Below are 144,179 nucleotides of genomic sequence, written 5' to 3'. Positions count from 1 at the left end.
CTTGTTCCGAATGATTTTAATATTATTTGGAGAGCTTTCAAATGCTTTTGAATTAAGGGAAGGATTGCAGCCCTAAATTTTAGGAACGTGAGGAAACTGTAAATTATCCGATTAAATTTGAGGTACTTTCATTCTTAAGACATATTATTTTACACAGCTTTTCACATTCCAAAGTCTAAATAGACTTTTTAAATGTTTTTAGAGCCCTAACTTCTTTGTTTTGAAAAGAAATTAACACGGGCTCTTACTTAAATGCATAAATTAAATATATATTCAAATATCCAATAGCAGAGAATGTTGCACATTAGCTTGTTAGTTGAATTATAATCTATGAGTGAAAACCTTAGAGTTTATGAATGATACCCCAGATGGAAAACCAAAAGTATCAGTACATGCCCTTTTTTGACCGGCGAGCCAGTGGGTGGGGAAGCTTTGCTATGCACCATGTCTCAACCCTGACCTCTAGAGGCCGTTCTAAGAATGACAGAGGTGTTCTACCATTTAACAACAGTTCACTGAACTTTATTAAAGCTCCCAAATTTGTCCACGTGCTTTAGTTCATCTGTCCCAGATCACAGTAAACAAATGAGGAAATTATCCTGTTTTAATCCAGAGAAAACAATTCCAGACCTATCTCATTTCCAATATAATCCTTAATACTTTCCAACTGGCCGGAATTTCTGACCTATTCAAGCACTGCTATTAATACTTTATTAATTCTTCTTTTGAATCCTTATGAAGAATGATAATTCAACAACAGTCTCTTTATTTTATTCTTGAAGATGATCAGCAAGACAGTTCTCAGTTTTCCTGAATTATCCTTTACTCTTTTTTCTACATGTCTCATTTTCTAATCTTTACTAATTTTTATGTGTCGTCTATAAGACTTTTGTTAGATATGACGTTGACATTAAAGAACATGCAGCGATGATAAAGATGGATTTATTTATGGCACTTTAGGGAATTTTCATGTATTTATACCTATAAGCTACAAAAGACCATCCTGGAAATCTGCAGTTAATTAAATGAATCCGCTCACAAACAAGCTATTAATCAGATTTCAATAACATGAAGAAATGTTTCTCAAAGCTCACTGATATTCCTTACACCCCAAAGGAATGTTACTTTGACATATACGTATAAACAGGGTGGTGTCAGATGCCACGTGGGGGATCTTGTTCTCCAAGAACTGACTGCTAATGTTCATGCTGGTCACATATGACCCATACCAAAGATCAGAGAACTTACAGCTACCAGGACCAATACTTCTCTGAAGGGCTTGTTGCGAGGCACCATTTTCGCAGAACCCCAGATAAGTGCCACCACATCTCCACCTTTATCCACCAAACTTCTACTGTTCTGAAGATATGTAGAATATGAGACCCACAGGTTATTACCTCTGGGGGCTGCAGAGGGTGGTGTGATTTGGACCTACAGCCTTGCTGAGGGTCACCACCACAACATGAGGCAAAGAAGTGGATACCTCAGGAGGAGGTGGTAAGAGTCTTCCAAGAGTCTTGGTACCTGTGAGAGTTGAACTGATTGAGCATAAGCACCCTGTGGTGAGACGGTAGTGAATGAACTGTTGGATTTACCACATGTCCATAGGGAGTCTATGTCAACATGTTGGAGCAGCAGTTACAGCCAACCATGGAGAGGTCAGTGATCACTCAGTGCAACCAAGAACGTAGCTGCCTTTTGGACATAACTCCCTTTTTCTCACCCCATCACCAAAAGGAGGAAAACATGAGAAGGCTTGTGTAGTTCTCTCCTTCTCTCTTTCTCTTCTCTCCTGTTTCTATTGGGGAAGGAGAGAGAGAAAGAGAAAATAATGAATACGAATCAACACTGCCTTCGAGCAGCTCACCATCTAGTAGAATAAACCAATATGACTATTTTCAGTTAAAATGCAGAGGTCACATGGGCAAATAATTATTTAGCAATTTGTTGAAATATATGGTCAATAAACCTGATTTTATATGTCACACCTATATAAAACCACCTAAATGGTAGTGACTTAAAAAGCTTCTATTTCAATTCCATTTCTTTAATATGATCTGCCCCAAGTGTAAGATACATACCTGCTGTCCCAAAAAGACAACCTAAAAATACCAAAAGCTGTTTGCACCCCTCCTCATTTGTTCCTGATCTCCCACTTCGTCCAGTTCCTCTTTTTATCCTGATTCTTGGCTTCAGTTTCATTTTTTTAAAAACTAGCTTTTGCTACTTTGGATCTGGCATTTATATCTGATTGCTTTGCTTCCTGGCTTATGGCTCTGACCTGGATACCCCAGCCAGTTCTCCCCATTTATTCACCCTGGTGGACAGAAGTGAGAACCACTGAGCTTATCCTCCCCAGCTCCAATTCTAGACTTAACCTTCTCCTGGAGGTTTAAGCACTCACAGAAAGATGTTAACTTGTTAAGTTCCACAGATGTACCCACTTCATAAAGTTTGCTCATCCTTGGAGATCTGGACACTGTGAAAACGGCAGAAACAAAAGATTGTTGCCAGTCTTCCAATTATTATTCTTAATGTTAAAAAAGCACATAGGACACTGACAATATAAAAGTTGAAGTAATGACAGAGTCATGATGACACAGAGATCGTGCAATCCACACAGGTAGGCTGGAGTCCCCTTCACAGCTACTGAGCCCACTGGTGTTTCCTGTGACCAGTGACTCTCAACAGGTAGGTACTGTCCCCTAGCCATAAGGGAGTTCTGAAATGCTGTGGGGGTGGAAATGGCATTTTTGGCTGTTGATGATTGGAAGATGCTATTGAATTTTGTGGGCACAAGCCAGGCACACAATGCATTGAACAGCCCAGCAAAATAAAAGAACCGTCCCACATCCCACAGAACTTGAGAATAATGCACTTGACATTAACATAGGTGAAAACCTCATTTCTAATTATCTAAGTATAGAACACATCTTATGACAAAGACAAATGAAGTACTTTTTACACAATTTTAATCATGCCAATTTTTCCAGGAATGTTACTACTATGCAAATTAAGGTAATTATTTTACTTTGTTTTGTTGAGAATTTTAAAAAGAAATGTCATCGTTTCACGTGAATACATCATAGAGAGCAACGTTTTGGGTAATTGAATCACTAATACATGTGCATCAATCTGTATTTGTAGTAAGTCTGCATAAGTGCAATCATATTACTTCTCTGTTATATCTTTTAATACAGTCATCCCAGATTGTTTACACATTGAAATATACATTATTTATTATAAATCACTTTCATTTTATTGCTCATTTATAGCTAAGATGTTTTATCTATTGGTTTGCAAAATTATGTGTTATCATTTAAGGACAGTAAAGGAGATGTTGCAAAATATCTTTTATAAAAGGGGCACTGGGCCTGGCATAGTTGAAAACCATTGATTGGTTCTATGTTATAGTTCCAAAGTCAGTTCTACTTTCTCACATCTCAATTACTGGTTTCTCTACCAAGAAAACAAAAACAAACAAATTTATTTATTTAAGGATTGTCAAACCACAGATGACAAAGAGTATTTTCTAAACAGGGAAAGAGATTTCAAGGAATGTTTGGTCAAATAATTGAAACTTTTTTTTTTCCAGAAGTGTTGCAAAATTCAACAACTCCATGGAGTTGAGGACACATTTCAAAGGGGTGAGAAGGCTCAGAATTCATTAGGAGGTCAATTCCAGAGATGATATACAAGTCAACAAAATCAAAAACATTTTGCTTAAGGAAGCCAAAATCCACACTCAAATTATTTCATGTGTCCTTGGAAGTATGTTTCCTTGGTATGTGTTGTGTTCACAACAGAATCAAGGATGACATCGAGGACCCACACAAACCAGCTTCCCAGTTCAAATTGAGCTCATGTCAAAGACCCCAGTAATGGGCACAGAAGTAAATTGGAGAAGAGTTGTACTTAGCACAATCACCCACTTTGTTTCTTTGGGAGAAAATACCATATCTTGGACAAAATAGCAAAGATTAACAAAACTATTTTGAAGCATATTTAGTAAAGTGTTTCTATTTTCGTAAAGACATGCCTTCTAGTATAACTAAAGGCATAAAAATTTTAATCTCCTTGTAAATAAACACTTTTTCACAAATAAGAACTGGGCAGACTCAAGAAAACTTTTGTTAACATCTTTCCTTCAAAAGGCAGCAGCATAGTGAGGGTATAATTTACATTACCAAGCCGTTAGAGTAATGTCCCATCTCTCCTATTTGTTACAATTGTTCTGTAAGCTGAGAAGAATGTTTCAATTTTTGATGAACATTTTAAAAAATCAGTTTTATACTTATGTTTTGTCAAGTTTGTATAGATTAGCTAATTAAAATGCAATATAGTCATTATCTGGAAGTAGCTCCAGGAATAATCATTAATTAAATATTAGTTATTTTATTTTAATGAAGAGAAGAAGAAAAACATTTTCCAAGGGAATATTTTTAATTAATAGATTTGTTCTCGAAATTGTAAGACATTAGTATCTGCTCAACAGCTAGATGTCACTTTTATCATAACGAAAATTATGACTAGCATTCAACAATAGGAATATTGCTTAGAAAAATGAGTGTTTATATCATTAAAGCTTTCAAAATGACTGCTGAGATGATGATATATTGTTTTACATTCCAGGAAAAGAAGACACAACCATAACTACAGTTACCAAGTGTACCAGGACCCCTACTTTCCAGAATAGCTTCCAGACTAAGTATTTATTCAAAGATGTGTCACACTTTGAATAAAACACACTTTGTGTGTTCAAAGATGAACACACTTAGGGACAGGAGGTTAGAAAAGAAATGTTCCTGTCACAAACATTTTAATATACATTTCTTATCTTCATATTTTCATAAAACAACTTATGAAAGTATCTTTGAAACATCTTTTTAGAGATACTAGTCCTTGAGCTGTCTAGGACAAAAACCAGTAGATGGTCATTGTTGCTGTCCTGGTACAGCAGGTATTTATTATATTCTCCATGCCTCATGTGCCCATTTATGTATTATTATCATAGATGGCCTTGACTTGATTAGTATTTTTAACTGGAAGGAAAGAGCTCTTATTGCTTACAGAGACAGAAAGCAGAATACCCAGCTCACCTTGCTTCTAGAAAACACTCCCTCTACTTCATGGAGATACATAATTCCAGTGTGGTAGGTCACTTTGGGAAGCAATGGTATATATCACTGGGGCTGAGGTACAGGCTGCATGATTTATTCTACATACTGGTACTCAATGTATTTCACTTATTCACAGTGCATAAAAATGTAGGGTCTAATGTCAAGTAAGAATACTAGATCCTTCATTTATTAGATTTCTGTGTATGACTGAGTTACATAAACTTTCTAAAATTCTGTAATTCAAATATAGCAAAAAGTATAGAAATATCAAGCACCCAATTAATGCAATCAATTATTACTGTTGATGTTGTTACCTGTGCACATCATAGCATTCTGAAGTTAAAATTACATTAAAGAAGAAGATATTCATGAATTTTGAAAAGGCTTCATTTTTAAAGCTTTCCCTGCTTCAGGAGTGGCCTCTCCCTAGTGCGTTTGGCAAGTGCAGGCTTGTCTTGCATCCCCTCCCGAGCCATCCCCTTAGGACTCTGTGTGCTCCTCCGGGCTGCCCTTGCTTCCAGATTACTGTCCTTCTGGATGCAGTGTTGATGCCACAACCTCGGCAGGACTGCAGGTTCCTTTACTTCGCATCATTTAACTGTCCACAGTGCTAACTCGCAATGCTACAGAAGTACACCAGAAAGAAGGAGGCTAAATTAAAGAAAGTATAACTTTGGGGAAAAAAGTGAAATCACATGATAAATAAAAGGATACCATGGGCTGGGCATGGTGGCTCATGCCTGTAATCCTAGCACTCTGGGAGCCCAAGGTGGGTGGATTATTTGAGCTCAGGAGTTCGAGACCAGCCTGAGCAAGAGTGAGACCCCATCTCTACTAAAAATAGAAAGAAATTATATAGACAGCTAAAAATATATATAGAAAAATTAGCCGGGCATGGTGGAGCATGCCTGTAGTCCCAGCTACTCGGGAGGCTGAGGCAGGAGGATCGCTTGAGCCCAGGAGTTTGAGGTTGCTGTGAACTAGGCTGACACCACAGCACTCTAGCCTGGGCAACAGAGCAAGACTCTGTCTCAAAAAAAAAAAAAAAAAGGATACCATAGTCCTTGGAAAACGGAAATTATTTTTTTTTACAGATCACCCCCTTATGGTGACAACCCAGTTGCTCCTCTTGCTTCTCTGACTTGACAGCTGCCTTTCTTCTGCTACTGGAAGAGTGTCTCTTCCTTCACATTCTCACAGAGCCCGTGTCCACCACCCCGTAGGGAAACATTACCCCTTCCTGCCCACAGGGATTTTCTCTTCTGAAGATTCATCCCCTTTCTCTTACTGATGTGATCCATAGGGCATAACGTACTAGGACACTTTTCACAGAGTCTGAATTACTCAATTTAGAGTTACACTTTGAGGGATAGCTAGTAGTTATGCACAGAGACATCGGAACAATGTAGGTTTGGCTTTACTGCCAAGATTTTTCTACTTGCGTTAGGAGACAATACTCTTTCTCATTCTTCCAAGATAACCAGCAGGGAATAAATCTTTACAAACACACACACACACACACACACACACACACACACACACATCTCCAAAGAAAAAAATCAGAGGCAGTGCAAAATTTAAGAAAGCAGTTTCCAAAAAAAAAAAAAAAAAAGGTACAAAGTCTATAACCCACAAAGATGACAGCCCATTACATTGCTATGGACAAGGCACCAGTTCCTTCCCTTTTGTTCATCTATCTGAGACACCTGAATTACAAGCCTAACCTCAGGCTACTCATCCTGGTGAGGTTTCAACTCCCTCTGGAGAACTTCAATTGTCCCCTCCATCTTAGCCAGAGAGATTGGGGGAACCAGAGAACTGTGCCGATGGCTGCTGTTTCTCTTCCACAAGGAGACAAGAGAAGTCTCAGTGTGTAGAAACACTTTTGATTTCGTGGCCAAATTATTGAATTATCTTATTTGGTATAATTAATTTTGTTGATTATTTTGGATTTTACAGGTATAAATAATAGCACTGTAAACTAGAATAACTCAAGTGTTTCCTTTCTAATATTTATGCCTCAAATATCATGACCAAATTCTTTTTTTTTTTTTTTTTTTTTTTTTGAGACAGAGTCTCACTCTGTTGCCCGGGCTAGAGTGAGTGCCGTGGTGTCAAGCTCACAGCAACCTCAAACTCCTGGGTTTAAGCAATCCTCCTGCCTCAGCCTCCCAAGTAGCTGGGACTACAGGCATGCGCCACCATGCCCGGCTAATTTTTTTCTATATATATAATTTTAGCTGTCCAGATCATTTCTTTCTATTTTTTAGTAGAGACGGGGTCAGACTCTTGCTCAGGCTGGTCTCAAACTCCTGAGCTCAAACAATACTCCCTCCTCGGCCTCTCAGAGTGCTAGGATTATAGGTGTGACCCACCGCGCCCGGCCAATGACCAAGTCCTTAAAGGATGCAATCTTACAGTAGATGCTCTTTAATTATTGATGTTGTTAGAGAAATATAGGTTCAAATACCAGTCAAAAACATTTGTTTTTTGAAAACAGCCATTGGATTAATAGGAATAGAATATAGCTACTTAAATCACCAAAAGAATAATAAAATAAATTTCTTTGATTAAGGAAAAGTCAGGACAAGAAAAGAAGAATCGGGTAAAGAAATTAAAATAAAAATAAAATAGGACTTCTGTTTCTGGGCTTGACAGAGCAATTGGTAGGAGCATAGTTGGCACTCATGGTGTCAATAACTATAAAACTGGAAAAACATAGATGGTAAATGTTTTCAGGTATTAGACAACAGGCAGTACAAGACTATGATTCTCTAGAGAAGAATAACACACAAAATGAGCCTTATGATTGCCCTGGATTTCTGCCTGGAGGTACTTTTCTGCTTTAGTTTGGGTAGGTGGACTCAAGGAGGAGTGGCAGGAATTAAGGAGGCTGAGATTGGAGTTCCAGGCTGCTGAGGGGTTGGAATCTAGAGGTAAGGTACCTGAGCTACGCTGATGGAAGGCAGGCAAAAGTCTGTAGAGATTCAATGTAGTATATCGGGCTTGGCTGAATATGCACAAGATGAGACTTTGGGAAACAGAAGAGATTGTCGACTACGGGGATGACAACTGAATAATGATGTCAGAGATGAAGTAGGGCTAGAATATGTTGGGATTCTGGCCCAACCAGATTGGAAGTACCTTATTGAGAACCACAGGCATTCTGCTAAGATCCCACAGAAGTCAATCTAATGAGTAAGTGCCACACTTTAGAATAATGAAATCTAAAATGGACTCACCTAATGCAGAATAAAACTTTCCCAAGTTCATCATGCCTGTAAATAAATGGTAGAGGTATAATCTGATCCAAAATCTTTCTGACCCAAAAGCTGGTGCCCTCAAACACTCTATCCTCATTTTAGAGTACATCTAGCCTTCAAGTGGGTCAGGAAACCTCCAAAGTATGAACTGATTAGATTGCATAACAGATATTCATTGTAAATGTTACAGAAGCATTCAGAAATCAACACTGGCCAGTCTGAGTCAAAATAGGGAGATAATTAAGGATATCGGCAGTGTTAGAATTATGAATCACAATATCAATAATGAGAAAACAAATGAGCAGTTGTAGATAGTGCTCACTACTAACTGGAGAAATCCTATATGGTAAATAGGCATTAAATCTGAAAAGCCAAAGGAAAGGCACACTAGTTAGTGACTGCTACAGTAATGCCATGAAATCTCGGTGGAAAATTGCAATATGCATTTTTTTCTTTTCCCTGGCTGTGTGGATGGGCTGGAGTTTTGGTGATATAGATTAGGTTCAGCTAGATGTGGTTCCAACCTTCAGCTTAGTTCCAGGGCTCTCCCATGTGTCTCATACTCCCAGGAATAACCGCTACCTGGAATGACAGGCAGGAATACAAGAGGCAAGCTTCCCTGTGCAAGCACATTTTAAGCCCTGCTCCAGTCACATCCACTAACATCCTGTCAGCCAAGAAAGGCACATGGCCACACCCAAAGTCAAAAATTGGGAATAATTCTCTCTTTCCTCTATTGACTTTTCTTTTGAAGAGCATAGGTAGAGAGAACAGGATAGACTTAGCACCGGATAGAATATAGATTTGCAAATTACAAAAATATAACTGATTCCAAAAAGCTATTTTCATATTATAACTCCACCTACAATACCACTTTACATTCTAGTACAGAGTTCTCCTTTTATATTTAAAGTCATTGCTAATCATAATATCCTTCAGAATTACAAACACATCAAGTAATAATGTTCCAATTGTGTGGGAAAATAAATAGAGGGCGTATGTTTATCTACCTTTTTTCCTCCCTGAACTGCATACAGGTATGATTATCAGTTTGCTTGTCCGATAATCATAAGATATGATTATCATACCAGTGATTATCAGTTTCTTATACTGTGTATTCGATAAATAACTTTTCTGTATAATCAAGAAATAATATATAGAGGGAGTAGAAATGGGGAATCTAAAGCCAAGAGAAGTTAAGAGTTTGCAATGTGTCCCATAGAGAAACACAGCTTATACAAGAACTCTATTGCTAATCCATATTCTTTACACTGTGCCCTCAGAATACAAAGATTTGGGCTTCTCTAGGCAGTAGCATATTTTAAAAATGTTTTCAACTGCATGTAATGACCTTTCAATTTTAGCCTATCCTATCATAACACTTCAGGTTAGGTATTCTACCATTCCTGTACATGTTCACTTTTGAGGTACATTTCTTCCATTTCCACAATAGCAATGGTCACCTTTAAGAAGTAAGTGAGACGTTAACTGGCACCATTTGCTAGATAGCCTTTTATTGTACAGTCTTCTTTATCAGTGCACAGACTTCAAAAGTTAGAATCCTGTTTGAGAGAGTGGCTTTCCCCAGGCCTAATTCACCCAGCTTGCATTGTATTGGTTTTTGAGCTGCAAGTCTCTTACTAAGATCACAAGTCCAAGTAAGATCAACATGAAGTTTGAAGATAAGGGAGTATCTTGGACCTGAGTGCTGACATCAATTCTCATTTATTCTGTCTTCAGGGAGAAGGCAAACATTTAACTCAAGTTTGAAATTCTAAATTTCTTCAACAGTCAATGTATAATTTAGTCTACAGGATTTTTGCAGTTTGGAAGAAGCAAAGACGTTGGGTCAGTCATTCTTTTTTGTTTATTGGTTTTTCATGATATGCATGTTTATTAAAAAACAGATATTTAAAAAATAACCTGGGACTTAAGAAGAGAGACAGGGTGATATTTAGCTGAAACCAAAACACTAGTTTATCAGGGGCCTAAGAAGATATATAATCTTCTTTGTTATCTAGGCAGGAGGGAAGTGGGGGCCAGGACAGGGGTGACTGAAGTACTTACCTTATGTGCAAAATTTAAGGGAGCATCAAAAGCTCAGTAATCATGATCAGTAATTTTTTTCCTTGCTTTTATTTCTTTACATCTCAATAGATTTAGGGGGTACAAATGGGGTTTGGTTACATAGATGAATTATATAGTGGTGAAGTCAGGGCTTCTAGTGTACCAGCCACCCCAAAATAGTGCATATTATACCCAATAGGTACTTTTTCAACCCTTGCCCTCCTTCCACCCTCCCCATTTCTGAGTCCCCGATGCTCATTATGTCACTCTGTATGACCACACATACTCATTGCTTAGCTCCCACTTATAAGTAAGAACACTCGTGTCCACTAGTGTCCACTAACGTCCACTAGTGTCCACTAATGTCCACTAACGTCCACTTATGTCCACTAATGTCCACTCGTGTCCATTTATGTCCACTCGTGTCCACCCACGTCCACTCACGTTCACTCACGTCCACTCACATTCACTCACGTCCACTCACATCCATTCATGTCCACTGCATACATGATTTCAACAACAATATTTTAACCTTGAACCAAATAAAAGTGACTTAGTATTTTCTTGGGGAGATTTGCTCCTACAAATTGAAAAAAAGAAAGATAAAGTTTAAATCAAAAATCTTGATTTGTTTAAGACAAACCTAAACAAAGCAAAATAGAAAAGGTCTCACCCCCAACCAAACACCACAGAAAATGTTAACATAGCAGAAAATGTCAAAGGAGAAAAATTTTAACCTTTTTAAAAATCCTATTCATTTCCCACAGACTTTAAGAACCTTTCCATTTTAAATAAAATTTTCTTCCTATCTTTTCATAGCAGGAAAGAATATAAATCAATCTGGCAGTGCCTTATAAAAACCAGACTTGCAATAAACTGTCTCCATTAAACAGAAGCAACAAAGGTGTGAAATTATCTTCTCTTCCCCAGTGCTGCCTTTCCTTCAAGTGCCTCAGAGCATGAATAATAGAGACTACTTCCAGTCAAAGGTCATTCTATGGAGACCAAAATGAGCTATAATTTTAAGTCTACTCTTCCCCTTGCCCAGTGCAATAGAGCAGAGTAGAAGGGCTGCCTTGCACAGCCCCAGGGTCACCCTTCCCATCACGTAGTTTATGTTTGCAGCATCTCCACAGAATGAGTCCATGCCAACCTCTGGAGCAACTGAATGGGAACTGATATGGTTTCATGACTTACTAGCCACGTCACCTTGGCCAGTTACTTAACCTCCCACGCCTTAGCTTCCTTGTCAATTGAACAGGATAATAATATTACCTATTTTCTAGGGCTGTGAAGGGGCATAAAAGAATGTAAGTAACTAGTACGTAGTAGGAAGAAATTCAACAAAACACATATATGTTGTTAATATATACAGGTTTAAAATATGGCAAGTGAGAAAAAGTTTAAACTGTCCTTCTGGGTTTCTCCTCTACAAGTGTTCACATATTTGTTCCCCATTCTACTTCCTGACATTTTCATATATTTTATTTGCATAACACATATTAAACAGGTAAAGCTCCAGTTAAGAGTTGATATGCCTTTCATAGTTGTCTCAGCTACTGAGGCAAATAGAAATTTAGCTTTCAATTTGCAACAAGCAGTGTGAGGCATTCAGACCTCTGCATCGATGCTCTGTCGGTAGCCTAGAGGATTCACCAACATGAATGAGGAGGACAGAGACCCACCTAACAGAAGTGGGAGCCTTTGTGTCTACTCACCAATGAATAAACACCTGAGGAGTTAGTGACCTTTTTGCCAAGACACCAGTGCTTGTTGGCCAAAGAGCCAAAAGTCTCAGGGAGGCTCTTGGTCCCCCCACCCACTGAGCCTAAGGGAGTGTACTGATTGCAGCTACACCAAATGCTTTACTTTAACCACAAACCAACGTGAAGGAAGCAAGTTGATTCTAGGTGCTTCCCTTAAATGCCAATTAGTGTGTCAATGATCTTGTATTGAAGCTTTTGGGCCAGTATCAGTTTTCTTAGTACAGATAGTTCTCTGAGAATGTGATCCATTAGATCTATGTGAACGTGTCAACTATATAAGAGTTTCTTATATTAAGTCACAGTAAATTTTTCAACTTTTAGAATTAATGGTTTTGCCTTCATTCACCAGGAAGTAAGACCATGGCAAGCCTTAAGATTAAGTCCTAGCTTTGGTAGGAATGAAACAAATAAAAGTTTTAGTGAAATCATGGATATTTGGAATGATGTGTCTTTTTGGAAGATTCAATATGTCATTTTTGTAGTTGGTGTTGTGTACCCTAAGAAACATCCTGGCAGATAAGTTTAGATAAAAATTGCAAGGGAAAATTATCTCAGAATGAAATTCTAATACTTGTTATTTTCCACCAACCACAAGCTCATTAAGTGAAATTTCATTTGTCAGTCAAGCATAATTTTTACAATTCAACTCTAAAATCGTTTTTTAAAAACCCACTGGAATATAGAATGCTGAAGAGAAATAATTGATTAAAATGTTATAAGATGCCTTATCAAATCTCTTGGCTGTGCTGAGTGAGTTGTCAATACCTCTTTAAAAAGACAAAAACATCATCAGTTCAGAAGGACATCTCTGGTCATTAAGGAGATTGGTCCTCCTAACATATAAAATAGTGAAAAACGACTACCATGTGTTAATGGAATTAGAATGTATTGGAATTCTGCATTAAAGCCGGTCATAGAAACATGTTCCCCTCATGCTTTGTTGTATGCCCTTTGTGAAATGAAGGCTAATGTTTCCATAATGAGTTGCAAATAAACTAGCAATTATGCTCATTTAGTTACTCCCAAAGTTGAAAATTTACTGTGACAGACAGATAATAAAATACTAACAGTTAATGCTATACTATAGCCCTCAGAAAAGAATTTATATGTCTGTATATACAGACATCATAATTATCCAAAACCACTTTTATGAAAATTTCCAGTAAAAAAAAGTTCTACATCAACATGTTTATCATCTTACAATATATTTTAATTTATTTCTAATGGCTCCTTTTTATGCAATATTCTTTGAACTTTTAGAGAAAACATTTCCTTTAAATTTTTTATAGAATTGTATTATGGACAAAATGATTTTTAAATGCCATTAAACAAATTGAAAAGAAAATTTTTCACACTGCATTGGGCATTCTTTTCTAAATGATGGAGATTACATATAAAACTAAATTAACTCCATGGAAATTCTACTTAAAAAGTGGAAGGCATCAAGAGCTTATTCCAAAAATTATAAATGTTTCTCTGTAGTAAGAATAACATCAAGAAGGACATTAAATGGTTTCAAGGTACCAGGCACAATGTCAAGTGTTTTACATAGCACTTTAACATCTCCATTTTGAAGCTGCAAAAAATTACATGCAAAAATCATAGTAGGTTCCCCTGGTATCCAGTTAGATAAGTTGTAAAACTGGGGTTTTATATCCAAATTCTGACTTAGGCCTATGCTCTTAACCCCTGCACTACAGCATCTAAAACTGAGAGCTTTGATATGCTGATTCTAAGAGCAGATGTGAAAACAATTGAGGTCACAAAATCTCCTGATATCCAGCATGATCTGAAAATTTAACTTTTTTCCAAATGATGATGGAAATGCAAAACTGTCCTTAGCAAGACAGGAATATTTGATATGTTTGCCCTATTCATAAGGAGATCAGGACAGGGTTAGATTTCAGATTACCTCAAAGCTTCTATTATATTTCTCAGGATTCTGCATGTAGCCCTCTTATTGTCCCTTCTGTTTCCTTCTATTTTGGTTGATCTTGACACACATAACTCAAGCTGCACCCTCCACTTTCCTGAATTCTACTCCCCGACTCTCAGCTGCTTCCTGCAAACTGCCATTGCATGTATGACAGGTACCATATCCTAAATAAGTCCAAACAAAATTTACCATTGCTCTTCGAACCTGGTTTTCTCCTCCAGAGTTCTATCCTTTTTTATCAATGCCACCTTCACCCACCAGATCTCCCAAATTTAAAACATCAGGGTCATTTTTTCTTCACCCAATTATTTAAATTCCATAAACAATTGATTACAACATCTTACACATTCTGCTTCCAAGGAGTTTCTTTTTTATTATTTTTTTTATTTCAGCATATTATGGGGGTACAAAAGTTTAGGTTACATATATTGCCCTTCCCCCACCCCGAACCAGAGCTTCAAGCGTGTCCATCCCCTAGACAGTGCACATCACACTTATTATGTATGTATGCACCCATCCCCTCCCCACCCCCACAAGGAGATTCTTGCATTCACCATATCTTCGTATCTATCCTGGTTCAAGCTCTTTTGGTCAATGCTCAGAACTATTACAATAAAACGCTAGATGGTTTCTAATCTCTTGCTAATTAATCCTCTAAATAGTAGGCTCAATAATTTTTTTGAAGAACAGAACTATTCGTGTCACTCTGTTCCATAAAAGCTTCCATAACTTCTCATTAACCATAAGATCTAAATTCCTATTTAAGAGTTACAAGACACTTCACAACTTGGTTCCAACTCATCTTCTCCCTGTAACCCCATCTTTCTACTATACTACTTATGTCATATAAATAACTATGCTATTGACCCCAAACCAGATACGTCTACACCTTAAAGCCTTTGTTCATGATATTTCCTTGTCTTAAATGCCCTCCTTTACCTCTGCCTGAAAATTTTCTTATTCTCTTAAATGACACCACTTCTTTGAAGCCTCCCATATCGTCTACACAGCAGGAAGTACAATCTTCTCTGTTCTTCCATAGCTCTTTGTATATGCTCTCTTATAGCTTTAATTATATTTTGTCATAACTATTATCTTCTGATGTCTGTTTCTCTTTCTCTACTATGACTTTCTAAAAAGCAATAGCTACATCTTAATTATCTTTGTACTCATAATAAATACTTGTCAAATGAATAGTATTTACTAAGTGTACCATTAGGTGGTAAACTTTCAAAATGTCAGATTATTTCAGAAAAATAAAATCAGTACAAACTAAATACATTTTTGAAGAAGGAAGATTTTCTTCCTCCCTTAATTTTACCTTAATTATTGCAAAGTGAATAAATAGTTGCATTTGACTGTTGTTTGTACCTTAAGCATGCTAAATATACATAAATAAATACGTTTTTAAAATATTTCTGCTAACCAAACACTACTAAAATTAAAATAAGTGAGAGTAAAAATGTTTCTCTTTATATTTGGCTCACTGGTTAAGTTAGTTTGCACTGAGTGTTGTTGGAGATTGGAAACATATTATTAAACTTATTGAGGCTATTTTTGGACATATATCTGCAGATTTTTCAAAATACTGATGGGATAGAAACAAGAGGATAGATTTAGCATTGAAATCAATGTGTCCACATCTAGTTAAAAATCTCTGTAAAAATATTTAACAAAAACATCAAATTTTTTTGTCATCACAATATCTCCATTAGCAGCAACAATAGTAGACAAAAGACAGGATCAGTACTAATGACAATTGGACTAGAATTTTAAGAAGATAGTGAAAACTTTCATTACAGACCATCACCATGGTGATCCAAAGCCTGTAACAGGGACACAGATACCTTTGGACCAGCAACTCTAGAGTGGCCTGATGGAAAATGTCTTTGAATCTAGAACTTGCAATGGTTTTCAACAATTTACCCCACACAACCATTAAGTTTTCAAAACTGCTTGGTAGTCTTTTGATTATGCCTCTGTGCCTGAAAGTCAAAGTTGAGCGAATACTCTCTTTTAAACTTTTTAGGTGCTATGGGAAATGCCATGACTATGGTCTTTGACTTGGTTAAACCTTCCTCAGAAGCATCATTCTAGAATGTCTGCTTTCATCCATAACTCAGGTTTAACAGAATTGTTTTTAATGAGTAGGAAGAACTTAAGCTAAGCTTTTATTTTAAAAGCCCTGAGTCCTTTAAAATAATAATTTATTTATCCTCTCACATCAGTTTGTGACAGGGAGAGAATAAGGACTAAAAAGTCTAATAAAAATACAGAGTATAGGGTACATTTCTTGATTCTACTCTTTTTGGCCCAAAACAGATGCATTAATTTTAACAAAAAAAACCCCACAATACCATGTTTTAATATATCAATGAATTCACTTATTTAAAGGACATTAATTAAACATAGCCTAGGCACCAAGCATTTTACTAGACACATAAGATACTAAAAAGAAATTTTTAAAAACTGAATAAAATGTAGTCCCTGCCCTTATAAAGGTTGGGAAAACAAACAGTTGAGGCAATCGCATTGTGGTGTAAAGCTCTGATACAGGTAAGAAGGATGCTATGGGAGCACGGTGAAAATGACACCAAACCCAGGCATGGGACAACGGGACAGGTAGGTCAAAGAAAGCCTCACATAACAGATGATTTCCAAACTAAGTCCAGAAAGAAGAATAGCGGTTAGTCAGGCAAAACAGGTGGCAAGAGCCAGTTCAGGCAAAAGATATATCAGGCAAATGGGGCCATTTTGGAAGTGAGCTTGGGTCCTTGTGGCTGGACAACAGGGAGAAGGACCAAATGAGTGAGAATGGCCAGGCGGGGGCCAATGGAAGAGAGGAGTTAAGTCATAACATTCTCCTAAACCACTGCCTTGGTTTGTTTTGTGCTGCTGTAATAGAATACCCCAAAATGGGTGGTTTATAATGAATAGAAATTTATTGGTTCACAGTTCTGGAGGCTGGGAAGTCTGACATCAAAGTGCTGGCATCTGGCAAGGGCTTTCTTGTCAAATCATAATGTGGTGGAAGGTATCACGTGGCTGAAGAGTGGAAGGTTGGGCAAACCCATCCTTGATAACAAACCCACTCCTGAGATGATGGCACAAGTCTACCCATGGGGGTGGAGCTTTCATGACCTAAATACCTCTTAAAGGTCCCACTTCCCAAAATTGTGACAATGGAAACTAAATTTCAACATGAATTTTGGTTAGGACAAACATTTAAACCACTCTAAAGTGTTCTGGCATTGTCCTGAAAGAGAGGGACCCAAGAATGTTTAGGTGGTACAAGCGGTATAAAGTCACTCACCTGGTGGCTTTTGATCAGGTCTTGTGAAGTACTGGCCATATTTTTTTAAGTATTTGCATGCACGTATTACTTATGGATCCATTTTACTACTTTCCTAAGTAGCTAAGATGACATGGAAAAAATCTTCGTGGTATTTTCTTCTTATAGAAGACCTGCATGATAAAGTGAGAAAGGGGCAAGTGATTTGAGAGCATATCTAAAGGAGTAACTATACGATTGACCATGAAATTTAAGTTGAGACAAGAGAGAAGAAGAGAAGAAGGCAATGAGGGATAGTGAAAATGTCATAGGGTCAGTGGATTGTCATGGGATCAAAGGATTGTTGAAGTGAGGATACCAAAGGCAGTGGGGTTGACAGAGAGGAGATGATAATCTCAGAGAGAAATGCTTGGAATTAAGATTATAGACACTTAACACTGTAGTTCTTATGTTAGCACTTTAATTGTAGGAAAAGTTCTTTTCCTTCCCTGATGTGAAAAGAAAGCTCAACTACTGGCCCTTTTCTCTGCCTTAACTCACTCTACTCCTGTGCAGGTTGATTGCCTTACATAAATTGTAAATTTGGGAGAACAACCCACACTTGGGTCAGCTCTACCCTTTCTTCTTCCTTTTGAGAGTACCTCCTCCCGGAGAGCACAAGTTCTCTTCTGTCCTCCATGCTGTAAGCTATGCAGAACCCTAGCCCAGTGTTTGGGGGCAAGGAGGAGTGAGAAGAGGAGAAGTCAGCCTCAATCCGGTGCTGCTGGGGAAGGGTGGGTACATCCGCCTAATTCCTGGGTTCAAAATTGGACGTTCACATGGCTTACCAAACTACAATTCCCTGTTATAGTTGGGGGAGGGAATTGCTGCTGAGAATTTGAAACTCAAAGCTGACTCTCTTCTAGAATTTATGGTCCTAGGAGGTGGTAGAATCACCAGCTAAAATTTTTCAGTTAAGGAGAACATGCGTAAGAGCCAAGTATGTAAACCCAGGAGCCACGTAGGAAAGAACCTTCTCCCAGAGACTAAACTGAAGGGATAAACCAGATTGTTCTGAAGCTGAAAGGAAGTAAGTTGTAGAACTGAAACAATCATAAACTCCTCATGGAGTACTGCAAAAACATAGTTTTAGAGTAGAACAAAGATTCTAGTTCTAACTTTGCCCCTTGCTTGTAAACTTCTTAAAACCTTATATATAGAATAGGTTACTAACACCAAACTTGCCAGGATACGATGAAGGACTTATTTCTAATAAATGTTTTTGTAAATGTATCACAGCACCTTGTGCTTAATAAGGTAATCACTAAACTGTAGATAGCAATGGAAGCTGGAAGATGTCTCTTTATAAAAGGCAAGTAGGGATAGGGAGGAGTTGAAAAGGATATGCATTGATCTAAACCCATGCCAAAAAAAGAGAAATGCAGGAAACTTGCCTCAATCATATATAGTTTGTTTCCTCAAATTGTTCATGACACAGGGAAGTTTAGTTTGGTCCTAGAACTAAATGTGGACAATGTGGAAAAATTTGAAGCCTCCTGAAAGAGGGGAAAGCTGGTGTTTGTGGACCTGGGTAGATAAGCCTCACAGAGGTAACCTGAGAGTTCGCAGGTTATTAGCAGATCTAAGAGTATATCTAGCTTTAGTTTAAAATCTAAATATGACAAAATGTGAACTCTGTCTAAAACTTTACTTTTTGTTTTCTCAATCCTTATAAACAGATAAACCTAACTTAGTCTTCACTAAAAAAAAATGTGAGCCTATAAAGGTCTTTTCAAAGGCACTCAGCTACATCAAAGTATCTTTAAGCAAGTCCATTCCAGTTTTTGATAATTTCCATCTCCTAATATTTATCTATGTTAAATAATTTAAATTATAAATTTAAATAACATAGTAGGACAAAATGTTTATCAATATGGTAACCATGTGTAAAATTAATATCATCATAAAAGCAATAAGCATTTTACATATTTATTCAATGACTATTTATTACATGCCTAATAAGTACACTGATCTCAGCACAGGAAATACAGAACATAAGCCTTTCTTTTGGTTTCTCTTTGACATTGGAGGGGAAGATCCAATTCCAAACCAATTTGTTCAAGACTCAAAGATTGGTTAGAGAATTGCAGCAAGTTATGGAGGCCCATCGGAAGCAGTCTGGGGACTTTAAAGGAAAGTCTTGGCCCCTGATAATAGTTCAACTCTTCAGGTTCTTTGGTAAGTTACCTACTAACTCTGTGCCTCAGAGTCTTGGTCTGAAAGATGAATAGACTGAGCATGAGAGGTAGGAAATTTGGATGAAAAACAATTTTAAACTAGATTGCAAAAGCAACCAACTTTGAAAAAATAAACCAGCAGAAGTGTTTGCCTTATGCCTTAAAGATTTATATTACCTAGAGAGTTGCTTTAATTCATTTGCTATTCCATCTGCCTTTTTATGACTAAAACGCTTCTTTCCACTTTTGATATTTTTCTTGCCAAAGCATTCTTTTTGCTTCTTTGTTTTCTACTCTACTGCTATTATTTGGTGGGAGGTGTTTCTTTTTTACCAGAAAAGAAAGGAAAATTCACTAAATACATTTAGTTTCTCCCTAGGTATCTTTAAAGTTTACCTAAGTAAACCTTTTTTATTTTTTTGGTAGAGAGAGGGTCTCACTATATTGCTCAGGCAGTCTTGAACTCCTGCCCTCAAGTGATCCTCCTGCCTCAGCCTCCAAAAGTAGTGCTAGGATTACAGGCATGAACCACTGCACCCAGCCTTATTACCTAAGTAAACGTTATCTCCATGTTTATTCTAATTAATCCCTCTTCAAGGATTTCCTCTGGAACATGACCACAGCTTTCCCAAGGGTATCATCATTGACTGTCTGCCAGGTACAAAGCACACCCTTTCGAGTTTGTTCAGGTTACACACATATGTAACTATTTTATTCCAAGGACCTTTGCTGTGTTTGCAGCCACTAAGCAAACACAAATTATGGAGATTCAGATTTACCTAAAAATAAATTGAGAATTTTTCTTTACAAAATGATTTGCTATAGGATGTCTCCTGCCAATTCTGCTGCATGTCGCCAAACACATTTAAAAAAATTATCATATGCTACATAAACCTCCCTCTGCGAGGTCATATGGAGAATAACTGACTGCTCCAAAGGAATTTACAATTAGGATGGAGAGAGCTACATAAACAACTAACTGTAACTCAATCTTTAAATCAATTTAAAACAGGAGTGCAAGTAACATGTTATAAACATGAAGAGAAGGCAGTGATACATTCTGGTTGAAATATTAGTGAAGATTCAGAAATTGTAATTCTAGCTGAGCATTAACATACCAGAAGCAGCATTTTGATAAATGGTGCAACAGACTGTTTTGGTGGCTCACTCTGGTCCCTGCGATCCTTTTACTGGTTTGCTCGATGCTCCCCAACCCTACTTGCTGTGGAGTATGTCAGCCAACAGTTTGCAAGACCAACTCTGAAAGAGTTCTCTGGGTGACTGAAGTCATCCTGTCTCTGCTTGCCTCATTGCCTACGGTCAGTCATTGATTGGATGGGGGTACAAAAGTCCCACCCCTCATCTCAAGGTAAAACAGTGTCTGTGGTGCAATGTATGTTCCCCACTGGATCATGCTGAGACCAGACTCTTCCAGAAACCACATCATGCCATAGCTCACCCTTCCTCTTCTCTGTACTGTTTTCCTCACATGCCATAAAAAGGTACAGGCCCCAGCTGCATCTGCTGGAACCAGGAAACTGTGCGTGGGAGTGATGCTGGGGTGCAAGAATGATGCAACCTAAAGCTGGATAAAGCAGAGTTTATCAATACAGAGGCACTCCTGGGAGACAGAATTGCATGCCCTGGCAAGAACCCCGATGGACTGCTGAGAAGGCTCACAGGAGCTTGGAAAAGTGTTAGCTCCCATTAAAAGAACAGCAATTCTAGAACTGTACTGGCAGAGGATGGAAAGGGATCAAAGGCTCAGGGGAGTGGGCTTGCTACTATGGGTCTATTATATAAGTCCCCCAAACTCACAACTGACTGCATTTCTTGGAAAGCCGGGAGGACTTTCTGTCACTTGGTGGGCCTCATTACCGGTGTGGTGGCCGAGAGAGAAGGGGTGGCAGCAGATCTGGAGGGCAGCAAGGGTAGATATCCCCAGGGTGCAATTCAAAGAGAGACCTGGTGAGTGTGACCAGATGGATTTAAGCCCAAACTATAGTATATATCAGCTTTCATTAAAAAATAAAAATATATGGGAAATGAACAGGGAAATCTAGGAAGGAATTTAAATCCTTCCAAGAAAATCAGCGAGGGTGGAAAAACGATTCTTAATAATTCAGCAATGCCCTCGCCTTAGAGAAAGGCAGCAACAATGGACGCTGATTCAATCCAGAGAGTTTTGTGTCAGGGCCAGGTCAGGGCCCATGTCGCATAGTCCTGTTCCCTGTTCAGGCCAGTGATCTCAGAGTGGGAGATCAGGGACTTGGCCTGTCTACGTGAGACTCTGGAAGCGGCACAGAGCAGAACTTCTATGTGACCATGAAAGCTTTTGCCCACCAGGAAGGAAAACACTGTACACGGTACTGGCTGTACCCTAACAAGAGCAGTTACAGCCAGAATGGTTATAGCCTCAAGGATCAGCACTTCTATTATTCCATCACAGAAGGAGGATTTGGAGCATTGACACATGGTGCGTTGGGAGAGAACATAATGTTGGCCCCAGAGAAAGGTGCTCTGTAGCCAATGAAAAATACATCTGTCACCTTTGCTTATGCCCAGAGTGTGGTTACTGTTGCTTTTTTCAGAATATATTTTAGACTTTCATTTTAGACAAGATATCACACACACATCGCCCATCAACTCTCTTACAGCATTTGCTGAGACATATGGGAAGAGGAGTGAGGAGCAGACTATCACTGGGAAAAGTGAAAAAAGAGCAGAGAGCCAAGATCAGTTCTCATCAGTTAACCCAGAGTTCACCCAGAATGGAGTCCTAGGAGCAAGAATGTTTGCAAAATATAAGAAATGTTGGTTGTTCTTATACAACTACTGAAGTAAACTCTGTCCAACTGCTGCCATACGGCTGTGTTTGAAGATAATATAATTCAGTACAACATATTCAAAATAAAGTACTCAACATTTTGCACATGTTAACAGCTTCACTTCAAGCACTGTGTGCTTTGTATGCCTTTAACTATCATTAAACCTTTCATATTAATAATTTCTATTTGAAATCCATTGGGCCTATTGCCCTTAAAAACCAAAAAGGGGACTGAAAAATGAAAGCTGGTTTGATTTAACTTGTTTCATTCCTAGCTTTTCCTGTGAGAGTAAAGCAGCCACGAAATAACGCCACAATCCTTGGTGATCATGTGCTGCCCACCTAGCCTCTCTCTGAGATACAGTGTAGTCATCTGAAAGAACTAATAAGCTTTACTAATCAGCTTCTATTGTGGCATTCACCTTCCTTCATTCATCAATGTCAGCATGATGATGCCACAGGTAGTCGGAGCAGGAGACCTTGAAGGTGGAATACATCTAATGTTGTGGGTGATTATCTTTCTTTCCCCTAAGAAAATTTTGATTTTTTTTTTCCCAGACTTCATTTACATAACTATCCTTTTGGATCCAGGCCAATGCTTTTCTCATTGAATGTTCTTTGGCCTAACTGATCAGCCACAGACTTCTCCAATAAAAACGATGGCATTAATGTCAATGTATTTTCCAATCTCTATCAGCATCTTTTAGAATGTCTTTCCTTTAATGCCTTCTTTTTGGAACTCATGACTCAGTCCAAATTAGCTCAAAATGAAGACATTTATTTCTGTTCCCCATTAAAGGAAGACTGGATATCCAGGAGTGGGGGGAAAAAACCTCCAGTTTGAAATAACTAAAACTGATAAGAAAAACAACAAATACTCTTGTAATGCAAAGTTTTGCCTATGAAAAAATGAACAAAATTCAGAGGCCCAAACCTACACTAAAAAGCACAAATTTAGCAATCTGAGCATACACTGGAGCTGGCAATTTCTCTGCAGACTTGGGTCTGTCAGTCCCTGGAAGCCTTTGGCTTAATGAACCATAACAATGTTGGAAGACAAATCCAAGACCTATCATCATGTGGAAAGTTGGACCAAAGACCAAGATAAACATGGTGCCTCCAAAGTCAACTCCCTCTATGGATAAAATTAAAAATCATGCAAACATAAACACCAGAAGGAGCAGGAAAGAAAATGTATATATCTCAGCCTTGGACAGTAAATAGGAGATGGGGAAAAAGAACTGCCTCCTGAGAATTCATAACCACAAGCTCAAACTCATGAAATTCACATTTCCAGTGAGGCCCCAACATTCCAAGCTGAAAATCTAGTTTAAGGTGCTCCAGATTGGCAGTTCCTCTTGGCATCCAGCAGAACCAAAGGTAAATCCTCTATGGAGAGAAACATTTTTACTTTAGGCCATTTAAAATTCTTAAGATTAAATTCAGACAAATGGGAGTTAACCAGGATCCCAGTGTTTGGGGTATTAAATGTTAGCCTGTGAGGAGCCAGTGGCCTGGGCTTTGGGTCTTTGCATGGTGAAAAAAAGAGGAAGAAACTCGAGACCCCCACAGAGAGGTTACACTTTCAGTGAAAGTATATGCTAGAGGAAAATCTGCCTAGTGGAGGCAAAACCTCAAAGAGAATTTAAAATATAAACTCTTTTTGTCCACCATGGTTCTGAGTGGGGAAAAGATGTAATAATAAAAGTCTCTTCTTGGAATTTCTAACCATAGACTGGCCCACATTTGGGCCTGGAATTCAAATACAAGTCATTGACAAGATCGTAAAAGACCTATGCCAATAAATTTAATTCAAGTAATCTATTGCAGGTCGGTTTCTCCAGAAACAGGACTGAGGTAAGAGGTTAAGGTATAGTTGTTTATTAGAATCAAGGCCTGTGAAGAGCAGAAGGAGAGAGCAGGATTGAGCAGAAGGAAAAGATGAATAGTGAGTGATGCAGGCCTGAAAAACACCAGTCAAAAAAGCAGGGAGATATGGAAGGAGTGTTTCTTGTCAAGATATACGAGTTGAGCCATGATAGCCAGACCATTGTACCTGCTTCATTATCTAAGACGCAGTGGCTCTTTGCAGCTGAAGCAAACCCCAAGTGCTAAGAGCTAGAGGTTAACTCCTTAGCACACTCCCCATAGTGGGGTAGCAAATTCTTTCTTGAAGGCAGATCTGTCTGCTGCCTTTCCATGTCTACCACATAGTCTCAGATTGACGGTGCCCTCTGGGTCCCAACAGTAAAAACTATTTTCTGGGGGAAATTTTTCTTAATTTACACCTCTTCAATTAAGTTCAGCTAAGTGTGAGTTCAAAATAATAAATTATCAAACATGTAAGAAAATAAGTCAACAAAGAATCACGAAAAAATAAAATTTAGACAGCACATAAGACTTCAATACGGAATCTTAAATGTTAGTTTATATGAATTTTAAAGTAAAGACATATTGCAAGTATGATCAAGAAACAAAAGGCTATGAAATTGACTGGTAACTTTGCATAATTCTGTGCAACTTGATTTGAAATTCTAGTCAAAATTGGTAATTTTCTTGGGGAAAAAAATTAGCAAATTTGGCCCCAATCAAGGCAAAGAGACCAAATAGACCATTTTTTGTACAAGGATTAGAGAAAATTCTAATTCTAATAAAGTAACTCTCAGGGTAAAAAGCACCAGGCCCATACAGCTTCATGAGGGAATTTTGTTGGATTTTTAAGATCAAATGATACTAAAGCTACTTAAATTATTCTAAACCCCAGAAGAGAAAACTTATACATTCTTTTTTATAAAGCAGATGAACACATCAAAACATGTTAAAAATTACACAAAAGTTATAGAAATCTCCTCTTAGGAAACTGGCACAAAAATGTTAAATAGTTGATTACTAAGAGGAGTTCAAAAACATGTTTTAAAACAATGTCATGACCAACTAGAGTTTATTACAGGACTCTGAGATGATTTAGTGTTGGAAAATCCATTAATATATTCATCATATTAAAAGAGCTAAGGAGAAAAATCACATAATTTTTAACAAAAATTTGACAAAATTGTCATTGTGCTTACTTGATGATGGCTAGTTACATGGATGCTTTCCCAAAAGCTGGCCATAGGATAACGGAAATTAACACATTAATAATGCAATAAATTAGCAATTCACCCAAGAGAACAAATACTTTCAAGAACATGAGATGCTATGACTTACAAACATGTCCATGGTATGCTATAGTTATTAATACACAAAGGATTGCAATAAATCAAAACTGTAAATCATTGTTGACTACTACTTAGTGATTTTCCAAAGGAGCTCTCTTTTAAATATTTAGATGCAAATACTACTATATGAAAAGAATCACACTACATTTTTAAAAACATACTCTACAATGAGGATTCTATTATTTCACAATAAATTTTCCCCTTTTCTTTCCCTTATTTTTTCAGAAAGTCAATCGCTGTTACTGATATTTTATAAATTCTACTACTGCTAAAAATAAGTCATAGGTATTAATAATCAGTTTCCTATGAATTAAACAAACCCTCAAATTAATCCAAAAGTATGTTAGAGGCAGTGATTGGCCAGAGTTGTCCAAAGGAGCTTTCAGGAGATAAAGCAATGCAAATAGAATCCTTCTACGATCTTGACCAAATAAGACCATTGAAGCAACTGCACCCAAAGAGGTGAAAGAAGATAGGCAACTTTTCCCACAGATTCTGCGATAATTAAATCTACATTCTTCTGTGTCAACAGAAGGATATAGCAAGTAACCACTGGTTTGGTTGTTAGGATTTTGAACAACGTTCCACTTCAACATCAAAAAGATTTATATTTACATTTCCAATATTGTTTCTTTTTTAATTGTATATATTCATGCTGTACAATATGGTGTTTTGATATATGTACACACAGTGAAATAATTAAATCAAGCTATTTAACTTATCCATCACCTCACATACTTATTTTTTTTTGATGAGAACATTTAAGATCTCTCTTGGCAATTTTCAAATATACAATACATTATTGTGAATTATAGTCAACATACTATAAAATAGAGCAATAGGTCTCCAGAACTTATTCATCCTAACAGAAACTTTCTACCCTTTGATCGACATCTCCCTATTTTTTGCCACACACTCCCCACCATCCCCAGCCTTTGGCAACCGCCATTCTACTCTCTGTGGGAAGTACTGTTGAACATCATTTCACAATCAATTTCACTTTGTTACCTTCCTGCACCAGAAATCCTCCAGTGACTTCCCTTTGCACCAAAAGGAATCCCAAAGTCCTTGCACGCTTTGCATGATCTGGCTCCTGGCTACCACTTGGCCCTCATCTCCTCCCATACTGGCTTTCTTGCTGTTCCAACCTCAAAGTCTTTCTTTGACTGTTCCCTCTGCCCAGAACCCTCCACCCCTAGGTATCTGCCTGGCTTGCTTCTTTGCTTCAGTTAGGTTGCTACTCAACTAGCACTTCATTAAAAAGGTCTTTCCTGACTACTGTAACCCTTAAGTAACAGAGCTTCTCTCTTCTTCCCTTGACTGACTTTTCCTAATAACATTTATCTTTAGCTGACTTTACCTATTTTTACATACTTATACATATATACTCATCCATTGACATTACATACTTGAACATATATACTCATCGATTGACATTACATACCTGTACATTATATACTCATCCATTGTCATTACATACTTATACTTTTACTCCCATCTCACACACATGGAGGCATGAACATTGCTTTATTTGCTGCTGTACCTCAGCACCTAGGACACCTTGGTACGTGGTAGATACTCAATAATTACTTGCAATATGAACTAAGAAATAGTCGAATGAATAGATGAATCAGTGGGTAGGAGAAAAATGTAAAGACCTGGGTAGGCAGCCCTGATGGGAAAACAGAATGCAATATTAGGGTATCAGGCTCTGGTATTTGTGGTCAGAGAAGTGTCAGAAGAATGGGAAAATATAAAGAGACGGTAAAGGGGGGGCCTTAATCACTTTTCTACGTTCTGAATTTTGCCTGAAATTGGCCCATTAGCAAATCATTTTGGCTTTTAAATCCAATAGGAAATGCTTTTGGTATATTTATGAAACTTACAAGGGGGAAACTACATAGGCTCATATCAAGCTTGTGCCTAAAATTTTAAAAAAGAGAGAGACATTTGCTTCCAAACACTGTAGCCAGAATAGAGTATGCTAAAGTTAAAAAATATCACAGAATCTGTTTGGATGACTAAGTTGTGAAATCCCCTTCCCCTCCTCCCTTCTCAATCACTGTCGCCTACAATAACTGCAGGGAAATCTCCTGGAAGTGCATGTAGTGAACAAGTGATGGGTTCCAAAGGGAAAAAATGGGGGGGGGGGGCGGAGAGGAAGAAGATAAAAATTAGAATGATGACATGGCAAGTAAAATTAACATCAGAAAAAGCAAAGAGCTTGGAATCCAAGTCAGCCTGGCCAGCACAAGCACAGCACAGCACAGCTCAAACAGCTGCTCCCTGGCGTATGCTGAGGGGGTTGGATAGGGCTCTGCCTTTTCCTTCTGAAAGAACTTCTCTGACCTAAATGACTGCAACCTTCACCCAGTACACTCTGATACACTCTGTTGTTCCCTCCCTCTGCCTCTCTGACCTTGGAGCCCAACCACTAGATACAAATTCCACACAAATTTGAAACAGATCCATGAAGCCCCTCATGACAATGAACCCTCTTAAAAGGAGTTGGCCTTCCTGGCTGTTTAGTAAACAGGAATAGCACATAGATTTTCTAAATTTATTCATAGATGTAAGACTCTTAACAGAAGACATTAGAGAATCTAGGAAGCAAAGTACCTTCTGCTGCTGCCCTAGCAGTGCTTTGTAAGGTAGTTGGAGGGTGATAGTCTTGCTACAATCATGATAATGACATAAATCACTATTATAGATAAGCACAGCACAGAAGTTAAATTAATATACCATATTCTGTTTGGTTTTGTTCTGCTGCACTTTAAAGCTTTTGAGAGTAAAAAAGCCATAGGAAGGAGTATGAAGAAAGTTTATTAAAATATATGCATAATAAAAATTAATTGTCTAGTAGGCCGGGCACGGTGGCTCACGCCTGTAATCCTAGCCCTCTGGGAGGCCGAGGCGGGTGGATCGCTCGAGGTCAGGAGTTCGAGACCAGCCTGAGCGAGACCCCGTCTCTACTAAAAATAGAAATAAAAAAAAATTATCTGGACAACTAAAAATATATAGAGAAAAATTAGCTGGGCATAGTGGTGCATGCCTGTAGTCCCAGCTACTCGGGAGGCTGAGGCAGGAGGATCGCTTAAGCCCAGGAGTTTGAGGTTGCTGTGAGCTAGGCTGACACCACGGCACTCACTCTAGCCCGGGCAACAAAGTGAGACTCTGTCTCAAAAAAAAAAAAAAAATTAATTGTCTAGTTTTAGTCTAGGGAAAGTTCTCTTTAATTTTCTAACTTTTGCCAAATGAATTGGGGCAAAAAAACCTAAAAGATCACTCCTATAGTAGAGTTGCCAGGTTTGATAAATAAAAATACAGCAAATAAATATTCAAATTTAACTGTATGTTCTTTTTTTTTTTTGGCAACTCTGCCCTGTAGGGCTAATGCCTTATTTAGTTTCATCATTAAGAACATGGCTGTAGCGACAGACAACTCTGTAACCTTAGTAAATAATTTAACCTCATTAAGCCTGAGTTTCCTCATCTGAGTTAATAATAGAACCTACCTCATAGAATTGTTTTGAGAATTATTTAGTTTATATAATGCTACACAGAATGGTGTTTCACACATAAAAAATACTCAATTAATTATTATTAAAGGGATTGTGAATTTTTTAATCAATGCATGAAATTATTAGATTATTTACCTGTAAAATTCAACCAAGTTTCTGTGGTTTTGTTTTATTATTTTTAACATTAGGAATTGCTCTTGAAAGTAAGAACAATAGATCATATAAAATTGTTACATAAATATTAAAAATATCTACACTTCAGTTCTACATTGGCTATTTAGGGAAGCATGGGAAAGAAATAGGACAGAAAGATACAAAGTAGATGGAAGAAAGAAAGACAAGCAGATGTGCTTATGTAGCCTGCAGGCTATTTAAAAATGTTTTATTTCCTAACACTTAACACTGGGAGAGTTCACATAAATATACAAAATTCTGGCTTCTCTTGACAAATCAGAACTTTGGGCCCCAAAAGCCCTGAGTAGCAGTTGTCCTCTTCAGTCGAAGTATGTGCACCCCAGCTTACCTTCCTCTGTTCCCCAGACACTGAGGCCTAGGGTTGGTCACCATTAATCAATGCACTTGCACTGTTGTTGTTTTTATACCTTCTCAGCTTCACCCAATCATTTTACCTGCCTGGTATAGTCGTGGGGCCCAGGTGTGGTTTAGGATTGCATTTACCCTTCAAATAATCTCTAACAGCAGCCCAAACAAACATACAGTCTAAGTAAAGAAATAGTGGGCTTGGTGAGCGAAAATCACTTAAGGCAAGTCACCTACACCCATAGACTTCAAATGTTTATGCTCAAATACCTCCTAAAGGAATTCTGAAAACTTTGTACTTCTTGCACATTTCTTTGTAGAAATCTAAAATTTTTATCATGCTTAAACAGCTCAGATGATATACATTTTAGCATCATGTCACAGTCTGCCTTTCATCTTGAGTTTCCTCCACATACTGATTAATTTTCTTTTATTTATATACAGTAAAATTCTCTCTTTGTGGTGTACAGCTCTATGGGTTTGCCCATAGTCATATACCCAATACCACAGTTCCACCATCCCTAAAGCAGGACAGCTTTATCATGCCCCAGATTCCCTTGTGCTGCCCCTCATGTTCTACTAATGCTTTCTAATATGCGATATCCCTTTGCAGGGTAGAGATACTTGGAATGCAGTGAGGTACAGAAATTGGACTACAGAAAAATAAAATAATCATAACCTTATGGCAAGCAGGCAGGCAGTGCCAGTTAATCTTCCAATAACCATTTGTCCCTTCTCCAATAGTCTAGAACCTGCAGTTTTTGGTGGGACACTTGATCACTGAGAATAAAATTTATACTTTTCAGTCTCTCTTGCATCTAGGTTTGGCCATGTAGCTAAGCTCTGGTCAACAGAACAGAAGCGGAAGCACTTAGTGGCAATGTGTACGGATAAACCTTACTTATAAGGCTACATATCCTCTGCCCCTTTCTTCATTGTCCCTACTTCCATTGTCTTAGCTGAAACTAGGACATGACGGACCATTGGGCCAAGAGCTACTCTGTATAGAGCCCATGTTCGAAAGAATCTCTGAGAGCTGAACTACCATTCCAATCCTAGACTGCCTATCTCTGAAACATTAGATAAAGGAAAAATAAGTATTTATCTTATGTTAGCCATTGTATTTTATTTTGTTATTTCTGTGTTGGCTAATCATAGCTGAACCTAATTATAAGTATTATACCAGTTGATGTTTTAAATAATATTAGTTTGAATCATTTGACATTGTCATTTGGTAGGTTCAAAGTGGTAAGATATTGAAAACTCCTTGAAGTTCAACCTAACACATGCTTATGGGGGAATGGATAGGAGAGAACATGAAATACATAAAGAAAAAGAGAAAAATAATCTTTGGTGACATCACTCAGAGATAAATAATCTTAACATTTTGCTATGTTTATTATTTGTGCTTATATGTGTCAAAATTAACTTTGCAGTATTATCACCATCCAATCTGAGAGATAATATACAACTAGCACAAAATGATTAGTTTTCCAGATCACGGCCACTATTTAGAATTTATCTATTTAATATTGCATTCCCAGAGGGTCAAATGAGAATGTCCTGTAACTTTAAATTTGGCAGCAGATAATTAGCTTCAAGCTTTTGGGTTATCGTACATGTCTTTCTCCCATGGAAATATAATTTTGGCTCTTTGGGGTATCAAAATGTATAAATTTATCTTAAAAAATAAACTGAAATAAAAATAACCTATCTTTCATTATCCAAGCTTATTATAGGAGCTCTGTGATCCATATGTTGATTCTAAAGATACTTTTCAAAAGCCATATCCATACATAAATTTACACTGGCAACATTTCTTTCTTCCTGCTGTAGTGCTTTAAAATTCAAATGCAAAGAGACCATCCTTAAATTATCTTGCCTTGTGAGTGACATCCTGCATTAAGGCCTAAATTTACCTCCAGCCCACATAGATCCAGTGTTCACAGAGTTTGCTGCTATGAATTTTAATAGCTGGAATGAAGAATTGTCGAATAGAGGTTTGAGAAATTACTTGTGCTGAAAAAGCTTAGCCTCACATCAGTTTAGATATCCTTCCTGAACATTTAGCTTCAGAGAGGGAGATTTACAGAGGAACTGATTGTGACTTGGACTCAGGAAGAAATAGAAGGCATGACTCAGTATACCTACAGTGGGTGGCCTATGTTTTGTCATCTGAGATCAAGCATGTCCTTGAGAACTTTACTGGCACCTCCCATACAATAAAGCTAGAGTTAAAGGGAGAGGAGTGAAACAAGATTTCTGTGGTATGTTCCTATATAAAGAAATTTCAAATGTATCATAACATCTGTGGAAATTAGGTATAAACATCAGGTAAAAAAATTAACTGTGAAATTTATACATGTTTAAATGACAGGTATTGTATTCAAAAGATGTTAAAAGTGGTTCTCCATCTTCACTGAGAATGGAATAGAAGGATATAAATTGGTCTGTAATATGAGAGAGGTCAGTTACATAACAGGAATTTCCTAGCAGGGAGAACTACGGGAAGGGTTAACAAGTGAAGGTCTCAGGGTTCTATCAGTGAAAGCATTTTGGAATCTGTATGTATTTACCCGTACATAGAACATAGAATTGGTTGTTCCTTTTTTTAAATGGTTTTAGAATGAGAAATAGGAAAATACAGTTGGTCACTAGCCCAGTGCTTATTTGCAATGCTTTTTCCAGTAACCACCTCATTCTCCAAATAAGGAACAAGTGAAAAGAGTCGCTTCCATCAATTGTGAGAAAAACAACATTTACCACGGAAATAGAAAGCAAAGCAGACATAGCAGGTGAATGTGGTGGGACAGAAACCTGAAATGACAGGGGGAAAGTTGTGAGATGATAAGTAGTGAACAGAAGAGAGAAAGACACTAGAAGTCGCAGAGTTGGGTGGGGCAGAGGAAGGGGATCCGTGTGCCCCACTCCGCCAGGAAGAACCTTGCAAGAGGTGAGAGGCAGAATCTACAGGGTCATCTAGGTCCAGGCATGTTTAGGAAGCGGACAAAGTTTACTGGTACATCAGCTCAACTCCCAGTTTCCTTTCCCATGCTGGTGGCTGTGTTTCCAGACCACTGTGCACTGCCTCTTGGTCAGCTGGCTCCCCCCATACCCCTGCGCACCTGTTTAAGCCTCTCTTGTCTCTATCCCTCTAAACACAAATTAAGGGAAGTCTGTATTCTTATGGGTCTCTTCTAGGTTCTTTCTTACGCATGCCCACAAAAGTAAGCTCTATCGTTATTTGTTCATTTTTAACTCCTGGAAATTTTTTATTTTTTCCTTTTTCTGTCATCCCCTCCCAGTGTCTCCACATTGTATATCCATTTTCCTGGACCTTAAAGGTATCTGGCGAGGGTGCAGTAATACACACAAATAGGTTGTTCAAGTAATGGCAGATATTCCAGGATTCTCCACTCAGAGATTTTGATTAAGTATGTCTGAAAAAGGATTGGACTATAGAAGTTTTAAAGTTCCCTTGGTGATTCTAATGGACCTCTGACCTGGGAACTAGCTCAATGGATATTTCAAAGGAAAGTTATAACTCACGCTAACATTCATATCAAAATGAAAAATAATTATCTCAAACAACTTTTTTTAAAACTATTGAGTATTGTATCTGTTTTCTTATAGTTGATTCATCCTCTTCATCCTTATTTTGTTCTTTGTGTGTGTATCATCTTCTCATTCTCTTTATAGATAGATTGACATTTGCATCTTTACTTTTTATTTTTCCGCCTTGTTTATTTCTTCCCTCTTTCTTTCTTTCTCTCTTGCATCCCATGAGTGCACGATGGATTTACAAGGTAAATGTCTACAGAAGTTAGGCCAGTAATAGCTCCAGAATTTTTATACAAGAGGAGCAAAGAACCAGCAATAATAGTATGGGAAAGGAGGGCAAAATCAGTGACCTTCAACCCAAAGAATGTGTAGTCCTGGGGTAAAGAGGGCACAGGAGGACTTTCAAGAGCTGCAAGGATACCAATGGTTTTAAAGGAATCAATTTCCCATATCCCAATGTAATTTTGCATTTTTTTTCCCAGCATCAAGAAGATTCTATTATCTAGCTCCCGTTTCACAATATCCCTTCTCCTAGTGTAAGTCATATCTTTAGCTATTAGGAATCTCACCATGGTACTTACCTCTGGGGGTAACAACTTCCAAGGTAAAAAACGAAGGGGAAATTACAAATACTATTACTCAGGAGTCTCCTTTAAAGAGTAATAAAAAACAGTATAACCCCATCTTAATTAAAACTGGTTTCAGTTTTATATCCAATCTGAGGTAAGAATGAAGACATGGGGTATTTTGGAGCTTGTTAGCTTGATCTAAACTCAGGTACATTGTAGACTGTGGTTAATTGGTGATTTTCCTTTTACAGTTTTAATCCCTCCATCCTTAAACTATTAGCAAATAATTGCTCAGGAAGGTGTAAGTAAAGCAAGTAGGTAATATGAAAAAAATGTAAACACTAAAAATAGGTATTTTAACTTAAATGTGAGCATTTCTTTTCCATTGTTCTCAGTACTCATCACCAGAAAGAGTGATTAGCTAGAATAAAAAGCACCTCCAAACAACCAAAGAACAAGAAGTACCACATCATTCTAATCATGACAAATAAAACCTGCGGATGCAAATTTAATGTGAAATCATTTAAATTTCTTATAATTAAAGCATATAAGGCTATACAATTAAGAACCTATTATATAAAATTATATGATGAAATATATATACATCATATACTTTATATGTTATATATAAATTATGAAGTGTTTATTCCTAGTATATTCATTATTTCATTCTATTTTATGAAACGTTTAATATTTACCATATTCTATTGACAACACATAAAAATACTGGTAGGTTCTGCCTCAATTAGTTTTTAGCAGTGCATACTTCTTTCTTTTGTTAATACACAGGAAAAACTTAATCTTAACATCTAATGGAATTAATAGAGTTATTTATGAATTTTCATGCATAATTCTTTTTTAATTATTCCCAAAAGATGAACATCACAGTCTAATATAAGATTGTACACTCATTTACTCAAGAAATACTATACCTTTCAGCATGCTCTTTGCCTCATAAATAAATTATAATTTAGCTACTCATATAATGCATTACTAAAAATTAAGTAATGGATAATAATATATAAATTTATCATTGTTTCTATAACCTTCCAAAAAGGTAAATCATATTAGTTACATTAGTATTAATTGCATTAGTTCCTAAATCATTTTAATCTTAAATTTACTCCTTTCAGTAATATTTTATGAGATATATTCCATAATTTATCTTGGGCACTTTAATTAGATTCTGAAAAGTTATATTAACATGTTTATGTAAATTGTAAAAGGAAGACAGACTTTTCTGACAGAAATGAAGTGTAACTTTGCTGATTGGGTTGACTGTGAGAATTGGCATTGATTATATTATATGGTAGATGATAGACATAAATTTTTGTTAGTTCAGGTTCTCCATGAAGCATGTGCCTAGACAGGATTAGATGTGCAAGAGATTAATTAGGGGAGAAAACCCTATTCAGAATAAAGGGGAAGGAGCAGGACATGTCAGGACAGCCTTCAGACCGCAATGCAGGTCTGACACATAAGAAAGGAGAGGGAAAAGGAAGAACAGGGTAGAAAGAGCCTCTAACAGCAATGCAATTCTGAGAAAGTTTTGGCTAGGCAATGGACAATCCCAAACTGAAGCTGCCATACCCTCAGGAATGAGCCAGTATTATTAAACCCACCATTGGTTGGGAGCATGCCAAGAAAAGTGAAGCCTCTGTGCAAATCCAGTGGTGGATCTGAAAAGCAGGAAATAGGACTACCAGACAATTCTGCTACCCACAGCAAGAGATGTGGGGGTTGTGTTCCACAGCTGTCAAAACTTGAATGAATTAAATCTCTAATCTTTACTCTTAAGCTTTGAAAAAAAAATATTTAAAATAAGCGATAAGATAAAAAACATTCTTGACCAAAATACTGTATTGGCAAAGGTCTTTTGAAATGAACAATATTTTGATTTTCACAGACTTCTCTGGGTATTTTGGGTTAAAAAGTTGTCTCTAAGTGAAAAACTGACAGTTGCAGTTAACAGTCCTCTGGTAAGTCATCAATTCTCAGGATTAGGAAAATACATTATAAATACTGAGTAATGAATCTTTTAGTGAGCCAAGTGGCTTTCAGTTTTTTTCCTTGAACAAAATTAAAGAAGATCCTAACTGAGTCATCAGCTGGTAAATTAAAATAGTTTTTGAAGATAGAACACTATATGATTTTTGGCATGTAATTCAAGAGCTTAAGGAATTAAATGACATAGCCAAAAACTTGAAATTCCAGTTTATATGAATGCTTTGTTGCAGAGAAATATGACATATGACAAATAAAAGACTTTCAGGCATAAATATGTATTCTATCAGGATAAAATTCTGTGAAGGAAGTAGAGTTGAGAAAATGCATAACATATACACATACTATTGAAAAGGTATTCATTTAAGTATATTACGAAGAATATCAAATCACTCTTGTGTCAGTTTCAGCTTGGAGATTTAGAGAACTGGAAGGAGCATCATTTCCACTCTTGCAAAAACAAAAACCTAAAAAATGTCAAATTAACAAGTTTCCTTTAACCAATCAGACACCTGAGGGCACAGAGCAATTGACCTAAAACCTTGGGAGAGACAGGTGCCTGCAGGGAGCATTTCCTTACCTAGCGCAGATACTAGCAGACACCGCAGGACCAGTAAAGAGTCAGCTAAAAATGTTTACTGAATTACAGAGAGATAAGTGCAGGCTAGTACAAAAATATGAAGCTCCTGAGGGCCACAGATATATGAGGTTTCCAAATCGCTTGCAAGGTTTTCCTCCACAAACCAGACAAGGCCCTCAAAGACATGCTTGGAAAGAATCCAGACAAACCTCCCTGGTGGTGCTGTCTGGGGAGCTGTTCACTCACTGCTGAAACTCCACCCAGACCTGTCTCTCTCGTGTCCCACAATCTACAAGGGAAAGAAAAGCAACAACAATAACAAACACAACAAACGCCTGTTGCTTTAGGGTACTTATGAAAACACATCGTAGTTGGAGGAAGGGAAGATGGAGGGAATAGTTCCACCTTTGTGGTAGGGACAGGAATACCTGACTCAGCACTACAGCTGGAGGAGGGGCAGGAGCATTTTTGAAAGCTGTTATTCACAGGTCTGCAGTGATGCTGATGTAAACAAACCTACTGTGCAGCCAGTCATACAAAAATGTACAGGAACGTCCTTGGCCTTCACATTTCCTCACTACTCACTCACTGACTCACCCAGAATAACTTCCAGGCCTGCAAGCTCCATTCATGGTAAGTGCCCTATAGAGGTGTACCATTTTTTACCTTTTATAACATATTTTTACCATACATTTTCTATGTTTAGATGCACAAATACTTGCCATTGTGTTACAACTGCCTACAGTATTCAGTACAGTAACGTGCTATGCAGGTCTGTAGCCTAGGAGCAGTAGACTACACCATACAGCTTAGGTGTGTAGTAGGCTATTCCATCTAAGGGTGTGTAAGTCCACTCTATGATGTTCACACAGCAACAAAATCTCTGATTGATGCATTTCACAGAACACATCTCTGTTGTTAAGCAACACATGACTGTAAATATGCTGTAAACAATAACAGCCAGATGTCTGTCAGAGAAAGAAGTTCGAACAAGCAAATGATGGATGGTAGATTGAACCCGGTGATGCTGGGCTGGATTAGTATAAACATTTATTTTAATATAGAGAATGATATATTCAGAAATATAGATGAGTTTACATGGATTAATACACATACGTACATTTTCTAGCTCTGTCCTCTGTGAGGGACTAGAAGCAGTGACATTCCAGCAACAAGCACACCTAGCATCCAGATCTTGCGTTATAAATACCATTACTCAATAAAAGGAACCAGAGCTTCTTAGAGAATTGGCTGGTTCTGGAGGTAGGGTAGAGAAAATATGAGCTTGGAGCATTTTACGGTGCCAGAAGGTAAGGATGTGATGAGAGAAAAATAGGTGTGAGGAGGAAGAGATGGGGGCATATCAAAAGGACACAGGGGCCAACCTACAGAAGCTCCCAGTAACCAAAACTAAAATAATTTGAGCAACAAAATTACAATAAAATATATATCCATGGGTTCATGCTCATTTAAATAAATGACTGAATTAATAATTAAACTGGGGAAAAGAAAAGACTCTTTCTTTCAGAAGAATTTCAGTTAAAAAATATAAAAGGAATGAGGAAATAGAAAACCGTCATTAAAATACCGCTATAATAATCACTACAGGCAAGATCCACCAAGGAATGCTACCATTAATGGGTGAAAGTTTAAGGAGAAATAGAATATTTGCATGGCTTCAAAATATGTAACCCCCCAAATTTATGAATTACTGCGGTAGTTTTAACATGTGCCACAAATTCTTTGATATTTCTTACTTCAGAATGTAGGGCTTAATTCTCCTCCCCATGTGTGGTCTTGACTTTGTATCTTGCTGCTAATAAATAGAGTACAGAAATAGAAAAATAGTAAACATCACTAGCAATAAGATATATTGATATCATGTACCCCCTGACATGATGTTACTGATGTTATGTGAAAAGTGCATCATCTCTGTGATATTTTTCACAAAACCAAAACCTCTGCCTTATCATGAAAAAACATCAAACCAACACAAATTGAGTGACATTCTACACAATACGTGATCAGTACTCTGCAAAACTGTCAAAAATCATGAAAGACAAGGAAAGTCTGAGAAACTCCCCAAGACTGGAAGACACTGAGGAAACTTGACAACTAAGTAATGTGGGATCTTGGATTGACTTCTGGAACAGAAAAAAGACACTCATGAAGAAACTGATGAAATCCAAATGAAGTTTTTAGTCTAGTTAATAGTATTGTAACCTTATTAATTTCTTAATTTAGATATATGTACCATGGTTATATAAAATGTTATCACTGGGCAGCTGGGAGAAGGGCATATGCAACTCTGTACAATCTTTACAATCCTTCTTTAAGTCTGAAATTATCTTGGAAAAAAAGTTAAAACTAAACAAACTCAAGGAATCCAGATCAGCTGAGAGGCAGTATAGCATGAGCGTTCCTAGATTGTAATTCCAGTTTTGCCATTTACTGGCTGCATTACCTCCTCCACTGGAACGTAAGCTCCAGGAAAACAGAGAACATGCTTGTTTTGCTTACCATTGTATCTATCAGTGTCTATCAATGCCTAGCATATAATAGTTCTCAACAAATATTTCCCTATGGAAAAAAAATCAAAAAGCATTGGAGTATGAGACAGAAAATCCGTAGTAAAGGTCACAACCAATACAGACCATTACAGAGAGAGCATTATTTTGTTTCCTGATTGGAACTTCCCTTCCAGAAATATGGTTGACATTTTCCAACAGGTATGAAGTTTTCTGAGGCATATTTGGCATCTCCCACAATGCAGCATCAGAACAATTCAGAGAACGGGGGTTGGGCAGAGAGAGAGAACAGGAATCCTGGAGCATTTTTATATTAAAATGTCACCAAAATGTCATTTAACCTTTTGTTTTCAATCCCCATAAATTTATGGCATTGGATAAATTAGCTGCCCTCATTTTATTTCATTTTATTTTCAGAATTCTTCTGATTTTAGCAACATATGAAGCAAAATCAAATCAGGATGGTCCAAATTAAAGTGCTCATTATTTGTGAATCAGAGAACACAAATTCTTTTTGTTGAGAATGTATAGCTTCTAGTCTACAGGAAATCAATAGCTGCACTTATTGTCAGGAAAAACTCAACAACTTTGATTTTTTTTCCATGATAAAGGGAAATATGAACTACAAGGTATGCAGTTTAATTCATTTGTAGATGGCTTTGTTGTTTCATTATTACCTAGATTTATGATCTTATTTAGAATTAACTATATAATATTAAACAATTCTAATCTGAAATACTCATAAAATTAGAAAATTGATCTATTAAATAATATTTTTTACTTTTCATCTGGTATCGAAATACAGATTTTCTTTTTACCTGACAAATTTTATTATGTAAAGCCCGAAAACAGGGTCATGGCCAGCAACAATGGAGGGACAGGGATGACAGACCAAAGTCAGTTCCTTATAGCTTTTTGAAAGATAAACAATGCTGAGTGGCTGGCAATCATAGAAACTACCATGCCCAAGACAAAGTTCAGTAAAAGAAAGAATTTCCTCTACTCAAGAAGAAAACAATTCCCATGCACTAAGAGCCTACGAAATTGTACCTTTTGTATGAATACTGACAAAAATATTAAAACACAATTCATTCACAATATAAAATTAGTGATAGTTAAGTAATCTCCACACAGTTTTCCATAAAGGTTGTACTAGCTTGCAGTCCCACCAACAGTGTATAAGCGTACCTTTTCCCTGCACCCACACCAGCATCTGTTGTTTTTTGACTTCTTAATAATGGCCATTCTCTCAGGGGTAAGGTGGTATCTCATTGTGTTTATAATTCGCATTTGCCTGATAATTTGTGATGTTGAACATTTTTTCATATGTTTTTTAGCCATTTGTCTATCTTCTTTTGCAAAAATTCCCTTCATGTCCTTTTTTTTTGAGACAGAGTCTCGCTTTCTTGCCCAGGCTAGAATCAGTGTCGTGGCATCAGCCTAGCTCACAGCAACCTCAGACTCCTCAGCTTAAGCGATCCTACTGCCTCAGCCTCCCGAGTAGCTGGGACTACAGGCATGCACCGCCATGCCTGGCTAATTTTTTCTGTATAGATTTTTAGTTGGCCATATAATTTCTTTCTATTTTTAATAGAGACGGGGTCTCGCTCTTGCTGAGGCTGGTCTCGAACTCCTGACCTCGAGCGATCCACCTGCCTCGGCCTCCCAGAGTGCTAGGATTATAGGCGTGAGCCACCACGCCTGGCCTTTTGCCCTCTTTTTGATGAGGTTGTTTGGTTTTTTTTGTTTTTTGTTTTTTGTTTTGCTGTTTTGTTTGAGTTCACAGCATAATTCACAATTGCAAAGGTTTATGGAATCAGCCTAAGTGCCCATCAATTCATGAATGAAGAAAATGTGGTGTGTGTGTTTGTGTGTGTGTGTGTGTGTGTGTGTGCATGTATGCACACACCATGGAATACTACTCATCCATAAAAAGGAATGAAATAATGTCATTTGCAGCAACTTGGATGGAACTGAAGACCATTATTCTAAGGGAAGTGTCTCAGGAATGGAAAAACAAACACCATATGTCCTCACTAATAGGTGGGAGTTAAACGATGGGTACACATAGCACAAAAAGATTCAAAGGACATTGGAAACTAACAAGAGGGAAGGATGGAGGGGAGTGAGGGATAAAAACTTACCTACTGGGAACAATAAACACTGTCCTGGTGGCAGGCACACTGATTTCGGCATTATACAGTGTGTCCATGTAACAAAAACATTTGTACCACCTTAATGTTTTGAAATTAAAATAAAATAAAATTAGTGATATTTACATAATCCTGGAAACTTGAGTGTCAAAGGTGGAGAAGAGGCCTGTAAAAATAGTTTAAGTTACTCAATATCATTTTTTTTAGTCAGATTCACTGATTTTACACAAGAGAGCATCATTTTTAGAGATGTATGTAAAGCAAAAACATTTTGTTCCTAGAGCCCAGTTGGCACAAGTAGTGCTAGGCACATGGTCAGCAATCAGCCAGGGTTTGCCAAATTGACTGGAAGAACACTGACAAAACATTTCAGATGTTATTCTCCTGAGCCTACCCAAATTCCTAGCTGGTATGTGGTTATTTCAGACTTAAAATTTTAGAGATGCAAGACACCATAGAGACTATCTAGGCCAAATGGATCATTGTACAAATGGAAAAATTAAGTTACTTATTCAAAATCATATATAGTAAAATGCAGTATCAGGGCTAAAAATTAAGCCTATGCAAATGTACATCATTACCTTTTGGTTACACCTTCTGATTCTTTAGCTTGTGGTGTGCATATACATTCCAGCTGAAACATGCATGAGAACACTATAAAAATCTTAAATTTGATTTCTTCTGCAACCTGTGGGGTTAGCCACATTATTCTAGATAATGTATATGTGTATGAGACAAACATATGGTGGGTAATAAGCACTAAAGTCAGAAATGCTAATTGGCATTCGTTCTATGAACAGGTGAAATGTGGCTACATTTGCCTTCCAGATGAATGCTGAAAAATGAAAATCCAGACCACTGTAGACAGAGCATTATTTTGTTTCCTGATTGGAACTTCCCTCCCAGAAATATGGTTGACATTTACCAACAGGTATGAAGTTTTCTGAGGCATATTTAGCATCTCCCATAATGCAGCATCAGAACAATTCAGAGAATGGGGGTTGCGGGGAGAGAACAGGAATCCTAGAGCATTTTTATATTAAAATTAAAAAACATTTATCATCTGGATTTTATAGATGAGCAAACTACTAAAATAAATTTACTTTGAGTGAACATTTTGATTTCATAGATTGAGTAGTTTTTAAAATCTAATAAATTCAGCTGATGTGATACCCTCATAAATTATTTTAGAGGAAGTCATTTTTATGCCCAAAGTCAAATTATGCATTACACATATAATTACATATGAATAAAATCTGCCACAAACTTTCCTTCTCAAAAAAATGTGCCTTTAGTTTATATGTGACTCTGAGGAACATAATATGCACAGAGTCAAATAAATAATAGATATAACTGAAATTTTTTCTTGGAAAATACAGCTTTTATTAAAATAGTAGTACTTTACTATTTTGCATTTTTTACAAAATAAAATTATATTGAATATACAATATATTAGATTTGTAAATAAAGCTAGATCACTGCCTATAGGGAAATTTATAGCATGAAATTCCTATAAAAGAAAAGGAAAGAAAAAAAGTTTCAAATCAATTATCTAAGTTTCTATTTGAAGAAACTAGGAAAAGACAAGTAAATCAACCAAAAAAAGTAGAAGCAAGGAATTAATAAAATAAGAGGAGAAATCAACAAGATAAACAACAAACGATAGAAAAAAATTAAACTAGAAGTTTTTTCATTGTGAAGTAAAAAAAAAAATTGATAAACCCCTAGCAAGATAAACCCCTTGATCAACAATGAGAAAGAAAACATGATTCACCAATATCAGAAATAAGAGGTTATATAACTAGAAATCATATAATATAAAGGAATAAAATGAAATATTATTAACAACTTTATGCCAATAAATTTAATTCATGTGAAATGGAAATTTTTTTTAAATACACAATTCTAAATTAGACACAAAAAGAACAGACAATCTGGATAGCCCAAAGCTTATACGAGAACTTGAATTTATTATTAAAATCATCACACAAAATAACCTCAGTCCCAGATGGTTTCACTTGTGAATTTTTTCAGATATTTAAAAGAACAATACAATTCTTACTTTCTTACTGATGTCCAAAAATATTACAAAGAAAGAAAATCAGAGACTAATACCTTCATAAACATAGATGCAAAAGTCTCAAACAAAATATTAGTAAATCAAATAAAGAAATATGTAAAAAGCATGCTATATCATGACCAAATGAGATTTCTTTCAGGAATGCAAGGGTAGTTTTAACATTCAAAATCAATCAATGTAGTTCACAACATTAGAAGAGGAATGGAGAAAAAAATCACATAAGCACCTCAATAGATGCAGAGAGGCATTTGACAAAATCCAAAATCTATTCATAAATAAAACTCTCAGCAAACTAAGAATAGAAAGGATCTTCAACTTAAGAAAGCCAATTTATGAAAAATCTATACTTAAATAAATTTATAGTTTGTGTAATAAGGCAAGACAAAATACATAAAAAACATGCAGACCAGAAATAAAGATGCAAAGTTGTCTTTATTCACAAACAACATGGCTATTTATGAAGAAAATCCTATGGAGTCTAAAAAACTACTACTGAAATTAATAAGTAAGCTTAGCAAAGTCTCAGACACAAGATATGTACTCACGCGCGTGCTTCTGTGTGTGTGTGTGTGTGTGTGTACTACACAGTAGCAGCAGTTAGAAAATAAAAAATGTTTAAGATCTATGTATTTCACTGCATATAAATTTTACCTCAACAATAAAAGGATCCAATAAAAATACAATTCCTAATGTACCTTTCAACCACTGCAAATAAAAACGATAGGTATGTTGGAAAATTTGGGATCTTTTTTATGAATGTCTTGTCATAGGTTGTCAAATTGTGTCTTGGAAAATATTGCTTTTAATAAAAGAATAACACTTTACTATTTTTATTTCTCATTCATAGCATTTATATTAGTGTATTAATGCTTTTAAAACAAAGTATTGTTATTACGTGTCAAATACCCAAGGCTGCTTTCCTTCGTTATACTTCATGGAAAAAGCCTGACCAGTGTGTGACATTTTGGCTTATACAATGAAATTTTCTCCAAAGAGTTATTCAAAGGGTGTGTGGAAAAGATGGTTAAAAAAGCAGATCAAGATGTGACAGGTCAAATAATAATGTAATTTAAAAGCTAGAATAAAACAGCAGATATTAAATTTGTTCTACAAATAGTTAATATTGCTGGAATTTTCTCCAAAGAAAACAATTACAAAAATATTGTTAATATAAAAACAGCTGGGGGTTTTGTTTAGCAAGTGAGTATTTCTTATTCTTCACTCTAAAGCAACTTGAAAACATGTATTTTTTCAGCTCAAGGGTACTTTCTTGGCTACCTGCTGTGCATAATAGAAATTAAATACTAGTTGCTTACTTACAATTGGAAATAAACTCCAGATGGTTTTATTCATATCAACTTAAAGCAGGTAAAGAGAATAGAGCTATCACAATTTATGATGTTTATTTATTCTAATTGATATTTTTAAACTTTCACATTGTTATAGAATATTTGTAGAACAATAAAGCCTAAAAAGTTTTAAGACTGCATTTTACAGTTCTTTGTTTTGAATCCAAATCAGTCTCCTTAAGTTTGAGAGAATTACTGCCTTTACAAATTAGAAAAGAGGGAATTATTGAGTTGTTGTCTCCCTAAAATTTCCCAGCTGCCTTTAATTTGGGAAAGATAAATGCAGGTTAGGAAGGCCATTAGAAGCTGCCAAACAGAAGCATTAGCAGGAAGCCAAGCTGAGTGGGAGGAGAGAGACTGACTGAAGGATCCATTTACAGATTAAACTCTTACGAAGTTCAGGAAGTTTTTCTGAGGAAATGCCACATAAAGTTCAAAATAACCTCTTTACATTTCATAGCTTCAAAGTATCAGCAGTAGCTGTTCACACCTTATATACCTGAAACCTTCACCTCTTTAAAGCATAGTTCTTTTTTTAATAGTTTTCATATACATTAAAAGGAAACAGTAAGGATAAGAGATACTTGGGTGAAATTAGGATACAAGGGGCTATTGGGCAAGTTCCCATAGTGGCATGTCACAATTCTAGAGATGATAACCACATACGCCACTAAGAAAATGAGCAAGCATTGGAGGGTAAACCTACATCTGCCTATACTCTCACTAACACACCGAATATTAAATAATAAAGAAAGAAAAAAATCACGCTGTCTTAAAAAATAATTTAAACAGGCAAATGTTATTCATTTAACAAACCTTAAACACGGAGGAGGCGTCCAAGATGGCTGACTACGGACATCACTTGTTGGACCCTCCCAGCAGGAAGGCAGGATGTTGAACAGAGGAGAGAGGAGAACAGTTGCAGCTCAGGTGTGGGTCAGAGACAGAGAAGTCAGAGACGGCTGGGGGCCCCGTGGAGAAAATTGCAAAGCTGAGAAGGAAGAAGACAAAGAGGAGAAGATACGGGGGAGGATCAAACTCAGAGAGGCTCCCAGTTTAGGGAAAGGGTAAGGGAGGATTCCGCTCCGCCTCATAAACGCCCTCAGGGAACAGCGAGACACTAAGTTTACTGAAGGCTTTTCCACCCTCAACCAGGCCAGGTGCAGCAGCAAATTGGAACTAACTGATCAGCACTCTTGTGCACAGATGGAAGTAAAACTCAACGGAAATCAAGCAGGTGGGAGGGGCCAGGAGGGGAAGGGTGAAAACATACCTAATGGGTACAATGTACACTATCTGGGTAGTGGATATACTTATAACTTTGTCTCAAGCAGTAGAAAAGCAATCCATGTAACCAAAACGTTTGTACCCTGGTAATATTCTGAAATTTAAAAAAAAAGAACATTAAACACTTCCTGTGTCCAATATATTAATATTTTACATATACACTCTAATTTTTAACAATCCTTCTGCTGAAGTACTGCCAACTTTACTTTATAGATGGGGAGGCACAGAAAGATTACAATTATTTTTCAGCCTGTCTACATGAGTTACTTGAGGGTATGGTTAGTATTTACTTGACATTGTAGCCTCAAGGCATAATGACTAGTCCATATTAAACTCACAAAATACGTTTTGAATAAATGGAGGAAATGAATAAATGAGGCACAGTTAGGCTGATCTTGAAAAATGCATAGAATTAAAATAAAGGGAAGCAGGTGAGTGAAGGCAGAAAATAACAGAGGGGAAATCCAGCATATGAAAGTGCACATTACCAAAAAGAGATAGGCTTGTAAGTATAGATGATAACCATCATTTGAAGGGCCATTATGAAAAAACAATCCAATTTCCTTCATTCATTGCTTGTGTTTATACCTAATTCAATCCATGAATCCAATACTGATGACATGAAATACCCAACCCCAGTAAATTACTTTGTCAGAGATTCAGAAAAATATAGACTGTGACTGGTATAAAACTTTTATACTCTGTTCAGGATTGATATGTTTCTACATTCCTTATATTCATCTTCACACCAAGTCACTTGAATCAGCAATGATTAAACATTTCTGAATTCAGCTTTGATATGTTCTTAATTTGTTTTGACATGATATAAAAATGCTAGCTCTCTAGAATCTGAGAACAATCACTCTTAGAATGCATATGCTAGAACTGTAATTTAATTCTGCCTTGTATGTGGTAGTGAAGGAACTCAGATTCAGTTTATGTTTCACAAACATAACAACTGTCCACAAGATGCTATGATAAGCAGACATTGACTCTGTCATCATCACAAACTATTCATATCTGTAAGGTTCATAGTTTAGTATATATTTTCCTTTTCTGATTACATAAATGTATAAGATTTATAGAAATATTTCCTTCTGAATTATCAAGACTGAAAATTGAGTATAGGTATATGTTTTTTTTTAAATTGACATTCATTGATAACATTTTAATCTGTCTTTTTATGTAATTAGATGCGTGTAATATAAGAAATGTTTTTTTTAATTTGCAAGACATTAAATTTAAGTTGGTAAATGATTATCACTCTTCAAGCCAAGAGCATCCAACATATTATTTTCTTGACCAAACTCTTTTTCAGGTCTCCCTCTGAAACAGTCTCACTTCTAAATATATATTATTGTCCTACAAAATATAGTGTATGATAGTTTTTAGAGTCCAAATGATGTCTTATAATGCCCATAATGTACTATTATTCACCCCACAGACAACTCTTGGATACAGTACAACACTATGGTGTATTACATCTAGTAGGGCACCATAGGTCACTACATGGAATGTCATTTGGAGTTACAAGGGACTCTAACTTACGAAATTTGATGAGAATAAAATAATATAACAAAAACATGTGAAAATATTCTTTTTCAATCAGCTATTGGTAGCTTTCAACCTGTGAAAAATACAAATTATAACCTGTTCATTTAGGAAGACACATTTACTTAACCATTTGGGCTCTCTGAAGAATTGCTTTATGAATCTCAAGTTTCAATTTAGTGAAAATATTACTGTGTTCCCTGGAGGAATTCCTCCCTTGGGCATTAAGACCTCCAAATCCATTGAGTCCAAGGTTGAAGGGATGGGAAATGATAATTCTTTAGGTAGGTTATGTGGTATAACAGTGAAAGAGGCCACTCTCAGCTTTTTCTTTTTGTTCCCAGTCCTGTACATGCTGAAGATAGGAGAGACAACAATATCTGTTATCCCCCTCTACCCACTGTTTCCCAGCCTGCGCATTCTGGCTGTAAAGGAGACCCCACCACATACTGGCCAATGATTTTAGGCGTATACTGCATCCTGCCAGACAGAGCACTCTAACCTCTTAAGATGTTGTCACCCAGATGACCCAGATGGGCCATAACTGACCCTTTAAAAGGCCATTTCATTTCCTTTTAGCAAACCATATATCTCTGGGTGACAGAGACATGGTGAAACCAGTAAATTCTGTGAACATGAATCCATTGTCTTCCTTCCTTCTCTGTAAAATTAGTTTCTTAGTTGAGGGCAATGTAATATGTGATACTATAGTGATGAGTAAGATTTTCTGTAGGTTTATGAATGATTATGTCGACAGAAATACTATAAAGAGAGAAGAAAAATCCATATGCATATTAAATATCTATATTCATGAGAACAAATGTCTGCCCACTCCGTAATGGAAGGGATCCAATATAATCAACCAGCCACCAGATGGCCAGCTGGTTTTCCTGTGGAATGTTATCATCTTGTGGCTTATTGTTGGCCTGTTCTGTTGGTAGATTAAATACCCAGCAGGGGTGGTAGCCAAGTCAGCCTTGCTGAGGAAAAATCTCTGTTGTTAAGTCCACAAATAAGCTTTGCCCATACTGTCATACTCACTTTGTAAACGAACCCATTGAGCAAGCACCAGGAAAGCTAGCAAAAGAAACTGACTGGTATCCATAGGAGGAATCCTCTTGTCCACTTGATCACCGATAGCCTCCTCTGCAGTGGATGCCACCTGGAGCACACTTACATAGGGCATGTCTATCCACATACATCTCCCTCACAACTCCTTATCACTTCTAATACTATTCTTTCCAGGTCTCTTTCCTGTTGATCAACCCTTCTAGCCACTACCCACAAACTTTGTAGGGCTATACCACCAGCCATCTCCCATTCCACAAAACATGGGTAACTAGATGTACCACCTGAAATTTTTCCGTCTGAGAGAATTCTCTTTGTCACTGTCTCCCGTGGCCGTCCCAAGTGGAGCTGTAATACAGTGGCCAGCATGAATGCAGACCTTTCTCAACAAGATCATGCATTGACACTGTGGTGTATATACCTTCTGTAAACCAGTTCAGTTTTTTTTCCCATTTAGGTGATCATACGGAATTCTTCATGAAGCCATAATTGTTAATTGAGGGGTAAGTGGAAAGGCCGAAGGAGCACATACCACGGGAGTTTGAATTATTTACCTCAGGCAGTTTCCTTGTAATTTCTATACCTGCTAGGACATTCTTATATAGAGAGCATTTGCACTTTACAATGGAATGATGCTGTGCATGATCAACTCTATGATTGTGTGGATCTGATAACACACAGTTTATCATGTGTATTCTGAGTATCATAATCATTTAATCATGATTGGATGTTCAGTTTCTACTGTGATCCAACAGAAGATCAGGAGAACACTTGCCGGCAGAAAATAGCAAAGACTAGGGCTTGTCAGAGGCTCCATGCAGCAGCTCATTGATACAGGCCACTTTTGAGTCCAGGATACAGTAAACATGTCTAGCAATTCTCAGAGCTTTAAGCTAACACTTTAAATCGTGAATTCCAGGCAAGAATATAAATTTGGGTGTTATAATCTTTTACTTTATCCTTTTCAGTCTAATACTGTTAGAATATACCCTTATACATGCTCCCTTGACTCTTAATAAAAATTGGTAAGATCCTGCAACTCTTCCAGTGTACAAACTAACTCATACCAGACCACACCTTCTTCTTCCTCACCAGTCTCCTTACTTTAGCATAAGATCTAACAGAAAATCACATTTAATTGACAATATAGTCTTGCAAACCTTAATCAGGCTCAGACTTAATCCTCAGCACAGGTGCCTTGCATAAGCAAGAGATAAGGAATTTCTTTAGAGTTGTCATAAAGGCTTTCTGAATTTCTATCTGGGTCTTGAGTTGGACATTCAAGGCTTTCAGTTTATCCCTTTCTCTATAAACCCTCTCTAGTATAAGAAATACCCATCCCATTCCACAATCTTTTTCCAAAAGTGACATCAAAGTGAATCACTGCCTCAGCCACTGGATCGTCCTATGCTTTATCCGCCATCTGCACCCCATTCTATGCCACCGCTAGTGTTAACTTGAGTAATCATGATGCTACCACATATTGCATATTACCCATGTCCCATTTCCCCCTGGCAAAGAGGTTAACCTTATGTTCTTCAAATATGTGAGCAACCTAAGCCTAGGATTCCATTTTAAGGTCAGTTTCCTGGAACCACTCTTGGTACCAATAACTGCTTTGGTTAGCGTCCAGCAGACACCTGTTGACACACTCAAACTTTTTATTTTGATTAATATTTAGTAAGAGACTGTTTATAAAGGAGAGGATGCTAAGGAAATCAACAAGAAAAAATAAACTTCTTTAAACCTAACTAAAGAAAAAAAAGCCATTATCACCTGTAAGCTGAAGGATAAAGAGAAAAGAATCAGGCCAGCCCGGTGGCACACATTTATAATCCTAGCACTTTGGGAGGCTGAAGCAGGAGGATGCCTTGAGGCCATGAGTTCAAGATGAGCCTGAGCAAAAGTGAAACCCCATCTCTACAAAAGACAGAAAAATTAGCCAGGCCATGGTGGCACATGCCTTTAGTTCCAGCTACTTGGAAGGCTGAGGCAGGAGGATTGCTTGAGTCCAGTAATGTGAGGTTGCAGCGGCTTTGATGATGTCACTGCACTCTATCCCGGGCAACAGAGCAAGACCCAGTCTGCATTTAAAAAAAAAAATGGTTCCCAGAATAAAAAGAGAGTTGTAGTATAGAAGGGATGACCACCCAACAGGAGCTGTAATCTTAGGTAATGCAGCAACTGACAACGGACCAATAAGCAGATGGGAGAAGCCAGGGGAATAAATATCCCAACCTCTGTCTTTCTTTTTCAGACTTCAAATTTCCTGTCCACCCCCGTCAGTTGTACTCCAGAATCTTCCGTTCCTATGAGCAAATGCTACAGTCAGCTGTTTCTCTCCTGGGTCAATAGGGGGATTATTAAAGTACTTTATTTGCCCCATCTGGCTATTTCCCTCTCACTGCCTTGGAGAAGGGTGTTGCTATAGTTTGCTTGACCAAGTTTGTTCTTCCTACAGCATTTCACCGTTGTCCCACAAGGAGTTTTTCTCCCACAGGGTAAAATTTCCACTGTTTACCCTGTTTTCCAGCATGAAATGCAGATTTTTGTTTGTTTGTTTGTTTATAGTTTTAGTCGCTTTTGGGGGCACTATGAGAAGGATGGAAGGTGAAAGTAGATAGTAAGCAACAAAGATTCAAATCTCTATAATGTAAATTCTTTTATCCTACTTATGAAGATTTTCAAGAAAGAGAATTCTGTGTTTCCTCCCATCCATATGCTGACTAGTGTCCTATGACTACATTTTATCTAAAATAAGTAACTTGAAAGTTAAGCCTAGTCTTTATTTGGATGTCAGATTTTAACTATAATAACACTTTAACTTTTTAAAAAATTTAATGTGAAAATATGTAAAAATAAAATGTTCTCTTTAAACTATTAATTTTGGTAACAAAATTGCATTTAAATTTTGCACTAATTGCCTAGCAATAAAACATTTACATAAGGATGTTTTCTCTTTATACAACTTATAATACTATGAAAAACAAAAAGAAATCAATAAAAAGATAAAATTCCATTTCCGTAGTGTATGACCTCTGTATTACCCTATGAGCAGTGGACAAAAATGTTGATCATCAAGCAAGTACTCCTGGATCTTCTAAGGACGAGGCCTCTTGGATTCTATAGTCTTAAGTGTTGTGTCTGAGTGATATTTCTTTCTGATCACATCCATTTCACCATCATCAAGTATAAATGACGCCAGCACTGGAACCTGAGAAAAATAGTTCTTAGCCAGGATATGTTTGTGCTTGATCTTGTGAATAAATGAGCGTTTGTATCCCTGAAAAGAAAAAAAAACTCAAATTCTATTAAATATCACAGATATATTTTTCCAGGTAAAAACATTGGCATGCTTATCAGTTCTTTCAGCCCAGAATATATATATATATATATATATATATTTTTCTCACTTTGTCCATCATCATTTAGGGCTCAGCTCCTATGACACTTTAACCAGGAAGCTTTCCTCAATTCTCCCTCTGACCTGTGTTCAAACCACTGCTAGTTACTAGCTCAATACTCATTCTCTCTTCCATTTGTATTTAGAGGTCTGATTTTGTATAGGGTGTGATGTGCCCAACTTTCCTAGTCTTCATCCTTATAGGGGTGGCCATGTGATGTGATAAGCTTCTGATACGTATGTATATATCTCTATCTCTATCTCTCTCTATATATACATATATGTCATTGCATAAAGCTTACAGAAAAGCTTTTTAAAGGGGTTTTTAAGAGTGGGATGACTCACCTATCAAGCACGTTTAGCCTTTTGCCAAACCTGAAATATAGATATAATGCAGGAGATGACGTAGCTATCATATCACTAGAGTCCACAAGCATGAGCATGAAAGCCAAAGGTTAAATACGGCTGAGTAAAAGGTTAGAGAGCCTGAGTTTCTGAAAGCACAGTGCAGATGCTGCACTAGCCCCAGAATGCCAACCTCTGGACTTCGTATTCCATGAGAAAACTAAACCCACATTTGATTAAATCGTTATAAATTGTTATTTGCACCTGAAACAATGAAGAATAATATTCATAACATATTTATTTGTTTCTCTCCAAGCATTTGGCACATTCAAAAGTAAATTCTGGCTAAGTTAATAAGTACCATCTATTCTCTTTATTAATCTTCATTGGCCCTCTTTGCAGTCAAATTACAAATACTACCTGTACTTTCTCCTAAAATTTATCTTCTGAGAGTGAGACATTCCCTCACTAAAGATGTCTTCATAGGGTCAAATCTAAGGTAAAAGAAAGTCCTGGGAAAAACGAGCCAAAGGATTTGTTATTTTTTCAGAAAGTATTATGTAGGAGTATCCTAGTTTCCTCTCTACAAATTTACTGTTAAAATATTTTATCCTTTGCACTAATGTAATTGTTCCATCACTTCTTAGCTCACATTTCATTCACGAAAAACTAACACACTTCTGATGTACAGAACTTTGTAGGTTTTCAAAGTACCTTTACAGAACTAAAAACTAAAAATTATTAAAGATAAGCATATTATGGTTCATACATTCAAAGGAATAATAAGTAACTCTTTAAGAATAATATAATATGGAAAATATCCAGTATCTATTGTTAGGTAAAGCAAACAAAGTTTCAGAGTAATTTAATATAACATCAATGCTACAAAAAACGATATATTATTTATATACACATAGAAAGCTTCCAGAAGGATTTCAGTAAATTTTACACAAGAAATAGTAATTATCCCTACAATGTGGAAATAGGAATGGGTGGATATCAGGAGTCTTTTATTTTCTACATCACACCCTTTTATTCTTTCAGATTTTTTAAACCAATAATGTCTTGCTTTTATTACAATTAGAAATAAAATGCACCCAAAATTTTTAAAGTGCTTTCATATATATAGTTACTCTCTAAGTTGATTCATGCTGAGAGCTTTAAATAATGGCCTATTTAGTCCTCAAAGCTTCCCTATGATGAGATATTATTACCTCTTTTTTATATATGGGGAAACTAGGGCATTGAGACATTAGCACACTTTTCCAATTATTTCTCCCAGGTCATAAATGATAGAGCCAGAATTCAAAGCCAGGGCTGCTTTTATCCCTCTTTACTGATTCCACATTTTTAACTAATCTTTCTAAAAATTTATAAACCAAGGAGGACAAGTCTTAATGTCCTATAAGTTGTTAGTGACAGAGATGGGAAAGAACTGGATCAGTACTGTGGTTTTAAGTCCATGATTGTTCCTACTTGGGCCATGTGCACACAAATGAGAGATCAGTCTGCCTCAGAGTTCACGGAAGTCTTTTTCCATGTGTTTCCTATAACCTATCGGTCATAATTGCAGGGAGTCAAGATTATTTTAACTTTTGAGTATTTTTTACTCCCTGAGAAAGCGAACATTTCTGTTAATTAAGGAAACTCTGAAAATGCTTTAACTTGCTGCAAGATTTGCAAGATATAAATTATTCCTTACACTGAATATTAATACCTAAAAGATTACATCAGCCCAAAACCATAAAAAAGCAAATGTGTTTTGAGTTTGTCTGGTTGTGAACCTTAGCTCTATTTACAGAAATTTGATAAGATTGGCATCCTGAAATTAGAAATGCATGTGATTAGAACATTTAATTTGATACGGCAGAAATGTGATTAAATGCACAAAGGGAGTTGTGTGGATTAATTGAAGAAACACCAGAATATCAGCTTTGGGAATGAACTTCAGTCTCATCGTGGGCCCTAGATGAAATGATATTGCTTGTATTGGCTATGCTTCCAGTGATTAAATATTTATGAGGCAGCTTAGTTTACTAAATATAACATTTAACACAGCTTCAATTTTTTGCTGACCTTTCTTTCAATCCCTAGAGTGAAAATTTTTCTTACCCTGGCTTCTTAAAACTGAAACATTACTTAAAAAGCTAAAAATTTAATCTCTGCTCTTTACATCATCTCTCCTCCCTGCCCTGAAAAAAGGAAATAGGGAATATAGCACTATTCAAAATGTCTATGTTATTTGACGTCATTTCTTTATTTTCCCTTAGCAGACATCTTGAGTGAAATTAAAGGTGCAGCAATTTAATCAGTAGAAAGCAGAGAATCAGTATCAGTTCTTGGGATCCTGGGCTCAGTGTAAACGGATTTCTCTAGGAACTCCTCAGGGGCCCTCAATTCTGTTCATCAAAATGTTTTACAGATTGCATCTTGTAAGTTACCGAAATTACAGTAAATGACATTTAATTTTTGCAGTGCTTTCTCTACTCCTGGTTAGTTGGAAGCAAATGAAAAATGGAGCCTCAGAACTATAGTCCATCATTATGATTGCTATTGAGAGCACAAAATTATGAACAAAATTTATTTGATAACTGAGTGTGCTTTTAGGCAGACTCGTGATGATTAATCAAAGGAGGACAGATTCTGGGTGCCGTAATACCCATGTGGTGGTAATATTCATTTATTCTTTCAACAAATACTTATTATATTAAGCCCCTAATCTGTGACAGACACTATTGGGGGTATTAGAGACATAGATGCAAATAAGGTAAACAAAATCCCTGCCTTCATGGAGTTTACTGTGGAATATGATTGAACTTGCTATTAGGAGGGACTGGTAGCATATTTAGGACTTGTAATATGTTCAAACCTCTTATATTGACCTTTTACATGCTTACTTTAGCTTCCTTTTAATTTTAATCTGTGCCATATATACCATCCACGTAGTTTGTTACTGTTAATACATAAATTCTGTTTCTTCATCTGATGGAAGTACGTATTATGGCAGTCAAGTTATCTCTAATAACTCCAATGATTAAAAGAGCTTCCTAAAGAAAGTTCAACTTTCTTACCTCTTCAATACTCGTTAGCTTGAGATGAGCAGCCCCTTCATCTTTGGTAAGAAGAATGCAGTTCCAGGGGGACCACTCCAAGGACTTATCCCACCTGACCATGACCAGATCATTGAGATTGTCCCAGGCACTGAGTGCTGACTGGGAAGACCAGATGTTTTCTGTCAGGTACTGGATATCTTGTAGCTGCATGTCAAAATAAGTTTAAAAACTAATGTTGTTTTCTTATAAACATAAATTTTTTAAGATTATTAAATTACTTGAGGAAATAAATTATACTGAGCATATTTTTTAAAAGTGAAAACATTATTTATGAGGTTTAAGTGGTACATAGTCCCCTATTTTTCACTGAACTTCTGTTCATTCTGCCTAAACTACATTATCAGTCTCACAGTCATAACCCCACCTTTAATTCAGAGTAAGCTGTATAGATTTCTTCCAGCATGCTAATTTTACCTTAATATTACCTTAATAAATATATGGTATTAAATAATTTTCAAAAATTCATTAGTAACTATCATCTTATTTTCAGGGCCATTATAGGGATCTTTTAAAGGTTTTTACTGCCATTTTACAAATGAAAAAACTGAGATTTAATAAAGATTAAGTAATTAACTCAGTGTTAATTAAAGTAGCTTGTTTTAATTAAAAAGGGGAGAAATGAAATAACTGTTTAAAACTTTTTAAAATTTAAACTATATTAGCTAAAACTCACAGAACGACTTTTCATGAGGTCTGCATATATAAATTTAGAATTGTCAGAGAGGGGCAATCCTCACAAAGTATAAACATAGAAAAATGAACCACTATTGTGAAAGGTTTGTGTGAGAAAGCAGAAGTCTTTTCTATAAAACCAGTGGACAAAAACCTAAACAATTTACTAAAGTAAAAAAAACAAACAAAAACATCTTGGCACCATCAGCTACTATACTGTTTCATAAATGGATAATTCAAAATATTAAACTCAACTAATGAAATTTAGCTATCACTTAATGTTAAAAAAAGATACTATAACAGCTGCTATAGAAAAAGGAATCTACAGAATTTTTAAAATGTAATGTTGCATATATTTTTGCTTATATTCAAAATATGTGCCTTGTTTACATTTTTGTTTTTATTTTAGTTGCATCAATTCTATTAATAATTTCAAAATTGCATCAAAGAGAATGAAGTATTTATTTTCATGTAAATGTCAAATATGCACATTGTAACTGTGGTTGGCAGCCTTTAAGAGCTGCTTACTGCCTACTTTTCAAATAGTTGTTGTTCCTGAAATTGTTGTAATAAGAGAACAACACTCTTGGCCACTATATTAGGCATATCTGTATGGATTATAAACTGTTTCAGAAAACAAATATCTTCTCTAAGCAGAACTTTTTATATATCTTGGCTTTTTTTTTTTTTACATATCATCATGTTCAAATTCAATATATACTAATCTTTGCTATTGTCCATGAACTTTACCATTTCATGAGAAAGTTTATGCATTCTATTTATCCCTAGCAATAATATTACTAAAATAAATATTAATTAAAATGATCCCATTACAAGGAGGAAAAGCTATTGGACATTCATATTTGTCTGCTAACCCTAGATATTGGAAAAGTAAAACAAGGGAGACCAAAACCCTACACAGGTACAGTATTCAAATTAATTCACACCTAACAGAGACTATCTTATCTGAAAGGTGATGATGCTCCCCTAGAATTTTTTTATTCAGTATGTGTGATGATTAATTTTATGCATCCACTTGACTGGCCCATGGGGTGCCCAGATATTTGGTTAAACAGTATCTGGATTTTTCCAAGATAGTCTTATTGGATGTGATTAACATTTAAATCAGTAGGCTGAATAAAGCATGATAGCCCTTCATATGTGGGTGGGCCTCATCCAATTGGTTGAAGGTCTGAATAGAACAAAAGGTTAACACACACACACACACACACACACACACACACACACACACACACACACACCAGTAAGGAAGAATTTGCTTGCCTTCCTGATGACCTTTTAACTGAGACTGGCTCTTCCTGATTCTACAGCAGCCTGCAGAACTTGAACTGGGACATTAGCTCTTTAGATTTTGGACTTGCCAGCTTCCGTAACTGTGTGAGCCAATTCCTTGTAGTTATATATACATGATCTCCTATTAGTTCTGTTTCTCTGGAGAACACTGACTAATGCAATATGAAATATTGAGGTGACACTTGTCTGTGAGTTATATTAAAGCTCTAATGAATCTAAGATTCCTAGCAAGGAAATATACATTTGTTATATCAACAATTCTTGAAGAAAAGCATAAAAGAATTTAAACTCTTAAATAAACATTTTTATTAATAAAATATTCTTTCTATTGGAAAAAATATGTAATCATTTCAATCTGTGTTTTTCAAACTGTGGGTTGCTATCTCTTAAGTGACACCAAACATTTCCAAATGGAAATTAGAATGAGTAAATTTGGACTGAACAGAAAATATCACAATGTATCCATAGTGGTAAAAGTAAACCTGTTTCAGGAAACTTTTGTTTCTGAGGAAGAATAGCATGTCGTTTGCATGTATGGACTCTGGGAACCAGACTGCCTAGGTTTGAATCCCAGCAGTGGTACTTATTAGTGTAAACTTGGGCAAGTTAGTTAACCTCTTGGTGCTTCAGTTTTCTCATCTTCAGAATGGAAATAGTACTTATTTTGATAGAATCGTGGCATTGATTAAATCAATAAAACGTGTAGAGCCGTGTAAGCACTATAGGAGTGTTTGGCTATTATTATTATTATTACCATGCATGCCTGTGCTAGGTTGTAACAAAAATACATTTTTACGATAGATTATCATTTAAGAGTTTGAAAGAATTTTGAACAAAGCAGACTATGTTTGAAATCTTTTTTTGAAATCTCTAAAATTTTTATTCATAGGAGTGCCTATTTTCATATTTGCTATTAAATATAATTTAATTTTAATTAATAACTTTAATTTACAGAAAATTGACCTTTTTTGATAGTCTGTGAACACAAATATCACTTTTAGGAACAATCGTGCTCTACAAGTTACTTTTATCAATAAGTTGCTAATGTTGGGCAAAGTCCTATCAACAATAAGACCTTTTCTTTTCTTTTCTCACTCCCATACATAAGTCCAAACAGTGTCAGGAATTTGCTTTTAGTTTGCAGAGACAAAGACTCTCCTCTGGCCTAAACAACCCAAGAGAATTCATGGAAGAACCAAGGAGACCAAAGTAGTGGTTAAGGTAGGAATTCAGGTGAGAGTCCATGATCTCATAGGCCCCGGCCTCTCTCAGAGCTAGCAGGAGCTAGGAATCTGCTCTTATAACAGGCAGATTACTGACAGGGTCAATAATCCAATGCAATGGTTCTTTCAAAAGAACTCTGGACCCAGAACTTTTCAGTTATGGGTTATGGATGGTATCATATTAATAATTTAAGTAGACAAGTATCCATCTACTCAAAGCCCTTCCCTGAAGTACTTTTTTACTTTCTATGAACCTTAGTTTTCACTTTTCATATTACTTACCATCATAGTCATATTAAGTATATACTAATTATTGCTGTTATCCATAAACACTAACATGTGCATATGCAACATCAATTTCTGTAAAAGCATTCATTCATTCACTCAATAAATATTGAGGACCTATATGAACTTGGCACTATATTAGGTTATAGAGACATAATGGTGAGTAAGAGGAGAAAACAGGCATAGCCCTGCCCTCACAGAGCATACTATCTAGCAGAATAGACGGGTATTAAACAATCACACACACACACACAAACATACATAAGATTGCAAGACAGCCTCCTAGACAGAGACAAATTTCAGCTTTGTTGGCACTGCTTAATAACCACACCTGCATCAAGAAAGCAATTTTAGAATCATCTTCATAATCAGCTTCTGTATAGTAGAGCCGCTGAAGTAAACATTTGTACTTCAAAAATGATTCTCGTTGTTTAGCCTCATTCTCAAGGTTAGTGCAGCGACGGCACCGGAATACACGGTGTGAGGTGGATGATATAGCAAACTCTGTAGAAGGCAAATATAGCTGACAGCTGTAGCAAAAGTAAATCTTCTTATAAAACTTCAATGGGTCTTGAGGGACCTAAATAGTAAAAAAAAAAAAAAAAAATAGAAAGAAAGAAAGAAAAGTAGAAAACCAGGCCAAATACCATATATATTAACCAACAGAAGCACCAAGAGCTAACTTATTTTAGAATGTGATAGAGTTGGTTAATTTTAAAAGTCATATTTTTCCCTTAACCTCCTAGTCTATACAAAATTTAAATTTCAAGCAATATTCATTTACCATGCCAAATATTAAAAATCATTATTCATCAACCCTTAGACATATGTGATAAAATCACTTAAAAAATTGACTAAAAAAATGAATAGACAGAGGCTTTTAGCACTTATTTTTAAGAAGAGTTTAGATTTATTGTTGCTGTTAAAATAATTAGTCCTACAGGCAATAGTTAGATTCACATATAAATAAAATCCCACTAAACCAATTGTTTTTCTTATTTCATTTATCTTAAAAATAAACTTAAAATAGTTCAATGGTCAATTTTCAAAATTTGAAACTCTGCATCTAAAGCAGTGGGCAAGAAGTAATTCTGCCATAGAAGCATCGATCCAGTGATTCTTTATGGGCTAATGTATCATGAACGAAGAAATGACTGTATGAATGGTGAACATTTTCAACACAAACTGAATCATGGTTTATATAAGCCAGTCTTTCCTAATTTATGATGCATTAGTATTTCTGGCCTCCATGAGAGAAGAGATCAAGCAGCAACAGAGTTGGCATTTGATACATAAAACTTTCAAAAATATTCTTATAAAGAAGGAAATGAGCATCAATGTTCTGTAATATTTTTTTTCTTACTCAAGGTGGGTTTGAAGTATTTACCATTTTAATCCCTTATGTTTTTGTTTTGAATCTCTGTTACCTTTCTGCACCTTCCCCTCTACTCTGCTTTACTTTTCCTAAATACTCCGTCTTCCCAAAAGGTAATATTTTTTGAGGACTTCATTGTTCCATGCCTTATAATTTTGGGAGATAAGACAGTCTGTAAATTTAAAAGGTGTCAATTCTACTGGAGAAAACAAGAGTGATCTAGGGATATGATCAAAGAACTAGAAGGCAACTTCTCTGAGTTCTTTTCTTATTCTGAGATAACATATTTCATTTAACTTGAATAATTATTTTATCTTCCTGCCTCCTAGATACTAAACTGGACAAATATATAAATCAACTTCATAAAAACTAGTTAGCATACCTTTCCCTTCGAGATGGATATACTATTATAAAGCCATGCCAAGGTATTCTCTACCCATTTGAAATTGTACAAGAAAGAAAATAACCTATTCCCATTATGAGTGTGATGATAAAGGGCTCCATTTAAGCTACAGAATTAAACTCTAAAGAATTCTTCAGAAAACATTGAGTGCTTTGTCCTGGCTCACCCCCAGAAAGTGGTGGTGGGGGTAGTGGTGTTCCTTCAAGTTCTTCTCCCATCATGCAAACCAAAAATGTGCAAATGAACCATTCCCTTTTAAAGTAAGTAACATTATTTTTTTAACCTAATATGTATTTTTGAATATTAAAGGGTATATCCCTACCCAAAATGGAAAGAGTAAAGGATAATCTATGGTTTTGTCCTAGATGCAAGAAAAAAATCTTAAATCCTTTGTTTTAATTAATATTCTTATATGTTGCAGGTGGACATGCAACATGGTTCAGCCAGTTTGGAAAAAAAAGTTTTGCAGTCTCTTATAATGGTAAACATGCACGTGATTCAACAATGCCATTTTTTAAGTATTTACCCCAAAACAATCTCAATTTACCCCAAAACTCATATCAAGTGTTTACAGTGATTTTATTAACAGAAGTCCCAAACTCTAAACAACCCAAATGTTCTACAACTGTGAAAGAACAACAACAACAAAAAAAACTCCTGTATATCCAGACTGTAAGAATATTGCTCAACTATAACAATAAACTACTGATACATTCAAAAACATGGGTGAATCTGAATTGTTATATGCTGAGTGAAAGAAGTCAGTCTCAAAAGACTACATATAGTATTGTCCATTTATATGACATTCTGCAACATATAAAACTATAAAAGTAATGTGCGAATCAGTGTTTTCCAAGGATTTGAAACCATGTGAAGGGTGATAGGACTATTTTTTGTCTTCACTATGCTATTGGTTACATGACTCTATCCATTTTTTAAAGCTCACCAAAAAGAGTGAATTCTACCAAAGGCAAATAAAATAGTAGAAACATTATGTAAAATTGTAGAATACAAAATTCCATTATATTACTCCAAATTACATAAACTGAGTAAGTCTATAGAGAACTAGAACTAGATTTTTGTTATATTTTAATTTTTTTGCAATACCAATAAATTTTTTAAATCAATTCAAAGGAAATAAAATAAAAATTAAACAAATTTTATTCTCCTACAAGTTTTGACTAAATATTGAGATATTGTGTTATCAAGGAAGGCAATGAGGCATTTATCTTGGCTTTAGATAAAGATCAAAATCCCCACAGAAGCCTGGAGTTGGAAAAGATAGTTTAATTTAAATACATGTTACATTTGAAGTTCTTTCAGGATATCTATATGGATCTGACTGATAATAAGTATAACTGTGTTGTAAGTATTATAAGAACATAAACAATTATAAAAACCATAAATAAGGTGTAATGTAGAATCTCAAAAATAAAGACTTTAACCCCCTCTGAGACCTCATAAAGATGAGGACCTGAGAGTTGAGTCTTAAATGAACAGGAATTGGCTGGGTAAAATAGGGGATAGCATTCCAGGTAGAAGCAACAGTATATGCAATAGCATGGAGGTATCAGAGATCACAATGCATTCAACATATTCAATTGGAAAGTTGGTTCAGAGATTAAGAAAGAATTAAAAGCTGGAAATACAGACACAGAATAAGTTACACGAATAAGTTGAGTTGATTGACACACAAAATAATCATTCAAAGGAGATTTCACCAATGAGATGGTCTTTCACATGAATCCCAAGTAAAGTGTTAAAGCAAAATTTGAATATACTTAAATTTGCTACATCACATTTTAGAATTTTTAAAAAGTAATAAATGATGTTAAAAAAGTAGAATACCTTAAGGTGTTTTGCAACTTCAGGATTAAACAAAGGTGTTTTGATATAATGTAAAAAGAGTGTTGCAATTCTTTTTCTGAGTCCTTCAAGGTTGTGATGTTTGACGCCTCTCATCATAAGGTCAACCTCTCTGTCAATCAATTCTAGAATATCGTGAGTCAGTTTACATTCATGTTCCTACACAAAACATAAGAATGTTCAGTACAAAATTTTAAAATTAACTGTTTGTTTTTGAAATTACCATCTGAACACACCAAAAATTATAATCTAAAAAAAAATGAAACATTGTTAACAGGCATATAAATTGGTAAAACTAATTTGGGAAAAAAATTGTCATTATCTAACAGTAGAGTTGAAGATATGCACATCTATGACCCAGCAATTCTACTCTAATGTGCTTTAGAGAAATGTACACATAGAACTCTATTGTTCACATTAGTCAATAATTAGAAACAACCAAATATCCATAAAGAAATTGATTACATAAATAACTATTATTTACTCATACAATGGAATATCATCTAATATATGGAAAGGAATTAGCTGTAGCTTTATGCAATAACAACCTTAACTCTTACAAATTAATTTTGAGCCAAATAAGCAAGGCACAAAATAATACATATAGTATAATTCCATTAAATTAAATTCAAAAATTAGCAATACTAAACCATATTATTTAGATATTTATATAGAGGTGGTAAAACTATGAAGAAAAATCAAAGAAATGACTACCATGAAAATCAGTATGGTAGTTACTTCTAGGAGATGAAAGGAGGGATTATGATTAGAAGGGGAAGGGGGACCTGGAAATGTTGGTAATGTCCTGTTCAATATTACCTAAACTGTATATATATACACACACACACATAAATATATAGTATTCATTCTTCTGCATGTTTATTATAGCTCACAATAATTTTTAATAAAGTAATAGAAATAAGTATGGCTAAATGAGACAGTTGCAAGTAAAAGGTAAGTGGTTAACATAGAAGTATTTATAAGTAGTATTATAAAATACAAGTAAGTTCCCCTAACTAACCAAGGAAAACTAGAAGATATACATTTGAGTGAAGGATTCAGAAAGTAAAGTCAGTCACATCATCCAGATGGAAAATCAATAAAGAAACATTGGACTTAACATGCACTATAGACCAAATGGACCTAATAGATATTTACGGAATGTTTTATCCAACAGCTGAAGAATTCACATTCTTCTCCTCAGCTCATGGAACATTCTCAAGGACATACCATATGTTAGGAAACAAAACAAGTCTTCAAAAATTCAAAAAAAATTGAAATCATTCCAAGTATTTTCTCTGACCACTATTGAACAAAATTTGTAATCAATAACAAGAGAAATGCTGGAAAATATACAAACACATAGAAATTAAACCATATGCTCCTGAATGACCAGTGGGTCAATAAAGAGATCAAGAAGGAAACTTAAAAATGTCTTGCAACAAGTAAAAATGAAAACACAACATATCAAAACCTATGGGATATAGCAAAAGAAGAAATAATAGGAAAGTTTATAGCAATAAGGGCTTTCATCAAAAAAGTTGAAAAGCTTTAAATAAACAACTTAATGATGCATCTCAAAGAACTGGAAAAACAACAGCAAACCAACCCCAAAATTAGTAGAAGAAAAGAAATAATAAAGATGAGAACAAATAAAGCCAAAAAAAAAAAAATACAAAAGATCAAAGAAACAAAAAGTTGGTTTTTTCAAGAAGATAAACAAAATTGACACATCTTTTAGCCAGACTAACTAAGAAAAAAGAGAGAAAATCCAAATGATTAAAATCAGAGATGAAAAAAGAGACATGACAACTGATACTGCAGAAATCCAAAGAATCATTAGAAATACTACAAGCAACTATATGCCAATAAGGTGGAAAACCTAGAAGAAATGGATAAATTCCCAGACACATACAACTGATCAAGATCAAACTAGGAAGAAATCCAAAACTTGAATAAACCAATAACAAGTAATGAGATAAAAGCAATAATAAAAAGTCTCCTATCTAAGAAAAGCCCAGGACTTGATGGCTTCACTGCTAAATTCTATCAAGCATTCAAAGAATTAATACCAATTCTACTTAAACTATTCCAAAAAAGCAAGGAGGAGGGAATACTCCTAAACTCATGCTGTGATAACTGTATCACTCTGATGCCAAAACCAGACAAAGATACAGCAAAAAAAGAAACTACAGGCCAATATCTCTAATAAACATAGATGTAAAAATCCTCAACAATATACTAAGCAAACCAAGTTCAACCACACATTAAAAAGATTATTCAACATAACTAACTGGGATTCATCCTAGGGATGCAAAGATGGTTCAACATATGCAAGTCAATCAATGTCATACATCACATCAGTAGAATGAAGAAAAAAACATATGATCATTTCAATTGTTGCTGAATAAGCATTTGATAAAATTCAACACCTCTTCATAAAAACTCTCAAACACTGGATATAGAAGGAACTTACCACAACATGATAAAAGCCATATAAGACAGATCCACAGCAAGTATTGTACTGAATGGAGAAAAGTTGAAAGCCTTTCCTCTAAGATCTGAAACAAGATAAGGATCCCCATTTTCACCACTGTTATTCAACATAGTACTGGAAGTTCTAGCTAGAACAATCAGACAAGAAAAAGAAATAAAGGACATCCAAATTGGAAAGCAAGAAATCAAATTATCCTTGTTTGCAGAAAATATGATCTTATATCTAGAGAAATCTAAGGACTCCACAAAAAAATAATTAGAACTGATAAACAAATTCAGCTAATTTGCAGGATTCAAAAGTCAACATACACAAATCAATAGCATTTCTATATGCCAACAGTAAACAATCTGAAAAAGAAACCAAGAAAGTAACCCCATTTATGATAGCTACGAATAAAACAAAATACCTAGAACTAAACTTAACCAAAGAGTGAAAGATCTCTATAACAAGAACTATAAAATATTGATGTAAGAAATTGAAGAGGACACACAAAAAAATGGAAGGATATTTCATATTCATGGATTGTAAGAATCAATATTGTTAAAATGTCCATTCTACCCAAAGCAATGTACAGATTCAATGCAATCCCCATCAAAATACCAATGACTTTCTTCAGGGAAACAGAAAAGTAATCCTAAAATTTATATGGAACCACAAAAGACCCAGAATAGCCAAAGCCATCCTGAGCAAAAAGAACTAAACTGGAGGAATCATATTACCTGACTTCAAATTATACTACAAAGCTGTAGTAATCAATATAGCAGGATACTGGCATAAAAAATAGACATATAGACCAATGGAACAGAATAGAGAACCCAGAAATAAATCCACACATCTGTAGTGAACTTATCTTCTACAAGGGTGCCAAGAACATACAGTGTGGAAAGGACAGTCTCTTCAATAAATGGTACTGGGAAAACTGCATATCTATAGGCAGAAGAATGAAACTAGACCCTTATCTCTCACTATATACAAAAATAGACTCAAATACATTAAAGACTTAAATCTAAGGCCTGAAACTATAAAACTACTAAAAGAAAACTTAGGGAAATGCTTCAGGACATTGGTCTGGCCAAGGATTTCTTGAGTAATACCCCCAAAGCACAGGCAAACAAATCAAAATTGGACAAGTGGGATCACATCAGCCAAAAAGCTTCTGCACAGTAAAGGAAATAATCAACAAAGGGAAGAGATAACCCACACAATGGGAGAAAATGTTTGTAAACTACACCTCTGACAAGGGACTAATAACTAGAATATATAAGGAGTGTTGACAACTCAATAGGGAAAAAAAATCAAGTAATCTGATTAAACAATGGGCAAAGGATCTGAATAGAAGTTTCTCAAAAGAAGACATGCAAATGGCCAACAGATATATGAAAAAAATGCTCAACATCGGAGAAATGCAAATCAAAACTGCAATGAGATACCATCTCACCCCAGTTAAAATGGCCACCTAGATCAGTCAAGGTGCTGCTAGTTGAGGGTGAAGAATATCTAAAATGGATAGTAGAGAAAAGAGACAATAAGTATGTGTTGTGGCCTTAAAGCCAATGACTACAATAGGGGCTGTAGCTTTTCTTAGTAACTTTACTCCCACAAATTTCTCCAGGAAAAAAGGGCCTATTCAAATCCAGAGGAGCCGCTCCTAAAACTTACAGCATGAAGCAAGTAGATCCAAGCAGCAGTATGTGTAGTGTATGCTGCAGCCAGACCTGAAGCGCTTACTCTCCCCCTCCTGGTAAGTTGTTGGCTGACAATTCTGAAGTGAGTCTCTTTCTGAGAACTGCTGTCTGTTGAAGAAAGAGATCTCATCCAAAGTCACATCCCACATCCAATAAACAGTCAATGTGGGAGCAAAAAGTCAGGACAACTCTGGAGGGATTTCCCAGTTTCAGAATTCCCAGTGACACTGGCTGACGTCATTGCTGAGACTCCACCACAGTTTAATTTCTCCATCTGCCCAATCCTGCCTTCTCTGTCTCCTCACAGGAGCTATCCTGATAGCACTCTCTGATAAACTTCCCAAATCCAAATCTTATCTCAGAGTCTGTTTCTTGGGAAAACTTGACCTGTGACATCCACTAACTTTGTTTTCATTAAAAGCAGGATTAAAAACACAGAAAATCAATAATTGATGAGAAAAAAGATTAAAATACACTGGTGCTGCTTTAAAACTTTTAAAAATAAATTTTTCTTTGAAAAATGTCAAAGTATGTAGATGTAATTGCTGTTTTATTGAACTGTTAATTTCATGCTATATATTTACATACATTTGCATTCATTTCATAAACATATACTTACATTTAGAATATTCATTATGCTATGTGTACATTTATTATGTATCATAGTATATTTTTTGAGAACTTTTAGGTAAATATTAATGCACAAACCATATACTTCCCAAATTATAACAAAATAATACTTAATGCAAAACACTTCGCTTTAGTATTCCATTAAATTTTTTTATTAATAGTGGACTCTCTCCCCAAACTAAGAGAAAGTTAACATACCTTCACAGTGTGTTTAAGAGTTAAGAGTACATCCAACCTCTCATCTTGAGAGATATTTTTCAGCATAATGCATTTGTAGATGGATTGTAGTTCCCTGGCTCTGATGGTGAACTGTGTATCCATCTCAACTATTTTGCCATCAGCTGTTCTCCACGTCTTCGAAGCTGAACACTTAAAAATGATATGTTTATAATTATCAGCTAATTAAAGGCTAAAAATAGCAATTTTGTTTCTTCTAAACGTTTAACTTAATATAATGTGCTTTATGACTAAAAGTATCACTAAAACTTAAGAAAATTAACTGATGACTTTGTAGACCTGGCAAAAGTAAAGCATTTTTGAAAAAGAAAAACCATGAGAGAGCTGTTCAGCCTGTAGAAGTACAAATACTTACACAAGATTCAAGATTTGCTACTAATTTATATGTTGAATAGCTTATTGGATATATGGACTTACTCATGAACCCCATGGGGGGAAAATCATGCCATTTGCAATGCTGAAAAAAATTGTTTGGTTCAATTATATCAAGTGGACATAGTGTGTCTTGATCATGCCTTGCCACTTGAAGACAACTTCTATGAAGCCATTGTGACAATCCTCAATATATTTAGACCCAAGGATATAGCAAAAAGGGACTCTGTGAGTTATGGTTTGGTGTCATATAAAAATAAATCTATAACAAGTTCAAAATTCTTCACAAAGCAGATAACGTCCATAGTGATACAGCCATATTGCTGTCACAGCAGTGCTATGGTCCCTGCCTCCCTGACTTCTTACTCCCTATTTCCAGTTCTAGCTTGGTGCCTCCCAATCTAGCCCATCTCCTGAATGAAGGGCCAAAGATTGAGTTCACTTACCCTGAAGTTCATCTGAGGACTCCCAGGCTAAGAATTCAGAGACTAGAGACAGGAGATAAACTGAGTCCTCTACAGACTCAGGGTAACCAGGATAATCTTTAATGACGGTACTTCTATGTTTACCACTGCTTATATTCCCTCCTATCAAGACTTTTAGAGAAGATGCATTCACCTAGAATTTTCACAGTGAGAACTTGCTGTCTACATGCACTTCTACTTTATGGTATAAAACTGCTCAGTTTCTTCACCTGATTATAATTTTTCAGAAACAAGGCTATGTTGATCACAATTGTTAACTGTTCAAATGTTGGATGTTTTTGTATGCCAATTGGTAATTGTTTTGAGGTCCTTATAGGGCAATATATGCCATACTTGCAACCATTTAAATCTTAGATGTTATATAATTTAAAGTTTCAGTAGAAGCTCTATGTATTGAAACAAATCACCAGGAATATAGACTAGCCAAACAGAGTCATAATTAACATAAGGCTGTATTTAGAATGACAGTACTATGAGGAATTTTTGTTTTTAACATCAATTTACTTTTAATTTTTTACATTTCATGCTAGCTAAATTACATTAAGAACTGGAAATTACCTCTTAAAAACAACTATTTAATATATTTGATATGTTTTCAAAGTAATGGCATCATATTCTGATCAAAGCCAAAATGAATGTTGTTCAGAGCTAGGAACTTCATCAGAAACTTAAAATTCTCAATTCTAGTTATAATCCAGTAACTGAGAAGCTGCAGCTCCTTAATTAATCTATCTTATTAGAGAATAAGTTTAATATTAAATAATGTATTGTTAATTAGCAGACTGATATAATTAAGTAAAATTAATTAAAGGATTATAAAAGGGAAATAGCTCAATAATAAAATATTTTATCACTTAATTATCATTTAGAAATAAAATAATTTTTAAATGGATATAGCCTTGTTTTGGGTAAGCCTCAGAGAGTTACCGAAGTTTAAAGTTTGTTTCAAAGCTCTTTTTGAAAGTTTTATTATTTTTTTATTTCAAAATATTAAGGGGGTACAAATGTTTTTGCTACATGGATTCATTATACAATGCTGAAGTCAGGCTTTTAGTGTGCCAGTCAGCAGAGTAGTGTGCATCGTACCTGAAAGGTAAGTTTTTATTACTTACACCCCTCCCATCCTTTTCTTTGTTTCCAATGTCCTTCACATCTCTTTGTGCCCATGTGTACCCATTATTTAGCACTCACTTAGTGAGTACATGTGGTGTTTGTTTTTCCATTCCTGAGATACTTCACTGAGGATAGTGGTCTTCAGTTCCATCCAATTTGCTGCAAAAGACATTATTTCACTCATTTTTACGGCTAAGTAGTACTTTGTCATATATATACATATATCATATTTTCTTTACCCACTCAAGAATTGATGGATGCTTAGGTTGATTCCACGTGGTTGCAATTGTGAATTGTGCTGCAATAAACATTCAGGTGCAGGTATCTTTTTGATAAAGTGACTTCTTTTCCTTTGGGTACATACCTAGTAGAGGGATTGCTGGACCAAATGGTAAATCTACTTTTATATCTTTGAGGAATCTCCATACTGTTTTCCATAGAGGCTATAATAATTTACAGTCCCACCAACAGTGTATAAGTGTTCCTTTCTCTCTGCATCAATGCCAGCATCTATTGTGTTTGGACATTTTAATAAAAGCCATTCTAACAGGGGTAAGGTGATATCTCATTGTGGTTTTATTAATAATTTGCATTTTCCCTGATGATTAGTAATGTTGAGCATTTTTTCATGTGTTTGTTGGCCATTTGTCTGTCTTCTTTTGAAAAACCTCTGTTTATGTCTTTTGCCCACTTTTTGATGAGGTTGTTTTTTTCTTGCTGATTTATTGGAGTTCTTTGCAGATTCTGGGTGTTAGCCCTTTGTTGGATGTATAGTTTATGAATATCACCTCCCATTCTATAGGTTGTCAATTTACAAGTTTTAGAGAATAAGCATTCTTTTAGGCTAAGTTTCATGTTACAATATATCTAAAGTTGAACTAATTTCTTAATCTATGCATGCAATTTTCTTCAGGGTTGCTCTATTACATGTAATTTGCTTTCTTTCAGTAATGTGGACAATATCTTTTAGTCTGCAAGGTGGTAATTTATTTTATTTATAACAATACAAGTATAATAACCTGTTTATGAAATGCATACTTTATTTATTTCATGGTATTTTTTCAGTTGATGGATTGATTTAGCTCTACCTTCCCTCCAAATTTTTAGCCCTATCAAATACAGTATAATATGATAATATCTTGGACTTTTCCAAATATATTCTACATCCAAATCTTTTCCATCCTTCAATTTTAAACTCAAACCCTACCTCTTCCATAAAGATTCCTCTATTAAATACTATGATTTGGACCAATGATATCACTTGTATTTGAAATCCTATTGTATTTGTAAAAACATACAGGCACACATAAATACACACAAATATGCAGTGTCTCTATTTCAGTCACTAGAGGCAATGAAATTTGGATCCAAATTGCTCTATAATAATTTTATGTTTGTTAATTCTAATTCTCCCAAAAGGTTATAAGAAATAAATTTCTTATGTAGTTCTGTTTATCTCATAGGACCTACAGTAGTCATTCATTCATTCAACGTATATTCACTGTGTTTACTGTGTATTAGTCAATGTACTAGGCACTGAGTAGATAAAATATTGTCCTGATTTCAAGAAATTTCAAATTTCATGGGATGTAAAGGTAAGAAAAGTAATTAAAATAAAAGGTGAGCATATTTGATGATTGCAGATAAACAGGTAACTATGGGTTGCTAGGAAGCACTTACTAGTGAAAAGAAAATAGACTAAAGCCTGAAGAATAGCTAGAAGTTAGCCAGATTAAAGGGAACTGAATGACACAATCAAATAATCCTAGATTTGAAGTTCAAGTTCCCTAAAGCTGGCACTGAGAAGATATAAAAAAATCTGTTCGGCAAAGCTGTTTTTATACTTGGATGTATTTCTGCCAAAACTGATAACTTGGTCTTCAAGTCTAGCCTTTTTTTATTTCAGGCCTTAAGGTGTTTTTTATTCTCACACAGGAAAATGTCAACTTTGCTTATTTCTCTTTCCTATTTCCTTTTTTCTTTTGAAAGCTTTGGCTATAATAAGAGATATACAACAATCATGTTCTCAAATTGATTCAGAAAATAGGAGCGTAATAAATTCCATTTAGCTGCCAACAAATGAGACAGCATAGACTCTGGAAGAGAGAAACAGAAGAACAGCAGGAAGACATTTCAGAGAAGGGGAGGTGGAGAGATAACAAAAACCTTGAGAGCAGCAGGCTTCCACAGAACAGAAGAAATGACTGCACTGTGAGAGTCCCTCTTTTCTTCCTCCTGAATTAATTCTCAGGTCCTTAAGGGCACAAATTACAGATAACCTTAACCTCCCCGCCCCCTGCCAAAAGCTGCTGGGTAGTGATCAACTTTTCTTTTACACAGCAAAGGGGTTTTGTGCAGCCATAGAGGAGCACCCCTGCTCAATGCACTACTCAGAAAGAGGTGGGGGCATTTTTCTAACCCATTAGCTGTTAGCCACCTGAGTATGGAGAAAAAGCATTTAAATGACACAGCTAACACCAATTATAGTTTTTTAAGCTTGTGATTATAAGAAGTGCTGTACAAATTAAAGAGAATCAAGAAATACATGGCCTTGACTAGGGAAAACTTCTTACAGAAATTCAAATGGTCTCTTTACATAGGTACATTGGGTTCTTTACCCAAACAAGTAAAGAACACGCAAGATATATTAGAAATCAGATGATGATTTTTCATACAAATTTCTCGACCTAAATTTCTTCACCTCTGTCAACCTGTGAGTTTTAATATTTGATAACCTGTGGAAGTTAATATTTGATGTGTTAAAATTACAAATTATTTAATGCTTCAAAAAAGTCTTTCAAGTCAGTCTTTTACTAAGAATGAGAACTTAGTATAGTCTATTATAACTTATTAGTTCAGTGCTTTGATTGTACTAATTTAAAATCATATCATTCATTATTCAGAGACATTCTATGTTATAAAAAGATTAAAAATAAAATACTGGTTCAATAAACCACATAGTATGGACTCAATGAAGTTAAACTAAAACCAGAACATAAACCTGTATTCTCCAAAGTTGTTTCCAAATTAAAGGAAAGTAAATATTTCTCTTTACATATCTATGTGTTATGGTGCTAAATGTAGATCTTAAAATTTGCATAGAGCTCTGGATGTTAGTTTTGACATCTGAAAAAAATTGAACTTGTCTATCTGCAGGAATTAATTATAAGGTATTTTTTCATAGCAATGAAAAACACTAGAGAATAATAAGTTATTTCATTCAAATTTTATGAAATCAACACTGACTCCACCTGAATATTAGAGACAATACTAGGCATGGGTGTGGGGGAGGTGGACAGGCATAAAGAGAAATAGACATCGTATAAGTATTTATATCAAAAGGCTGTAAAATTTATCTTAATTGCTTCTCTCATTCTTAGTATGGCATCATATACAAAAAGATTATTAAAATGATTTTGTATTAGCATAGCAATGAGTTTTTAGTTTATTATAACAGGTTAGAAACAGGCCAACAATCACTATTAATCAATATTTTTAAAGACTGGATAATTAGGCTATCCAGTCTTAAATAATTGGATCAGGGATTGTCCTCAAGCTAGTTGATCCATTCTGTGGCTGTGTTTGTCCTGTCCTAGTGCAACACTTTGGTCAAAACTAAGGTAAAATCCCCTTATGTCAGCTAAAATGTCCATGTCCTCTGAGTTTAGCCTGGGGATTAATGAGATTAACTGGTTTATCAGCTGGAGTGACTGTAGATTTAGAACTCCAGTTCTAAAACCGACAACCCACAAAAAGCCTTCCCCTTGATTTCTACAAGTTCTGTGGCTAACTTTTCCAACCTTCCCTCAGTATTCTGGCTTTTCATCTCTGTGTGCTGCCCTGCATCCTTCTGGACATGGTGCCCAGCTTACCTCTCTAATTCCCTCTCCCCTTCCAAAACAACAAAAAAAGTATCTTGTACTTAATATTTAATTTGTTTAGTAACATAACTAAAGAAGTCACAAAAGTCACAAAGGCCCTCACTACCTTCCAAATGTCTCCTCACTCTACCTTCTCTCCTTCTCTCCAGGACAACACTCAAAAACCTCCATTTTCCTGGCACAGAGCAATTCTTCCTATACTCATGATCTTACAGGGCTTCAGATTCTACCCCGCCAACTTATCAAAGTATGTGCAAAAAACAAAAAACAGATCTTCCTTCCTCATCTCATCTTCTTTTTTTTTATTGGTGAGATTTACATAAAGACCTTCTTAGAGTGCTATACTTCATGATAAAAGGTCATTAATGGTCATCAGTTGACTCTGAAGTTGCTTTTATGTGTTAGACCTTGACCCACTTATAGACTCTCTATATAATTTCAAAAAAAATTTTTTTTTTACATGTTTAGAGATAATGCTAGACATGGGGCCTGGGGTGGAGATGATTCCAGGCATAAAGAAGAATAGATATTGTATAAGTATTTACAACAACAGAATTTTAAATAGTTTATAAGAAACAGAAAGCAGCACGATAGCATAAGTGGAAAATCCTGGAGAAGGCCCAGCCTCACAGAAGGAAGGATGCCACCCATTTTCCCTGTCCACAGGCACTCAGAGACTCTAGCTCCTTCAAACACTCATGTTGCCCAGGTCTATGCTGTCCTCTCTGGTGAGGTTAACAATCAGACATACAAGGAACAAAGTTCCCAATAATGAAGCTGGATGCAACACAAAGCAACTTGCTAAATGAGTAAGTTTAGTTCAAAATATGACTCTGAGCCTGAGCAACAGAGCGAGACTCCATCACTACAAAAAATAAAAAGATTAGCCAGGTGTGGTGGTGCACGCCTGTAGTCCCAGCTACTTGGGAGGCTGAGGTGGGAGGATCGCTTAAGTCCAGAAATTCCAGAATGCAGTGAGCTGTGACTGTGCTACCCTACCCCACCCTGGGTGACAGAGTGAGACCCTGTTTCCAAAAAATTAAAAGAAAATCTTTAATTTAAAAAAAACAAAATATGACTTTGGAAAAGTATGAATATTATGGCTTCCCTACAGTAAATTCATCTTTTCTAGAATTAAGATATTCAAGAATTTAAAATGCCACTAATTTTTCGATGATACTTGGAATATAAAATTATACAACCATTATTTCTGTCCCTTATGTTTCCTCTCTGCCTTCTTCCACAAGCATTTATTGATACTCTGTGATAAGCACTATGCTAAGATATGAAGATTCAGAGATAAAAGATAGCTCTTTCCTTTAAAAGTTCAGAATAGGAAGGATTCAGAAATGTGAAGAGATACAATAAAAATTAACCTCTATGTACACAAGACAGAGGTGAGACCGAGTGTCATGAGAGCATATAGTACAGTCTAAAGCAGGAGGATCAGCAGTTTGTTTCTAAAAGAGGCACCTAAGTTTGTTTTAAAGGGTGAGTAGCTGGCTACTAAGGAATGAAGGAAAGGATGTTCCATGTGAAGGCAGCACCAGATGCAAAAATATCAAAAGCATGAGGTCTTTCTGGGGACATGCATGTAATTGAGCATGGCAGGAGCAATGTGGGTACAGTGTGCGAGGAGAGATGACAGTGATACAACAGTGAGATGTGTGAGGTGTGCAGAGAACAGATCATGAAAATCCCCATTCCCTGAAGGCAGTAGGGGGAGCAGGGGCAGAGCTGTGTTTAGTGAGGACACTATGGCAATGGTGTGGATGATGGAGGAGGGAATTGAGAAGCAAGACTGGAGGCAACAGCCCAATATGGAAACATATAATCCAGATGAGAAGAAAAATCCAGATTCAATTAAATCAGAATCAAGCTCATGTACACAAAAGAAGACAAGGCAGGGCCTGTCAGGTGACATCATCCTAGGGGAAATAGAGCAGCAAGAGAGAGAGCTGCCCCACAGCAGCTCCTCAGAAGCTTCCCAGCCTTTCATATTCCAGGGGGATCACAAGGCATTTTGACAAGACTCAGATTAGCTATGGTTCAAGTCTTTGCCTACATGGCCTATTTGATACTTACAAGGTCATCAGGGTGCCATGGCAGAGCCATTTCCCTACAGATAATGCCAATCAGTTGGGGAAGAAAGAAGTAAAGAATTAAGAAGATATTAAAGTAGTAGAACAAACAGGTTGGTGACTAAATGGGGAAGTGAAGAAAAACACCCAGGTTTCTGTCTGGAGCAATTGAGTAGATGATAAAATATTCATAGAGACAGGTTATGTGAGTGTTAGAGAACAAGATCAGTTTGGAGGTGAGGGGGACAAAAATGGTGAGATGATATGACTTAGGGGTTGCCATGTCAACTTGAGGTGTACTCTTGGGATATTCAAAAAGTAATGACAAGAGCAATTGGATATATTATTTGGAAGCTCCTTAGAGAGACCTGGCCTGTACCTTTAGGGAGTTCCAGGATGCAAGTGTTATAGTTAGTTAAAGCCATAAATGAACTGAGATCAAATAGGAGAGTGTGTAAGTAAGATGAGAGGAGAGCATTTAGAATATCAAAAAATATATATATTGTTTTTAAGAACAAATGTTCTTAAATCATAAGAATAATAGAACTAGGATTACTACAAGCTAATAGCTTGGAGAAATCCATCCCTTTTCTTCTGTAGCTGGATTGGCTTTAAATTGTTTGGAAAGATCAGGCTTAAAAAAGGAAATTCGTCACTATGGAAACAGGCTATTCAAAATCAAACAGGCAGTTTGACCACAAAAAGGGTAATTACTTTAGTTTTTCCCTTAATTGTATGTTTTCATGGTTTTCAATAATTGTATATTCTTTTGGTCAGAAATTTGCAGTCAGTTAATGATGTGGTAAGTAAATGCAAAAACACGAGTCTATAGCTATTTCCCCCATGTTGCTTACTATTGCGGCACCTCAGACCCAGACATTTTGTGACTTTAATACTCTTCATTTTATCACAGTGTGCAACTCATCTAATTTATATAGCCAGCCTAAATCTAAATGAACAGTCACAAAATTGGTGTCTCCATCTTTTCCTTCATAGCCAAATCCCTTTAGTTGAGAATATATTAATTTCAAGTTACTTGTCCATCTTTATTCTAGGCTGCAGTTAAAATCTAAAGCTACACCAGGAGAAAAAAATATATAGAATTTAAAGAAGTGTGTCATCAAAGTGCTAAACAAAATTCATGTAAATTCTCACAATATAATTCTCTCCTTTAGTTCATTTTTCCACATTTTTAAACTCAGGATACATTCATATTTAAATAATAGTTACTTCACTAACCTTATCCAAAAAAGTTTGTACTGCTGCATCCTGACGCTCTGTATAAGCAATGTATCTGTGTCTCCCAATGGAAGCAATTATCTGAGTCTCTTTTTCCAGAATTTCGCACAAAGCAGCTTTCCTTTCAGCTCCAGTGAAAGATTGGTTAATGCGTGTAACTTCTTCTTGCCGCCAGACTAGAGAAATAATATGAAAGACTCTTGAGTTTTTAAAATCCCACATCTTTATGGAGCATTTTTTACCATCACATCCTGACAAGATGTCTTTTATTTCTGATTCAATTTAAACAAAATTATACATGAATAGAATCATTCATATTGTATGCCTGATGTGTGGGGAAAAAAGGAAGAAATGGAAGCTTAGAGACTTAAAACAATAAGAGTAGAGTCAAACAAACAGAAGCCAAAGGAAATCAGTATAGACAATGTCCAATTATATCTTCAAGTAAGCAGGAGCACTCCCCAGCATTGAAAAAAATAAGACTTAGGTTTTGTGGCAGCCATGAATGTACACTGCTCAGATGTCCCTTCAAGAGAGTACTTGCCACAAGGAGCAGAAGTGGCCGAAAGTTCCAGCTACAGCACTTTGGATCTGCTGCAGTGTTGGAGCAGAGGCCACACTCTGCCAACAAAGCTCTCAATCAATGACTGAGAGCCGTGAGGGAATCAGAGCCTGACCATGTCTGCCCAAGAATGGACTCTTCTTGGTCAAACATATCAAAGCTGACCATTGGACTGGTTTAGACTTCCTTAGAGTTGTATCAATTTGAGACTCTCCATACCCTATCCTCTTTCCTTTCCTCTCTCAACTTCCACAGGTGTCAACCTCATCTCAATCTGAAGACTCTCCTTGCCTTTATCTGCTCCTTCTCCCCTTTATCTTTCACTTCTAACTCAACTCTGTTGGTGTCAGCTTCCTCTAGGACCCTAATTGACACCGTTTTCTGTAGAATTGTTGACGTCAATTGTTTTCTTCCTTCACTTAGGTACCATTTTCCGTTTCCCTACAAAACCCTAAATTATAGCAGCAAATGCTATAAACATTTAACTAAAGTAATCGTATTTACTCTTTACTCAAACGAATGTGTTATGTTATAATAATACCTATGATATTTCAAAGCACTGGTTACTATCAATAAAGAATGTGTTGCCCAAACTTAAACAAATCAAAATTTCTGAGCTCAGATATTAGCATTTAACAAGTGTTCCATTCGATTTTTGTGTATACTAAATTTGGGGACAAAAACTCTTTAGTATCTCATATTTCAAAAACGTCAACCTTATTTACATTAACAGAAGAATAGCATTGGAAAGAAACTTAGAAATTAAATTGCTCAACCCCACATTTCAGAAAGTGTCCTCCTCTCAGCTTGCACAAGTTTAATTTGCCCATCCTGGTCCTAGTACTAGCCTGTGAGGCAACACAGCATCAGTCTATTTCTTGGGCCGCATGGTATCCCTTTGGGTATCTGAAAGTAGCCATCACATCCCTCTGTGTTTTCTCTTCTCCAGATATAAAAACTTCCATTTCTTAAATTGTACATCATTTGACTTATTTCCCATCACATCCATGTCAAGTGTCTCTGGTTTCTCACAGCACCTCTTAAAATATGGTATGCCAAATTTCTGTCAAGATAGAGGCTTCTACACAAGCTGCTACCTCCCTCTCCTAAGTTCCTACTGAAATGGTAAAAGAAATATGAAATGAGGGAGAAGAGTGAGAGACTTGAAGCAGTACTGAAAATTAGAGAGGAATTGGATACTTATGGTAAAAACTTTGGGAAATTTCTAAAAGATATAGTACAGATACTATTGAATAAATGGAAGACACTGTCAAAAGAGGGCACAAATGTCCCCTAAATTGCTGCTGTCTCATCTCAGAAAGTGAACATTGTAGCAGAAAATGGTACACCCCAATTTAAGTGACTCAAAACTAGCAAAAAGGGTAGGCTTTGAAGCCATTTGACAGTTTAATATGCTTTAAGAAAGTCTTTGAAAAACTTTCAGAATAATCCCTAACATTTTAAATTACTGTACATGATAATAAAAACCATAATAGTTTATGCAAAGACAGAAAAAAAATTTTAAAGAAAGCAAAAAGCAAGATGAGAGAAGCAAAACAAAACAATAGTTATGTTGAAAATATGAAATGGTTATACTTATATTTCTCTGTTGAAATAAAATAATTTCATAAAAATCCAGTGACATGATGTTCTCAGGATGCACACTTAAAATAAAGTGACACCAAAGGTGAAATATTAAAGGTTGACAAACATGAACAAAAAAGAAAGCAGAAACAGCAATATCATTATCTAAAATTGGAGGGAAGACCTTACATTTCAATCTTTGAGGTAGAAGATAAATTTTATGGTGAAAGGCGTGTCATGACTGTTTATAAGGAATATCACAGAAATAAAGAAAACTTCTACTGGTCAGAAACACAACTATGGGGAGTATATTTTATATTATAGAAACATAAATAAAATAATAATGAGTTAATCTATGACAGTTAAGTAAAAACAGTATTAAAAGAATAAAATATTTGGATAATATTAACATACTTAATTTATACAAATCAAGCTTTAAACACCAAAATATAAAACTATAACCTATTTTCAAAGGTCTATGAAGCATTTATATAAATTTATCATATTGTAGAAGTAAAAATCAGAAATGTTGCAAACTGCATTTTTTGACCACAGTACAATTAAACTAGAATTAATAACAAAAGTTGAAACAAATATTCCCAACTGCTTGGAAATTGAAGAAATGCTGTCAAAACTAACTCATATTTGTTGGAATAGGACAAATGGAACTCTGTGAAGTGACGTGCAGGTTTTCATTTGCAGCTAAAGTCCACCATTAATCAACAAATTAGTAGACTGTAACTGTGATGACAATTTTGTCTTAAACCATATGCAGTAACTAACAGTTCCAGCTCTTAATAGAGGATATTAGCATTCCAGAGAAGAATTTTTCAAACCTGACAAAATGATAAACTATGCTGTGTGTCATCTTTTTTAAACCTCTATTTCCTTGTGTTCTAGTCACCGATAAAGACAGTCAAGGAAATCATTAAGAGCAGAAATGCCAACACAGGTGCAACTCACTAACTTGCTGAACTTCCATAGATAGGAACTAACTAGGTGCTGTTAGCTGTGACATGCATACACACTTCTACATATGTATACCGCTTTCTTTCATAGTAAAATCTCTCACTACAGAAGTTATCTCTGGCTGAGGGTATTTTAACATCTTTGTCATACAGGATTCATCCAAAGGCCTTTCTAGGTGATTCTCTCTCAAGGTAGTTCAAAATACAGTGAAAACCAATGACCAACAGTAACTCTATCACTAAATAGTAGAACAGAAACTTCTATATATATTCTGAAATAAAAAAGTACCACTGCTAAACACTTGGAAAGTATAATAAACATTTTTCTAAAAGAAGAGCTGATTTCACCAGAAAGTAAAGAAAACCCTTATGGGTCAAAAAGCAAAAACAAGAAGTTAGAATCCACAGTGGCAAATAGCTTCAACAGCTTCAAGAGCCCTGAGCACATTTGTTAGTCTCCATGGCCGTTAGGCCAGGGGCCTAAAGGTAAGAAAATGGAACTGAGTCTTTACCCTCCTTCCTTCCCTGCCACCTCCCCCACACATACAGACTAAGGAAACCCAAAAAGTCTACCGGCAGTACAAAAACAAATATCCACAGGCTGAGAAAAGGTAATAAGTAGGTGGCTTGTGTGAGGCTTACTTCACCCTAAGTCTTCCAGGAATTCCAAACAAACAAGAAAAAAATTCAGCTCACTTAAGTTTGCAATGTAATGCTTAAAAATATTGAAGACAGTGCATATGTCCACTGACAAATGTATGTAAGATATATTAATCACAATTTTATTCATAAAAAATAAAAATCAGAAGCAACATTTAGCAACTGGAAAATGGATAAATAAATTGTGGTATATTTATATAATGGAATACTATGTGGAAATTTAAAAGAACTAGCTAGGACTCTAAGCAACAACACGGATGAAAATCAGATATAACACTGAGGCAAAGAAGTCAGAAATGAGAACAACAAACTGCAACTACACAATAGCATGGATAAGTCCCTTGATACAATATTCAATTTTGAAAGCCAGACACAAAAAAATTCATTCCACATAATTCCATTTATATAAAATTTTTAAATGGGCAAAACAACTCCAATTATTGTAGGCTCTCTTTAGAATATGGGATGTTTAGCATCCGTTTTTTTTTTTTCCAACTATCCACCCTAGTGACAATTCAGAGCAATGAAAGAAGTCACCCTCAACATATTGCTATTTTTAAAAAGACATAAAAATCAAATATCATTGCCTGGATATAGCCTTATCTTCAACGTATTATCTTATACAGTAAAATTTGTTTTCTTAAATTAATATCATTTTGCTTTTATTACTAAAGGACAGCTTACCATGAGGAAAAGTTAAGCTTCATATTAGGAATTATAGTTCAAACTATACAGTTGTCACTATGAGCCACAAGAGGGCAGCAATTTTAAGGACTGGAGTTATGATTATGAAATGAAAACTATATTAAATAAAAGAGTAATATAAATTATTGCGCTTGTGAACCTGAGATTTTAACAAAAGAGAACTTTAAAATTTTGTTCTATGGGTTTTAATTTAGAATTTTAGAATTAGAAAGGACTGAGAGGTGCCTTTTTTATATAAGAAATTTCATTTGCTTCATTTTTGTTTTCATCCATACAAATCATGTGTGGACTTAAATTAAATTTATCTGTTTTACTTTAATATAGAAATTCTGTATAAAATTACTTAATATAGAACAGTAGTTCACACATGCATAGGTCTTTGCACTTTTTAAGTACTTCCGTAAATATAATATTTTATATTTTTTACTTTATTAAGCCCTCTAAAGCAGATGTGCCAGAAATTATTAAGTCCTTTTTTATAGATGAAGAAACTGAGGCTTAGGAAAAGTGAGTAACTTGTCCTAGTTAACAACACTAATAAGGAGAAAAGGCAGAACCTCATTCAACATATTTTCTATTATTTGCACAGCTACCTGTTAACCAAAAATAACAATGGTATCCTTTAGTTTATTCACACATAAATTTGGAATATTTTTTAATAGTTCTCTGCTATAATAGAACTTTAGTTTTATATTTGTCAACAAGACCTTTCACAGACAGCTGGCTACTAGTGCTCTCTATTAAACCACCAACACTTAGAAATAACCTTTGTTATCATCTGACAGAGAAAAGGAAAGTAGAAGTGAAGTTTAAAGTAAAACAAAGAGTATTTCCAGAGATCAGTGATTAGGAGCAAAGGCGAAATAGATATACAAGTCCAGGAAAGAGGCTTAACAGTTACCTCAAACACTACTACATGAAGTTTTAACCATTCCTAAAGCAACCCAATTTTGTGTATTACCAGAGAGATAAACTTATTGTTTATTAAACCTAGAGTTTAATTACATCTTTGATAAACTGCATATTATCGCTATGGAAATAAACCCAATATCTAATACCTAAAAAGGTATCCAATTAGAAAGGAAACTGTCACTTGAGTAATAGGACACACAACACACACACACATAAAATCAAAGGCATGTAAGAAAATTTGCTTAAAGTTAATATTATGAATAATCAGAGAGAAGTCCAAGACTTATTTCCTTGGATAATAGTGTCCCATTCAACTACCAATAATTGTTGAGGCTATTTTTAATTTTTAAAATTCTTCCATGTCTTCAAAGAGTCCAATTTCTCCACTCTTAGGTATCTAATGTAATAAATAACTCTTCTGTCCTGGTTATTTCTGCCTTAACAGATACTACTGGCAGGGCAGAAGCTAGAGTCAGTTACACTGCTACATCCCTGGGTTTCTTCCTTTCATTCATTCATTCATTTTACCAACATTTGTTGGGCATGTGAATTAAGCACAGAAAAAGAGAGCTCATCAAAAAATAAATGAATTATTCCCTCATGGAGCTTATAATACAGTGGTAGAAATCAATGTGAAACAAAAGATGTATTATTACAAATTGTGATGATATAAAAATGGAAAGTATTGGGTACAATGAGAACCATGAGATAACAATAGAATACCCAAGTTATATTTTCAGTCACAAAAACCTTTGAATAGGTGACATTAAACCTGAGATCAGAAGGTAGGCAACGGGGAAATGGCTCCAAGAAGGGAAATAGTGTCTCCATTGCCCTGAGTAAAGAGTGCCTGGCTTGTTCAAGTAACTGAAGCTTTTGATTTATCAATGACTAGTACACATACTGTAAAAGAAATAAGGTATAAAAGTCAATGTATTAAGAATATATACATATAAATATACATTTGTATATTATTATTAATAAAGGGGAATTTAAAAGGTACTACCAAGCCCCTCCTCTAAAGAGCAACACCAGACAGGATGCTGGATTGAGGGATTAAAGAACAGCTCACCTCTGAGGTCACAAATTCCCAAAACCATCAGAAAACCAGATTAGACAGTACTTTCTCTCTTTATCTCACATGGATGAGAATCAAATTAAATAATATACTAAACTGCATAATTCACAGAGCAGTAAGCACATTTTATTTATTAATTGTTAATATAAAAGCACTTCCTTTTCATTTCAGCCTTAATTTTTGTACCAAATGTAAGATGTTATTTATCTTTATAAATTCTCTAGTCCAGATTCCCAAGACATCTCCATAAAATAATAAAATCTTCTTTTTGTCTTCAGTAAACGTGTTTCACCTATTATGGAAAATTTTTTAAATTAATATTTGATGCAAAGCTTATGTCAAACTTACGTTCTAGTGCATTATAAAGAAGTTCAAAGTCTTCATTTGTTTTAGGATTATGCCTCCGGTAATAGTCCAATCTCATCCATTCTTCTTTTTCTCTTATCTTTCTTAGTTCTTCCTGTGCTTCCCACTCCAATCTCAACATTTTCTGTCTTCTTAAATTCTCTACCAAGGTTCTGGCATGCCATTGCCTGTAGTAAGTTTGTAGCACTATCACCTATAGTTAAATCAAAAGGAGATACTTTTTGATCAGACAATAAAGAAAGGCAATGATGATTATTTCAATTCCAATTTCACCAAGAAGAACAAAATACTGAGAGTCTATTTTTAGCTCTATTTCAGATATTCTCACATATACTAACATAAAAATCATGAATAATGCATGTCACTGCTATGTGATTTTGAGATCTCTGCAGATACACCTTCATAGGAGGATGTTAGTATAATGCTTAAGAGCACAGACTCTGGAGTAAAACTTAGTCTGAATCTTACCTCTGCTACTCACTAGTTGTTTGATTTGGGGTAAGTTACTTGCCCATCTCTGTGCTTTATTACCCTTATCTGTAAAACAGTGATGATAATAGTATGCATATAAACTAAATGCTTAGCCCAAGCCTGGTATATCACAAGTCCTCAATAAATATTATTATTGTTATAAATATTAATTATCTCTAGCTCATCTTAATTGCAATTAGTTTAGGCTAGTATGTAAAACAAATTGCATTTCCAAAACACACAGCAGGTAGGTATGTGTGAAAACCACCAAAGGTAGGTTAGATAAAAGGGAGACTTAAGCAAACAAGTATTCATCAAATCATATAAAATACAAATATGTTTGAAAGTATAGCATAGTACTGGGTCCTCAAAAAGTTTGTGATATAGCTGAGAAAGTTTATAATTTTATTTACTAAACTCATAAGTAAAAATAAAATGTGGAGAGGCTGAGTCAAGATTGAACATAGGAGCATTTGCTGGCACATCCCTTTCCCTCATCTTAAAGCCTGATAATTACGGGAAAATTACATAAAGCAGAAATCAATAAAGATACTGAATCATATTGAAAGGGTCCCTCAAAGGAATAGAAACTTTGAAAAATCCCTTCAAGAAAAGATACAGGTAGAATAAATTGAAATAAGAATCTATAACCTGGAGAGGCAAGCTAGAAAATACAGTAAGTGCCTCTAAGATTGCTTCAAGCCCCAAACTGAAGGAGGCTCTGAGCAGAATGATGACTAACCAGGTGACTGCTTAAAAAATGCAAAAAAAAAAAAAAAATAGGCTTCTCTAAAACAATTTAGGCAAGAAAAAACAGAGATATTTGTCCCTAGGCAAGAGTGATTAGTGTCCCAGAAGGCTGATGAGACCCTGAATGAAAAAAAAAAAACCAAAAAGCAGCCCCCTATCCAGAAAACTACCTCTCTCCCAGAATCAAGCTTTACATATTCCCTAAAATTACTGGTCAGGCTGTGGTAAATAAATATGTAGCTAGCATATTGGACATTTAGAATCTTAAAAACACTATCAGTACACACCTAAGAAAAACCAAACATTTGAGAAGAACCAACAAAATATTAATAAAATTCTTCTCATTCAACAATGAGAAGAATTTATATTTGTTTGACCAGCAACATCTGGAAAATTAATAGCAATGCAAATTTTCAGGCCCTATCCCAGAGCTATTGAATCAGAAACTTAGGGGTGAAATATATAGCATTCTGTATACTAACAAGCCCTCCAGGTGATGCTGCTGCTAAAGTTGTCACACTACTTTGCTAGAGTAAATCAAAACACAACAAAAAACAAAACCAGACTAGCTATAGTTAACATTTTCAGAGAGACATGAAAGGCAATAAACATAAAATAATCAATATAATAAGCCAACAAAAGACTGACAAAATTTTTATTTTTGAAATTTTAAAAAATTAATAGAATATGTATTAGCTTGGGCACTATTAAACTTGTTAAACTTTTTAAAGACATCAAAACACAGTTTTTTAAACAACACAGAAGTTTTTCCCCTTTCACATCATAATCCAGGATTGGCAATGCGGTTTAGGCCTACTGGGAAAGCTCTCATATTTAACAAATGGCTTCCTACTTCTATGTCCCAGCTGGCTGGTCCACTTCTCATCATCTTCCAACCAGTAAAAAGGAGGAAAGGAACAAAGAACACTTTAAGAGCAACACCTATAAGTGGCTCACATCATTGTCCCTCACATCCCGCTATCCAGATCTTAGTTATATGGTCTCACTGATATACAAAGGAGGTTATGAAATGTGTTCTTCAATGCGACAGCCATATGCCCAGATAGAGCTTTGCTACAATGGGAAAAGCGAAGAATGGATATTGGCAGAAAACTAGTAGTTTATTATAAGCAGATTTGCAGCATGTACAGAGTCTAAGAAGGAATATATAAGCAAGAAACTTAGGTGAGAAAATCTTTTAGAACGCAGGACAAAATGTCATAAAAATTAGAAAGAATGAAGGAAAATTAAGATACATGAAAGAGAAATTCAAACATTCCAAACTATGTCTGATATAAGTTCCAGACAGAATGAAGAAAGGTGACTTAGAAATTAGTCAAAAATAATAGGATCAAGATGGCTGACTAGATGCAAGTAGTATGTGCCTCCTCCATGGAAAGGAACCAGAATAGTACGCAGATACTCACATTTCAAACACATCATCTAGGAGAGACTGCTAGGATTCACCAAGAAAGTAATGGAAAGCACCAAAAGTAAGTAAGAAGAGGATTCAATGTAGCCTGCCTGGCCAGGGACTGGCTGAGAACTCGGAGAAGCTCCTGGACAAGAGGAAACAGTAAGAGAGAAACCCCTAAAGGCTCAATACTCCAAAAATAGGTTTACAATCTTGGCTACCAGAGAACCTCTCAACCCATGCAGGCTGCAGGCCTAACAAAGGCAACTGCTTAGAGATTTCACAGATTGTTTCTCCAGAAAGGGAACCCACATAGAATCACATAGGCATCTGAAGCTAGAGCGGCTTTAGCTGGGCACCATTCTAAGGGCATAGACATCAGGGATCTACAGATGTACCTGCTCAGGCAGAGTTTGAGTTTACACAGCTACAGCTGCTGCCTGGCTGAGGAGGGAGAGAAGCCTAAGCTGTCCTATATACACCTAGGACAATACCCACTACCCTACTACTGTAAGACCAAGATGTAAGTGGACTGCACTCCCAACAGTTTATTGCCCACAGCACTCACCTGAAAGGGGCCCCACCCTCTTTGATTGCTGGAGCACAGTGAGCACCATTTCGAGAGTTTAACACTGGGCTGAACCCCACCCTTGCATCAAGTTCGGGGTTTATGGCTGCCGGCACCACCTGGCCAGGAAGGACAGGGGAGAAAAAGCTCTCCTAAGCACACTTAAGATAACACCCACTGACCTGCTACAGGCAACTGGGGACTGGGGGCTAGCCCACCTAACCCATTGCAGCTGCCAGAAACACTAACAAAGGCCACTTGGGTCCCAGTGGGTGGCTCCACCACTGCTATTGCCACTACCCCCATCACACCAGCTGCCCAGGGGCCTGAGAACCTGCCCACACACACCTAGCCCTCTGCTCCCACTATAAGCTTTTGAGCAACCCATCTGGAGGCCCAAGAATCAGCTCTCCAGGACTCACTAACACCACTGCCAGTGTAAGCTGCTCTGGGGACTAAAAACAGGCATACCCAGACCATTGCTGCCACCCTGGGACCCAAAAACTGCCTCAGCTGGTGTCCAAATGCCCAGCAAAACATCAAGACACTCTCAACTAAATAATAGATACCAATGACCCTGTGTATTGCCAAAGAAATCATACAAAGATCACACTACCACAGGCATCCAAAATCAAAGCCAGTGTGTCCTAATCAACCAACAATATATACCTGCAGGAAAAAATTCTCCCCTATGAAAGCAATTTCAAAAAAAACAGAACAAGTGCCTGTTCTACCAGACGCACAGATATCAATGTAAAGACACAGGAAACATGAAAAAGCAAGGAAATATGACACCACCAAAGGACTATAATAATTGTTCAGCAATGAATCCCAACCAAAAAGAATTCCTGGAAAAGCCAGATAAAGAATTCAAAATACTGATTTTTAAAGAGGCTCAATGAGATGCAAAAGAAATCTCAAAACTAATACTAAGAAATCAGAAAATCAATTCAGAATATGAATGATAAATTTACCAAAAAATAAATCAGAAATTCTGGAGCTGAAAAATTCACGGAAGGAGACACAAAATATATTTGAAAGCTTCAATAATAGACTAGACCAAGCAGAAGAAAGAATCTCAGAACTTGAAGACAGGTCTTTTGAAATAATCCAATCAGACAAAAATAAGAAAAAAAAATGAAAAAGAATGAACAAAGCCTTTGAGATGTCTGGAACTATGTAAAGTGACCAAATTATAAATTATCAGTATTCCCAAGGACAAAGAGAGACAAAAGTTTGGAAAACATATTTGTGAAAATAATTGATAAAAACTTCCCAAGTCTACCAAAAAGTTAAATACCCAGATATGGTAGGCCCATGATCCCTGGGCAAATACATTGCCAAAAGGACTTCACTATGGCATATTATAATCAGAATGTCTAAAATAAAAAGGAAAGAAGAATTTTTAAAATTAGCAAAAGAAAGTATCTAGTCACCTGTAAAAAAATAAAAAGCTGAGGAATGAAAAATTACCTATTAAGTACAATGTACACTATTCAGGTGATGAGTACACTAAATGCTCAGACCTCACAACTATACAATATATCCATGTAACAAAACTTCACCTTATCCCCTAAATCTATTGAAATAAAAGAAATTAAGTATTGAACTAAAAAAGCTATAAAAAGAATAAAATGAACATGGCCCAAGTGGAAAAGAATTGAAGATAAAAGAACTTATTAAATGGAAATGTACTTCTTATGCTGACTTTTAACTAATCCCTCTGTTTACAGCTCACTCCTCACATGTCCACCTCCCACAGAACCTCCAATTCACCTTCCAAGATTATATGGGGTAAATCAACTTGGCTCTTGATGCCATTCCCCTCAGTAGGCATTTTGATTTTCACTTCTTCTGCTCTAGTAAGTTAAGCTAACACTTCCTGTGCTTTACAACTTCAAAAAAAAATCAACTGACATTTATTCTTCTCATGTATTCTTTGTCCCTGTATGTTTAACCTTTTTTATTGCTATAAAATCATTTTATTGGAGTGTAGAAAGTATTGTAGAGACTTCCATTTCCATACCTAATATCCAGTCTCCCCTACTTCCTTTTACTAAGAAAATCTCAATCTTATTGAGGAGCAACATGTGCTACTTTAAAAATGCATTTATCACACATTCTTGCAGTGGGGATAGTCACATGACACAGTTCAAGTCAATGAGATGCAAGTGGAAGTCACTGGATGAGGTTTTCAGGGGAAACCCTTGAAGATGGTATACATGGGACCCCCTTGACTTTTCCATTCTTCCTGCATAGAATGCAGACATGACAATGAAGGTTAGTCAACCATTTTATCATCGTATAGTTATAAGTTCATGAGCTCATGATGAGGTAGTTTAATGGAGTAGAAAGATAAAGGAATTTAGGTTCCTAATGACATCATGGAGCCACCATCCAATCCCAGTGCAGTAAGAAAATAAAAATTAGTTAAACTACACTAAAACTAAGAGAGTGAAAAATCATTAGACTGGAATAACAGGCACTAATAAAGCCAGCTACAGAGTTAACAAGAAACAACATTTCTCCCAAGGACATTCTGCAGCTATAAAAGGTCTTAACAACCCCTTCTTTGAGTGACTACCATTTTCTTACTCATTGAGAAACTTTGTTCTCTAAAATCATAAACTATTAGAAACTTTACCGTTTGGAATTAGATCGGTAAGAATGAAACATTCCACTCTTGCCTAGAGGACCTAAGTCACTTTGACAGAGAGAAGCAGCTTCAATTTACAGCCAAGATGCTGAACTTCAGAGAAATGCAGAGAAGAAACATTCTACAACTCTTTAAATGTTGTTCCCAAGGGAATACGAACCTGGTGCACTTCGAATTCTAGACCTGATATTGACCCATTTACATACAGCCTTGTTTTGCACTGAGAATATCAAGATACCGCTTCACTTAAATTTCACCTAAACTTCACTCTTCCCCAAAATTCTACACTGACTCTGTCTTTTCCTTTATTTGGTGAAAATTAGTTTGGAATGAAAAGTAAAAATTCATCAAGACCGGAACAACTGACACTGATAAAGCCGGCTATAAAGTTAGTCCTGTGGTTCCCCTGGTGTGCAGTCTTCTCTTTAGGACAATGAGTCAATAGACTTGCCATTTTTGTACTACAAGTTTTTCTCTTAAGTCTTGGGCTAATTGGGCTAAAAAATAAACCAGACTACCTCCAGATTTCTTGTCATTTGAAAAACAAAATTTCTTATTTAAATCACTGCTCTCAGGTCATTTTTACTCACAGCAAATAATGCTAGGAGGTAGATCCAACTATACTGTCTATAAGAGATCAAACACGTTGAAAGTAAAAGGATGAAAAAAGACAAGACTATGCAAATAATAAGATAAGACAGTTGGATTGGCTATATTAATATCAGAGAAAATAGATTTTAATGTCCTATTTGGTTTCAATTAGTCTGGAAAGCTCCCTAGGTTATTCTACTATGACAAAGGTTAAAGCTAGGAGACAGAAGTGTTGCAAAGGCTAATAATGGCCAAAGGCAGCAGGCAAAGCACCTGGGTTTCCCTAAGAAAAAGGGAAGGAGTAGGATCATTTAGGATTCTGGTTCCCTGTATCGGGTGAGGGGCACGGGAGGGATATTGGAGATAATGACTGCTTTTATTAGTAATGAAATGTGACCCATACTCTTGTGGGTTCTTTCTCAAGCTGTGCCTTAGAGAAACACAGATACACACAGAACAATTGATTTGTATATTTAATTTGTAGTCATCCACAACAAAAGTTATCTTACCGCCTTTAATCTTTTAGCATGATATTCTGCTGCTGAAAAATATATTCCCGGTTTTACCAATTTATCAGTTATATTTGATACATACACACCAATTTTAGTCATCTGTGTAGATGTTGTATTTGTAGTTTGTTGTAACTTTCTTCTCTGAAACACTGTCTAAAAGAAAAATATAAAAATTGAAATAAGTACCCACCATATACACACATGAGTGAAAATATATTTCTACATATTTAAGTTAATTTTCTTTTATTATTTTAATTGTTACGTAATTACTATAAAATTTAATTTGAGAGAGTCATGCAGTATCACAATTATTGATTCAATAGCTTCAAAAACCTAAATGGAAAAATTTAAATATTACCTGTGTATCCCTACAAAATACACTAGTTTTTTCAGGAATCTTTTTAGGTACAGTTTGTGTTCCAGCATTGTGATATTCTATTCCTGTTATTTTATGCCTGAATCCACCAAGAAATGGTTTATGAAAGTCAGATTTTACAATTTCAACAGGTACCTCCTGGTACTGATCAATGCCTGAAGAGATAGATAAAAGCAAGATAGAATGAAAGTTCCAGTATAGAGAGACTCAAAAATACTTCAAAAGACATCAAATAACTAACCAGTTTGTATGGTGACAGTTATGGTTTGAGAGAGATCATTTAATCTTTGTATTCTTTTGATTGGATATGTATCTGGATATGCAGAAAAGATTTCCACTTGTATGGTTTCCTGTGGCTTAACTCCATGTTGTAATAGGGTCTCATTATTTTTAAGAATTATTCCTAAAAAATAAATAAGATTTAAAAAGTTTTATGACCAAAAAATGGTTATTCATTGATTTTCTTTTTTCTTTTTTTAATTGACAAAAATTGTATATACTTATGACACACAACATGAGGTTTTGATACATGTATACATTTGTGAAATGGCTGAATACAGCTAATTAACATATCCATACCATTATCTCCCATATTTATCATTTTTTGTGGTAAGAATACTTAAAAAATCTACTCTCGTAACAATTTTCAAGTATAAAATATATTGTTATTAACTATAGACACCATGATGGTTATACATTTTAGATTTCTAAAAATGGCTAATTATATGTGCTCATTTTAAGGAGATGGAAAACATCAAAGATGCTTGTAGAAACACATATCATTTAATTACTAAATATAGTATTAATGTTTTACACCTCTTGCTGTAATGTTAGTATAGAAAACTCTATAATAGGAAGAGTTATAGTGCATTCTTGAGCAAGAATTCAGAATTATAAATAAAGCTACAACTCTCAATTAGAAATATAAATATATAATCATCATGAAATTCTATAAACATTTAAAAATAAAAACATCCTATAGTGTGAGTAAATAATATTCTAAAAATTGACTCTATAAAAAACACAATGTGTTACACATAAGCACAAGGCATATCCGTATCAGAAGGATAATTATTTCAATACCCATCCCATTCTCCAATGCAGAAAAGCATATAGGCAGAATTCCAAAGAATCCCTTCTTTTTCTCTTTTCCTAACCAGAAACTCATACAAATCAATTCATGCCAAGGTGGAGGTAAGTCTGTCTTATACTAGAAAAAGTGTACATCACTTTATTTTTATGTTGCTGTTGCTTCAACTTTTACTCCCTACTCACACTTCAACCTTGCCATTGGTGTATTCAATAAGTTGACTAATTTTCTTAATCTGTCTTAAGGCATACAAAAATGTAATAATGTTACTGGCTACTATTTTGTGTCACAGAAACTTTACTGATGACATCTGTATCAATCTTCAAATACACGATCTTCCTAAATTACAAATAGGAATTAGAACACAGCAAAACTACACTCATTCTTAGAAATAAATTAGATACCACTACAGATAATCCCTGACTTAACAATAGTTTGACTTACAATTTTTCAACTTTATGATGGTGCAAAAGTGACACACATTCAGTAGAAACCACACTTTGAGTACCCATACAATCATTCTGTTTTTTACTTTCAATGCAATATGCAATAAATTACATGAAATACTCAAGAGTTTATTACAAAATAAGATTTTTATTAGATGATTTTGTCCAACTGTAGGCTAATGTAAGTGTTCCAAGAACATTTAAGGTAGGCTAAGCTAAGCTATGACGTTCTATAGGTTAGGTGTATTAAATGCATTTTTGACTTATGACATTTTCAATTTATGTTGGGTTTATTGGTACATGACCCAGTCATAAGTCAGGGACCATCTGTAATCTATTTTGGCTATGTTCAAGAAAGCACATTCTAATATCTTTGAGTTTCAATTTCACATCTTAAATTCTTAATTTAAAAAAATTAACATAAATGTCATATGGGCTTTGTGATAGGTTGAACAATGACCCAAAATATGCTTACATCCTAACCCTCCATAACCTATAATGGCAAAAGTGACTTTGCAGATTTGATTAAGCATTTTGAGATGGAGAGTTATCCTGAGTTATATCGTTGGGCCCTAAATGTAATCACAATCTTCTTATAAGAAGGAGGAAAGAGATTTGACTACAGAGGAGAAGGCAATATGACAGAAGCAAAGAGAGGTGGCTTTGAAAATGGAAGGGGCCAATGAGCCAATGAATGCGTGGAATGCAACTATAGAAGCTGGAAAGGCAAAGAAGTAGAATCTCTGCTAAAGCCTCCAGAGGGTGAGTGGTTCTGGTGACACGCTGACTTTATCCCACTGAAACTGATTTAGGATTTCTGACCTCCAGAACTGTAAGAGAAATATATGTGTTGCTTTAAGCCTCTAAGTTTGTGATTGGTACCACTGCCATAGAAAACTCATAGGGGTTCCCTCTCCATTCCTCTACTTGTTTATATAGTGGGCTTAGTCCCACCCAACTTGAGCTCCAGTTCTAGTTCTAGCTGAAAGCACCCATCTTAGAAGATGGTTGGCATAGAATCAAGCTCTTTTATAATGCTGCTGACATAAGCCTGCTACCCAGTGGTGATGCCTGGTACTTACATATAAACAAAAAAGGTCACAAAATGGAAAGAACAGAAATCCTTGAGTACCACTACCCAGCTACTACAGTCTCAAGGTGCTCTCTGTTCTCCAATTTGGAACTTCACCTTATAGTTAACACCCAGCAGTTTCAAATTCCCTCTTTGCAGTCATAACTACATTTAAGTTCAGACTGCCAATCATCAGCTGTGCGACTTTGCACAAGCTCCTTGAGCTTTGGTTTTCTTCTCTCAAAACAAGAAGCTAAGAATAATAATAATACCTACCTCAAAGAATTGTGTAGATTAAAAATAATGTAGGCAAAATGTTTTGTGAAAATACCAACACATAGTAAGTGCTCAGTAAATTAACCACCATCATCAACATGACTATCATCATTATCATTACTAATACTAATAATTATTTAAATTTTAGCTTTGTTTACCCAATCAAGCTTTATTAATCAGTTATTTGAATATGAACATCTTACTTTTGGAGTACATTCACTATAATAGAATTTTTTAAATAATTTTAAAATTGAATTGATTTTCTCTGGAAACTTTTTGTGGTATCTTTATAAGTCAATACCAAAACTTTTTTAACTAAAATATTAGGATCTATCCAGACATATTCTATAGAAACATATATTAATCCATGTTAGTCTGATAAATTACCACAGTTATAAAGACTATGTTCTCTCATGACACAAAGCTAATATAAATTCAGTAAGGCTGCTCAGTATCATCCACAAAATATATTAATAACCTGACATCATGAGAATGTGAATTGACCTTAATGTATAAAACACTCATAAACCATTTTCAGTATTCTTCTTGTTCTACACATTCTCCTTCATTACCCATTTTTTTCAATCTCATCTCTTCACACTCCCCATATGTAATCTACTTCCAGCTACTCGAAACTTCTTACCACTTCTCAAAAGTTCCAGGTTTTCTCACCTTTTTGGGATGTAGCACAAGAAATACCATTTTTATTAAATGAAACTTTCTAGAATCTCCTAGGGAGGTTCCTTTCTCCCTGGCCCTTAGCTTTTTGTGCATATTTCCATTAAACCATTTACACGCTATGTGGTAACTATTGGATGCATCTTCTTCATTACTGATCTGTAAACAACTTGAGAACACAAATCTTACTTCATGTTTCTTTGTATCTCCATTACTTAGCAAAGTATCTAGAACAAAGTATGTCCTCAATAAAAATGTGTTGAATTAATGCATGCATAAGCACAATATAGTGTTCTAATACTTTATAGCAAGATATTTAACAAATCAAAAATCTTAATTGTTTACATGTTAAAATTAGAGAAGTCTTGGTAAGTTTTATTAGCCTCCCAACTTACCTGAATAGGTCATCTGCAGTGCATAAGATGGGACACCTACTAGGAATGAAAAATGATCCTTGAGGTATTGAACAATGTCGTCAACTTTAAAAGGCATTACAATTTCCTGACCCACAGGAATAAGTACAACTTTTACTGTAAATGAAAAGAGAGAAGAAAGAATGATAGTCAAATATAGAGAGGGTCAATAAACTACAGTCCACAAACAGATACAGAATTATGTGTCAATTCTTAATCAAATGGAATGCAGGTTGATTCTGTCATGTTTCCTTACCACACCTCAATGATAAGGGTTACTTTTAATTTTCTATAAGGAGAAGTAATCAACATTCATTTGCAATCTTTTGCTTTGAAAGTTAATCGCTAATCTCAAGAATTAGCAACGATGTTCAACACCTGGTATACTTTATTTAGACCTAAGCATAGGAAACATCTCAGGAAATTAGGCATTTTTATATAGTGAGTATAGGAAAGGGAGATCTTGAGACAGAGGTGTCCCCGAACTTAGAAAAGCACTATAACTTCTTTTCACAAAGATGGACTTTATATAACTCACTCCCCACTCTACAAAATAGGAAATCAAAATACTCAAATGCTTACATGTTAAAAATAAAAACTGTTATTACAAAATTATTACCTGTTTATAAATTATAGGAAGGAAATACAGTATTTAAAAACTAATTAATATAAGGTAAACTTTTTTCTTTTACATCTATAGACTTTAAATTTTAATGGAAAAGATGTAATAAGTAAGATGGAGTATAGAATGTGCAATGCAGGCCAAAAAGTTTTGTATATTTCTAGATGCTGACATAACAGTTTTTATAAAGTTAAATGAGATATTTATCAATAATTCCATAACAAAATTTTACTAGGTATTGGTGATGCTAAGGTTCTCTGAACTTGTCAAAACTTGTTTTCACAGTTCCCTATCAACAAACAGAATGGTTTCACAGATGTTAAATTATCAGAACGCTATTTTAATTGTTTTATGGGTACAAAAAGCTATTGAATATATTTTAAAACTTTCATAGCAGCGACTTCTTAAGATTTGGGAAGGGGAGTTGTGTAAAGGGATTTGCAAAGCTCAGGTAGTACAGGAACAAGACAACTATTTTTTAAATCACCAGGTGTTTTTATAAGTTACAGTATCAGGGAATGGCAGAAATATTCAAAAATGGGGGTTCCATTGTGTAATGGTGAGCACGCTGGACTCTGAATTCAGAAATATCCAAAAATGAAACCCAAATTTACAGTGAATAATAAAATTGAGAGATATTCACTTCCATCAGCTGTAATTTGGCTTAATTAGTTTTCTCTCCTTCCTCCATTTCATTCTTGTGTGGACACACCACACAAGGGTAACCTACTCCACTGGATTTAAAAGTTACATTTACCAGCCAATCTAAGCTGCTGTTATTATTGTTAAATCATGGCCCATGCTCTCCACCCAGTGGGTGGAAACTCTCTCAAAACTCATGGAAAGGAGGAAAAGGAACCATCAATTAACAGTGCAAATGGACTAATGGATTCTGTGTAACCATATAGTGCTTCTCCCCCTTTGCTCTATTACCAAGAATGTAATAATAACTGTAAAAATAATGTCATCAACATTATTTTTATATGTCTTTAAAATTAACCTACAATAAAAGACAATAATGATTTTTCGGAAGCTAAATATGAGGTTAACTGTAAACAGACAACAGAAATATATGAAAGTAACATGATATACGGAATGACCACTGGATACGAAACTAGGAAATCTATAGAGTGTGTACAACAATTAATTACAAATTGCCAAGCAAAAGAATTCTAATTTTTGTCAAGAATTTCTCCACCATTTTCTGAGTTCCCTAAATATTTTTAAAACCAATGAAGTATTTCATTAAAACATAAATATTAATTTAAAATTTACTGATGTTCATTTATTAAGGAAGAATATATACTACAGAATAGAAAAATTTTCACACATAATTAAGAGTGCAACTACAAGTGGTATAACTACAGAAGTTTGGTGGATAAGGGAAAGTAATATCAAATATAAAACAAATCTTAAACAAAAATAAACAAACAAGAAAGAGCAACCATTCTTTGAAATGAAATGAAATATTCTATCTTCCCTAGGTAATACCTGTTGCTAAAGAATCTTTCACTGATTTTTGCAAAGACTCCTTTATCGCTTTTATTTTATCCAGAAATGACAGAGTATCATCATTTGGTTTTTGCATTATATCCTGCTCTTCAGAATGTCTTGAAGTATATGAACTCTGTATGGATGACACATCCTTTTCCACGCTTTCTTCTTCATCAACTGGTTCTGGGCTTGAAGAGCTTTGGTCATTCTGCTCTTCACCACGTATTTCCTGGTCATTACTGAATTGTTCTAATTCAGATACATGTTCTTCAATTTGATGTGACTCTTGAGACTCTTCTGAGGGAACTGGAATATTGACAGTGTTGAGATCATCAATTTGATCTGACTCTTCAGCCTCTTCTGAGGGAACTGGGATATTGACAGTTTTGAGATCATCAATTTGATCTGACTCTTCAGCCTCTTCTGAGGGAACTGGGATATTGACAGTTTTGAGATCATCAATTTGGTCTGACTCTTCAGCCTCTTCTGAGGGAACTGGGATATTGACAGTGTTGAGATTATCATCACTTTCTTCCGCTGACTCAACTATATCCTCAACATCAAACTCTTCTCCCTGATCAGACATTTCCTGAATTAAGAAAAATGAACACATTTACTACATACATAAAAGTTTTACACCAAATATCAAATTCATTGCTGGTGTAATGTTCATAATATACCACAATGTTGCTTATTATTTTTTTATTATCTTAGCAATGGCATCAGGTATAAAACATTGGTAACTATTTTAAATAAAATACTAAAGAAAGTAAAAATGACTAACAAAAAGAGAACTTAAAAAAGAAGTCCCTCTGGGATTCCGAGGCGGGTGGATCGCTCGAGGTCAGGAGTTCAAGACCAGCCTGAGCGAGACCCCGTCTCTACTAAAAATAGAAATAAAAATTATCTGGACAACTAAAAATATATATAGAAAAAATTAGCTGGGCATGGTGGTACATGCCTGTAGTCCCAGCTACTTGGGAGGCTGAGGCAGTAGGATCGCTTAAGCCCAGGAGTTGGAGGTTGCTGTGAGCTAGGCTGACGCCATGGCACTCACTCTAGCCCGGGCAACAAAGTGAAAAAAAAAAAACAACAACAACAACAACAACAAAAGAAGTCCCAAAACAATAAATGTTGGTGTGGATGCAGAGAGACAGGAACACTCATACACTGCTGGTGGGACTGCAAACTAGTGCAATCTCTGTGGAAAGTAATATGGAGATATCTCAAAGAGCTACAAGTAGAACTACCATTTGATCCATCAATCCTATTACTGGGCATCCACCCAAAGGAAATAAAGACATTCTATAAAGACATCTGCACTAGAATGTTTATAGCAGCATAATTCACAATTGCAAAGATGTGGAAACAACCCAAGTGCCCATCAATACATGAGTGGATTAAGAAAATGTGGTATATGTATGTCATGGAATTCTACTCAGTTACAAAAAACAATGGTGATTAGCACCTCTTATATTACCTAGATAGAGCTGGAGCCCATTCTACTAAGTGAAGTATCACAAGAATGGAAAAACAAGCACCACATGTACTCACCATCAAATTGGTATTAACTGATCAACACTTAAGTGCACACATAGTAATAACATTCATCAGGTGTCAGGCAGATGGGAGGGGGAGGAGGGGATGGGCATATACAGACCTAATGGGTGTGGTGCACACTGTGTGGAGGATGGACACGCTTGAAGCTCTGACTCAGGTGGGGCAAGGGCAATATATGTAAAAAATATTTGTACCCCCATAATATGCTGAAATTAAAAAAAAAATTTTTAAAGAGTAAGTCTGAATAGGAACAGTCAAGAATTGTGCAGAAGCTGAGATTTTATCCTACCTGCAAGCTAACAATGTAGCCTGCCATAGTTTCATGGATGCTTTCTGAATACATTAGACTCCTAGGTCAGAGACAAAGGACTTTATTACTCATGGCACAGCAGACAGCAGGAGCTGCATATTCACATAGAATTCCTGTGCCCCCAAGTCCCACAGGGACAATGTGGAAGAGCTCAATTAGATGCTACATATACAGTGGTTTTCCATCGCAGCTGAAGAAACTACAATCCTTTATAATGAACTGCAACCAAATTTATACAACTTTTGCACAATATGATATTATTGCCACTATACTAAACAACAGAAGGAGCTTTAGAAGGAGACACTATCTCTATCTTCCAAGGCTGTTAACTATACAAATATCCTTGGAAAGACAGTCCAGAACAAAGCTGTCAGTGCCTCTTGAACAGAAATGTAAGAGAACCATGGGGAATTGTCTCCCACGAGGAATAAGAACCATCTATCAACCAGTACCAAGGAGCCTCAGAGAGTCCACATCCTGTGATTATTCTCCTAGCTATCCAGTAAGGATGACCATTTCACAACAGCAATTACATTGTCTCTCACACAGCCAGCAGGAACTATGCTTGCTCACCTATGCTCTGAAACTTTGTCAGGTTCCACCTGACACTACTTAGTGTGAAAAAGGTCCCATGTAATGGCCCACAACATTTAAAGGCACTGCCCTAGCAGACACCTAAAGGGGAATCCATGCCTATATTCCGACCAAGGTAGAGAGAGATCAAATCAGCTCAGATGCCCACCAGGGAAGTAGAGTAGATCCCACTGGCCCTAAGACAATAAATTTCATAACTGTAACATCATTAAATTATCTACAACAGTATAATAAAGTATACATATGAAATTAGACTCCTTTCTCTTAATATATATATATTTTTATATATATGTTTTATATATATATATAAAACATAACCAAGTAAGGTTTACTTTGGGAGTCACCCTTAATTCTTCCCTTTCTCAAACCCATTATCTAGTCACTCACCAAGCCCTGTCAGTAGTGACCTAAAAACTTAGTTTCAGTCTACTTTTGTCCATCACTCTGTCATATTTGACAGTATTACTGTAATAGCTGGTCACCTTAATTTCATCCTTGAATGCTCCCTGCCAAAAAAAATCCACTATTCTCACAGCAGCCAAAGAAATAATCTTTGTAAATCAGATCATGGCCCTTTCATACTTAAATACCTCTAAAATAAAATGTTTTCTAGAATAAAATCTAAAGTACTCACCATGGCCTTCAAAGTTCTAAATGCTAGCTCTTGCCTACCTCTCCGACCTCATCTTGACCACCCCTCTACATCTTACTATATCTAGGGTTGATCTCCATCTTGAGGCTTTTGCATTTTCTGTTTCCTCTGTCAAGAATGTGTTACTATAGATCTTTATAACTAATTCCTTCTAATCTTCCATGTTTCAGCTCGAATGCAGCTTCTCTAGGAAGGCCTCCGTAATCACACCCTAATCATCCCCAATTTTATTTTCTTCATGGATCTAATCATGTTAAAAACCATGGCTTATTCATTCACTTACTTGTTTACTGTCTGTTAACACCTACTAGAATAATACTTTCACAGAAAGAAGAATCTTTTCTGCCTTATCAATGCTGCTCCTCCACATCCAGAAACAGGCCTGACAATTAGCATGTGCTCAAAAAATCTTGACTTGAATATGTGAATAAATAAATAAAGGATGCAAAGATCAACATTATAAAATTTGTTAACAGAATTCACTGTATTAACTGAGCAAAAGGGGGAAAACACTGACTATCTACACATATGCCAAAAATGAATACATATTCCTGATTTTTCTTTAAATTATGAGCTAAAAATGAAATTAAACTTCCTTTTTCTGATAAAGGGTATATACTTGTAACAACACACTTAAATAAACACTAGAAGCACTCTCATTAAAGTTAGGAACAAAAGCAGGATCTCTTGTTATTGCTGCTATTAAACATTAAGGAAAAAGAAATGAAGCATAAATATTTGAAAGATAGTGACAAAATTTTGTCATTTATATGAGTAATTTTCAACTTGGAACAATAAAATTGACACAAACTTCCAGTATTAAAGGAAATATTCAAAAATTTAGAAAACGCAATGTGTTGGTCCACATTCTCCATCCATGCTTCCACCACTTTAAAAAGAAAAAGAAAAAGAAAAGAAATAGTGACAAGCTAACTTATTAGTTTGCAAATAGGGTAAAATACCAGACCCCTCACAGTTCTTGGTACTTACTAGCTATGCAGCTGTGAAATACAGTATATATAGATAATGTATATAAAATACTTACCAAACAGTGATGAACATACAGTGAGCACTTAATAGATATTTGCTAATTAGTGATCAACTATTACAAAAATTTCCAAAAGCCTAATAATTGTATATTAATAATGCTTCAGAGGTATCACATAATTACTCATTTAATTCAGTATAAAAATACTTTCAAAATAAAGCATATTAGGAAATACTTACAATAAATTATTTAATCCTCACAGATAAATATCATTATGCTCATTTTATAGATAAAGAAATTAACACAGAGAGGTTAAATAATGTGTTCAAGATCACAGAGCTAGTAAGCGCTAGATCTGGGATTCAAATCCAGGCAGTCTGGATCCAGAACCCATGCTCTTAACCACTACACTGTGTTGTATCTCAATGTAGGGGTCTATGAGGGGTTAGGAGGTTTGGAAAGGGGTCCTAGGATTAAGGAAAAGTTTAGGAACCACTGATCTTCCTCTAGATGAGAAAATTGAGACCCAGGAATGCCTCTTGGTAGGTTAGCGGTAGTCAGATCCAGAATTTAAATGACAGTTTTTCCATCAGACACATTATCAGAGACTGTCTTTTGTTTTTAAGTGAGAAACATAACTACGATTTAAAATTGAGTAGAAAACATGCAACAGATTTTTTTTCTTCACCCCTCTAGAATAAGGAGCTAATTATACTTATTCCTAATACTTCCCCTATGTATATTAATATGATCTACTTGTACACATAAACATGCATAAACACTCACTGCAGCAGATATTAAATGCAAATGACAAAGCACATATATTACTGTGTGAAATGTAAAATGTTGCCAATTTCCAGCCCTAACGGGTAGCAACCCTCTGATAGCTAGTTTGAAAAGACTTTTTAAAATTAATGTTTTTTCATTATTGTCAATTTTGTTGTTGTTTTTAACAGATCAATATATGCTTACAAGAAAAAAATAAATCTGACAGAAGGGGTTGAAATAAAAAAGTATCTCCTTATTGGCCTTATAACCTAATTTCACTCCTTATGGTTCGGCAGTGTTAACAGTTTATCCTTCCAGAAATTGTCTATGAAATTACAACTATATAATGTCATATGTATGTATCTAAATTTGCTTATGATCATATCAATACATCTTTAATATAAAAACTATATATTTGTATATTTTAAACTTTAATACTATTTTATAACTTATTTTTAATATATACTTAACATATATCTTATATTTATTTCTACATAAAACATATGATTTTGCCTCATTCTTTTCAACAACTTCATAGTAATTTCATTGTAGAGCTAAGCCATATTATAGTCAACTGTTGCCCTATTGATGGGCTTTTACTGTCCCTAGTTTCTTAGTATTGAAAATAGTGTTGCATATACATATATATCCATATACATGTGTAAGTATACTATAAAATAAGTTCTCAGATTGGATAAGTCAAAGGGCATGCGGATCTTAATTCTGTTAAATCCCACCAAATTGCTTTCTCACCACATTACAGCCCCAAGGACAGCCCCTTGACTGTTTCATTACATCCTTACATTGTTTTATGAGTCTTAACAATTAAATACCCCTTTGTTGTATGTTGTACTTATGTTTCCCATTATACATTTAATGTTTATATTGTCTTTTACCATATACAAGTTTTAGATTGTTAGGTTAAATTTATCTTTTTGCTTACGAAAATTTCCAAATTTTCTGATACGTATAGAAATACCTTCTCACAATTAAAAGTAAATGCATACATTCAACCATACAGACATAAATAAGACCAATCCGTAAATGTTGACAGAAAACGATTCCAAGATACAGAGTAAGTTTAAAAGCAAAGCACAGAACAGTATGTACAATGCTACAGGTACAACTACATGTTTGTGTACACGTAGAACACCTCTGTAAGGTGCCCTGGAGTGGGGGGAATGGGTAGAAGGAAGATTTTCACTGTTTATCCTTTTTACTATTTGAACTTTTTCCCATTTTTATGTATTGCTATTCAAACATAAATGTTTTAATCTTATTGTTTAAAAATAAAAAAGCAATCTCTATTAGGTTTGCTTATGAAAAAGTCCCCCTTTTCACATAGAATATATTTCATTTCTTACCATCTAAAGCTTGATACATTTAGAACGTTAGTGTATGAATAGTAAGTCTTGCCTTCTACCAAATAGGTAGGGCTTGTTGAATTTTTAAGATTGTTAAGAGGCGAAGACCATGAGTGGAGGGGAAGGCGTAAGAGTACAAGGTGAGGAAAGTTTAAAAGCCTTTGACTTACTGAAAACTGAAAATGGTCGCCCCGGAAGGCTAAACGTTTTCCAACGCCAGATCTGGGTCACACACAGGTCTTGCTTCTGTACTATTACCGTGATAGTGTGTGTGAGGTGTGAGGTGTGAGGTGTGAGGTGAGGTTCACCTCCTAGCTTGATTTCTGCTGCTTCCAAATCCCAAATCAGAGAAGCGGGGCCAGAAAGGGAGCCCAGAAAGATGGGATGCTTTGCATTCCTGACCGACCGGGCAGCTCCAGGAGTCCCACACGTGGTCCTGAGTCCGGCGCGGTTGAGTCACCGGCCCTAAGCGTTGGGCCAGGACAGGGCAGCCAGAACCTGGTCTCCTACCTGACTAAGAAACGCAGCTACTCCCTGTCGAAGCGGTTTCTCAGGCTCCTTGGAAGCAGCTTCAGTACTTGCCGGATTCTCTGTTACCTGCCGGATCCTAGCAACGGCCCTGGCTCCGCCTCCTCCCTCCAGGGCCCCGCCACAGGGGGAAGGGGCGGGGCCAGAGGCGAGGGGGCGGGGCGGGGAGAACATGCTGGGGGGGAGAAGGGGAGGGGCCAGAGGCAAGAAAGTGAAAAGGATGTTAATCTCTCGCCAAGATCCCTTTTACACTTGTGAAAGGGCACAGTTCTAAGAACCAAACACTGACAGCAATTTAAGCTTACAGATATAAAAAATCAGAATCAGAGAAAACATAAATATGAACTGAGAGGCAAGAAATTGTCAAAGGAGAACACAGGTGTACAACAGTAGGTAGGTGCCTACTTGCTTTTGTTAAATTTACAACTTGGCTCTTAGCTTCCTGGCAGCCAAAGAGAAAAAGGAGACAGTATCTATTTAGTCTCCTTATAAGTCAGAAAAAGCAAAGCTTATGTTAAAAACTAAGTTATAATGAGTTTTTTTCTCTCAAATTCTTTAAGTTAGCTTTTAAAGAAGCATAAAATAGTATTGAGGGAAAGGTCATCTGTGTTCCTGTTGCAAATATAGTCACAAACTATATCTGGCTGTCTCATAATAGTAGCTAACACTTACTAAATATTGTCACTAAACACCTTAACACCTTGCACATATTTCTAATTTAGTCCTTACAATGATTTTATTAAGGAGAAACTACTATTAGCCCCATTTCACTAATGAGGAAATTAAGACACACAGTGAGTGGTTTAGTGAGGAGATCAGGATTAAACCCAAACAATCTGACTCCAGAGCCTAGATTTTAAACCACTATTTTATGCTACTATGTTTAACACCGTTTGATATTTAAAAAGGGTGTCAGTTTGACAAAATTAAAATTTTTGTTATACATAGGGCAAGTTCATTCCCTCATTCATAATGTTCAGTGTCTTCATTTATGTCATTCTGCTGAAATTGCACTCATCTCCCCATTAACTTCCTAATGTCCAATGTCATTTTTTCAGTCTTCATTTTAAAATAGATATTTTTACTAAGATAATATGAAATGTGTATTATATGCTCAGATAGATTTGGCTTAGTTTTAGTAATGACTTTAAGTAAAAGCAAATGCATTTTAATCACTTCCACACATTCATGAAGAACAGGGAAGAGAGGGCATACAGGTAACCACAAAGGTCAGTCTTTCATGGGTAGACCAGGTAGCAAGCTGTGCAGACAAGTTTTTCCAAACACCCACTACCATCTCCAAAATCACAATGTATCTTAAATTCTGTTACTAATAAGAATTCCATTGGTTTTAAACACTTTTCTGGGTCTCCTCTTCAAAATTTATGATACATTGTCCTCCATGTTAGAAACAGTATGAAAACACTAGGTTTAGGAATAGTGGGAGGAGATGGAGGGAAGAAAGACAGGTGGTAGAGATCTTCAAATACCTCACAGCAGTAAATGTGACTTGATATCTACCACATATTCATATTTTATTTATAGTTTTCTGTGAAGATGAATTTATACCACTCAATCTTAAAATAGGAGCCTAACTTAACACTTAGGTTTCTTGGGTAGCCTATAAGGCCTGGAAAGCTTAGACTCTCAATTATAAAAGTAGAAGAGTAATTTTACAATATCATTTTCCATTTTCATAATAAATCTATGCATTTTCTCAGGATTTATTGCCCAAAATGACTTATCTTTATTTCTCATGAAACATTTCTCTTTGTCTCAGCATTTATATAATAAGCATTCTTTTTTGTGCTTTTATATTTACAAAGATGCCACCTAGTGGCTTTATAAAATCAAGCGTTTCAAAGTATTTCCCATTGTTATTCCAGGCTAAAATGAATAATGAATCTTTTAAAATATTAGAATAATTTAGAAAACTAAGGACGTGAAAATTATGCTTTGGAAATTATCCATGTGGATTACATTCGGATCATAATGCCTCTTTGTGAGCTTGTCAAGAGACTGGAAATATAGGTCCATAGTCCCTTTTCTGAAACCTTTTGGGATAGATATGTTTGATATTCAGAATTATACAGATTTTTGAAAGGTAACATGGGCGTACACTTTATGTAACACATTCAGTGGGTCTGGGAAGCAGTCCAGAATCAAAAACGGTAATATTTCTATAGCAAAATATATTCATATTCACATTAAAGTGGGATAAAGACCATGAAGAGACTTACATCAATTCAGGTCAGGTTTGCTGCCAGATGAATTACGAAAAAATTTTATTTTCAGAGATTTTTTAAATTTGAAATTTAAATAAGGTATTATGAACCTGTTTTACCCTGAAAAAGAAGAATGCACCCGTTAGCTATAGAAAAAGAGAATAAAATGACAATATTCTATAATAAAATAGTAATATTTATCTTTAGAAAAGCTAAAAGGTTAACTTAAAAACAAATGTTTAAAGATCATGAGAAATACCAAAAAATCTTTGCAATGCTTTTTATTTCCAGTCACATATAGGAACTAATCTATTAATATCATAAATTACATTTAGGCATACCCTAAAAAATTAGCTGCTAATATAAACCTAAACATCACTTTGAAATTAGCAATGCATGGCAAGCTCAACTTATCTGTGGCACATCTTCTCATTTACTTTTTTCTCAAAAAATTAGCATTACTAAACTATTATTGTAGCATAGGCTACAATCTCATTGAATACTGAATTGTAATGGAAAGACAGCACTCAGCAAATGCAAAATACTCATGACATGTTCAGCAATTTGGTATTTAACTCAATACTCCTGAACACACTTGTGCAGGTGTTAACTTGTTTATATAACCATGGCAGCTGGGAGGAGAAAGAAAAAGCTGATATTAGCCTATATGTGGGAATTTTCCTATGTATACATAGTTGATTTTCTCCCTTTGAAAAGAGATATATTCATAATTACTGTTGTTGGCTTAATTAGCTTCACTCCTCTGACAGCACTTTAGGATTAGAAAAATATACAATGAAAGCTAAACTCCCTTTCTTCCATCTAGTTCTGAGCGAAAGGCAGGGCGAGTGGAGAATGTTGCAGAGTGAAGGGATGCAATGAAACCTGAGGCCCAACTGCACATGATGACCGTTACTGTTGGTATCACTTTCATTCTACTCAGATGACAGACTACTTTGTTCCTCCTGGCAACCCTGAGACCTGAGCCTTACTGCAATAGGGTGCCATATGTCCCGTTTGCCCAGGACATACATTATCCTTATGAAGTTATTATAATAATACTTTCTCTTATCCTCAGAATCATTCCAGGTTGAATGATAAATTATATGATTATCCTCAGTATACGCATTTTCATCCCAAAGGAAAGAATGTCCAGATATTGGAATCTTCTGCACTAAGTGTAGGCGTGGGAGAAAGGGGACATCAACTTTGCTGCCATTTTCTTCTTTGTTAGCATTGATTAGCTTCCCTTTGTTTTGAAGTATCCGGAGTATGGTGATTAACTTGAATGAAATCTGTGGGGAGAAATGAAATGGGCCATTCTGAAAACTACTCAAATTGGTCTAGAAGGCACTCAAAACACTGAACATCTTTTAATAGCAAATCATTTCCAAAGTGATCAGGATGCTCAATCTGGAAATTTATAGGAAACTGGAAAAAGATGAAAGGAGTAAAAACCAATCAGGTATAAGACTATGTAGACAGTTGGAATGGCAGAAACTACGATGGACCAAATTGCAATACTTTTTAGACACCTACCCCATTAACAGTATCTGCCTGTGGGCAATATGAAGATCTTTGCAAATTGAAATTTAGTTTACTACTTCTCCTCATATCTGTTCTTTACAGGTATTTCAACAGAAAAAGTCAAGAAAGTAGGATCTAGGTTCATTTGGTACAGCCCATACAGTTCAGGCAGGAGTGATAGCTTCCCAGGTATATTCATAAAGAATAATATAGTAGGAGCATGAGCTCTAGAGCCAGACTGCCTATGTCCAAAATGTAGCTCCACATCTTACTAGTTATGTGACCTTGAATGTTATTAAACCATCCCTTTGCTTTAGTTCCTCCAGAGTATCATGTTGCACAACTGCAGGGGAAAATTTTCACACTGGATCTGGTTTCCTTATCTGAAAAATGAAGATAACTTGCAGTATCTCACTCTTAGGGTTGCAGTGCAGATTTAATGAGTGAAATTAGTCAAGTATTTACAACAGTGCCTAGTATTCACATTAAGTCTCAACAAACATTAACCATTATTATTATATTATTTATACAAGACAACTACTCTACAACTTGCATTTCTAATGCAAACACCAGTAAGATCCCCTTTTAATCCCAAGGCTTCAGGAACACTGTTGGTGAAATATAAAAAATGCCCAAGGATCATGGGAGAATTGGGACTGAAAGTATAACAAAGGCACACCAAGTCATCTGTTTTTATGCGTCCAAAGGACATAAATAAATAGTTGGTTAGGAAATTAGCTTGAAAGCACCCATGCAAACATATTTTAGGATCAGATATCTGGGCCTCAATAGTGTATTATATATTTAAGTATATGTTTAGAGCTAAAAGTTTTGTTATAAATCATAAATTCTACTTCTTTTACATAGTTGGAAATAGGTAATTCTGAGAGCTTGACAACTTGCCTCAATTTAGTTACTGAGTTGTGATGACACTAGAACCATGGGAACGAGAATCCCTGAACTTCTGACTTTCCAGCACTTTTCCCACTTCCCCACCAGAAAGAGCTTTTTTGCACTCTAACCTCTACTAAGTAACTCAATCCACCTTACTGAATATTTATTTGGCATTAATGTCACAGCTCTCTAAGGGGAGAAATATACTGGAAAAAAGGAAAAATGCAGTTTTCTCTCTCATTCTTTAAGATTTTGGATTGCCACAAAAGATAACAAAATATACACATATATGCATAGGCACCAGTGCATGCATGCATACCCACAAAAGTACTATCTATGAAGGAAAGTGATACAAACTTAAATTTAACTGGGTATTTAGAAATGTTGGGGTGCTAGTAAGAAAATGTGAGAACACATGAACAGTAACTTTGTTTAACTTTAAGCTCAGTCAAGTTTTTTCCTTGAGTAGTATTTGCTTGTTTTGATACCCACCTATGCTCAGAAGCTTTGTTAAAACTACTCAGTGATTCCACTTTGAACTTATATAACTAAGACGTTTTGAATATAAGCCTAGACATGTGCCAGATAAACTTCAGGAACTCTTAATGTCTCTTCTTTCACAGAAATTCTACCTCTACCCTGATATAGTTGGGTTGATCAAGAAAATTAAATACTAAAGGCTAGAAAGCTAACTTCCTTAAATGAGACAAAAGGAAAAGCTTTTCCAACTACCTCTGTACAATAAGAAATCTTTCTTTCCAGTACCAATTTCTTCAACTGTACGATAAATTTGATAATTTTCAAAAATAGGGTAACAACTGATAAAATTAAGACTATATAAAACCAAGTAAATGGAATAAGTAATTCAAATAAAGCCTAAATTAAAATGATATTTATTATGGATTCAGTAATCAGTATATAATTATATATTTAAATTTTACTTTATATACATAAGATCACAGCCAAGGAGGTTAACCATAATTTCAAATATTAGCACCAGCTACTTTTGCTATTTTATCACATTTGAAAATACTCACTCTTACTACTTTACTTCAAACAGTGACCTATAAACTTGTTTGGACAATAATAATTAAGTGCCTTTTCTCTTTTTCAGGATAGTAAAAGAAATTAAATGACAGTGCAATCTATAGATCTGCACTGAAGATCTATAGGAATTTTTCTAAGTAATTTTCAAGTCTTCCCACAACTTCTCTGTTCAAAAAAATATCATCTTTGAAATAATCTGTGTGACTTCACAAATCAAAAACTGATTCATGAGACCTTATTACCCATAATCACTATTTTTAACAAGTCTCTTAAATATGTTCTGTATCAGTTTCTTGATAATCTCAATAATTTAGACACATTTTAAATATAACACAACATTTAATTGTATCAATATCCCATCGACCCGCTAAAGTCATTTAGTGATGATTATATTGGCCATTTCCACTGATTGGCGGGAGGCTCTTCCACTAATGGCTCCCATGGTTTCCACTGCATCATTTTTCTTGCCAGACTTAGTTCACTTTCAGCCTGTTAATAAAAATTTTTAAAAAGATCACTTTATTTTATTGTTTAACAGATATTTATCAAAGCTAGTAACTGAAATCTAACTGTTAGAGCTATTACTTTCATATTACAGAGGCTATTATTAATATTTTTCTGCAGTTAAAAGGCAATGCCCGACTTATGCCAGTGGTCCAAAAAGCCAATCTATGTTTAGCAGCAACTATACAAACAATGAGTTAAAGAATAGATGAATAGAAATCAGGGGGTAGAAGTATTGCTAATGCTGACATGGGAAAATAATTTAAATACTGATGAAATATTCCCTAAGGACAGCTGTGTCCCTGCCTGCCTTTTGTCCTGGGTCTCTTGAACATCCATCTATCTCCCTAAGGCACTGTAGAGCATGAGGAAGGTGCCTATCCCTCAGGCACTGGACCCAGCTGTGCTGGCCCATGATGCCCATTTCCTCCTCTTCCGACACACTATCCTTTCCTGATTCCTCTCATGCCATCCATCTAGAAATGGGGTTATCTAATATGGTAGCCACTACCCACATGTGGCTACTTTGCACTTGAAACATAGTTAGTCCAAATTAAGATGTGCTGCAAAGGGTAAAATATGTCCCAGATTTTCAAGATTTAGTATAAAAAAAGAATGTAAATTATTTCAATATTTTTATAATGACTATATGTTTAAATACTTTAGCTATACTGTGTTAAATAAAACATTATTAAAATTAACTTAACCTTAATACAACTCATGAAAATGTGGAGAACTACACAGCTGACTTAAAAGTACCAAATATACCTTAAAACTATAATTCCATGGTAAATTAATATCAACTAAAGTCACGATCAAAGTGAAATCTCGTGGCATAGAAAAGAGAAACAAAAGGTAAGAGATTTGCAGTAAGTTAGTACCATGACAACCTTACAAATGAATAAAAAGGCCAGGAAAACAGGCCTTTGAATAACTGAAAAAGTATTACTTCATAGAAAGCCATCTGAATGCTATATTCCTCTTTTTCCAGAGCCATCTATCAATTCTTTTCAGTTGGTATATCATGTCTGTTAGTTTATACCTTCCTAATATCTCCAATACTACTTAATATTTCCTTTAATCTGTCCTTCAACAAAAGACAAGAAAACTTAAAAAATGGTCACATTTAAAAAAAGATACAAAAAATATAAAAAATAAAACAGAATTGAATATTTATCACACTCATATAAGGTGAAGACATTCTAAACCTATAATATTGGGGGGCGGGGAAGCAACAAAATTTAACCAAAATTTAAAAACTTCTACATACAGGAGAAAAAATTCAATTGAAGTCCAGGGGCAAAAACAGACTAAAAAAAGTATGTGCAGACAATGTGGTTAAAAGTTTAAGGTTAATACCTTTTATAATTTAAAAAAAAAGCAAAAATATATAAATAACATTAAAGCCAAATAACAGAGTAAAAATATTATTGTTATAATTTATAAAATATAGGAACATATTTCAAAAATTTAATCTTGCTAGCAACTGGGGGGAAAAGGTACTACTTAAAAAACAGGCACCATTTTCCCTGATTGATTTAAACTAGCATAGATGTGTTGAAGCTGGTATTTTGGAACACTGCTGTTGCACTAGAAATTAATCTTTTTAGAAAATAGTTTAGTAATATGGACCAAGAATTTAACTCATATTATGTAAGAAATGTTTGACTAGTAATTTCACTTCAAGGTACTGATTCTAATCAAATAACAGAAAAATGAAAAAACTATTTGAACCAACATATTAATCAAAGCATTATTCATAATAGCAAAAGGCTTTTCTCTGTATCTTAAATTTGTCTATAATGATGTTAAGACACTTTTATAAAAACCAATTTCTATAAAAAAATGCTATTAAGCATTTGATTCAGTTATTATTTTCTAGGCTATCAGCTATGTTTCACTAAAAAAAGGTCATTTTGCTACATACTCAGCTCTTAATTTACATAAAACAGGGAGTAAGAAATTATTTTGATGAAAAGGATTTATTCAATATAGCTAATTTTAGCATGTATCTTGGGTTAGTATAAATCCAGTGCAATATTGTAACTCATCTAAATCTAAAGTATAGAAAAAAATCCAATGATTACTACTTTAAGCCACTATTATGAAGATGAGCTATATACTGTTTCCAATGCAAAAATACTGTAGATGATTTAAAAAGCCAACTACAGAATACTCAAAACAGTATATTTCTTGCTTATTTACATCTGTAGCCTATTTATTTCTATACGCTATCTATGACCAAAAGGAAAATATTCAAATTCAAATTAAACAAAATTAAACTGTAGAGGTTTTTTTTCCTTGTATAAGTAGTGGCTATAGTGAGAGAAAAAGGAAAAAGATTTTCAAACAGAATAATTTAAGATTTAAGTATTCTAAATGTAATTAATGATGATAATGTTAATGTTTCCAATCCAATGTCTCTTCATAACCATGCTTATATTTTACTATTCAACATGTTATTTGTAGGCAGAAATAGAGAGCTTCTAAAGGCAAGAAAAAAAAAGAAAGAAAATATGTTATTTGTCAGGGTAAGTATTTGGGAAACAATGTAAAATCAAGTTCTCAAATACACTCTGCAATTGTTTTTTAATTTGGTAAAAGCTCCAAAAACAAAAAATAAAAATAAAAGTACATTTTAATTTTATGATTCAAAACATCTGTATTTTTGCCTATTAAAATATGCCACACTCTTTTAAGTGTGTATTTTCCCTTATAAAAATATGCCACACTCTTAAGCTATTATATCTAAAAAGACTAGTAAAGGTGTTACTAATTTAAACAAAGGTCAGGTGAAGCAGAGCATGCTGACTAAATTCAGAGAGCATGAAACTTCACACTTCTAATAGAGGCTCACAAATTCAATCTATAATCAATGATATGTAATTGACATACACATTGGAAGTACCACATTTTCTATATGTAACTAGTCTTATATTTGATGAGTTGATATAAATAAAGAAATTTAGTTTTCCTTTCTTTCTGAAATATTAGTTTTATGCCTCTATATAAAATGAAAATTTGAAACCAAACACCTAAATATTCAATTTTTTCTTTACCTGAAGAATCACCTCTTCTATTTGGCCACCCTGAAGTTGGTCTTCTAATTTTTTAACATCTGGTTCCTATCATTTCAGGAAAAAAATGGAAAAAAAAATTTTAAATGTACAATATCTGAATGTTTCAATATCCTATATTTAAAAATCCATATGTAAAAAAGTGCTGATAACAATTTTTCTTTTATCATATCCTTACGAAGTTTTTACTAAATATTTGGTAGAAATTCATTTCATCTGATATTTTATTGCTTTTCTGTCTTAATATTACAAGTGTTAAATGTTTATTGACATATTTATCAAAGACGTCTAATTCAGTCTTTCTAAAGCACAGATTTTATAATATCATTTCATTTTTCTTAGTATTTTTTATTTCCTCCAAGAGTATTAGCATTAAAAATAAATGCTATCCTATGACCCAGAAATTCCACTCCTACATATATATCAAACAGAAATGCACAATACGTTAAACAAAGGATGTGTTCAAGAATGTTCACAGCAGCACAAATTATAGCCCCAAACTAGAAACAACCCAAATGACCACCTATAATAGAGTAGATCAAAAAATTATGGTTATTTAGATATAACAGAATGCTATAGAGCAATGAGAATAAATGAATTATTACTATATGCAATAAATGATTCTCTCAAACATAATATTAAGCAAAAGAAGCCAGACACAAAAGAGTACATACTAATGATTCCATTTGTATAAAGTTCAAAAACAGGCAAAATGAATTTACAGTGTTAGAAGTCAGGCTAGTAGTTACTTTTACGAGGAAAGTAAATTGGAAGGGAACAAACAAGGGTTTTGGTGTTCTAAAAATGTCCTTTTTTCCCTACACATTTTTAACGTATATTATTCTTTAATAAAACATTTTATTAAACAAAATGCTAATAAATATAGTACCTAGAACATTCAATGACGTCTTTATTTTCTTGTAGACTGAGCTTTTTGAGAGCCAGAAACTATACTACAAGGTTTTGTCATTATCAGGGTGTTTCGGGGTTTTTTGGCCTATAAATGGAATGAAAAGAGGGAGGAAAAAAACACAAAATTTTATTGTAGTTTTCACAAGAATTGTCATGCTCCTGCCTCAGAGCTTCTGCTGGATGGCCCACGATATCTGCATGGCTTATTTCTTCACTCCCTTCTAAATCTTTGCTCAAATATCACCTTATGAGGGCTACTGATGATTTATGTTATAGTAAGCTGAATAATACCCAAGACATACATATATTAATTCTTGGAACCTGTGAATGTTACCTCATATGGCAAAGACTTTGCAGATGTATTAGTAAAGGATCTTCACATGGGGAGATTTTCCTGGATTAGCCATGTGAGACCTAAATGCAATTTTAAGTGTCCTTATAAGAGAGAGGCAGAGGGAAATTACGCACAGAAAAGGAAAAGGTAATGTGAGCACAGAGGCATAGAGGCAGAAATTGGAGTGATGAGACCACAAGCCAAGGAATGCTAAAAGCCACCAGAAGCTGAAAGAGTCAAGGAATGGATTCTATCCCATAGCCTCCAGGGGGAGCATGGCACTGACGACAACTTTTGGGTCCCTGATACCGATTTCCAACTTTTAGCCTACTAAGAGAATAAATTTCTACTGTTTTAAGCCACTAAGTTTGTGGAAATTTGTTACAGCAGCCACAGGAAACTAATACATATTTTAATATTCCCCATCCCCACTGTGGAACACATCATTATTCCTTGTTTTATTTTCCTTCACTGTATTATCTTCTAACATACTATGTACTTCTTTATTTACTTACTTTTTCATTTTTTTTTTTGCCTCCCTCACTAACATGTAATCTCCAAGAGGGCAAGGATTTTTATCTGTTTTGTTCATTGTCAGCTAGGCACAAGCTTCCATGCCTAGAACCATACATGGCATGTAAAATTCATTCAGTAAATGTTTCTTGGTTAAATAAGTAAATAAATAAATCAGTTGAAAAAGGGAAAAGAGGGAAAAAAATAAATGAGGAAGATTAAGAAAGATTATTTAATACAGAATTAACTCAGCTATGAGATTAAAAATCAAAAGCAAAACAGGGAAGCTGGTCATTGTCAAAAGAGATTCAGGAGGGTAAAGATAAAGGAAAGGAATGTTCAACAATACTCAGGAAAAGCCTCTGTTACAAAAACAATTCAAAATTTGTCTTACCGATAGTGAATCAATAATGTGATTTTTATTTACCAATGGCATAATACCATCATTAGCCTTTATAAGGTACCATGTACTGAGTATTCACTACATGCCAGGGACTATGTTAAGCTTTTTATGTATATTACCTCATTCAGTCCTAACAGAAAGTGTTCAAGGTAGGTGTTATTATACCCAAGCTACAGATAAAGAAATTGAGACAGAGAAAATGGAAAATATGCAAGTCACTCATCAAGCAAGTATCAGAGCTGAAATGAAAATCTTGGACGGGCCACAAAACAATGCTTTTCACCAATATGTTATTACTATCTCCCTAGTAATAATCCAAAAAAAATTGCTTTATTTCCAGTTTAGACTTAGTAAAGAGATACATTATAATCATAGCAATATTCACCAAAGATTTCGTGTGTGACTCCATACAGGGTTAAAAATGTCATAATTTTACCAAAAAACAGGAATCAGTGATACAGCTGTTATAAAGTGCTTGGGGTTGTTAAAAACTATCTGTATTTAGCCTTTTGAATAGACACACATTTCTGTGGGACTTTATGTGCCAGGTACTATGCTAGATTTTTAGGATACAAAGATGACTCCACTATCATTTACGAGTAGCTTATGGCTAGTAGAGGAAACATAAATAAAATACACTGTGACAGGTACAATGGAAGAGAAGCGAAGAAGATGTCAAATTCTACTCAGGAAGGTAACAAAAGGCTTCACAGAAGAAGTGATGACTCTTGAGAATAGAGTAAGAACTGCCAGACAGACAACGCAAGGACATTCCACGAAGAGAGGAAATACAAATGAACACAAAACTAAAACTGCATAGAATCCATAGAAATGCCAGCAGTTTGGTATCACTAAAGTATAGGGTACAAAAAAAATAAAATAAAATAAAATAATTTAGGATATTAAGTATGAAATGTCCTGTCTGATTTCCTTAAGTACTAAGTTTGACAACTGACATCTCTGACATTTCACTTTGACACTTCTTATTTTCAATGTGAAGGTACATCCTCATTCTTTCAAACACATGGTTTGGTTTGTGATTATCTTTCAAATTTTTTAGAGCAATTTTCGTGAAACCATAGATAAGTCAAAAATTCATGTTATTTTCAAATATGAGTTCCATCATGAAACCAGTACAGCACAGACAGCTTGAAATATCAGCGAAGTATTTGGGAAGGATGTAGCTAATGAATGCACAGCAGGGCAAGGTTTGAGAAGTTCCATTCTGGTGCTTTTAATCTTAAAAATGAGCCATGTGGGTGACCTGAGACCAAGATAGATAATGATGAGCAAAAAGCTGTAGTGGAAGCGAATCCATCTCAACCTACACGTGAATTAGCAGCAAGGTTTGACATTACTATTCCAACAATATTGGACCATTTGAAACAAATCAGCAAGGTAAAGAAGCTGGATAGATGGGTCCCATGTGAAGTAAACGAGTATCAGAAGAGAAGTCATCTCAAAGCTTGTCTTTCTTTGCTATCACGACATAAAGGCAAACCATTTCTATACTGTATTGCTATGTATGATGAAAAATAGATTCTTTTTGACAATTACAAGCATTTGGAACAATGGTTGGATAAAGATGAAGTGCTGAAACAGTCCAAAACCGAATATTCATCAAAAAAAGCTAATGGTGTCTGTTAGGTGGTCCACCGCTGGTATTATCCACTACTGATTCATGAAACCTGGTCAATCGATTACAGCAGATGTCTACTGCAACCAACTGGAAGAAATTATGAAGATGCTTATGATTAAGCAGCTGAAATTGGTCAACCGAAACAAGTCAATCTTCTTGCAAGACAATGCTCAACCACATGTTGCACAAACAACACTGTTCAAACGATAGAAGCTGGACTTGGAAACTCTTTTGTCATCCACCAGACCTTGCACCAACTGACTACCACTTCTTCCAGGCTTTGGACCACTTCTTGCAAAGAAAAATATTCAGTTCTCAACAAGCTATGGCAAATGCCTTTTGTGATTTCACCGCCACTTGCTCTCCAGGCTTCTTTGCTGCTGGCATAAACAAGCTGCCATTAAGATGGCAAAACTGTGTTGATAGTTTAGGTGCATACTTTGATTAATTATACTGTTTCTTGTTTGAGATATAATAAGCTAAACTTTTGTTTCAAAATCGGACATTTCATATTTAATAACCTAATAGAAAATGACAGGAGAGGATTAAGAAGATAACTTAGAGCCAGACCTTGGAAAGCTTTCCATACCATGCTAAAGACTATCCTCCTAAGCTGGTGGTTACAAGACATGGCTGTACATCAAAACCATACAGATAAAAATAGCTAAGTGAGTTTCATACAACTAGCTCGGCATAAATCCTTAAATTCAGCCTTTGAAAAACACTCTACAGTAAGATTTTAAGCAGGAAAGTACAGTCAGCGCTCCATAGCTACAGATTCCGCATCCATGGATTCAACCAAACATGGATGGAAAATATTAGAGAAAAAAAACAATGAAAAATAACAATACAACAATTTACAAAATACAAAAAAATACAGTATAACAAATTATGTAGCATTTACATTTTAGTAGGTATCATAAGTAATCTAGAGATGATTTAAAGCATACAGGAGGACATGCATAGGTTATATGCAAATACTATGCCATTTTATATAAGGGACTTCAGCATCTCTAGATTTTGGCACCCACAGGAGTCCTGGAACTAATAGCCCATGGATGAAGGATAACTGTACCATGATAAGATTTACATATTGAAAAACTCACTCTATTATTTGCAGTGTGGGGCATATAATGAAGTATGATGGCATTACAAACAGATCAATTAGTTATAAGGCAACTGAAATAGCAGAGAAAGATTTTAGAACTAATAAGTAAAGAAGTAAGTTAGAGAACTATTCTTTGGTTACATTGGCTATGAGAGAAAAAAGGAAAATAGAACGAAGAAAGGAAAATATAAGGATACAGTTTTTTCTTTTATCATGGGGACAAGCTATTAATGTATTTTCAGGCTATATGAAAGATGATAATAAAATGAGAGATGCTAAAGAAAGCATGGAGATTAAAGGGGAACGAGATTATTGACAAAGACAGCAGAAAAGGAATTAAGGAAGAGTTGAAAAGTGTCACCCCATGAAAAGAAAAAGAAATTTTTTATTCTAATGGGAAAAAAATACATAAACTCATCTCCCTTAAGGAAAACATGAAAACTAAAGAAATGTTAACAGCCCCCCCCCAGAGTCTTTAATCTAGAAATTAATTCCAGAATTTGTGAGCTAAGAAGAAAAGTTCCAAATCTAATTGGATTATTTTGCTATATCCTTAAGGGAAAAGTATGAATTCTCTTTGAACTACATTTTGAGAATCTAACAACAAATATATATTCAGATCACTTATGCATGTACGTAAATTACTTTCAGAGTTTATGAACACTATTTTGGATAATTACATGAAGTCCATGAAATAACTGCTAGTGTGAAAATTTAACAGTGTAATATAGTTTGGTAAGAAAGAATCAGCAGTCTAGTCTTTTATTAACTGCTAGTTAATAAAGGTCTCGTCTTTTAGACAGTTTCCTTTAAAAACAACACCCTTTTTTTTTGTTTTGCTTTCATTGTTCTCTACCCTAAGATTAAAGAAGAGATTGAAGAGATTAAGATTGATGTATCCAGAGGTAAGAAGCAAAAGATCAATAAAGGACTAAATAGGAAAGAGAGGTAAAAGGAAGAGCTGCAATGTTACCTGAGGGCAGGGACTTGATCTTATTCTTGCACTGGGTATTTAATAGTGCCTTGCATATAGAAAGCACTCAAACAGGAGTTTGCTGAATAAAAGGAAGAAAGGATGAAAGCACCAAAGGAAGGTGAATAGAAGAAAGAAAAGTATATAAAAAAAATACAAAAAGTTAAGAAACTGAATTTTTTTGGTTAAATGCTACACTGGATATCATAAACCCAAGAAAACAAAATGGTTTTAGCTACTTACCGCTTTAACCATAGCCAGCTTCTCATTTGTAATCTGTTCTGTATACTTTCTATACGCTGCATTTTTAGGGATTTGCTCAAGAACATCAAGAATCTTTGTATACAATATTCTTAGCCTCTGAAAAGAAACCATACAAATTTCCATAGGTTAAAATGTTACCAAAGATTTAATGGAACACTTTAAAAAGTCTCATAGACAAAAAACAAAATAAAACAGAAAAACTCAAAAACAAAAATCTTATACCTGCTTTTTAAAAAAACATTAAACATTTAACTCTTTTTTGCTGCAACTTCTTCATGTCTATGCCCTGTCCACTCTTTACAACTTAGGAAAAATTTGAGTATAAATGTGGAAACTCTTTCTATACGCTGTAAGTATAATAAAAGTTGTACATAAGTCAAAGCTATGATAACAAGTAGAAATAAAGCCAATTGCCAATGACTTTTTCCAGAAATCAAATAATTTACTAAATCGGTATTTCTCAAATTGAGGTCCTAGGCACTGCAAATTCTTTTTCTCTAATTTTTCTTATTTGAATTTCTGTAGAAATATATATATACATGCATTAGATCATCAGTATGATCAAATTTAATTGAATATACTCATAGACTCGGTAGGCGTGGTGGGTCACATCTGTAATCCCAGCACTCTGAGAGTCCTAGATGGGAAGATCCCTTGAGCCAAGGAGTTTGAGATAGCCTGGGCAACATTCCAAGACCCTGTCCGTAAAAAAAAACTTAAAAATTAGACAGGCATGGTGGCACACACCTATAGTCCCAGCTACTCAAAAGGCTGAGGCCAAAGGATTGCTTGAGCCCAGGAGTTTGAGGCTGCAGTGAGCTATGATCCGGCCACTGTACTCCAGCCTAGACAAAGTGAGACCCTGTCTCTAAAGAAAAAAAAATTTATCTTTTTCTTTATTAAAAAACATTTCTAGAAAGTTTAAAGTTACATACAAACATGGCTCACATTTATGGCTCACATTATATTTTTATTGGACGGCACATGGCTGGAATACAGCAGATTCCCCTTATTGAAGGTTTCACTTCCCAAGGTTTCAATTACACGTGGTCAACCACAGTATAAAAATATTAAAGGAAAAATTCCAGAAATAAACAATTCATAAGTTTTAAATTGTACGCCATTTGAAGCAGCAGATGAAATCTACTTTATCACAGGTATGTATATATAGCAAAAACCATAGTATAGATAGGGTTCAGTACTATCTACAGTTTCAAGCATCCACTGGGGGTCTTGGAACGTCATCTCCCAACAGTAAGAGAAGACTACTGTATAGGACACATAAGGAAATGCTTAGGAGACACATAAGATTGGAGAAAAAGTCAATTGTGAGTGGTTTTGCATTCCAAGTTTAAAGCATTTGGACTTTATTCTCTGGACAATTAAAAGATTTAGGAAAATCTTATTATTAGATCTGTGTTTCAGGAAAATTAACCTGGCATTAGTGAGTTAGACTGAAGGAGAAACAAGGCAGCTAGAGGAGTAGAAAGATTCTGATACCACCAAGAAAAATACAGTCCACAGAGGAAGAAAGACACTTAGAAGGACAAAAACCTTGAGTTCAGTTCTAGACAATAATGAGACTAAAGTCATTATGAACTCATAATAAGTACAAGACATTTATTCAACAAACATTATTTACTGAGCATATATCATGTGTTAGTCAGAGTTTTAGCAGTGAGCAAAACAACAAATCCCTGCCTTCCGGAAACCTACATTCTAGTAGAGAGAGACAAATCAATAGAATAGTGAACTGGAGGGTCATTATAAGGACTTTTATTTTACTTAGAGTGAAAGCCAGAGTGAACTCCATTAGAGGGTTTTAAGAAAAGGAGTAACATGACCTGACCTACGTTTTTGCAGGCTGACTCCAATTACTTGGCTAAAAAACAGACCAAACTGAGGCTGTGACAAGCATGGAGAGGCAGTTAGTAAGTTAATGCAATTATATACAGCAGTGATGATAGTAGCCAAGAAGAGGGTAGTAGCAGAGGTGATGGTGAGATATAGTCAAAATCTGGATATCTTTTTAAGGTGGAAACCAGAGTATTTACTGAAATACCAAATGTGGGGTGAGAAAGAAGGAATCAAAGATGATTTCAAGGTTTTTGACCTGAGTCAAAAGAATGGAGCTGCCATTCACTGAGATGAGCAAGCCTGACGGAAGAGCAGGTTTTAGAGAGATCAAGACTCCCATTTTGAACATGTTAAGTTTAGGTTGCCTTTCTAACATACAAATGGAGATGTCCACTAAGCAATGAAATATACAAGACCCTCATAAAGGGAGGTCAGTGTTTGATATGGAAATCTAAGAGTTATAAGTGTATAGGTGGTATTTAAAACCATTACACTGGATCCAGTCACCAAAAGAGAGGAAATCGAAATAGAAAAAGATCCAAGAACTTCAAAATTTAAAAGTGGAGCTAAGAGGAATAACCAGAAAAAGAGAAAGCAAAAGAGTAGGGGGAAAAAACAGGAGACTGGGGGAGTCCTGAAGCACAATTAAGAAAGTTCTTGATGGATAGAGCGTCAAATGTGTCAAATGCTGCCGTTGGGTCAATTAAGATGAGAAATGTGAGCTCACCATTGGATTTAGCATCATGGAGATCATTGGTGGCTTTGAAAAGAATTCTAGCCAAGGCTTGACTGAAGTGCTTCAAAGGTGAATAAGAGAAAAAAATGGAAACAGTAGGCACAAATAACTCTTTTGAGTTTTATCTGTATGGGGAAATAGACAAATGGTGTGATTATTGAAGAGAGGAGAAGGATGAAGGGAGTTTTGTTTTGTTTTTTTTGATGGACGCATTTCTTAATACTGATGGGGAAAACCTAGCAGAAGGTAAAGGGGGCAATTGCTAACGCGATACCTTTAGTAAGCTTAAATGTGTCGAATCTGTGGCACACCCTAAGCAGAAAGGGGATGAAGCAGAAAATGGAGATACAGATTGGGGCTGGAAGGAGGCACTGACAACGTCCGTACAAGTGAAGTCACGAAAATGCCGAGGAAAACGTCAACAAAAGTGTCTTAATAAAAAGGTCATGGCAAAAAAAAAAAAAAAAGTGACATCGGATCAACAAAGTGGATAGATACTGCCCTTGTCTCAAGAGTTCACGTGGGGTTGTAATTTGGGGCTTGAAATATCCGTATCCCATTAACCTTGCAACAGTCAAGGTCGCAGGATTCTAGTCTTCCTTGGGAACTCAAGAATGAAAAAAGAAAAGAGGTACATACCTCGTGTGGAGTCTCACATACAGCTAATCCCACAAGGCCAGTAGTCTGTTCAAAAACAAAACACAATTCATGCTGTTTATCATGGTTTCCACGCGTTCACCGTGCTAAGGAAAAGCAAAAGCTCGACCCCCTGACTAAAACTAGTCTAAAGCCAGTTAGCTACTCTGTCCCGCTTGTCCGGAGCTTTTTTTCTGCCCCTCTAAGCCAAACCACTAACCTGGTCACCGCTAAGGGCAGTGCAGAACGAGACCCAAAAAGCACCGCCGAGCCCGCGCCGGTACGGCCACCAGCCATGGGAAGAAAGGCTAACTGACTGATTCTACAGCACAACTTAAATTCCAATAGTGACCTCCATTCGTCTTACCTTCTTCAGCACACCCGCCATGACAGCGCCGACGAGCCGACAATGCGCAGCCCTCTGGGAACCTCGCTCAGACCTGACCAATCGACCACCGAGCCTTCTACTCAGTTTGGCTCCACCCTCCTCAGGATCGCCAAAGGAGCAAAGGCTTTTCCCCGCCCATCCCAGAGGGAAAAAATGGCGCATGCGCAAGCAGTAACAAGCGTCTGAACTAGACTTAAAGAGCGACAATTAGGGGAAGGGTTGTGTGTTACGTTTCTTCTGTCTCATCTCCTGCCTCTGTCACCTCTGACGGCTTCCTGCCACCGCTGACGGCTTGCCCAAAGATCGGGGGAAGCACTCCAGACTACCAGAAAACTTCTCCGACATAGTCTCTGTAGGAACCTGCACTCTGCTTAACCTTTGGCGAATTCTTCAACATCCCTTCCAGTTTTGTAAAATGAAGATTTGAGTGATCTCTCAGCTGAAAAGTTGATTCATCGCACAAAAATATAAGTATTCTCGGTGTTATGAACCAAAGCCCAATGCAGTGAAAGACCATTTTCCAATGCTTTTTTCTGTTTCACTTGCTGCAGTACCTCGTCCATTTTCTCGTTTTCCCAGTCGAAGTGATACCAGACCATACCACTTTTCCTCTACTTACCTCCACAGACATATATTGAACACCCACTACTGTGTGTCAGTTACTGGGATATAATCCTAAGACGAGCTCTCACATCCTGGAATTCACGGAACAATGAAGGCATGTATTAATGAATAATTCGGTACGTGTTCCAAAAGAAGTTTGTGCTAAGTGCAATGGTAGTAGTAGGGAAGAGGAAGTAACTAACCAAAAATTGTAGGTGACTGGAGTTAAAGAAAGCATTTTCTAAAAAATCAGTGGGAGAAAAGCATAAATTGAGAAAGCACATACAAAAGAATAGAGGTAAAAAATATATATCTATAATTCCAGGTTATTTGATATGAGTGGAAAGGTAGATTTGATTGGTAAGATAAACTGGTCAAGGTCATAAATGACCTTGTTTGCCATGCAGTAGAATTTCAATTTTCCTTTGTAAAGAATGGGAGCAATTAGATTTTAAGCATTTGGCTACAGTTGAGGATGATGAGCTGGAAAAGGTGGAGCAAGATTAGAGGCATAAAACTAGAAAAGGAAGAGAAAACTAAACCAAAAGCAAGCAGAAGAAAGGAAATAATAATAAAGATTCTGTTTAGCAGAACTAAACAGAATATCAACAGAGAAAATCAATGAAACCGTAAGTTGGTTCTCTGAAAAGAAATTTGCAAACCTTTAGTCAAGGTCTAAATTACCTTTGCCAAGACTTAAATTAATAAAATCAAGAGTAAAAGAACCATCACTAACAACCTTACAGAAATAAACAGGAATAAGAAGGAATACTATAGACAACTGTATGCTAACAAATTAGATAAGACAGATAAAATGGGCAAATGCTTACAAAAACAAAACTACCTAAACTGACTCAAGAAGAAATAAAAAATCTGAATAGCTCTAAAATATGTAAACAGATTGAATTAGCAAGAAAAAAGCCTGTCCACAAGGAAAAGCCCAGGCCCAGATGCTTCACTAGTAAATTTCACCAAACATTTAAAGAGTACTCCTTCAGAAGCTATTCCAAAATATAGAAGAGGAAGGAACACTTTACAATTCAGTCAATAAGGCAAAGATTGCACTGATACCAACCAGACAAAGAAACCACAAGAAAATTTCAGACCAATATCCCATATGAATAGATCCAAAAATCCTCAAAAAAAAAAAAAAAAAACCTAGCAAACACAAATCAGCAACATGTAAAAAAGAATTGTACACTATGACCAAGTGGGATTTATTCCAAGAATATAAGGTTGGTTTAACATCCAAATATCAATCTAATATACCACTTAATAGAATAAAAGACAAAAACTATATGATGATTTCGACAGATGCAGAAAAAGTATTTGACAAATATCCTTTCATGATAAAAGCACTAAACGAAGTAGGAAAAGAAAAGAAATTCTTCAACTTGATAAAAGGCATTTACAGAACCCCACAGTTAACATCATACTTAAAAGACTGAATTCTTTCCTCCTAGGATAAGTAACAAGACAAAGATTTCCACTCTTGCTACTTCTATTCAACATTGTATTGGAAGTGTTAGCCAGGGCAATTAGGCAAGATAAGGAATGAAAAAGCCATCCAGAATAGACAGAAAGAAATAAAACTATTTCTATTCACAGATGCATAATCTTGTATACAGAGATATTAAGAGAAAGAGAACACGTGCACTATAAACCAATAAATTTAGCAAGGTTGCATTATACATGATCAATCAGGGTCAGCTTAGGCTGTCATAACAAAAATATTAAGGATTAAGTGGCATAAGAAACAGAAATATATTTCTCATAGTTCTGGAGGCTGAGAAATTTAAGATTAAGGCCAGCAAGGTAGATTTCATTCTAAGGCCTTTTCTCTTGGCCTGTAGGGGGCCACCATCCCACTATGTGCTCATATTTACCTCTTTTTGTGTATGCTTCTGGTAGGGGGTACAGAGAAAGCTCTCTGGTGTCTCTTTTTATAAGAACACTAATCCCATCATGAGGGCCCTGCTTTCATGACCTCATCTAAACCCAATTTTCTCCCAAAGGCGCTATCTCCAAATATCCTGTGGTACAAACAGTAGTTTGGGAAAGTAGTTCAATATTCCCTGCTTTGGGAGAAGGAAAAGTGCCAGAAGAGGAGACTAGAGAGATACTTTGAAGATACATCAAGATGATTATCCTGGAGTCTTTAACCTTTGGCCTCCATAAATGAGCCACCAGTTAAAATTGTATGTAAATTTTATCTGTACATACAGGCATACCTTGGAGGTATTGCAGGTTTGGTTCTAGACCACTGCAATAAAGCGAATATTGCAATAAAGGGAGTCACACAAATTTTTTTTTGTTTCCCAGTACATATAAAAGTTATGTGCACACTACACTGTAGTCTGTTAAATGTGCGATAGGATTATGTCTAAATCAATATACATACCTTAATTTAAAAATGCTTTATTGCTAAAAAATGCTAATGATCATCTGAGCCCTCAGCAAGTTGAAATCTTTTTGCTGGTGGAGGATCTTGCCTCAATGTTGATGGCTGCTGACTGATCAGGGTGGTGCTTGTTAAAGGTTGGGGTGGCTGTGGCAACTTCTTAAAATAAGACAACAATGAAGTTTGCCACAGTGATTGAATCTTCCTTTCACAAAAGTTTTCTTTGTAACATGCACTGCTGTTTGATAGCATTTGACTCACAATAGAACTTCTTTCAAAATTGGAGTCAATACTTTCAAACCATGCCACTGCTTTATCCAACAAAGTTTATGGAATATTATAAATTATAAATTAGGACATAGGAAATATATTAACATATAGGTATATGTATTAATGACATTTAAAAGATATACACATGTGCATGTATGTATACAATATATAAATATAAAGAAACTATTAAATTGGAACTAGTCATCTGATGCATCCTCTGTGAAGTGACATATATATTTGGACACACTAAATCACTTTCTTCAGGAAATCACATTAGGATTGGGAGAAAATGTCCTTATTTTTCAAACCAGACAATGCTGATCTAGTCACTGGAACCGAGATGAATGGACGTTTGTGAGGCCGTGGTCTTTGTTCCCTCTCCCTCCAGATTCCAAGAATTTTGGTCATTGTGGGACGTGTTCTAGGATGTAGAATCATGCAATTATAAAAGAGACATGTGTTTTCACTTGTTGTAGCCTTGGGTCCAGGCTTCTGCTGTACCACGTTTGCTAAAGACACCAAGGCTAGGCAGACCTAGCTGATCCTGGCTAAGGTACTGCATAGCTAACAATTTCCATGTGGTGAGAAAATGTGTAGGTTTTTCTGAGCCAATCCCTCTGCAGAGGGGTGAGAATACATATGGAGGTGGCTCAAGAGTGGCATTCTATGGCTGGTGACAGTAGAATGAACTACAAAGGAACATCATCCTTGGCATCTGTGATACCAGAAGGGGGTTGGGGAATGTCTTACTGTGAGTACCAAGGGGATCAAATGCACCATATTCTCAGGTGAGAGAGAGTTCCCAAAGGAGTAAATGTTCCGATCCTCCTCGGGAAGAATACAGATGTCGGAAAGTTCTTCTGTAAATAAAGTTAGTAGGCCAGGTGACTTAGAGCCAAAATCTGGGTCTCACATTTCACAAAAGTTATTCTGCAAGATCTTTAGCCTATACAATAAGAGAACTCTTATTTCTCCAAAATTAGGTGACTGGAAGAGTTAGGACCTCATACACTGCTTCTCAGTGGTGCAAGGCTCTTTTGTGAGGGGATGGATCTCACCAAAGTTAATCCACCCAGTTAGTGACTCTGGAGCTCTGCTCCAGAGCTAATTACTAAGGGAGGCATGAGGCCAAAACACTAAAAAGAAAACCTCTCAATTCTCAAGGCATGATGCACTCGTTCCTGAAAACCTCCCAGGGACGAGTACTACCTTTGCCAGTTTCCCTGCAGTTTTCATGATCAAGAAGCAAAGGTAAAAATAACCCCAGATCAGGGAGTATTCTTTCCTCTCCCCACCTTGGAAAGAAAAAAATATATATATTCTATTTAAGTTAATTATTAGAATTGACTAACATATTCAAATTCCAACAGTTTGGATATTATCCATCTCTTGTGCCTTCATCCATATCAGGTATGTTCAAAATGTTTTGGATTTTTTTCTCCTATTTTCTTCTCTATCTATGCTACGAACACTTCCAAAAAGTGTCCATAACCAGATAACTGTGTGTTTCAGATGTGGCGGTTTTCCAAATCTCATTCTAAAATGGGCTGAAACTTAGTGGCTATCTGCTTCCATATATTTGAGTTAATCAATGTGTGAAAATGGGGATATCTAACACTCTCACTCAGATCTGGATTACACTTAATATCGAGGCTAAACATAGGTATCTCTATTGAAAAATAGAAAGAACTTATGGGAGGATTGAGTAATAAAGATTTCTACCCCATCCCTTCCCTTCAGGGCATACCTAGTTCCACTTTTAGAGACCAAATACTGTTGCTCTCCATTGAAAAGCAAGAAAGAAAAGAAGTGATAAAAGGCAAGGATATTTGTTTAAGGAGATGAAAACAGTTTTATGGGATTAAACTTAATAAGCATTATTAACACAAATGGTAATAAGAATATACTAATAAGTAAAATAACAATCATTTTAAAAATGAGTAGCTTAAAGGAATTTAGAAATAGAAAGATAAATTTAGGTATAAGAAAAAAATTCAAAAATGATGAAAAGATATCATAAATGTTGATATGTATTTTTGACTGATCTCATCAGACATAAAATGACAAATTAAGTGAAATAAAATAAACAAGATAAAATGGGAGGGAGAAAATAGCCAAAATAGAGAAGGGACTTCAGAAATGTGAGATGAGGAATATGATCATTTTTAAAAACTGCATAAACAGAACTAAAGTAATCATTCATCAAGCCAATGTACAGTGATTGCTTATGCTGTGTGTTAGAAACCAACTGAGGTATGAGGGATCCTGAGAATCTGTCTGTGAACTAGATTGGCAGATCTCAGTCATCAAGGACTTTGTTCCAGCAGCCAGATACACAGTAAATAAGTAAATGATTTAATAGAGAAAATTACCAAATGGTATTTTTCCAAGAGGGAATGAAGAGTGCGCTGTGATAGGAGGGTATCTAGTTGGAAAGGCAGGAAAAGCCTTTCTGAGAAGGTGACATTTATGCTGAGACAAGAAGGAAGAGAAGGACCCAGTTATACAAAAACTGGCTAAAGAGTGTTCCAGGCAGAGGGAACAGAAAGGACAGAAGTACTGAGGAAGGAAAATGCCACGACAGAAGTATGGGTGAGGTAAAAGGATGAATGGCAGGGCAACGGGGACTGCATTGAAAAGATCATGCATTGGGAACAGTTTAAATATGGAATAGTATGATCTGATTACACTATTAAAAGATTATGACTCCAACTGATACATGGGAAAAACAAATTGGAAAAAGGAAAGAATAGAAGAAAGAAATGGTTGAAAAACCACTGTAGTAAACTGGGCAAGAATAATAATAGCCTGAACTAAATAGTTGGCAGTGGAAGTGGGCTAATTCATTGTATAATTTGGAGATAAAATGAGAAAGATTTACAGCTAGATTGGATAAGAGAGGTAAAGGAAAGGGTACAATGAAAGAATGGCTCCTAGATTTCTGACTTTATCAACAAAGCAGGTAAAAATTCATCCGGAATAATTTTTTTAAAAAGAAGAAATAACAAGTTTTAAAAGTGTAAAGAAACAAACATTAGCCAAGTTATACGCTAGAGAATTAAAATAAAATAGTAAAACAAAAAAAAGAGCTAAAAAAATAAAATCAGAAGTAAACAGCAGAATGGAGTGAATATAAAACACCCTTACACATAGTAAAACAAAGGTCTCTGGGTTAAAGCAGCTACCAGTACCCATCAGATATCCCCCTTGCTATCTTTCTAAGGATTGAGTTCACTACATTAAGATGAATTGGAGCTAAGGTCCTTGGGTAACTTCAGGACCAAAAATATTTGACCAGAGGGACCTTTTTTTTTTTAATAACTATAAAGCCAAAGACTGCCAGATTGCTCCAGCTGACTTTTCCTCCCACCCTCAAATTCGGCAAAGCCTGCTTACTGAGCAGATTTCCCCAGAGGAAAACAAACTGGGAAGAAGTCTTATTTTACTGGGAGCACTGGGCAAGACTCTCAGAAGGCAATAAAAGAGCAATGAACTAATAAATTAAAAGAGAGATGCCAGTATTAGACACTGACAGAAGGAAAATAGGAAAAGTTGGAGTAATGACTGAAGAGGAAAAAATTGGCAGGGGTCGCCCACTGAATTCCGACAACTATATAAGTTTTTATAAAGGTATAACAGTGCAATTTTTAACATCTTTTAGCGTATAAATTCCAAACTTTCCTTTAAATGTTCTGTTAACATCTTGCATATGAATCCCTGTACACTGAAAAGCTAGGTAAATTTTTTTCTAAACTCTGTAGTGAACATAGCTTTAAATCTCAAGAGCTGCTTTATTTGCAATATATTATACACTACATAATATATAATGTAGTAAGAAATAGTCTCATGGATTGTATACATTCCAGCAACTTTCCCTTTTTCCATTACAATGTAATCTTGTAATATAGAGATATTATAAAACATCCAAAACTTCCTAGTTTCCATAGAGAGCCAATTGACTTCATAAACCATGATGTTCTTTTGCCAGAAGATGGTGCTAAAGAGTCGGGTGTTAATGGCAATCTTGGCACCTTGTACCATTGAGGGGATGTAGAGCTTTTTTCTTTTAGATGTTCTGGCAAATTCATTTGGGAAGAAACATAACAAACAGTACAACATAAAGGAATTGGAGCTAAAGAATCTCAGATACATGTAGATATCAGGGAAAAAAGTCTACTCCAGGAATGACTAGAACCCAAAAAGAGCTAACCTGCCATTTAAAAAGTCATTACTAATAACAAATAACAAGATAAGGAGGCCTTGGCTACAGTGGCCCTATACGACCCTAAAATGCTATTGCATGCATTTTTAATAGTTGGAGGATGTATGAGTCTGACTTAAGAGGCCATAAAAGAAGGAAGGAAGTGAGGAAATCAGTATGTTGCTATCAGCGCCTGAAGGAAGGGGAGTCAGCAGGAAAAAGGAAAAGGATGAAGAGGTGGATAAGGTTATAATAAAGTCCAACTGAGCAAGAAGTGGAACCGGCACACCCACAGTAGCACAAGGCCAGTAAGCCAGGTGGAAAAGGGAGGCCAAATGGAATTACGCAGTATCTTTAAAGGATCATGTAGCTGTGATGGTCGTAGGGAACATAGTGGAGACACTTGTGAGGAAACTGAGACACAAGCACATTAAGTATAACTGATTTTCCCTGGTAAGGTACAAAGAGGAGGATGCAGAGGGGAACTAGAGTGTGATGAAAATGCCTTAAGATAATTGAGCACATCCAAATGATACATACTTTTATCATAGTTTCACTTTTTTATTCAGATTCACTTTAATTCATGTCATTTTCTCATATATTCTTTAACATTATAAGTTAATTTTAATTCTTTCTGCAATAATTCTCTTCTTCCCAGATCTTGAAAATCCCCAAATTGGATGCTTTTAGAAATTGATCAAAAATGTTAATAAAAGTACTAAACATGTTGAACAATACAGAGTCAAGCTGATATCAACCCATTATTAAGATTTTTTTGAATATGATTATTCAGTCTTAAACCCTCTAATTAACTATTCTCCATCCAACTCGTGTGTCTTCATCATATCCCCAGGGTTGCTAGGACAATTTCTTTCAAAGGAATTATAGAAATCATGATCTTTGTTTACTAGCGTTCCTTTTGAAAATAAATACCAACCATAGTCTTTTCACATAGAAATTACTCTTAAAATGTTGAATGAATAAAAAGATAAATAGCAAAATAAAGTTCAAATGATAAAAGTTGTCCACACTCATGGTGGGTAATCTATTTCTGTCATAACTACTCACAAACTACCTGCTTATATTCTGTATCAGCTGGAAAAAATTATGAAAACATTTATTCATCTAAAGCCTCCTAATGCCTTTTTCATTCTCTATGTTGCTTGAAAATTACCAGCAATATTTCTGTGATCAGAACTCCACGTATTTTAGTCTCTAAGTAGTAATTCTCCTTGGCCTAAACACCTGTCAACTTAATGTTGCCATTTGGCTAGGCTGTGAATATATACCCCTCTTTCCTCCTTCTACTTTTTTTTCCTGGACCTTTAAAAAGTTCTCTTTATACTGTTAGTGCTTCCTTATTTATTCACTCACTCATTTGTGAAGGCTCAGTTAATTTAAGACTTTAGCTTTCCTAACACTACTGTCACAAGTCTTTATACTTATCCTTATTATAGAGACCTTTGCCAACTTTTTTATGTACTCTTTTAATATCTGAGTTTATGAGAGAGATTGCCATTTACCACAGTGATTCCATTTAATGTCTCACCCTTTTCTTTCTCAGTGAGACTTTGTGTGCATTGTTAGAATTTCATGTGCTACACAGTCTACCTTCCTCTTGTAGAGATTCAGGCTACTGAATCATTGTAATCTTTAAACTATTTTATGAAGTCTTATTTCTTCTATTTCATCAACCTGTTTGAAATATCCAGTTTTGTCTTTCTTTGGCAATATAAATCTGTAATAATATAATTTATATGCAAGATATTTTATATGCAAAGATAAGAACCAAGTACTAATAGTAAATGTTATCAGTATATAAAAATGTGGGTTATTTATTTTACTCGTTACATTTGAATACATTGATTTCATACTAATAATATGCTTTCCCTTGATAATTTCAAATTTTAATTGGGAAAACCTTAGATAAAAATATCTTCTTAGTTATGATTAAGAATAAAGATCTTAAATTTATATTTTCAGTGAATAACTATTTTTAAATTTCTCTATTGCTATATACTCACTGTAGAGGTTATAATAGTTATATATTTGTTCTCTGAATTTTTTTATTAGTAGTTCATTTCCACACAAAATAAACTTTCTATAAATGTTCTCAGAAATACCCTAAATGGTTTTCTATTTTTTTCCTTTTACTTAATCTCTGCCTAACTCTCGCCTGAGGGCTTAATATATAATTGTAGTAAATGAAAGTTAAAAATTAACTCAGAACAAGTTTGCAACCTGCCTGGTACCATGGGATTTGCAAATCTATAACTCCTCCAGCTCCTGGGAGCTGAGTTAATTATGGCAAATCACACTAATTAAATTATTCGCTAGGTATTTTTTAAAAACAAATCTATTATGCTGTAGAATGCATTGTGGATTTGGCTTAAGACTCCCAGCTTGTCTTTCCCTTCATTATGAAATTCCTATTTAGACATTTACTTAGGTAAGAATATAAAGCATATAATGAGGCTGCAGGTGTCCCTTGCCATTGTTTAGGTCCCCAGCCCTTTAATTCAACTCACGTTTATTGAATGCCCACATTGTGCAAAGCCCAAGCCCTACACCTCCTGTCCTCAAAGAGGTTACAATAAAACCTGATGTAACAAATGTACATAAATAATTACTACACAAGGCAAACGAACTACATATGATAGGGAAATAAAGGAAGAAAAGAGACAGGTTCTGGCAAGATTAGAAAAAGTTCATGGAGATGGAGAAAGAAGGTTAAAGTTGGGTCTCAGTGGAGCAGGTCTTCTACAGATGGAAATGGGGGAATGTCAAGAAAGGGCATTTGAAACAGGCAACAAGGCAAACAACTCAGAGAGAAGAATGTGCCTTGCCTGTTCAGAGAGCAAACAGAAGTTAAGCTAAGGTAGCAGGTGAAGTCCTGAGGTGCGTGGCAGGCCCAGGTTTTCGACTGCAGCACTTGGTAAGATTTTGGTTTGGCTACTTGTTGAGTTGCTTGAGTCACTGAGTGAAGCAGCCATCACAATCAAACTTGCTGGACACAGGGACAGCTCTGAGCTTGCCTCCGCTTTCAGCCACTTGAACAAGGACTACTCAGCATAGGTAGACACTGCACAGCATCTCTCACTCCAGCCTGTGAATGCGGAGGGCAGTAATGCTATTAACCATCTGTGCACATATATTTCACACTTCTGGGAGCATCTAGCATCATGGTTACGTTTGTCTGGGTTAAAGTTCTAGCTGTTTCCCTTACTGGCTATGTGACGTTGGGTCATTTTACTTAACCCCCTAAGCCTTACATCTTCTTTGAAAAATGGTCACGATAATATAATACCTACTTTGCAGGAATGGTGTGAGGATTAAATGAGATAATGCATGTAAAAGACTAGGATTGCATCATACAGCACCTTTGTGCAGTTTAGAAAATTTTGATCATCTCTTCAGGTGGATACAACCCTTCACCAGGGCACTCATATGCGTGAGTGGAGATAAAGATGGATTAAGTATCCTCATTGCTTCACTCAAGCATCCTTGTGCAGGGCACAACCTAGACAGCTGCACTCAGAAGCCCTGAGCAAAGAGCTTACAATAATGCTTGTTTATAACAAAAGCTCAATAAATATTAGCAATCATTATAATTATTAAACAGCAAGCCACTCAAAAACACAGCGTTGAAGCTCAGTCAGAGAGCATCTGGTTAAGTCTGTTATGAAAAGAGAGTGATATTTACAATGCACACCCAAGTCTTAGAAAAGAGTTCAAAATACAGAATTGGAAAGCAAACCAACAGGTGTTTCATTCCTGGGTGACTTTCCTCCCACTAGGTGGTGCTGGCTTTCTTCAGCTTGTTGCAATGGAGCTGACTTTCATTTAGAAATGGCTTCTGTATACCAATAACTCAACAACCAAGTGGGACCTGTCTCCCACAGTCTTCCTACAATTCCTTGCAGGGGAAGAGGTGCTACATCTCTCTCAGAGTATGTATGCTGTATAATATACTTAAACACAGCTCAAAGGAAATGATTCTCACTAGATAGTAGAAGGCTATAGAAGGTCTGTAAGCTACAATGGAGAAACTCTATTAATTTCCCAACACTTTGAATTCAAAACCAGACTGTCATCAATAATTAATTTACCAAATAACAGCATGACTTCACTATTTGATCTTCTTCAGCATTGTTTTGAGTGTGGGAGTGCAGACAGGACATGATAATTCAACCGTTTGGCTATACAAAAGTTATTTTCCAGATACCTAGTCTCCCTGCCAGAGGAAAGGAATCCTGCCCAACCTAAGTCCTAAGAATATATTTTTGTTATTTCCACCTTCATCTTTCTTGATGTTTCAAGTTCTAAAGAACTTGTGACATTTGCTACATAGTAGACAGGCTTCTAAAAAGTCTTTTGTTTGAAACTGCATACATAAAGTTATAAGAATTTGCTATGTAAGAAATGATTTAATAAATTACCTTGTAAAATAAAAATTTCCTTTTATTGCTATTGAAGTCAAGTTGTGAATATGCTACATACATTTGCATATTTTCTGCCTTTTGTCACTCCCAAGTTCAACACATTTGGAGGAGAAAACATGAGACTTCAAGGGTACTTTTCAAAAGATTTCTGCAAACGATTTAAAACTATAAGAAGGAACTTTTTAGGTAAAGCAAATACACTGATTAGCAATCAGCAAAGAGTTTTTTAACTGCTCCAATCATGCATTCTAAGGTGTAAATTGTTTGCCACAGTTCCATGTTCATTTGTGAACAGAGAACACATCTTATTAATTTGGAACAAAATCTCCATCTAAATTTTAATGGTAAAATATCTGCAAAACTAAGAGGAAGAGGAGAAATGGTTGAATCTGATCATATTTTCCTGCCTACAATCCTCCTGTGGCTTCCTCTTGCCTTCTACAGTGGTTCTTGCACCCAGAACACTTGAGGGACAGGATCATCCCACAGTGTTTGATGGTCCCTGTGGAAGGAAGGATATGTGAAGGTGGGAGGTGGGGCGGGGAGATAGTGGGTGTATTAGAACGTCCACAGGGAGTTGTTCCAAAGGGAATGTTCAAACTGTTCAGACTACACACACAGCCTTTAGATTCTGATGAATAATCCATTCACCCTAGGTCACCGCAAAGAGAAAGCCTTTTCTCATTGCCACTGCCATGGAGGAAGAAATACAATAAAGCCCCGAGGTCTTTAGTTTGGTACATATAATAATATCCTACATATTCTAACTCCTACCTAAATCTCCTGCACGTTTTCTGTAGGCACCTCAATGCATCCTATAAATGTTCATAATTTCCCCTAATTATGCCATTTTCCTTCAGACCTATGTGCTTTTTTTCTCTGCTTGAAATGTCTGTCCCTTTTTAGGTTATCCCCCGCCAAAAGTCCTTTTTATCCTTCAAGTCTCAGCTCAAGCCTTTATCCTTTCTGTGACATAGTCTTTTGTCCCCTCCTCGAAGCTAAGCCTTACCTTCTTTTGGTCATCTCTTCCTCTTCTCCACTAAGAGTAATATTATTACTCTTGTGCCTTGTTTAATATTATTATTGTACCTGGCACATAGTAGATAATAAATACATACTTAGCAAATAAATGAATGCAGTATTATTTAACGGGGACTACATTTCATTTAGGATGCTCAGAAATAACTTAGGACTGTGAAAGAAATCAGTGTAAATCTTGTTTAAGAAATTAATCTCTTAGCTTCTGTTTTAGAATCTAATTCATATAGAAGGCTAAGAGATGGCAAGCATCACAAACACATATATTTTAGCAGAATCTGAAATTTTAAATAAGGAATGCTCAGACTATGGAACATAAAACGTTAGCCTTGTAGATTCTACAATTGAAAGGGAAATCAGAGCTCATCTACCTCCAGGCCTAATGGCAATATTTCAGCTGAGAAAAGGAAGATCCAGAGAAGTAAGAGGCTGTCCCATTTCAAAGTGCCTAAGCACTTTGCTTTCTGATGATTTGACATCATATGAGGCGATATCATGGGGATGATATAAAGGAGAAACTGGAATTGAGAACCACAAGGTGCAGCAAATTTCTAAACAACTCCAAAAGTCTTCTCTGACAATGGTTATTACACCCTCCATCTCAATCACTTGTTCACCTGGTGTTTAATAATTCTCTAAGAAATTATAATAAAGAAGTTTTAAGTTCTACTTAAAGTTCTGTTATATGCGTTATATGACTTTTTTTTTTTTTTTTTTTGAAACAGAGTCTTGTTCTGTTGCCCCAGCTAGAGTACAGTGGTGTCATCACACTGCAATCTCAAACTCCTGGGCTCAAGCGATCCTCCTGCCTCAGCCTCCAGAGTAGCTGGGACTACAGGTGTGCGCCACCATGCCCGGCTAATTTTTCTATTTTTTATAGAGGAGGAGACTCGCTCTTGCTCAGCCTGGCCTTGAACTCTTGAGCTCAAGCAATCCATCCACCTCGGCCTCTCAGAGTGGTAGGATTACAAGCGTGAGCCACCTCGCCCAGACTATGTGACATTCTTTTTATTCTAAAGAAGTTGGTAGTATAAGCTTTTAAAAAACTGATGTTTATAAATCAGTGGCCCTTAATCATAAAATAAGACAAACAAAATGAGCTGAGAGACATTTTTCAGAGAGAGAGGACATAGGAAAAGGAAGTATCATTTCTAGATTTGGGAAATTACATGTGAGTCTTACAATCAGTCCTCTAAGCGTAAGAACACTGTCTTCTCGTATCATCTTCATAATGTACTGAGAAGCAAAATGGAGGGGGAGAAAGATGGAAAACCATAGAAAGAAAGTCTAGACAGTGAGATAATTCTGGAATAGAAAACAAACCTAAAGGTTGCTAAATCCAATGGTTAGTTCTTAGTCCTCATCTTACTTATTCAGTAGCAGAATTTGATACAGTCGATCACTCCCTTCAGCTGCAAGTATTTTTTTCCCTTGGCTTGTATTCTGTCTCTTAGCTCTGGTTAGCCCCAGGGTTCATCCCTTCAACATCTCTATTTTTATATCTACATGTGCTACTTTGGTGATCTCTTGTAGCCTCACGGCTTTAAGTATCACAAATTTATTTCTTCAGCTCAGACTTCTCTTCTAAACTTTGACTCATATTCACCTGCTAATTAATCTTTCTTCTGGGACTTTGATAGATATTTCAAATTTTACGTGATCCAAACTGAGCTCCTATTCTTCCTAAAGCTGCTGCTTCTGGAAACTTTTCCATGTTAGTCAATGGCAACTCTATTCTTCTAGTTGCTTAGGTTCCATACTAGTCTCCCCTCTCAAAAACCCAACCTCCAATGCAAGAAAAATACTGTAAATTTTACCCTCAAAAAGATAAAAATCCCTGCATGTTAGATGGTGATATGTTTTTATTCATTGTCACATCAGCATATCTGGAGCATAACACTGCTCAGAAAATACTTATTGAATAAGTGCATGGATGATTTTGAGAAGGTAAGAATGGGTACGTGCAAAAAAAAAAAAAAAGATTTTTCTTTATAACCAAGAGTTAAATAAGTCAAAGGTCAAGGTTAACAATTAGGAATAAAAGAAATATATTATTTATTACAGTGAATTTGTTATTTTAGATGATTCTATAGAAAACGTTCCTAAGCTTGGCAACACATTAGAATCACCATTGGAGTTTTTAGTATCCTGGTGCCCAGGAATTAAGTCAGAGTATCTGAGGGAGGGGGTCAGGACGAGTGTTTTCTAAAGCTCCCCAGGTGATTCCAATGCAAGCCAAACCTGAGAACAACTACTCTACAGAAATCACATCTAGAGGTTAAATATTAACTTCTTGTTCTAAATGTTTCTTAGTAAAATCCATCTTTTTGTTCCCCCGAAGATTGTCTAATATTTCCTCTAAAGTTTCCAATAACTCAGCATGATGGCACTGTGTACAGAATGCAAGAAAATCAACCTAAAATCGTTGGAACAAGAGTTCTGAAAAGCAGCTGAATCAAAATACATATACAAAGAGGGTTAGCTTTTTTTGTGCCAGAATAACCAATTCAAATATACTGGGGGAAAATAATTCTATTCACAAAGAAATAAAAATTGCAAAATACTGAGGAATAAACACTTAAGGAATATTTAATACTTTAATAAAAAACTATGAAAGTTTATATTAATTCAAAAGAAAAGTTTTGAATAAATTGAGACATATTTTCCTGGGTGAGGAAATTCAATATTTGATACATGTCAATTCTTCCCAAAGGAATCTATTCTTAATATACTTCCAGGCATACTTCCATTTTGACTAGATGATTCTAAAAGTCATCTGAAAGAAACAATGTGTGAAATAAAAATATTTTTGAAAGGAAAATTATGAGGGAAGACTTGCCCTCCCAAATATCACATCATTCCATAAAGCTGTAATAATAAAAATAGTGTGAAACCATTAAAGGCATAGACAGATAAATGAATGTGTAGCATTTCCCTAACTCTTTGATTTAGTTGTACAATATAATTATCTTAACAAAGAACTCAAGTAATCTTGCATTTGAATTGTGTACAATCCCTTATCTGATAGATTCGCTTTTACTGGTTAATGTTTCTGAAAAGTAAACTGTTTAACCTTGTTACATAGTTAAAGAAACAAATTTATTTAATCTGGAAAGAAAATTCCTTCCCCCTATTCCCTGAACCCCAGTTTAGGAAGCACTAGGATAGTCCCCAAATTGACCCATTACATGCAGGGATTCACATGTAATACAGCTGGATTAACATCTGTACTGTCTGACCTGGATTTCAAGCTTCTTATTTTTATGTTTTAAATTTTTCCAGCTTAATTGACTTATGATTGACAAATAAAAATTTTATATATTTAAGGTGTAGAATGTGATGGTTTGGTATACATTGTGAAATGATTACCACAACCAAGCTAATTAACATATCCATCATCTTACATAGTGACCATTTGTGTATGTGTGTGTGGTGAGAACACTTAAGATCTGCTCTCTTAGCAAAATTTAAGTACCCAATACATTATTGCTAACCATATGACCATGCCGTACATTAGATCCCTAGAACTTATTCATCTTATAATTGAAAGTTTGAACCCTTTGACCAACGTTTTGCTCACTCTCCTGCCCCGGTACCCATTATTCTACTCTCTGTTTCTATGAGTTCTCCTATTTTAGATTCCATATATAAGTGATATCATGCAGTATTTGTCTCCTGTTACTGGCTTACTTCACTTAGTATAAGATCCTCCAAGTTCATCCATGTTGTCACAAATGCCAGGATTTCCTTCTTTTTTTTAAGGCTGAATACTGTTTTTTTTGTAGATATATAGCATATTTTCTTTGTCCATTCATTCACTGATAGACACATTGGTTAATTCCATATCTTTGGTATTCTGAATAATGCTGCACTGGGTACAGGAGTCCAAATATCTGTTTGAGATACTGATTTCAATTACTTGGATATATATTCAGAAGTGGGATTGATGGATCGTATGGTAGTTTTATTTTTAACTTTTTTAGAAACATCCTTACTATTTTCCATAATGGCTGTGCCAGTTTACATTCTTATCAATAGTGTACAAGGGTTCCCTATCTCCACTTCCTAGTAAGCACTAGTTATCTTTGGACTTTTTGACCATAGCCTTCCTGACAGGTGTGAAATGATGACTCATTGTGGTTCTGATTTGCATTTCCCTGATGATTAGTGATATTCAGTATGTTTTCATATACTTGTACATTTGCATGTCTTCTTTGGAAAAATGACTATTCAGTTTCTTTACCCATTTTTTAATCAGATTATTTGTGTTTTAGTTATTGAGTTGTCTAAGTTTCTTCTATATTTTGGATGTACGGTTTGCAAATATTTTCTCCTTTTCCTTGGGTTGCCTTTTCATTTTGTTGATTATTTGCTGTGCAGAAGTTTTTTAATTTGATTAGCTGCACTTGTTAATTTTTACTTTTATTGCCTATCCTTTTGGTGTCATATCCAAAAAATTATTGCCAAGACCATTTGTTATTAAATTGACTGTCATGGTATCACAGTGTTTGTGTTTAACTAACCCTTGTTTCACTTAATAAAGGCTCCAGGATTACTGATGGTGGCATGTCGTTATACTTGTTCTATTTTTATTGTTAGTTATTGTTAATCACTTACTGTGCCTACTTATAAATTAAACTTTATCATAGGTGTGTATGTATAGGAGAAAAGCATAGTATATGCAGGATTCCATATTATTCGTGATTTCAGGCATCCACTGGGGGTCTTAGAATATATCCTCCACAGATAAGGGGGGCCTACTACACTTGGATGATCCATTAATGTAAAGCCATTTTCTCTTTTCAAAACTCAAATATATGTGTATGTCTTTGTTCTCTGACCCTCTCCTCCACAGCCTACTTAAACCTTTACCCGTCTTAAAAAACTCTGGCTGCTTTTCTACTTGTTTTCTCTACACAACGGTAAACTTCTGAGAATAGAACATGTCCCACCTATCTTGGCACACCCTGAAGTGTCTAGCATCACATTCTGCATACACTAAAATGTGTGTCTGTGTGTATAGCACAGACAACCAATTGGGATGTTTTTTTTCATGTCCATTTCATGTCCCAGAAGTATGAGTCTATAATAGTAAGTCTTGTATCTGTATAGGGATTACTATTTTTTTCAAAGAACTTTCATAGTTATATTCTTATTTCATTTTCATAACAATGATATGAAATAACAAGAGCAATGCTATTACATAGTAGGAAAACAAGGCATGGACAATAAAATGATTTGTCTTAATTCACAAAAACATTGACAGTTCTTAGACTAAAATACATATTCTCTGCCTTCTTTTATTTAAGGGTTGTTTCTCTTAGATACACTTGAAATGTCTCTCACAGTAGTGAAAATTAGGAGCTTTGTTCTAAAAAAGAAAAAGAAAAAAAAAGATCAAGCCAGATGTGGTGGTGCACACCTGTAGGCCCAGCTACTTCAGAGACTGAGGCAGGAGGGTCACTTGAGCCCAGGAGTTCAAAGCTAGCCATCCAGGGCATCATAGTAATACTCCATCAGAAAGGAAAGAAAGAAAGAAGGAAAGAAGGAAAGAAAGAAAAGGAAGGAAGGAAGGAAGGAAGGAAGGAAGGAAGGAAGGAAGGAAGGAAGGAAGGAAGGAAGGAAGGAAGGAAGGAAGGAAGAGGAAGGGGGAGAGAGAGAGAGGGAGGGAGGGAGGGAGAGAACGAAAGACCAACCAGCTTTTTAAAAATTTATTATGACTTAATTTTAGTTGAATTAAATTTTAGTTACATTAGGCGGGAAATAACCTAACCGTTAACCCATATGAACCCATATTCTGTGTTTAACAGAATATTTAACACTTATTTGATGAGTGTTTTCCATGTCCCAAGGACTTTGCCAGATGAAGCAATAAAGTGGTGAATGTAACTGAGACCCAGCAAACAATACTCCCCACTCTCTGCTCATCACTGGTGTAGTATAACTAAACATAGCACCACCTTACTAAAAACTACCCTCTTGTCATTGGCCTTTGTGCAGCTGCATGGCAACTAAATGACCAGAGTGATGTCAATAACATGGGTTCTTCCAGGGGCCTGTGACATCAGCACTGCTGACACATTTGTCTCAAGGTTTGAGTTGTTTGATTTCCAGCTTGAATAAAATAGTGTAAAGCACAGCAAAAACAATGATTAAGGTTCTGTGAAGCATACCAGAAATAAAGGCTTTATTTTCTTTTCTCATATTTTTCTACTCTGTTTTATGCACATTTTAAATATAATGTGCCTTTTTTATCACAGTCCCCAAAGCCAAAATAATGAACAAGCACAGAAAAGGAGGAAGGAGGAGAAGGAGAAAGTCTGAAAGATACCAAAGCAAAAATGGAGCCAAGCGAGATGTATACAGGTATTGCTTGCTAAACAGCAAAATAATAGGATGACTTAGAGTAGGGCTCTCCAAGGTATTTGAACAATTCCACTGTGCTCAGAAGGCAGAGATAAAGCTGCAGTTCTGATAAGGCTTTTTAAAGAATGGGCTGGATTAGAAAGGACATGATAAATGTCCTTGTTGGGGGGTAGATGTGATTGTATGACTAATCATAGCAAGAAGCGTATTTTTTAATTCACAAAGGCCTGCAAGCTCCACACTTGTTTTCAGGAACACAGAGTACCTGCTGACGAAGTAAGGGGTGTAATAGTAGTATGTGCCTTAAGCTTGAAGGCCAAGGTGCTACGTTGCTCCCTGGAAATTCACAAACAATGCTACTCAAATCCCTTATTCCCCAAATAGAAATGGTTAGGTCCAAGGACAGTCCCTCTAACACTGTGCTCCACCTATTTTAACCTGAGACTCTTCATATCAGTTGCTATAATTATCATCCTGAAACAGGACATGCATTTCTTGCTATATATAGATAGAAGGGATGTGTATTAGATCAACAATAGTATTCAATAGTCCTTCACTGTTAAATCACACCCTCTCCTAAAACTCACCATCACCAGACAAACCAGAGACACCTTGTTCTAAAAGCTAAGATACGTGTTTTTTTCCACTTTGAAAAAACCCACAGGAAAGCCAACTTTCAAAACAGGCAAATATGGAGGTAATTATTAACGTTATGAACAGATCATTCTTTCAAATATTTGAGTTACTCAAAGTATGTTTTATTGTGTATGTATAGATAACTGCTTAAGAAATAGACCTCTTAAATACAATAGACTATGGGGGCCATTATCATTGCATTGTTATTATTATCGTCATCATTTATTCCCATACTACAGATGAATAAATTGAATCTCAAAAATTTACACAATGCATCTAAGGTGACAAAGTAAGCAGTAAAAAAGCAAGACTTGCTCATAGGTCTATGTCTTCAGCACCATTTTCGCATGCATTTTACCACACGGTCTCTTTTTCTGTCCTTTCTATCATGTTAAGCATCATTTTAAATACCATATGGTATAGGTAGATCTATAATAACTGCTATAAAAATGAATAAAACAGGCATAAATGCCTAAAACAGGCTTAAGTTAAAAGCAGAAATGCCACTGAAATATACCAAGTCACATTTTAAAACTGTTTGGTTCACATTTTCCCATAAATTTGCATTATAAAGTTTTATGTGAAATTTTAATATTGTAAGTATAAAAGTATCTAAAAATTAAAGTGTTTCATAATACTGGTTGATTTATTTACCGAAAAATTCCATATTAGATTAATAATTATCAAATAGGCACAAGGATATAAACTTCATCCTCGACTATTTCAGTACACAGTTAAGAATGGTATAAACACAAAATATTTCTCAGAGTTTGCTTCTAGGATGACTGAAATACACCCTCCTTTATCACAGTTAAGGAGGAGTCAAGGCCTCTCGTTTCACATTTACAGTTTTTCAAATTTTGAAACAAAACTGGTAAATTCACCGCAATCCACATATTTAAAATTTCAAAACACTGAGTACAAAGAAAAGGTCAGAGAACTAGAAGAAAAACAAAAGCAGACAGTGTTCCCAGAAGCCTAGGAAGTAGAGTTTCAGGAAAAAAGGAGAAATCAATGGCAGCAAATCCAACAGAGGGCCTGTAAAATAAGAAACGAAAATGAATTTAAAACAAAACATAAGTTTCTGATGTAAATTAGAAACTAAGAGGCCACTGAGATTGTCAAGAGCTGTGCAGCGTGGTGGAACGGACAGAAGCCAGATGGCTTTGTGAACGCTGACGGCGTCCCGGGTTAATCCAAGGGTAGCCATGTCAAAACAAGTTTAAGGCAGTTTATTTTCTTTAGAAAATCAGTATGACAGTAAATTTATCAGTTTTTTTTTTTTTTTTTAGAAAACAAACAATCCTCCTCAATTAAAATTCTAATTTTATGCTTGTTTTACACCTGCTACTCACTGTTTTTAGATTATATGTGCTCAGTAACTTGACCTAAAACTTCTTGATCAGAGTAGATGTCACTGACTGACCTAGCTCCACCTGTGT

General features: G+C 35.5%; 2 protein-coding genes and 1 long non-coding RNA gene across 5 annotated transcripts in view; 1 reads left to right on the top strand and 2 right to left on the bottom strand.

The window, feature by feature from the left end:
* The window catches only part of LOC123647454, a 6,345-nt gene extending 1,552 nt beyond the window's left edge, over window positions 1-4,793 (top strand). Inside the window, exons 2-3 of the long non-coding RNA XR_006738234.1 lie at window positions 3,596-3,647; window positions 4,633-4,793. This is a non-coding gene — a long non-coding RNA (uncharacterized LOC123647454). The remainder of the gene's footprint in view (window positions 1-3,595; window positions 3,648-4,632) is intronic.
* A 46,735-nt stretch (window positions 4,794-51,528) lies between these two features.
* On the bottom strand, window positions 51,529-103,890 carry IQUB (IQ motif and ubiquitin domain containing). Of its 3 annotated transcripts, XM_045564918.1 has the most exons (13): window positions 103,726-103,890; window positions 96,977-97,568; window positions 94,846-94,980; window positions 91,130-91,291; window positions 90,871-91,043; window positions 90,510-90,665; window positions 83,533-83,743; window positions 76,716-76,891; window positions 67,506-67,676; window positions 62,478-62,654; window positions 59,183-59,431; window positions 55,316-55,501; window positions 51,529-51,779 (listed from the first exon to the last, which is right to left on the bottom strand). In XM_045564918.1, exons 2-13 carry the CDS (start codon window positions 97,563-97,565, stop codon window positions 51,597-51,599), a joined length of 2,568 nt encoding a protein of 855 aa, XP_045420874.1. In that variant the 5' UTR covers window positions 97,566-97,568; window positions 103,726-103,890; the 3' UTR covers window positions 51,529-51,596. The 3 variants fall into 3 exon arrangements, with proteins under 3 accessions (XP_045420874.1, XP_045420875.1, XP_045420876.1); XM_045564919.1 differs by lacking the exon at window positions 67,506-67,676; XM_045564920.1 differs by lacking the exon at window positions 51,529-51,779 and having other exon boundaries at window positions 55,382-55,501; window positions 59,181-59,431.
* Window positions 103,891-106,234: 2,344 nt separating this feature from the next.
* NDUFA5 (NADH:ubiquinone oxidoreductase subunit A5) lies at window positions 106,235-122,847 on the bottom strand. The gene is made up of 5 exons (XM_045564917.1): window positions 122,760-122,847; window positions 122,396-122,440; window positions 119,143-119,259; window positions 113,000-113,065; window positions 106,235-109,925 (listed from the first exon to the last, which is right to left on the bottom strand). Exons 1-5 carry the CDS (start codon window positions 122,778-122,780, stop codon window positions 109,824-109,826), a joined length of 351 nt encoding a protein of 116 aa, XP_045420873.1. The 5' UTR covers window positions 122,781-122,847; the 3' UTR covers window positions 106,235-109,823.
* Window positions 122,848-144,179: the final 21,332 nt, after the last annotated feature.

This window comes from Lemur catta, chromosome 11 (genome assembly GCF_020740605.2).
Source record: "Lemur catta isolate mLemCat1 chromosome 11, mLemCat1.pri, whole genome shotgun sequence".
Taxonomy (NCBI): Eukaryota; Metazoa; Chordata; class Mammalia; order Primates; family Lemuridae; genus Lemur; species Lemur catta.
The sequence above is the reverse complement of the archived record's forward strand: the minus strand, read 5'-3'. Positions and strand labels throughout refer to the sequence as shown.

What these genes read in the sequence shown, in the direction of transcription:
- NDUFA5 (XM_045564917.1), bottom strand. Translation starts at nt 122,780, where the DNA reads ATGGCGGGTGTGCTGAAGAAG. An exon ending in TGGCGGGTGTGCTGAAGAAG is followed by an intron (nt 122,441 to 122,759) that starts GTAAGACGAATG and finishes GTTTTTGAACAG; the next exon opens with ACTACTGGCCTTGTGGGATT. An exon ending in TATGTGAGACTCCACACGAG is followed by an intron (nt 119,260 to 122,395) that starts GTATGTACCTCT and finishes GTTTCTTTTCAG; the next exon opens with AGGCTAAGAATATTGTATAC.
- IQUB (XM_045564918.1), bottom strand. Translation starts at nt 97,565, where the DNA reads ATGTCTGATCAGGGAGAAGAGTTTGATGTTGAGGATATAGTTGAGTCA. An exon ending in AACTGTCACCATACAAACTG is followed by an intron (nt 91,044 to 91,129) that starts GTTAGTTATTTG and finishes CTATCTCTTCAG; the next exon opens with GCATTGATCAGTACCAGGAG. An exon ending in AGCTAACGAGTATTGAAGAG is followed by an intron (nt 51,780 to 55,315) that starts GTAAGAAAGTTG and finishes TTTTCTTTTCAG; the next exon opens with GGATACAAACGCTCATTTAT.